The sequence below is a fragment of the Tachypleus tridentatus genome, chromosome 4, assembly GCF_004210375.1.
Source record: "Tachypleus tridentatus isolate NWPU-2018 chromosome 4, ASM421037v1, whole genome shotgun sequence".
NCBI lineage: Eukaryota > Metazoa > Arthropoda > Merostomata > Xiphosura > Limulidae > Tachypleus > Tachypleus tridentatus.
The window spans coordinates 66673925-66818103 of NC_134828.1; the positions used below are offsets into that span (position 1 = coordinate 66673925).

The 144179-nt window shown below is 32.5% G+C and overlaps 4 protein-coding genes across 18 annotated transcripts in view; 3 read left to right on the forward strand and 1 right to left on the reverse strand.

Annotated features, from left to right (window-relative positions):
* The first annotated feature begins 1507 nt into the window (after positions 1 to 1507).
* On the forward strand, positions 1508 to 37874 carry LOC143249343 (UDP-N-acetylhexosamine pyrophosphorylase-like). 11 transcript variants are annotated; one of them, XR_013027738.1, is made up of 13 exons: positions 1846 to 2143; positions 3435 to 3647; positions 13676 to 13968; positions 22514 to 22718; positions 22962 to 23137; positions 23312 to 23484; positions 23893 to 24086; positions 24539 to 24673; positions 27094 to 27279; positions 28018 to 28089; positions 29896 to 29968; positions 33425 to 33713; positions 37589 to 37874. XR_013027738.1 is itself a non-coding variant. In XM_076499012.1 (12 exons), the coding sequence occupies exons 2-12, from the start codon at positions 3442 to 3444 to the stop codon at positions 33539 to 33541; spliced, it is 1830 nt and encodes a 609-aa protein (XP_076355127.1). In that variant the 5' UTR covers positions 1508 to 1600; positions 3435 to 3441; the 3' UTR covers positions 33542 to 37874. The 11 variants fall into 11 exon arrangements, 10 of the variants coding, with proteins under 10 accessions (XP_076355127.1, XP_076355131.1, XP_076355132.1 ...); XM_076499012.1 differs by lacking the exon at positions 1846 to 2143 and adding an exon at positions 1508 to 1600 and having other exon boundaries at positions 33425 to 37874; XM_076499017.1 differs by lacking the exon at positions 1846 to 2143 and adding an exon at positions 1524 to 1600 and having other exon boundaries at positions 3480 to 3647; positions 33425 to 37874.
* Positions 37875 to 56636: 18762 nt separating this feature from the next.
* On the forward strand, positions 56637 to 84383 carry LOC143249345 (gamma-interferon-inducible lysosomal thiol reductase-like). Of its 2 annotated transcripts, XR_013027739.1 has the most exons (8): positions 56637 to 56795; positions 70908 to 71066; positions 78183 to 78260; positions 80060 to 80155; positions 81558 to 81704; positions 82063 to 82256; positions 83649 to 83717; positions 84047 to 84383. XR_013027739.1 is itself a non-coding variant. In XM_076499021.1 (7 exons), the coding sequence occupies exons 1-7, from the start codon at positions 56739 to 56741 to the stop codon at positions 84092 to 84094; spliced, it is 654 nt and encodes a 217-aa protein (XP_076355136.1). In that variant the 5' UTR covers positions 56637 to 56738; the 3' UTR covers positions 84095 to 84383. The 2 variants fall into 2 exon arrangements, 1 of the variants encoding a protein (XP_076355136.1); XM_076499021.1 differs by lacking the exon at positions 82063 to 82256.
* A 5552-nt stretch (positions 84384 to 89935) lies between these two features.
* Positions 89936 to 117130, reverse strand: LOC143249346 (PDZ domain-containing protein GIPC1-like). Of its 4 annotated transcripts, none has more exons than XM_076499023.1 (6): positions 116435 to 117130; positions 94756 to 94986; positions 93606 to 93744; positions 92465 to 92574; positions 91851 to 91932; positions 89936 to 90747 (listed from the first exon to the last, which is right to left on the reverse strand). In XM_076499023.1, the coding sequence occupies exons 1-6, from the start codon at positions 116708 to 116710 to the stop codon at positions 90566 to 90568; spliced, it is 1020 nt and encodes a 339-aa protein (XP_076355138.1). In that variant the 5' UTR covers positions 116711 to 117130; the 3' UTR covers positions 89936 to 90565. The 4 variants fall into 4 exon arrangements, with proteins under 4 accessions (XP_076355138.1, XP_076355140.1, XP_076355139.1 ...); XM_076499025.1 differs by lacking the exon at positions 116435 to 117130 and adding an exon at positions 116290 to 116413; XM_076499024.1 differs by lacking the exon at positions 116435 to 117130 and adding an exon at positions 101090 to 101312.
* Positions 117131 to 131997: 14867 nt separating this feature from the next.
* The window catches only part of LOC143249347 (bone morphogenetic protein 5-like), a 15904-nt gene continuing 3722 nt past the window's right edge, over positions 131998 to 144179 (forward strand). The window contains exon 1 of the mRNA XM_076499027.1: positions 131998 to 132718. Coding sequence (XP_076355142.1) covers positions 132397 to 132718 — 322 coding nt within the window. The 5' untranslated portion in view covers positions 131998 to 132396. The remainder of the gene's footprint in view (positions 132719 to 144179) is intronic.

The following is a 144179-nucleotide window of genomic DNA, read 5'->3' on the forward strand; positions in this document are numbered from 1 at the left end:
CGAGTCGAATGCCTTTACACATTTGGCCATGCCGGGCTGACCAAGCAATTAGTTCCAGTAAAACTATTTGCACAAATAATATTTAAAAGCATTACATTAACCAAAGTTAAAAAATATATAATGAAACTTGTTAACATATCTCGCCTACTCTCTTTAGGAAGGGATAATTAACACACTAAGCATGTAAAAAACGTAAAACAAAAAAACCCTTTAAGGCTGGAGACGTTTTTACCAGCTGAATTTAAAAACTTTAAACATAGATTATCTATCGAATTGCAAGAAAATAAAAAGTTAAGTTTATTTCTGTTATTATAAGAGAGTTCTGTTTTAATGTTTTTACCTTCTGGACAGCTGGGTACCTCTTCCACAGAGACTCTCCTTTCTTTCCCACTGACCACTTCCATCATTCAACAATGGCTTCTTGCTTTTGACTTTGAGCTCGGTCATTGATCGCCTCCCTTTATGGGAAAGTTTTCTCTCTTGCACTAAACTATATTTATTACCTGTGAATGCTTGTCTTCCTTTATGAAAAAGCTTTCTACTGCTACATTGATCTTTGATCTATTTATGAGTACCAACTGTCTTTTCTGCTGGAAAACAGCTTATATTAGTGGCTTTTATTCACCAGTGGCACCTCGTGTTTACTAATTAGCTTCCTACCACAGAGAAGCTCTTTATTGCTCTATCATTTCCTAGCATCTTTAGTGAATGCCAATAAATCAATTTATGTTGGTGGAATTCATCATCTTCTCTTACTGATTCTCTTTTCTGGCTTTGATATCGATCAGCACTGGAACTCTGAATTTAGTATTTAGGGAGTTCTGTAGAAACTGACCTATTTGGTCTCCAATACCATAGTCTTTGAGTCACCTCAAGAATTTTCATTTATCCAAGCAACCATTATTCGCGTGGATTAAACTAACTGTGAATCTAAATTGGTTAGGTCTGTTCGATAATGTAGCTTTGTTCATAGAGTAATGCTAAATATTCTACTTAATAGAACTAATGTTAAACAAAATAATGAGACTCAGTATAAGTCTAAAACAAAATAAATCAGTTTTTATTAAATGTGAAATATCAACACAGCATGTATACTTGAGATCTACTGTCGACAACTTTATACAAAGGTGTTTCATTGAGCGATGTCTTCCATGGATGGCAGTATTTACTTCAAGAATAGTAGAAGTTTTTTTTTACTTGAGCAACTTTCTGAGATAAAACCAAATTGAAGAAAAACAGAAAAATATATATTGTACCATAAAACAATAAAATAATAAACACGTGGTTCTATACAGTATAAGAGTATCGTATTAAAAATTTAAACTATCTATATAATAATAAAATAATCAATAAAGCGGACACAAGGATTTTCTCTTACGCTTTATAAGAAACGCCACCTTTTATTGCATTTGATGGACTCATCCGACTTTTTAAAAAACATAAAGATATTTAAAGTTGTAATTTTACATATAGTTCTTTTTTAACGCGATGTATGAAAGAAATAAAATATTTTTTCACCAGGTTACAATAATATAGAGGGCGAAAACAAGGTTCGGGGAACGAAACGCGACCGTTCTAGAGTTTTATGATTGGTATATTGGTATGTATTTAGTTTGGGAACTAAAATAGTTCGTTTATGAGTGATATCACTATCATTAAACAAAGTAATATTATAGGTTACTGTTCATAGGCTTAACTGTACTTGATTAGCAAGGCAATTTAAGTAAACAAAGGAGAGCGAGAGAGAAAAAAAGGTTTTATGATTAGTGCAAGCATCATAAATGTAACTACGTTAAATTACCGAAAAGTAGAGACCAATTTTTTCAAACTTCACCCGCTACATTGTGGAATACATTTTTGTTATAATTTTTAGTGCTAGTAGTTACTAATAAATTTAATAGTAATTTGTACTTTTTGTATGATAACAAATAAGGAGTAACATTTACAGTTTGTGCTACTGAATACTGGTAGTAATACTAACAAAGTTATATTACGAAATGCTGATTTGAGGACATAGAACATGTGTGTTGGAACCGGAGTGCTGTCGCACTCTCACTTTTACGTACTTCATCGTAAAAGCTCCATGTCTTGCCATTCGCGTTTAGCTGCTCCTTCCTACACCATTGTAGAAGCTTATCATGAAGTATGATGGAGAAATTACTATAAGTATAATTTATAAATTACGTAATAAGGTTATAGATATGATTGATTTGTTTTGTATGTCAGTTGATGTTGGTCGTTGTGAGCCTAGCGATAGAACATAGAAGTGTGAGTAGAAGTTCGCTCATGAAGATGTTGCCCAAATAAAATGTTGAGTGGAATGTATATAACATTATTCTTGAATTTATGATCGTTTTTCACTCATACTTACTATTATAATTTCTATAAACTAAGTACAAGCAGTTAGTATAAATGTAACACTTTTAAAAATAAAAGAATACTCAACCTGCTATTTGGACTATTACAAGTAGTCTGTAGTTTTACTTTAGTCTGTTTGGCAAACTTTTGGTAAATTTACACTTCACTTATAAAATTCTAGCTGGCACAAGAGCAATTTATAAATAAAACTTAGATATATTTTAAAAAGTTATGGGAGGTATTTCCATGTTTCAAAAGTGACATAACATCGTTTCATTAGTTGTTTTTTTTTATTATAAAGGGTGCTTTATAAGTAAAGCTTAAACTACGTGTTATCATAAATAATTTTAAATTTTCAAATGTTATTTTTAAATAAATTTTACTTTTGTTTGAGAGAATTGGGTTTCTGTAACTAGAATTACTTTAATATCTTTGAAGATAAAGACTATGTTACTAATGTAGGCAGAACTGCATTTAGATTAGGTGGAGCTTATGACAGTAAATAAGATTTGTCTTATCCCCAAGTAAATACAAGTGCATAAAAAAATTATTTTTGGTGTCCCTGAACTGGTTAGAACTCTAATGCAGATGCTCTTTCTGCCCCACCCTCTGAATGTAGAAGTTAGATTTTTACTTTTATCACCTAACTTCATTTCTTTGCCTTAAAGTGGTATTTATATGAATATTTAATTTTGAAAATAAAGACTGTGTTACTAATGTAGGCAGAACTGCATTTAGATTAGGTGGAGCTTATGACAGTAAATAAGATTTGTCTTATCCCCAAGTAAATACAAGTGCATAAAAAAATTATTTTTGGTGTCCCTGAACTGGTTAGAACTCTAATGCAGATGCTCTTTCTGCCGCACCCTCTGAATGTAGAAGTTAAATTTTTACTTTTATCACCTAACTTCATTTCTTTGCCTTAAAGTGGTATTTATATGAATATTTAAATTTTAGTACAGTTAATGAGTTGGAATACTGAGTTCTAGTTTAAATAATCTTATAATAATTTACAATTTTTGTTTGTTTTTCAATTATATTTTAATAATTATTTATGCTTTATTTTTATTTTCTAGCATAATTATGAGTAGTAAGTCTGTGAAAACATCTTATCCTGATAGATCAATAAGTCAACCACAACAGAAATATCAGAAATTTCAAAATTCAGAAGATGAAAATGCTTCTACTGCTTCTGGTAAAGGAATACAAGATATGAGCCTCTATGTCAGGAGATATGAAGGAAGAAAGAGAGGACCTCCACTGGACTCAGAACCTCATGGGGATGTAGTGTAGGTTTCAGTGTACATCTAAATGTTTCTGATGCAGCACATTTAAGAAATTCTGATTCCCCCTTTTTTTTTTAGTAAATCTAGTTTTTATAATTCAAGATGAAGCAAAATTTGGAAATCATTCCAAATTAAACAGATGATATGTGAACTATTTGAGTTAGAGTTGTTGAATTAAGAAACATTAGTGAACTAATTCCTAGATCACTAAAAGTTTATAACAAAAAAATTAGTATCCACCTATTAAATATTTACTACTAGTATTATGAGTTAATTTTTTTATCTTGTTGATTATTTTTTTGAATTTAGGACAAGTGTACAGTTCAGTGATATCGAGAAAACCCACTTGTAGAGAAATATATATGTAAAAACGACTCGTTTGGGTTGAGAAAAGTTTTTACATATATAAGTATACAGTTATTCTGTAATCTTTGGTATGTGAAATATTGAATGAATATTATGCATCTGGTTCCGATGATGATTAGTTGTGTGTAAGAATGTAATGAAATGAAGGTATTAAGCTAGTTAGTGCATTAAGGCCAAACATTTCACCTATAAAAAATATTAGTTATTCAAGCTAAATATAGTCCTTTATGTCCATATGATTATCAAATAAAAGTTGTATAGATCTCGTGCTGACAGAGTATTACATCATTAAGCAAATTATTTGACAAGCTTACTATTACTAATAAACAGTCTGTTGGAGAGCAAGTTTACATTTAATTATCAAAAATGTAAGCCTAATATTTTAGATTATATTTCCAATGTTTTTATTTTCAACATTTTGTAACTCGGTAATTTTTATCTACTTTTTTCTATACTTTAGAGAAGAGTTATTCAAAACTATGCTTCTCAGGTTAGTTTAATGACCATAACCACATATTTTTGGCAGTCCTTCTTTACAACAATTTGGTACCCTTCTTATAATGAGATCAAAATTGCATATATCAACATTTAATAGAAGATTATAATAACATTTTTGTTCTTAAATTCAATATATATTTTAGGTATCCAAATTTTCAAGATTCTTAGTCAGCCCAAGGCATTGCACCAGATAATATGTTGCACTCAGAATGCACGTACCCAAACTTGAGTATGAATGAAGCTCAGACATGTATAGGTCCTTGCAATATATAATTGTTAGTAATATAATTGTAGTAACTTAAGCATACTACTGAGCCAAAACAAAATGTACATTCTTAATTAAAGCACCATTAGACCAAGATTTTTGTAAATTTCCATATTTTACTATGACAAATAGCTATCCCACATTTTGTTTATTGAAGAATAAATACTGAAGACTTGTAAAAAGTAAATAAGGTTGCAGAAGTCAACATACATCTGTAGGTTATATGTAGGCACGATATTAAATGTACATAGTCTCAGTGACTTTAATAATATTCTGTGAGAGTTTCAATATATGATACATTGAAAGAATGATTGCTAAAATTGTAAATTTTGAAAAATACCACTGTAACCTGTTTATGTATGTAACATTACACTATAACATAGGTCCAAGAAGAGCATGTACATGCTTATGGTGATTTTATGGAGTCTATGTTTACATGAGCTTTCACTAGCATCAAGATTGTTATGTAACATAGCTTTTCATGTGCACATACCCTATCTGAAAAAAAAAAAAAAATTAAACTGTCATTGCATACCACATCAGGAAAACTATATTATAAGTTTATCTTACTAAAAATTTTGTTGAAGTACAAGTATACACCTAAGTTACAGTTTAAAGCTATTACTCCAAAATTCATGTTTGTATTTCTCAACCTTTACATTACACCTTCAACAGACCACCAAGAGGAACTGTATATACACCCCTACAATTATGAACATCGAAATGAAGTTGCATCTAATTTTACTACACTGTGAATAAAACAAACTTAAAACTTTAAATCATTCCTAGTAGTAGCTAAAGTAATTTAAATTGGGTATCATTCTAGAAATTCATTTTTGCATTCATTTCATAATGCTGATAAAATACATGTGCATCCAAACCATGCTGCTTAGCACTGTCAGTTACTGGTATTTTTTAACATGTTGGTCATTCACTCCATGTTGTTTTCAGACACTAAAAAAATCTGATACTGAGATGATCTTACTTCTTAACCTTTGAGATTAGTATAATATTCCTCATATTTCAATGTCTGTACATTTGTACCAAGAACAGTAGCTTTGTACATGTAGAAGCAGAATTATTATTATGCTTACAGGAATATATTGTGGTAGTAACTGGTGATTGGAATTGCAGGTGAGAAATATTTTTCATCTTATTTTGTTCATAACTTACTGGAAGAATATCACTGACCACTGGTGGGTCGTGTGGGAGCTGATGTGTTAATTACAAATATAATTAGTATTAGTGAGCTGTTCAGAAATATTATGTATTTTAATAAAACCTGTAATAAGCCCATAATACATTTGTATTTAAGTGAATTCAAATATCTGAGCTTTAAAGAAAATATATACATTATATTGGTAATTAGTTTCAAATTAAACTTAATTAAAACTCTGGCAGATTTACATGTGAAAAGTATGGTTTTATTAGTTTTTAAATTTGATTTTACCACTGTCATAAAGTGTAAAACAAAATATATAACCACACAAAAAACTGTATGGTATAACTAATTTTGCTAATTAATGTATCGCAATTAGCCTAGATATTGATTCATTTAACATTGTTACCAGTATGTGAAATAACTGTTAGTTGACAGCTTTGGAAACTTAGAACTGCATTTAAACAAATTTCACATTTGTAACTGGTATCTTAAACTAGGCAAGATTAGGTGGTGTTAATTAAGCATTGAATTAATTAGAAAAGTTGAGATATCTATGTATCTAAATAATGAACAACAAAGGTTTTACACCAAATCTTTGAGGAGCCTTACTCTGAAAAATGTTTGTGAACATTCTTTGCTTTGAACTTTGAAGCCAGTCAGAAAGCACTTTTCAAAAAAGTTTAGTACTGGCAGAATTTAGACATCAGAATAATTTAACTGATCTGATGTGGGGAGCAGTATAAGTAATTACACTGTTAAAGTAATAATAAATGGTAATATTTAAGTATTGGTGGTTATTTGTTCATAAAAAAAATATTAATTTTACCTGCTTTTGCATTTATTATACTTTAGTACTAATAACTCTCTTTAATATTGAAAGTCATGATGTAGCAGTTGAAAACTGGTGTAATTTTACTTCTATAAATTAGAGAAAAAAAAATTTTTTTTTTATTCATATAATTTTATCCAAATTTCTTGTGTAAGAATTCTTCACTTACTTGAAATGATTATGAACAGTATATATATATATTTCCTCATTGCCAATGACTACCAGAGATTATTTAATTAAAAATAACCTAACATATAATATCAGGTGTTTCTAACCTATTACTCAGGGTTATTTTCAATTAAATAATCTCTGGTAGTAATTGGCAATGAGCAAATGCTGTATTTAAAAGGACTGTACAGAATTCTTTGTAAGTGGTGAAAATGAGTATATAGTGCACTTTATATTCTGACGTATTCTTGTGCGCATGAATCATGAATGTCATTCAATTCTATGTAAATTCCTAGTATGTTGATATAGCAAGTTTTTTTTAACCTTCTAATGATAAATAACTAGAGATAAGTGCTGATTTGAGTTGATTGAACATGTGAACAATATTCACGTTGTGTGTGTGTATGCGTGCACACTATGGATGAAACTGACCTTTGTTATTTCTGTTACTAGTTATGTATAGATCTAATGTAATATTACTTTTTTTGCCTTAAGATAGTATTGGAAATAGGCTACTTAATAAAAGTTTTTTATTTCAAAACTAGGATGTTTTGTTATTTTTCAGTTATTGGTCTGTTCTCTATATTTTTAAGTTAAAAAGCTGTATCATTCTTTTGGCAAGTATATAAGCCATAAATATTTGGTACTTGTTTATAGACCCTAAACTACTATTGTACTGAATACATTTTACTTATTTTGCACCATAAAGAAAGGTGACATTCACAGTGTAGCAGTCAGAAACCACTTTAACTTTAGTACTATAAATACAGATGTATATGTTTTATATTCAGACATTTGAATTTAACATTCTTGTGGTGAACATGGTAGAAATAGTCATAAATTCACATTATTCTTCATCTCAGGCTAGGTTTACTTAATGTGTCCATTCAGTAGTGTTTGTTATTTGATGTTTTTTCATCATTTTTATTGTGTTTTGGTCATACCCTAATGAAGTTGATTTTGTACAAATTATTGTGGGCTATGATATCTTCTCTTTGATATTTAAATAGGAAATGATAACTAATGTAGGTAATCTGTGATTGTGAGATACTGCACGAGGACTTTGGTTTGTCTGAATAGTGTGGTAGAGATACAATCCACTTTGTCTTTGAAGTGTACACGAGTCTTTTGCTCATCTTCAGAGATATTACATTACATTTTTGAAGCTAGCAAGTTTCTTAGTAAAGCCTCGGTAATTCATATTTATGTATGAGTAACAAAGATTTTGTTTATTTTGCATGAGAGTTTCAGTCTTCATCACTGTTTATTTTTATTTTATTATTTCACAAGCAGATCCTATGTACTTTCATGTTATGCCAATAATTTATACTTTTATATATCAGTAAACATAAATATCACTGGTAGCATTATAGGAATTACAGCCTTTGTATCTATTTGTGCATAAAATTTGCTTTCTCAGTGTAGATAGTGGACTTAAAACTAATACTAAAAGTAGTTTAAAATATCTATGTATATCTAATCAATAACAAATGACTTTTGCATGTTTTGAGATTGTAATTATTTTTGTTTGATATTGTGTTTAGTGTGTGAGTACTCTCATTTTACCGTATAATGCAGAATCTTAATTATATTTTAGGTCAGTGCTTCTCAGTATTTTCCAATATCATTCACTGCTATAAGTTTTTATAACTTATTCACCCCAGTTTAAAAAAGTACTCATTTAGTATGCAGAATTCTTTATTATGATTAAATATACATCAAATTATAACTAGAATGAATACAATATAAAATAAACATAAAAATTAAACTATTTATCAAACTACAAATATAATAAATTCACCATTCACTCCATCATTCTGATCTCCCTAATCTCTAGAAGAATGGTTCATCCAGGTTCAGATGTTTCTTAATGTAGATACATTATTGTAATTCAACATGCAATCCATAGTTGTTTTTGTTTGTTTTATGAACAAATGTATGTGTATTTGTTTTATTTGCATGTTTCCATTTCAACAGTTTTTCTTATTAATAAACACACATTGGTACGTTGTTAGTTTAGCTGTTTATACTACTGTTCATTATTTTTACTATCAACAGTGATTAACAATGACTGGCATCTGTTAACCTTTTTACGTGAAACAATGTATGAAATCTAACTGCTTAATTATTTTTAGTTACTGCCTGAGAAGAAAATATTAAAGTTTCTATTAGAGAATGTTTCGTTTGATAACGCCTTCATGATAGTGTTAAATTACATGAATTATAAAAGTATAAAGTAAAACACTTTCTTTTAATGATATACTATTTTCTTTTAAATATTCTACTGAATGAAAATAGCCTGATCTTAACACAGATTTTATGCCATAAAATCTCACCTGGTGTTGGAATTATTTTGGGTTTTTAAAGTACATGTACATATTAAAAATAGTTATACAACTTTTATATGCATAGCAGGTGGCGTGTTTGTTATGGTAGCGCCTAATAAGGCAGTAAGTTTCATAACGAAAGTTTTATACTATATATTTCCAAAAAGGTTCTCAGTAGACCGTTTCTGGAGTGTTCATCAGTCACGTCAGTTGGTAAATTAGTAGGCCTTTTAACTTTTTAGGCTTTAACGTCTAGAATTGGAAAACGAAATAACAGCGTTAGGCCCATGTGATGTTAAGCAAAATACAAAAGTTCACTGTTTAAAAACAGTTTAGTTAAACCCTATATCTTATGATTGTAGTTACAAATATTAACGATTTTAATTTCCAGCAGATATATTAATTAATTTCAAGTTTGAGATTACAATAGTTGTTTAGTTTGTGAAGTTATACCAGATTATTCACGCCACTGCGAGGTTTTGTGCGTTTTTTACTATGATCTTCATCTTTTAAAATTAAAACACAACCTTTTTTTAATATATTTACATTAAGAACTTGGTGCAAGAAATATGTTAGATATTAAATACTTAAAGTAAACTTTAATTAGGAGACAACTAAAACATTGGAGGTAGCTGCCATATGACAGGTTCTGTTTGGTTGGTGGTTTGAAATTAAAGACAGCGCCACACTTCTTGAATGTGGCAGTGACAGGACTTCATAATAGGAAGGAGACCTAAGTTTAGCCAGTTTCAAAACATCAAGCTGTAACCATAACCAGAGTTTCCCATGACTGACTTATAAAGTTAATGACTGACAGTGTTTATCACAAATTAATATATATGTTACTAATTAAATACGTGTGGTATTGTGTTTTGCCATATTTAACAGAAGGAAACAAACTTTATCACAAAATAAGAACAGAAACGACATCTTTTTTTAGCCGTCACATACCCCCCCCCCACACACACACACACACAAAGGTGGTTCAGCGGTATGTCTACTGGCTTGTAACGCTAAATATTGGGTTTCTGCATAAGCGGTTGGCACAATACAGATAGCCCATTATGCAACTGTATTTAAATACAAACAAAACTATCAGATTAATCGTTTTTCTTTGTGTGTTGAATTAAGCAAACACGTCATAAGTGAATCTGTGTTCAAGGCTAATAAATGTTAACCTACTAAGTGAAGTGCTATTTAATGAATTATCTTTAACCTATAAACCTTTATATCTTATAAGGTATTATAGTAGGTCATGCACTTGTAGCACATTCGATTCTCGAAGGTATTCTTTCTTTTCTACGATATTTTCGAGTCCCATGTGGATCAACACCATGTAAACCAATTACATTTGTTGCTTATTATTACTGTAGTAGATAAGGTGTCGGTTCTTAACCGGTGGACATGAACGTTTGAATGATGCTGTAATAAACCAAACAATAGTTTTGTAATAATAATAATATTATTTCACTTCATATTTTAACCGCAATTTTAAGTATACAACCAATTATGGGTTCGTTTGCATTATGTGTGTGTGTGTGTGTGTGTGTAAGGACCAAAATGTTTACGTTGAGTGAGGGAATTCGTATAGTGTATGATAGTGTATAGATATTTTAGAAATTACAACTCGCCTCTGAAATTTATAAATGCAAGCTAATTCAGAAAGTAAATAATAATAATAAAAATGTGGAAATATTTAACTGTTAAAGTTTTGACTTTGTTAATGATAATAAATCCTGTATTTAAATGCCATTTAAGCGACAATTTGTGCAGACAAAACGTTATTGTATACTTGAGTTCCTACGTATATTATAGCTTACTATAGGCAACTATTGGCTCGTGTTTTGGGTTAGAAAACAGATATCAGTAGAGTGAGAGCTTGTCATAATATTAAGCAAAGTATAAATGAAATTTGTTTTCTGTATAAGATTTAGTTTATTATGATTGAAACTTTTTAGTTTCACATGAATTTTTTACGCAAGAAAAACTGTTGTACATTCGACGTGGTGTATTACATGTTTCTGTTGAGTGCTTTTATTGTGGAAGAGATTGTTTATCATGTCTTCCATTTACTTTAACCCTGCATAAAGCCATTTTATTATTGTTCGCTTTTTTGTTCCTTTTATGAGTTCTTTCAAACCCGGTGCTTACAAATAAAAGTTCATATTAGAAAAACAAACGATAGTAAAAGGTAAAGCGTTATTAAGTTACTGAACTTAGCCGTAACTATTGTATATATTAGGTCAATCATTGTCGAGATACCTTTTTTGCCACGCCTACTTTGCCACGTTTACATGTGTACATGAACGAGTACGTGGTGTTATTATCAGAACGGTCGAGTCCATTCCTGAACACGAGTTTCCTGTGCCTTCTATGATATATAACTTGCAAAAAGCAAAGACATTTGTATGTTTTGTGAGACACACAACTGAGCAATTACGCGTGACCAATCCATTAATTGAGAGTAATACTGTATATAACAATTCGAAGAAAAGTGAAATTTGGTAGAATTTTTTTTTTTCGTTGTAACTTGTTAAAGTTGATTTATTTAAGACTTATTCAAATATGATTTTGACATGTGTTGTTAGTTGACTTGCAAAACTCAGGATCGCAACTTTGGCTGGCAAGGTTGTATTATTATTTATGGAATATGTGGTTTATTTACTAGTACGATTTAGTGCATATTTTTCAACAGGAATTAATGTCCCCACTGCGACACAAGTTTGTGGGTAGCTCTAGTGAGAGTAATTTTGAATGTGGTACATTATTTATAATATAAACGTGTTATATTCGAATTTTATTTAATCCCATGTACGTCATAATACCAGTAGATAATGCTATATTTTATTATTTAAAGAATTATATTAACATCAATTATAACTAAAGTCTGTCATGGTTTTCTCATTTGTCTTTTATGATTTGTTTATTAAATAATTTAATCAAGTTTTTGGCATACTTATATTTAATTACTTGAATTTTACTTATTTGGATAATAAACATTCACTTCAAATTGTATTTTGAATTTTTTAAAATCACTTAAATTTTGAATTTTTTTCTTCTGTACAGTTTATCAGTTTTAATAACCTTACAGTTAGCACAGGAGGACTTGTATGTGTTGTTACTATTGACAGTCAGGTAGTTAAAATAACTCCTTAACAGTCAGGAATCAATATTATCACTTGCATTTTATTTTAATTTTGCTTATAACGTATTTAACACATTATTAAACTTATTAATTTAATATAAAAGTTCTAAGTTAATTGTTTTGCTAAGCTTCTACTAAACGTTATGTAGTGCTTTTAAACTCCTTGCTTTTGTAAACTTCTGATATCCATTTTCGTTTTGTTAAACCTTTGTGTTCTACTTGTGAAACTTTGTTTTCGTAAATTTCTCTAATTCTTTTTGACTAAACTTTCTCTCACCTCAAACCAATTTTTTTATGTTTTAATTAAACTCTCGTAAATTATTTTATTACTACTTTTATTATATTTTTATAATCATTTATTTCCTCTAATATCTTTGATTAACCTATTGTCTTACCTTGTTATCGTACCTATTCTAAAAGTGGTTCCTAGTCAACTGAGGTATATATAAGCCATTATTAAAGCTTTGTTTTATAATCATACATAATGTATTATGTATTAGGAGTTGAACATCGTTCACAGAAAATAGTATATATGGGTCAAAATTGAAAGCAAAATTGCAAGGCAATGGGTTAAATTTGAGCTTATTCTCAAACTTTATTTCTTTAAACTTAAAACCAAAATGATCATGTTTTTCTTAACCCTGTAGAGTTAAACTTTTGGTGTTTTTTTTGTATATTTTGTTAAAACTTTCTTTTAGTGCTTTACTTATGTAGTCTTTGTAGATTTCTCATTTAAACATTCCTTGAATTAACTAACTTATGATAGAAAATATAGCATACCAGTTGTTAAAACAATTATGTATGGATAGTGTAGTTAGTCTTTGTAGATTTCTCATTTAAACGTTCCTTGAATTAACTAACTTATGATAGAAAATACAGCATACCAGTTGTTAAAACAATTATCTATGGATAGTGTAGTTAGTCTTTGTAGATTTCTCATTTAAATGTTCCTTGAATTAACTAACTTATGATAGAAAATATAGCATACCAGTTAAAACAATTATATATGGATAGTGTAGTTAGTCTTTGTAGATTTCTCATTTAAACGTTCCTTGAATTAACTAACTTATGATAGAAGATATAGCATACCAGTTGTTAAAACAATTATCTATGGATAGTCTTTGAGGTGGCATCAGTTATTTACTCATTATTAAGCAGTTCTAGTGTTTAGAGAATAAACTGAATCTGTATGCTGTTCTTCGCAAAAGAACGAGACCATAGGATTTGTTTCAGTTGAATAGCAGTATCACGTTTATATTCTTTAATCTTAGACCTTGTACGGGAGAGATGGACGTGGAAGCACTTCGGTTAAGATTGAAACAGTACGGCCAGGAACACGTACTGAAATTCTGGTCGTGTTTGACTGGTAAACAGCGTACTATGTTATACAAGGAGTTGTCAGATATGGATCTAGAAGAAGTATACAGTATCTATAAAGAATGCAATCAGAATTCGGGTGAAGAGAGTGAGAAGCTGGACGACCTGCTTCAACCCATACCGTCCGAGCTTCATGAAGGTGTGTCCAGCAGTACTCCGGAACGGATCAGTGGTTTAAGAAACATTGGTAAGTGTCAGTTGCAGTTAGAAATTATTATTGTATTTCGTTCGATTTGTTTCTGAGAAAAGTAATAAATATTCATAATAAAGACAACTTCTATTAGTGCTGTAACTTCTTCAAAGCCCAAATAATATTTATTAGAAATTAAATTACAGATTTTAATTGAAAATGGTTTATCAAAATCAAACATTATGATATAGTATGGGTAACGTTTGTATTGTCGAACGCTTATACGAATCTGTAGTAAGAAATTCTGTCAATTATTTTAACATATCATAGTGATATAAATAATTTTTAGTTTTTTTTGGAAACCATTAGTTTTATTTTGAATTTATGTTGTTACCCATCTTAAACAATTTCCTACGTATATCGTTGTTTTACAGTAGTTTATATTCGTATTTTAATGTCTTATTAAGAACAGTAATTCTTACACCGAAATAAAAATATGAATAGTCTTGGTAAATTGATAAAGTAAATGATCTCAACATAGGTGTTGTGTACATAAATTGTATAAGAATGAAAAATGTTTAAAGACTTGCTGACGAAATGTTACTATATACAACTGAAAGAAACGTAAAAATATATCAGGCTAAACCATTTAAGATGAAATTAATTAATTAAATTAAACTATTTACCATTGTGATAGAACAAATTAATATCTAAAGACAAAAATCACCTATACAAGATAGTAGTGTGTGCCAATATTAATACAGGCTGCTATAAAAGTGGTTTTGTCAGAACTAGTAACATCGTCAATCGGCACTGGGTTGGGATTTACAATTTTGGAATTATTGTTTTCGACTATTCTGTTGATCAGATAAGTTTTTTTTTCTTTGAATTTCGCGCAGAGCTACTCGGCTATCTGCGCTAGTTGTCCCTAATTTAGCAGTGTAAGACTAGAGGGAAGGCAGCTAGTCATCACCACACACCGCCAATTCTTAGGTTATGTTTTTACCAACGAATAGTGGGATTGACTGTCACGTTATAACACCCCTACGGCTAAAAGGGCAAGCATGTTTGATGCGACTGGGATTCGAACCAGCAACCCTCGAATTACGAGTCAAATGCCTTAACCCATCTGGCCATGCGGAGCTCAGATAAAAGTAGCCCAAAGTTGTTTGGATACTTTAAAATAGGTGACTTTCATCTGCCACTTGTTGGTGAGCTGTTATGAAAAAAATCTTGTGTTCGGCTTTCTGCGGTGAACAGAACCTACGTAGACCTTTGTTTAGCTTTGTGCGAAATTTTCGAAAGAAAGAAACAACATATAAAAATAAACGTAAACATGTATTTTTACTGTTCCATTTATTTTATAACAGTTTTACAATATATTTTTGTTAGTCTTGCAGTACTTTTAGATTAGTTTAGATATATCTCAAAAAATTACTGTTGAGAATACCTAAAGTGAAACAGATAACATTAAAAACATTTTTATGAATGTTCTGCATGATATACTGTGAATATTTATTTATTTAATATGGTAGTCTTGAAGACCTCGGATGTTATCTTTTAGGGTACGTAAATAATATAATAATCTTTGAAACGAAATGTTTACAAAGTATTTAAGTAACTAGGGTTATCCGTTAAAACGAATAGTTTTCGTAAGTATACAAGTGATTGCTATTAACTTCTGAAAGCACTTATGTTTCCTTGTTGTTTTTTATGAAAAATGTTAACCATTAAAATATAATATTTACATTTTTGTTTTGATCTATATTGTTTTGTTTGTTTTTCGTTTAAAGTTAAAATGACTGAACTGTTGGTCCTTAAACTACTGACTATTAATTCGAAGGAAGAATGCTTTACACCTACTAAATAACATTTAACATCAGCAATATGGTAAAAATAGTACATGCAAATTATTGCATTGCTTGACTATAAGCTGCTCCTTTTATCAAGTTAATTCAAGTTAATTTGCTTTCATCGCATGAAATTAAAGCAACACAAACAATGATCAATGAATGCAAGTGAGAGGTATTAATTTTTACTAAAATTGAATTATAACGTTTCATAAAAAAATGAAGAAAAGGGTTTAATATACTAATGTGTATGCGTGATTAATAAAAATAATTCCTTACTTTGAATTATAAAATTAGAATAATTAAAATAATTATTTTGTAATTACAATAACACTTGTCATGCCAGTTTGTAATATAATTGATAGATGTCATGACAGTCACAAGATAATTTTTTTTTTGCAATAAAGTTATTTGAAAACTTGTATTTTAATTAATGTATGTCTTGAGAAATGATTAACTTCAAAAATGGTTATATTTATAACAGGTTTTTGAACGTTAATTAATTCGTTTTTAGAGTTAAAATTAAGCAGATAGAGCTTAATTTTTTGATAAATATTCACTGTAAAAAGGTTACATTAAAGTATTATGTGGATTAATTCACTACTTTTTATGTCATGAGTAGAAATTTTTTGTTTCCTACTAAAATCGTGAAAGCTATTTCCTAGAAAATGTTGAATTTCACTCGCTTTGAGTCTAAATACAATCGATGTACATTGAATTTTACTTGTAACATGTCTATTTTGAATTAAAATCAATTTATTTTGAAAATGTTCCCAAGTCTGTCTTGCATCATCTTTTATTGTCCCATTTTGTTAATAATGCATCTATTTTTCATGGCCACAATATTAACTTTTTGAAAATTAGGAAATAATAAATTTTTTATCTTAATATGCAGCAAAACATTTTGTAATGATCATTTTTTCCCAAGTGTTGTTGTTATTAGTGATTAATGTGAAGTCTAAAACAGCATTGACCACACATTTTCAGTTTAGGCCCTGCATAGTCAGGTGGGTTAAGGTGTTCGACTCGTAATTTGATAGTTGCAGGTTCAAATCCCTGTCGAACCAAACATGCTCACCCTTTCAGCCATGGGGGTGTTATAATGTGATGGTTAATCCAACTCTTTGTTGGTAAAAGAGTAGCCCAAGAGTTGGCAGTGGGTGGTGATGACTAGTTGCCTTCACTCTAGCCTTACACTGCTAAATTAGGGACAGCTAGTGCAGATAGCCCTTGAGTAGCTTTGTGTGAAGTTCAAAAATGAAACAAAACAAACATTTTCAGTTAATGTGCTTAATTCCCCCACTAGTACAGTGGTAAGTCTACAGATTTACAATGCTAAAATCAGGGGTTCAATTCCTCTCGGTGGACTCAGCAGATAGACCGATGTGGCTTTGCTATAAGAAAAACAAATGCACAACACATAATGTGCTTAAATTATATTTTCTCCTGATTATTACAGGAATATTTTTAATGGTATCATTATACAAATTCACATCCATGGTGAAGTAATTCTTGATGACAAAAAATGCACATTCTGAGATACAATTTCTCATCCATTCTGTCTGGTTTATAACAATTGTTAATTATTTAAGTAAAAATTTTCTACCATTGAAACCCCTGATTAGAATCCATATAGTCAATCTTTTGACTACGATTTTTATTTTTCCAGTCCTAATAGATTGCAGCTCATCCCTTATTTAAAGAGCTACCCCACCATTTCTTTTAAAATATCTATCACAAGTAAACAGCTTAAGTGAAATTTCAAAATGTTTGTTATCAATATTCTTCAAATGTTTTACTAACTCCCATTATATCATAATCTTCTATTTCAGCTCGAGCCTTGAAATCTTCTATAACATTACTGGTACTTCATTCATGATCTTACTATGTTTAACTTTAAATCTGATGGACTTGTTTTTAAAAACTTTTATTTAACTTGTTATTGCTTAGAATATCCTTTTGTGAAACTCCTCATTGTCCTATCTATCATAAGTGTTTGATTATCCCAATTTACCAATCTCTCTCACCATAATGCAAACTTACTTTGAATTATCTTTAATGCATATAGTTTGTTTTCCCAAATAGCCTACTACATAATTTCTAGCATATAATTCACTCTCATCCTGAAATCTGTCCCAAACATACAACCAACCCACCTGTTTCACAAGGCATATCCTTGATAATCCTTCATCTAAGCCTTGGCTTACATGAGATAACATCTGTTTCTATCCATAAACATCTGAAGGGAGTCTATACCTGTTAAGCGTCTTTTCTGATATAAAATTTCAAACTCATTAACTTCTAAATGCACTGAACAAACAAACAAAAAAAATGTATACTTGATACTAACAAATACTGTTAACACTGTTTATCCTGTATTTAAATGTTGTTTCTTGTACAGGTAGTAATTGGTGTTGACTTTGTGTGTGTGAAAGTCATTGTCTGTATTTCACAAGGTTTTGAAATACGATATTTGATAAATAGCCTATACTCATTTAATGGTTATTATAAGTAAATTCACCTTTTGTTTACAGAACCTTCAATTTGCTTCTGTATTTAAAAACAAATGAAAAACAGACACATTTGAAACTGTTTACATTTATATATATCCTTCTCAGTACCTCAAGTACACTATATCTGATATGTTAACCTTGGTTTCTTAAATATTCATACCACAGTTTCTTGTGTATGTAACATCATGAGTACACACAGCTGAGTACTTCCTATACCAACTTCTTAGTTAGGTAAAAGGTTGAATGTTGAACTATCTTATTGAAAGTGAGATTAATTTTAATTTTATTCATCTAATGCAATTAATATAAATGTAATCATTGTAGAGGCTGAAATGAAAACTTCAGTGGATAGTTTTGTACTCATCACCAGTGTTTACCAATCATCCACAATAGTTTATTTCACTATTTTTATTTTATTCATGTTATGTTCAAGTAACTACCTTCTCAAGTAGGCTCCAACCCAAACACATTTTACAGTTTTCTCCCACAGCAGTTTGTGCTGAGTTTATTTGTTTATCTTGTGTTCTCCACACTATTTATTTCTGGATTGGTTACTAGATTCAATTTTCTTTAAAAGAGATTGATCTTCTTTTTCTTGTCAAATATAAACAAATTTGATTGTTATCAAGTTAATAGCACAAGTGATACTCATAGTGTGAAAATACTGAAGTTATGTTTACATCTTTTTTCAGGGTTTAACTAAATTTCTAAAACATAACCTAAAGTTAAGTGTGAATGTTTAAACTTTGGTTCATTAATAATTAAAAATTCCTAACATATTTTCAAGAATCAAGAAGTATTTTTTTATGTATTTAATCATTAAAATTAATAAAACATTCCACAATAATATGTAAACAAAATTTAAAATATGAAACTGAACAGATAACTATGAATTAAATAAACTTGAAAGTACTTGTGCATTAACCCTTTCACTATGAGCTTGGTATAATATACACACGTTTGTATACACGTTTACATAATTAAGTATTTGCACTATAATTATGACACAGCATGTGTATCTTCACAAAATTTAGTATACTTTTAGTAAAGATTAAAACAATTTTATATAAAAAATTTCAGATTTTTAATGAAATATTTTACCAGATTTGTTTGTGAAAATAGTTTGTTTCATTACTAGTCTGAGGGCAAAGTGATTTTATGTCATGATTAAAAAAAACATTTGTCATCCCAAAAATCTCAAATATTATTTGTGTAATCTCTAAAACCTTCTGAATACATTTTAAACATTTGTTTTCTGTAAGACTTGTCTCCTGTTGGAACAGTAGTAGGTTTTGAATTTACAATGATCAAATTAGGGGTTTGATTCTCTTTGTTGGACACAAAGATAGCCTGATGTGGCTTAGCTATCAGAATCACACACACACACACACAGAAATACTTTATTTTCTATACTCTTAACTATATGGGGATTGTCACTTGACCAACCTTGTAAACATTGTAAAAAAAAAAAGAAAATAAATACAAATTATGCTTTTTACATTCCTCCATCAATTTAGGTGGAGGGTATGGTGCATACAATCATCCCACCCCCCTACAGTTTGGTCTGTTGAATTGTTTTATTGCATCACAGGCCTACAAATTGTGTGTTTGTTCTTGTGATTCTCATGTTCTTACCAATCAAATTACATAATTGGGCCTACATGTAGGCTTTTTCAGTAGCCGAAATGTACATCTTTAATATAGGCGTGCTTCTAGCTTTTCGATCCAAGTGATAGTTCATAAGTATCAGTCAGTTGGCCTAAGTATACATGCAAGTATCATAGCAACAAGGTTACTTTGTGACTGCATGGTTACAGCTTTCAGGTTCACGTAATCAGCGATTACCAATTTGCAAATTGAACAGTCCACATAAGTGGTTGCAAAAATCATCCCTCCCATCAGGTGTAAAAAATCTATGCTCGTGGTTTCAGGAACTTAAGTCTCATAATATATTTACATATATATTTATTATTTGTTTATTATATTGACCTTTCAATCATGCTCAGCAGACATTGCATAACTTGCATTGGTGAGGTGCATGTTCACTCGCATTATGTGGCTAGTAATATAAAACTGACTTTTAGTCTTCCCTGTCTCGCCTGTGTTTTAGTGGACTAGTATTTTGTGATATACAGTCACGTTTCAATTATTATACATTATATATATATATTTATTAAAATGGCTGAGAAAAGCACTCTGGGGATATTCTAAGTTGTTAATTGGTTATTCACGTGTCATATACTGTAGTAAGACCAAATAAGGGACTGTTTCAAAAAATGGAAAGAGGTGAACAGTGCCACAATGTTTGAATAGTGCATAAGCCATATTTCAGCAAAATAAAAGATATGAGGTTCTTATTTGATATTCTAGCTTGGTAATACAAGTTATCTGAGTTTCTAATTTGTACAAAACTGTATACTTAGCATTTTGATACCATAAACATCTAATTTTAAATAGTGCTGCATTCAACATACCATGTGACCTACTAAAATCTGTATTTAGGCATGTTCTTTAAATATATACTTTAAAATTAATAAATTAACTTGTATATAACATTAATGTTTGAATTATCTACAACTTTATTCCAGACTTATTGACAAATTCATGAAGTAGTAGTTCAATATAATTTTGAATGCAAGTCAACAAATGTTATGATGTGGCCTTTGACCTATTATGGAAGGGTTAACTATGAGAGTTTGACTGACAATAACATATAAACCTTACAATCTGTTTAGTTTAAAATTGAAAAAAGTATGTATGTAAGTATGAAATAAAGGATTCAGGAAGTCTATTGAAATTTCAATTTAACCATATTTTAAAGTTTTATTAGTTTGCAGAAAAAAATGAACATAAGTGTCAGACTACATAATTATAGACCATAATTTGCTTAACTTTTTTTTTTTTTTTTACAAATGATTTGTTTTAGACTTAATGTTTTTATTAGCACATTTAAGAATAAAATTAGGATAAGACAGCATATACATAGATTCTGAAACATGTTCCATTTGTTCTGTAAATATACCCATACTGGTATAGTGAACTATTATTTCACTTAGTCAAATGTGATTTTAGTATTTCAAATAAATAGTTTACTAGTAATTAATTTACAAGTTTTTTATATTGTCTATAAAAAAATAATACATCACAGTTTCAAAAACAAAACATAATTTATTTTTGTATTAGTAAGGTTTTTAAACTTTGTGTTAAACTTGACAGTTTATTTACCAAGGTAATTTTTTCCAGACTATAATTTTTATTTCTTAATAATGGCTAGCCATAAAAATACTTGTGGTTAACTATTTTGGAGAAACAAATGGCAGTACAGAATATAATTGCTGAAATACAGAGGCAATTAGCAGAATGTTGACCAGGAACTTTGCAGTATAGTTATTTAGCTGTTAATTTTTGATTAAACAAAACAGTTATCTAAGTTTGTCACAACTAAAAATTTATTTGAGTCACTGTAGGTAGTTCAGAAAATCAATGCGATTAGAAATGATTGAACAATTCAGGTAATTATAGCAGTAACCTAAAGCTCGCATTTTTTATGTTTATTTTATGATCAGTTACATCATTAAAGTGTGTGATCTAATAAAGGAATATTTTTTATTTATTTTTTATAATGCTAAATCATGTAATTGAGTTTTCTAATAACTGTAGTGTTTCTAATCTAAAGGGTATTTCATATACTCATATTCTGGATAGTGTTTGAGCTTATGCTATAAAATAATATAGTAAATTGAGTAAAGATATAGAGTTCAAATTAGAACTTGATAAGAGTTGGATGTTGGTTAGTCTTTTGGTAGAACTCAGTATTTTTGAGCTGGTAAGTCAGGTTAAATTACTTGCAATACTACAAAATATTTCCAACACTTTAAGCTGGGTGCCTCACAAGAGTGACAATTAATTCTTTAGTATGGATGGTGGGCAGTTGGGTGCTTCTGTCTGCCTTTCATCTGGTGATTAATTTGAAATTAGGAACAGCAGCAGATAGTCTTGGTAGCTTTGTTTTAAATATAAAACAGATACTAGAGAAATTATATTCAGGTCTCAGGACAGTTATTACTGGGAAAAAAAATCAGGCTACCTTTTCAAGAGGATTGTTGGCTCATGTATAATATTGACATGTATATTAAGAGCAAATTAATTAGTCATTAATTATTTTATCCTTGCTTATAGTTTTAAATAAAAATTTGAAAATAACTCCATGATGTACATTCATTTTTTCTTGTCTTTCAGGTTTAGAAAAGATTTCAGAACATAAGGTGGCTGTTCTACTACTTGCTGGAGGTCAGGGTACAAGACTTGGAGTGCCTTATCCAAAAGGAATGTATGATGTTCTGCTTCCATCTCATAAAACTCTCTACCAACTACAAGCAGAGAGAATCTTTCGTCTACAACAGTTAGCTGAAGATAAGACAGGAAAACCTTGCATGATACCATGGTGTGTTTTTGAGTAGAAGTCTATTTTTATTTTTGAAAGTGTTAGATCATACTTGTGTAAATATATAGAAACTTATGGTCAAGAACATTATCAAAAAGTACACAGATTGTATTAAAAATAATTATAATCCACTTAGTATTAATATTGTGTGAAGAGTCTTAAGTTTTCCATAAGACCAATGGAGGAGGATTTGCCTGCAGTGTCAGGATATAATCAGCTGTTTTTTTTTTTGTTTTTCTCCAGGTACATCATGACCAGTGAACATACCATGGATCCCACTATTGAATTTTTTGAGAAACACAATTACTTTGGGTTAAAGAAAGAAAATTTTATAATTTTTGAACAGGATATGCTACCTTGTTTCACCTTTGATGGAAAAATTATTTTGGAAACTCCATGGAAAATAGCAACAGCTCCTGGTTAGTAGAAAAGCCTAATAGGCTTAACTTTTGTGTTAGGAGGTAGTTATGTTGGTCCACTTTGTGATTATATTTAGATATAAGCTAACAGATAGTAAATAAATGATTTTCTTTTAAATATTATGAATCAGAAAAGAACTCAAATGAAAAGTTTTTTTATTTTGTTGTACACAGATGGTAATGGTGGTTTGTACAGAGCCTTGAGGAAGCAAGGTATTGTGGAGGACATGGAAAAACGTGGTGTCATGTATATACATGTTTACTGTGTTGACAATATTCTAGTCAAATTAGCTGATCCAGTATTTATTGGTTACTGTGTTGAGAAAGGAGCTAACTGTGGAGCAAAGGTTAATGATTTGCTTTTTCTCTTTGAGAAATAAACTACATTTGTTGTATATCATTGAATATTTTTTTTAGTTATAAGTAGGTTATTCATATAAAACAGCTTTATTAAACAAAGTAATAAAAAATGTACAATAACTAAACATTTTACAAGTCTAGTTTCAAAGAAGTATAATTCTTGTTCAGTGTCATTTCTTTGCAGCAGATAATCTAGGATTTCTAAATACCTGTAGGTGTTATATACCATAAAACTAGTCTAACTCAGTAATAGAGCTGAAACAAAAGACAGATAAAGCATTTTAACACTTTTCTTTCAAGTGTCAAGGGTGGTAAAATACCACCCAAAAAGTTACTTTTATACAAAGTGTTTAATTTTGTTGTAATAAAGTAAATAACTTTTCATCCTGTTGCAGGTTGTGGAAAAACTATTCCCTACTGAAGCAGTTGGTGTTGTTTGTAAAGTAGATGGCAAGTACCAGGTGGTAGAGTACAGTGAAATATCACTGAAAACTGCACAGAAACGAAACCCCGATGGACGACTGACTTTCAATGCTGGAAGCATTTGTAACCACTTCTTCACCTTAGATTTTCTGCATACTGTGATAAAGTAAGTAATAAACTGTGTATGTTTTTCTTTGTTAGGTGTTAATATTAGTATATTTATCAAGTTGATGATTACTTAATTTTTTTTTGTTTATTTAGAAGGCTTATTAGATTCATATAGAATAGTTCCAATATGTTTTTTACTAATACTAGAAAAAATTAATGACCACATATAAATAGAAGTAGCTGTATAAATTATAACCTATTTAAATTGCTATTGTGAAACATTTCAGAACTGTATTTTGTATGAAAGGGACATTTTATCATGACCAAAAATACCATTTACAGTGAGGGTATCCAACTGGTGAAACATTATATTTAATTAGCTATGCTGTTTATTAAGTATATATTTTCAGTTCTGACCTCTTTAGATAAGTTATTTTAATTCAATATGAATATTAGTCATAAGTGTTTTAGATTTATGTAGTAATAGTTTTTGTCATGTTCATGTTTCAGATCTAATAATTTGCAACATCACATTGCCAAGAAGAAAATTCCATATGTTAATGAGAAGGGTGAAGTAGTGAGACCAGATAAGCCAAATGGTATTAAATTAGAAAAGTTTGTGTTTGATGTCTTTGAATTTTCAAGGTAAGTATGCATTATTTATTTAGTAATATATTTAAGGCAAAATTCACAAATAGATAAAACCTTTCATGATTAAGATGACCTGCACTTTTCTAAGAGAATTAATAAGTTAGAAACTCTTCTATTGAGCAATTACATGTTTAGAAATTTGTGTTGTAATTTCCTCTGAGATTAAAAATGAAGCACCACTTTTGAGAATATAGTTCGTTTTTTTTGTTTTTTTCTGATATGTTATTTTGGAAATATTTAGACTTTATGGACAAAGTTTTTTGTATTTTAATCTGGTAACTTTTACCTCATAAATGCAGTTTGTAATTTTTACTTACCATCAAAATTTATAACAATTGTAAGATGTTTTATTATGTGCTTCACGATGTTTTGTTTAGGGTTACTAATGAAGAGCTAAATACCTCAAAAATCATTTAATTCAATGATGGGGCAAGTCCAAAAATAGATTGGCTACACTATTTTCCTTCAAAACGTTCACAGTTCTGATAAAAAGAAAAATTCCAAACTTTATAACTGGAATGTTCTATGAATTGGTATAGAATAATTAATTGTTAACATGGAAGTACTTCATCTTAATTAATGTTGTTTACTTTAAGTACAAATTATACACTGCTGGCCAAAATCTTAAAACCAATGAACACAAAGAAAAATATGCATTTTGCATTGTTAGACTCAACCATTTATTTCAGTAGAGCTTTGAAAGACGAAAATAACAAAAAGGGAAAATAAAAATAAAAAAACTTTTAGCATTTAATAGGGAAAATGTGAATACTGAAATTAGCCCAATTACTAGTTGGTCAAAAGTTTAATACCATATTGACACAAAGCGTTAATTGGTAAACACGTAACGAAATTTAGTCATTTGTGTTCAAGCATTAACGTTGTCAACATCTCCCACTGACATCTCCTGTGTTACATTTGGCAAAGGCTAAAAGGTTGACAGACTTTGAATGTGGCAGAATTGACGAGCTGCAAAAGATAGGTCTCTCTCAATGTGCCATCACTGGTGAGACTGAGCATTGTAAAACTGCTGTTGTAAATTTCTTAAAAGACCCTGAGGGATACGGAACAAGAATTTCAAGTGGTTGGCCCAAGAAAATTTCACCAGCGTTGAGCAGGAAGATTGGACAGGTTGCCCGGCAAGACACCAGCTGATCATCTAACCAGATTAAGGCCTTTATGGATGCAGAATGCAGCTTAAGAACAATAAGATGGCATGTACAAGAGAAAGGCTTTAAAAGCCATAAATGTCTTCAAAGGCCACACCTCTTTCCACACCACAAAACAGCGAGGTTAAACTTTGCTGAGAAGCAACAAACATGGGACGTAGAAAAGTGGAAGGTTTTGTTCTCTGATGAGAAAATATTTAACCTGATTACAGGCATGATAAGGATATCCCAGTCGAGACATTTGCTACATGACACATTGGAGGAGGTTTCATCATGATCTGGGGTGCTTTCTCCTTCTATGGAACAGTGGAGCTTCAGGTTATATAGAGACATCAAACAGCAGCTACATAGGCATGTTGGAGAGAGCATCCTTATTGACTGAAGGCCCTTGCTTGTGTGGAAATGTCTGGATCTTTCAGCAGGACAACGCTGCAATCCACAATGCCTGCAGGACAAAGGACTTTTTTCATGGCGAATAACGCAATTCTTTTGGACCATTCAGCATGTTCGCTCGAACTGAACCCCATTGAAAATGTTTGGGGGTGGATGGCAAGGGAAGTGTATAGAAATGGACGTCAATTCCAAACGGTGCATAATCTTCGTGAAGCCATCTTTACCACTTGGAATAACATTCCAGCCAGCTTTCTGCAAATGCTCATATCAATCATGCCAAAGCGAATGTTTGAAGTTATTCACAATGACAACTATGCAAATCACTACCGAGACCTTGTTGGGCATTCTCTACCCTGTTTAGGACTTTTTTTTGGTATGGTCTTAAACTTTTGACCAGCTAGTATTTAGGCTAATTTCATAATGTTCACATTTTTCCTATTAAATGCTAATTTTTTTTTGTTTTTATTTTCCCTTTTCTTATTTTCATCTTTTGAAGCTCTACTCAAATAAGTGGTTGAATCTAACAATGCAAAATGCATATTTTTTCTTTATGTTCATTGGCCTTAAGAATTAGGCCAGCAGTGTATATTTAAGCTAGAATTACTCATACTCTTGTATAAGAGAAATTTAAATGTTCATACAAATTGAACTTAAATTTACATTTTGGTAAGAGTATTTATGGGTCTACAAATCAGATGGTTAGTTGTGTTACTTTTCTGTGTTTCCAATAATAGAGATAAATTATTTTTCAAAAATGTATGCTTTTATATAAAATTTATTGATGAATTTTGGAATATGTAGGTAAGACCTGCAATTTTTGTATTGATTTGTTTTCTTGTCACTTGGATTTAGTCAGTTTGTTGTATGGGAGGTACTTAGAGAAGATGAGTTTTCTCCACTGAAGAATGCTGATGGAGCAGAAAAAGATACACCAACCACAGCCCGCCATGCTCTTTTTAACCTTCACCAAAGATATGTGCTTAGTGCGGGAGGAAAATTTGTTGATGAAGATGGAACTCTAATCCCTTTAATTCCAAGGTTTGTTTAATTTTAAGTATTTGTTTTACATTATTTTTATAATTTTTAGTGATATTCGTAGTGAATGTTCACTTTTACAAGTGCACTCTTGTCTTCAATTCTTTTCATGCACTCATTCAGTATGTTGACTCTGGAATAGAGTTTGAAAGTCCAGAAAAGATTTTTCATCACATACCTCACAGGTTATTTTGAATTAACTCTTGTTCATTTAACAAATATTTATTTCAGTTTTCTTTTCTATATTCTTTTATTTGAACAAATAATTTGAGATTTATTCAATAAACATCAGTAGACTGTTTTAAACAAAGTAAAGAGAGAAAAAACATGTCGAGTTACTTTATTTTAGCCCAAATTGTCCAAAGTTTTTAAAGTAAAATATACTTGTTTGTGCTTTAAGTCATTAAGTCTTAGAAACTGATGAAAGAGCTGCATAGTTGTATGTTAAGAAAAGAAAAGTATTGAACTAAAGATAAGATGTAACACTCATACATTGTAAGTACAGTTATTGTCTTGAAAGCATATTAATATTATTTATTTTTCCTTCAAATAACATTTGCATGACTGGTCATTGATATTTACATATAAAACTGTTATCATAAATAAAACTTGCATGAAATTAAATGTCCTAGTAGTTGCATAAAAATATAACTTTTTTTTTACTCTTGAATTTTTTTTCTAATGAGTTTAAGTTTTGACCTCATCTTTCACCTTTTTTTGTTGTCTAACCTTTGCCTGTAGCCTGTCCACCACACAGAAAAGCAGTTTGAATAGCACTTGTAAAGAAACTGGTCTTGGTGATGATACAGATAGGTACAAAGCTTGCTTCCCCCTTTTGTGTGTAGTTCCTGTAGATATTTTATCTCATTTTTTAAGTTATATACAGACATTCCTGATTTCCAAGTTTGTTTTGAACATGTATTGTTAAGCCTATTTGAAGTTCAGAGTGGTAAATATTTTAATATTTGCACTTTGCAGTAAGGTAAGGTTGTCAAATTTTGAAAATATTGCAGTTGGTGATCATTAAGTAAATTCTGTTTAAAAAATTTTAGGATTTGAGTGTTTTTTGGTGTGTTTTTCAGATTAAAATTTTTACTACTGTTTTTCATGAAACAAATGTTAGAGTATTTTGCCATAAATAAATGTGAAACTTAAATACATCCAAGGAAGGTAATGATACATACATTTTTATAAAAAAAAAGTATTTATAGCTCTAATTAATATTGATTTAGATGCATCCAATTTTAGTATATTATGATATTTTTAAATACACAATAAAATCCCTTTTGAATATTTAAGCTCGGAAATGATACAGTATTGCAGGAAGGACTAATATGTTGGTCTTAAAATTGGATTTGAAGAGTAACTTTAAAATCACATTTTATGATAATTGTTTAGAAATATCAATTGTAATGTAAGATATCTATTATCCTAAATTTTCCTACCTTTCATATAAAAGCAGTTTATTAGGTTGTTTTTCTTTGTTTTTTGTCTGTAAGCATCTAAAGTACCTTGCATTAAATTGATATTAAGAGATTATGCCTAATATCTGTCTTTTTTTTTGTTGTTGTTGTTTTTGCTGTTACTGGTTCTTATCTATACACTATTTTATTTTTAAATTTTCTCTGAAAAGTTTAACACAAAGCAGTTCTGTTTACAGTATAATCATTTATAGCCTACTCAAACTTAGTCTTTGTGTAGTTGTTTATAACGTACAGTCATTATTTATTTATACATATTAAAATGTGTTTTGACCTGAATCAATTCTTACTAGTATATGGGAAGTAGATTTTCCTACACACGTGTATACTTAATGTTTCCATGAGTAAACAAAAAAGGATTTTAGATTCCATTTTACTATTTATAACAATAATAATAACAAAACAAATTTTCAGAAAATCAATTCTAAGATTTTGGCTTTAATGGACTGTACTTACCTGTTTTTGGAGTCTTACAGTGTTTCAGTTTTTATACTGAAGCTTTCTTCAATTCAAACAGTCTGTTCAAGCCATAAAATTAGCCTATCTAAAGTGCCTCAACTGCTCTAGAAATAAACCCAATGTTTGTTTTTTCAGTAGTTGCAAAACATGCTTGTGGGATAAATTACTAAAAAAAAAAATCTTCCAAGTATAAGCATAATGATTATACTGATATTTATACCCAACTTTTGATATAAGACTTCTAATATAAATACAATGTGTAATTATGTTTGGAAATCTTTCAAATTCATGTATGCCTGAGCTCAAGCCTTTAATTAGCATTTTTTTATGTTTAAAGTGTGGTGAAAAATGATCACTTAATGTAATATTTCTTAAATATTCAGTCTTAAAAGAGTATAATAACTGTTTTTTAACCTATTAATAATAAGTATATAAAAAATTAGTGATTGATTTGTCTAGTGTTGTAAATAGGGTCTAAGATCACATAATAGAAACTTAAGATAAAAGGTTTTGAAGATATTTTATTGAATGAAGTAATATTAAAGGAGCTTCAAAACATGTTGGTAAAATAAAAACTAAAAGCCATTGTGAAACACCAGATTTAACTTTTATACTTGTTACTTAGATTGTATTCACTGTTGTTACATTTCTGGAAATTAAAAACGTTTTTATCATTTAGCCAAAAATATTACCAGAAATACCAAGGTCCAGTAGTGTGTGAAATATCTCCTCTTCTTTCCTATGATGGTGAGGTAGGTGTTCAAGATTTGTTTTAACCCTATTACCACTGGTATCCTTTGTTGTACATCATGAGGTTTTAGTGACATGCATTCAGAATTCTATCCATCTACTTTTTGTTTGTTATACCAATTAGTATAGCATAAAAGCTTATCTAATAATTCACATTTTAAAAGTATACAAGTTTTATTGCCTTACAGGCAATATTTAAAAAAAAATTTGAATTTTCCCTAGTGTGACTCGTGATACATTTTCTCTAAGCATTGTCTCCTCTTTATTTATCCACCACCCCTCCAAAAAGTATGAATTTAAATATAAATTACTTACTATAAATTCATCATTGCTCAGACAAACCATAATTTTTATAGCCTTCAATTTTGTTTGGTTACAAAGAGATCAAATAAAAAATTAGACCCCTTCCTGTTAAAGCAGTCTGCCACATCCTTTTTTTCAGGTTTTGTATTAACTATAACCAAAATAAAACTAAGGTTTTCATCTGTTAAATAACATATTGCAGAATGTTGTGTTCTGAACAGATAATTGTTAATTTCACTCAGAGCATCCTCCCCTTCCCCCAGTGGTACATTAGTAGGTCTGTGGATTTACAACACTAAAATCAAGGGTTTGATTTCCCTTGGTGGACTCAGCAGATAGTCTGATGTGGCTTTGCTGTAAGAAAATACACACTTTCTCTCTCCTCTCTCAGAGTACAAGCTTCATTCTCATGGGAAAGCTAAGGACTAACTTGGGTGAATTTGTAACACCTTTTGTCACATTGTTAGAAAGCCAGAAAAATATGAGAATTAGTGAAAGTTGTGTACATGCTGCATGTTTATTAGTCTTTGTTTTTGGTGAATTATTTAATAAAAAAATTTTGTGCATTACTACCATTAATATAAAAACAAATAGGGTTGAGTGTTATTGACAATTGAGAGCAAGAAAAAAGTTTTGGATTAGTACCTTATTTTTTTTGTTTTTTCATGTTTATTCTTTATCATTATAAAAGTAATTAAAATGTCAAAAATAGTGATTTTTTTAAGTTGCTTAAGATTAGATTATGTGACAGAAATAATACTATTATACAAAATGTTTCATGAGGTATAGTAAATTTTTTCCTAAAGTGTATAGTGAATGTTTTTTCCTCACAACAGCCTTGTAACTTATTACACAGTTTTGACCACTTGTGACATATAGATTTGATTATATTATTTATACAAAATGTTACCTATTAATTCTACTACCAGTAGACCTGGAAACAGAGATTCCAATATATGTAATTGTGTGTGAATTTTATAGATATTTCATTTGTTTGAAAATGTGATCAGCTTCAGAAACAGTTATTAAGCATTTTCTATATCTAATAAATACAAATCAGTTCTAAGAATTCTAGCTTTAAGAAATCTCATTACTATAATGTACAGGATACCAGCCAAACTTCAAAAACTAGTTTTTGATGATTTGCTTTTTAGCTTTAATAATTCTCTGGAAACTAATTTTATTGCTTTCTCAGTGTATAAAGAAAGATAAATGTCATGTTATTATAACAATAACATTAAAAAAAACTATTTAGACTGACTTGGTCAATTAGTGGATAATTTTTTGTCAGATTCACCATCACCACACACTTGAAGAGATATGATGGAAATATCTTCATCTGGCAAATCTTGACCAGTTGTCTCTGTTGAGATGATAGTAGCATCTTTTATGCTTGAGATTAAGATGTGCATTTTATAAGCAACATCATTAATGTCTTCCAACATATCAAAAGGTTCAACAGTTTTACTTTGTTCAGTTTGTTGCAAAATTTTGATATGTTTTAAGCATTTTGATAGTTTCCATAACACTGTAACAGGTGAAACTTGCCATTTATAAAGCCTTATGAACATTTTAGTTTATGGGTCATTATTTTCAGCACATTCTGTGGACTTTCTAATTAGTTATGGTAGCTTTGGATGACTTGATTGTACCAACATCTATGGACTACAAGTGGTACTGTGTTACATTAATCAGCTTTTGACTTGAAGAATTGTTCATAAAGATAATTATTTTCTTTCTTTGAGTGCATCCTTTGGTTGAACTCTTCTAACCACACTGAGAACAATGTTGATTTCATCCAAGCTTGTTTTACCTGTCTTACCTCGTTGAAAACACTTCCAAAGCATCTTGGTTGTTTAGATTTAACAATTACAAATGACTGTAATTTCTCAGTTATTTAATTTGTATTTTTTTTATATATACCTTGAAATCATTGGCTTGCAAAAGAATGACTAGATCAAAGTGTGTAGAATAAATCAATTTCATCTAGATCATAGATCTCAACCTGGTACTGTTGCATTTTAATTATTACTTGCTGCTTCACTTTCCACCTATGCACCAATTCTCTGGAGTAACCAGTTTTTGTTACACCATAGTATTGTCTTTGTTGATTAACTTTCTCAGTAATTGTTATTCAATACATGCATTTTGTAATATAACACAAAACATTCAAATATACACAACTTGTACATGCATTTGTTTGCACAAGATACTCATTAGTTAGAGCAGGTGTTTTCTGGTTAATAATTATTACCTCATTTCCAGTTTTGATTGATTTGTGGAGCCGTAAACAGATTACTGAATTAGGTATCCATAGAAACTGCATGTTTGTCATCAGAAATAGCTGTTTGGATTCAGAATGCAGATAAGATTGTTGGTTATATTTCCTGTTGTGAAGATTTGTAGATGTGAAAAATTATATGGATGCTGATTAATCTGGATTATCAGGGTTTAAACTATCAAGAGTTTGTCTGTATCTTTTACAGAGAGTTAAGTATGTTCCATTAAAAATGTTTTTAAATATACAGATTGTCAAGCCATGACAACAACAGCCAGTAGAAAATTGCATAAAGCTTATGACAAAGGATATTTTACAACAGAAACTATATTAGAGGATTATTTTAAAAATGCATGGTGATGAGATACATTGACTGAATTTGGAGACATGGACTATAATGACCTTGTTAAGCTCCAAAATTGTTTTAATATAACTTACTTAACTTCTTTAGAAAGATGAATGGTTGGCTGGGAGTATTAAGGATCTAATTGCTTAAAGTAAGTAGGAGGAATAAAAAAAATAGAATAAAAGGAAAGACAGATCACTTTACATAACATAGGTGTAATAATCACAACTAAATATTTTGCATGCTCAGTTCTTGCATCCAGTGTTAATTGTTTTGTTTTGCTGATTAATCTGAATGGCTTCGAGAGTAATCATTTCCTACAAAAATTAATCATAGCCTTGTTCAATAATGTACAGGTTCAAAACCCTAACAACAAACTGATTAGAGTATCATATAGGTGTTATCATGTGATTTTTATAACACTAGCTTAACCACTAGTTCTACCAAGATTTGATCTCATTGTGTATGTTAATAAACATGTTTAAGTTTGGTTTTTCTGCTGACAGCAAGATTGATTTTATTTCTACACAGGGCCTACATGAACTGGTCAATGGAAAGAAATTCACTCCTCCTCTGGTCTTGTACAGCAAACAGGAACAAAAGTGCCAAAATGGAACCAATATACCAAACCTGCCTTTTAGTGTGTAGAAAAACAATGGACTTTGTAATGTTTTTCAGCACTTGTTTGTGTTGATTGTCTATTTGTATTCTCATCACTCTGTGTATGTAAACATCAGCTGGGGCAGTAAATGATGCTTAGACTATCTTGCGATGGTACTAACTTAATAGCAAGTGGCTTCAAAACTGCACTGCATGTCAAGTAATTAATTATATTTCTTATTCATTTGACACCGTAAGAGGCATGAATTAAGTATCGACCAACTGGTTTTAGTGTGTTTCCTAAGATTTATATTTACCACAAAATGTCTACAGAAAAAACAACAACTTTTTTTTTAAATTTATGGTGGGAGCAGACAAAAAACAAGTGAGTAGAGACTCAAGAAGATAGTAATTTCTGGTCATTTCGACACAAGTAATTTTTCATTAGAAGCTGAAATCTGTCAAAAGGATGCTTTTATATAATGTATATAATTTGTTAATAATATGCTAGTGTTCTTCCTGCGGCTATTCAAAGTAAATCATTAAAATAATACATTGAATAAAATAAGCAAGGTAAATATTGTTTAATAATAAGATTTCTACTTGTGTGTGTGTGTGTTGGGTGTTTTAATTTATGTTTTCAGTTTGCGGTGGCAGTAAGGCAATTCTGTAAGCTTATGGACTTGTTTGTGGATAACCGTTGGACCATAATGACTGTGACTAGAAACAGAAATGGCTTTTTTTAGAGTATTAAACATAAGATACCGAAACTGATACAAGTAATCAGAATGTACATCATCGTAAATCTTTTATATTAGGATTCTCTTCTAGTTGAAATCCTCTGTTAATTAATACCAACTAGTTTTCTTGATTTGAAGGTTATTCCTATTCCATACATTATCTGTTATATATAATTCTCTATCATAAAAGATATACTGAGTTGGTATAACAAGTACATTTTCTACTTGGATTACTTACTATTATAGAAAGAAAATTACTTATTCTTCCAATTAGCTGCTTTATTTTAAAATTACATATCTGTATATATTTTTTGTGCAATTATATTCTGAAACTTAATTTAGGTATTTTTACTTCATACTTGATTCAAATAAATTTCCCAGCTGTGGGATTACATAGTTATTTGTATTTATAAAATACATTTTTCAATTTATTATTTTGAATGTGAAAAAGTATATATATATATATATATATATATATATATACACATTTTTTATGTTAATAAAATTTTATCAGTTACTTTGGAACAGACTTAAGAAGTGCATGTAGGTAGTTCATATATAGTTTGGTTGTTTTTGGAGTTCTGGTAAAATTTTGTTTGTGGAAGAAGATCAAAAATAAGTATTTGGGTTACTGTATTACCACAGTTATTTTATTGAAAACATTTTATGCAAAGAGTGATGAAATTGCTGTACAGATTTGAAATTTTTTTAATTAAAATGTAGTGTTGAGGTTTTTTGTCATTTAAAAAAATTGAGTTTTAGTTTGTAGGTTTTACTTGGGATATAATAACTTATATGAATTTGGGTTATTTGATTTACAGTGAAAAAAATTCAGTTTTGTAGTTCACACTAATTAAAAATGACAGATAATTAAGAAAGAATTCACAGAGCTAAGTTTTCTATTTCAGGTTAGCTTGATTTTGTATAATATCAGAGTTTTGTATAGAACTTTTGCATCACAAATCATGTTATTCAGTAAAAATCACCAAACGAGAATGAGGTGCTGCAAAATAGTTTGTTTTGTTTTTCATAATGTAATTTCTAATTGTAAAGTAAGGGATTCAAAATACCCAAGATTTATATTTAATTGAAGTATTTGTTTTGGCCATAATTATATTTAATATTTTAAAAAGCTGTAGTACTATTTATTCTACTGATTTCTATATATATTATGATGCTAAATATTGTTGAAATAATCTTTTGTGTTTTCTTATTGTTTTAAAATTAGCTTGAAATGTAACCATTTTTCTAACACCTAGTGTTTTTGTAATTTGTATTCAAACAAGTTTTTTGATGTTATTAATGTTGTAATACTCATTTGGTATTTTTTGTTTTTGTTCATCCTATTTCTGTACATTCCAAACAAATCTGTTATCATAGGTAAATTTTAGTCTATCAAAATCAGTGGAAAACAAAAACACAGTTTACTCTGAATGGATAATGCGCTATGGTAGAATTGTTTTAGGGTTACTGTATTTTACTCCTTGTAAGATGCTACATTGTGGAAGACACCCTTATTTTAGAAAGACAATTCTAAGAAAGAAATGTTGACTCAGCAACCAACACTTCAATGCAGCCTTGACTTTTTTTTAACCTACTGAGTGAATACCGTCAAATACATCATATCCTTCACAGTATATCGATAATATTAGTTAAATTGAATGTTTTATGCTGTTGAAAATACTTATAATTGGTATATAATGAGATTACAAACTGTATGAGAGGCCATTTTGAGTAGACCTTAAGCTACCCTCTTGCCTTAACCCATTACTTTTGTCTTGGAAGATGCATGGGGATTTTTCAAGGTATTTTTAAATAAGAAAGTGCATCTTACAAGGCATAAAATATGGTAGTTTTGCACTTTTGCTTTGCATTCATGAAACAAAAACAGTTGTATCAGAATTTCTTGAGCTAAGCCTACTAAGGCAAGGTCTCTACTGAAAGTACAAATTGAACAAATCAAACATTTAGCCTATTTGCAATGATTTCAAATGTTCTTGTACTATGTTTTATGCAAAAATTTAAGAAAAATTGTGGATGTGATTTGAAACATCAAATGCTACATATGAAACTACTTGTTAAAGAAGAAAATTTTAAATTTAAAAATGAAGAGAAACTAGTTTCAAGTAATGTTTATCAAATGTTGTAAAGTATACAGAACAATGGATAAGTTGCATGAGGTAATAATACACTGACAACAGTTGAGCCAATTAATCATTAATTTTGATTGCATTACAAGGTATTTTACTGTATTGAAGTAGAAAATATTAGGATTAAATACTATCACTAATAAAACTACAATAATCTTGTACTTTTAATTCAAATTTTACATTTATCAGATAATGTATATAGGGAGAAGAGTTGAAAAGTTTTTTTTTCATGCACATAGTTTTTATGATTTTAAAATTTTGTTAGTTGCATATCATTAGTTAAAAAAATTAAGTCTAGATAAAGTCATTAACAGAAAGTAATTTAATTTCATTTTAAATTATAATATTCAAAATATTTACTGTGTACATGTACTTTTCTTCTCTGGACTAAAACTTTTTTAATGGTTAGGAAATCATTAACAATGATTGTTATGGTGTGTCATCAATAAACATAAGTACAAAATTGTATATATGTTTACTTGTGTATTCTTACATCAGTTAGTTCATTACAGACTAATACAGTAAAGTAGGGAGAGCAAAGGTAAGTGGTTAATTTGCTCGTGGATCTGAGGTTCATGCCTCACTACTACCATAAGCAAATTCATGTTCCACATTGTGAGACTGAGTACATTATTAGAGTGGCTATCAAATTCCACAACACCAAACATGCTCACCCTTTCAACCGTGGTGGCATTATAATGTGATGGTCAATCCCACTATTTATTGGTAAATGAGTAGCCCAAGAGTTGGTGGTGGGTGGTGATGACTAGCTGCTTTCCCTCTAGTCTTACACTGCTAAATTAGGGATGAGTAGTGCAGATGGCCCTCATGTAGCTTTGCATGAAATTAAAAAACAAACAGTAAGTACATAGTAAGTGGTTTTAATTACAAAGCAATTATAAAGTTCTAGCTGATGTAACCATTCAATATGTGGTGAAGACATTGGGGCCATAACCTGTTTGCACATCTTTCAGCATTAATTTTTCTTCATCTTCTTTACTTTGCTTCTTAAACAGTTTCATACAACCATGCCAGTTGTTTTTTCTCTGCTTCAGTTATCATAATTTTTCTGAGCTCAGATGATTTTGTTGTACCATTTATCTTTTGTTATTTTTATCTTACTAAGTGATGTTTTCTTTCTTGTATTGTTTATGAACTGTTTTAAGATTTTAATTCAGAATTTTACTTTAAAATTCATTTTACAGATAGTGTTCAAAGTACTTTGTGATGATGTGAAACCCACTTGAAGTAAAAATTCTTTCTCAAGTCAGTTGCAAACTCTCTTTGTTAACCTGAAGATGATCTAAGAAGGTTGAAACGTTGTTCTGTACTTTATTTTAATTAAAGTTTTAATACCTTACCAGCCATCTTGAGAATACAGTGTTAGAAGTGTTCAATTTAAATGAAAAGCCAAGGAATTGAAAGAGTTGGCTTTAAAGTTGATCATTTTTATATATATATTAAAAAATAAATAAATTTTGACTCTACAAAGATTTGAATGTAGGTCTTCCACATGAGAGTTCAGCATTGTGAAAACTGAGCCTTTTTGAAATCCAGTTTTAACAAATATTAATTTAAAATATGGTATTCATGTTTTTTTCCAAGTATTAAAGAGCCTGCTTTAAGCATAAATCATCAATAAAAATAAATTATAAAAAATTTTGAATACAAGACTTCTACTTTGGATGCTCTAACTATTTGTTCCCTGCTGGTACAGTGGTAAGTCTTTGGATTTACAACGCTAAAATCAGGGGTTTGTTTCCTCTCAGTGGACACAGCAGATAGCCAATGTGACTTTGCTATAAGAAAATGCACACATTAACCATTGAGGCAAACTGAGCATTACAAACAGACAATAGATTTTATGTATGTATTAATGGTTTTGTTTTTTCTGATGAAAAGAAGCATGTTAAGTTATCAGATAACTGTAAATTAGATAACAAAAATTACTGGGCAGTTTTTTCAGTTACAAAACTATTTTTGGCTACACTAAGAACAGAAATGGAGTATAATTTTCCTTAATTTCAATAATGTAGCTTCATTAATGATATATTCCCATCACTTTTAAGCTTATAAATGTCAGATAGTAACAAAAATGTGTAGTTGTATGCAAATCAATAAGTTTGTAACTTTTACCAATCACGTTTTATCTTATTTTCATCCTTTCTAAATCAGCCATATTGTACTTCACTGTTAGTCTTTCCAATAATTGTGGTTTAACTGTTTCCAAATATTTTTATAAACCAATCCATATATACTAGTCTGTATTAAAATGTCATCTTCATTTAGAGTTTTATGGAAGAGTAGGTAAATAATAGATGTTGTTCAAGTTTACCAAACTTCAAGAGATACATCACCAGTCCAGTTGAAATATGAAGTGGTCAACTACTCATAATGATTTTACACGTTCTACATTTTGTGAAATATTTAAGTTAAAGCTTAAGCCAAAAATTATTAACAGCTTCAAATTTTTACTTCAATTTTACTTTTACAATTGGTGGTTTAAACAATTAACTTTTAAGTAAGCTGTTACTGTATTATTCTGTTGTATTGTGATCTTTATTATTGATATATGGAAAATAGAAAGGTATAAAATTAACGATTTCTTACTTCAGTTCGTATAATGAGTTTACCATTCAAAAAAAAAAAAAGTCTAGTTTAACTTGTAATATACTTTGGACAATCTAAACGTCATGACAAAAACTTTCTCATCCCACCTCCTTGCAGTTGATGACTTAGAGATGGAAAAATGTAAATACAACGTTTTATATTTGTCTCTTTTCAGTTTAGCCATTCAAAAATGTAACATTAAAACTAAATAATTTCTTTACAATATTCTTCTGAAATTATGACTTGTAAAACGCTGGATGAGAAATTACGTGGTAATTTAGATATTTACTGCGGGAGAAACACTAAAGATGAATTGTGTTCTTTAGGACTGTGTATAGGTAGCAGAAGTAAAGATAAAACAATAGCATCGCAAAATTAAGCAGGAAAAAAACCTTGTTGAAACAGTGCAAGGCCTTTACAGTAGAATTACAAATAGGTATTTCAAATTTGAAAATAGTTAATTTATTCGTGACTAGGGATGCAGCTTTTGTAATTTTAACAACTGAGTAGGCCCGGCATGGCCAGATGGGTTAAGGCGTTCGACTTTAGTCTGTTGGTCGCGGATTTGAATCTCCGTCGCACCAAACATGCCCTCTCTTTCAACCGTGGGGTAATTATGATGTGATGGTCAATTCCAGTATTCGTTGGTAAAAGAGTAACCAAAGAGTTGGCGGTGGGTGGTGATGACTAGGTGCCTTTCTTCTAGTCTTACACTACTAAATTAGGGACGGCTAACGCAGATAGCAGCTCGTGTAGTTTTGCGCGAAATTCAAAAACAAACCTTTGTTCAATCCACTTCAAAATTTCTTTGAAAATTATTTCTTTTAACTTCAAACTGTACCTGGTCTCTCTCATTCCATCTACAACAAATAATAAAGCAGAGTGGCCATAATATTTTCCCTGATCTTTTGGCCCAAAGTCTAGATGTTATAAACTTTTACAATTAGGAAACACTTTGCATTCCAACGTTTCCGCATACTTCTGTTTAATTACTATTATTTTATATTGTAAGTTTATTATGAAAAATGGAACATGTTTATGGCATATTGTGTTACTATTGTGAAGAGAAGGATTTACAGGATGTTGAAACTTCATGGCAGACAATAACAGGTTAAAATTTTACTTGGGAAATAATATTAACTTTCTATTAAATATGGTTAGGTATGTAACTATTGTTACTTAATATAAAGTGTCAGAATACGTTTTTGTTAAAATATACCAATACCTTAGTACCATGGTTTTTGTGTGTAGATTCCAAGATCTGGGGTGTGTTACAAGTTTCCCAAACTTTGTTTTTTAAATAAGTTTCCCGTACTGTCGTTTTCAAATTTGTGGTTATCTCATACAGTTGTACTTCCATCAGTAACCTTCTTTGTTGTGTGCATGGTTTATTATAGAAATAGAATACTTGCTCAAACTTTCTTTTATAGTTGAGTACTTGAAAAATGTTAGTGACAAAATAATTTTAATTTTAGAATTTAAACTTAACATACGTTTATATTTAGTAGTGTAGGAGATTCAAAATAGCTAATTCAATACTTTTATTCAGTAGATGTTGCATTTTTAATATGATTTTAAGAATACCCTAATTCACTGAAAAAATCGTATTCACTATTAATTACACTATGTTAAATATTAATATTTTTATATGTATGTAAAACTATTTTTCATTTAAGATAATTAAGGTACTTTAGATAAAGTCTTTCACGAGTATTGCTTTACTTTAAATTATTAAGATACTCAGCTAATCGCACCAAAAATTCAATATTATTTTACTTTAGCCAAACGTACACAGTTCTGGTCCTATCCTTCATCTATGGTAAAGGTAAAAGAGCTGTTGACACCTGGACCATACAGACCTGTTGATTGAGTTTTTTCTGTGAGGTAACTTCATTGTGAGTGACCCACAAACGGAGGATTGATTGATAGTTTAGCATCTGGCGAGTCTGAGAACAGTTGGGGTAGCCTGTACATGACTAGCAGACTAATCATCAGATTAGTTTAAGAACAGTCGTAGTTGGGACCACATGGAAAGGGAGAGCGATTGACAGCACTATTGGTAGATGCGGTCCGCCAACTGGAACCAGCTTTCTAGCAGATGCCCAATCAATAAAGGAGTTCACGGGGCAGTGATGAATATCCTCAAGTTGGAAGGTTAATCATTGAAATAAACGTGATTCATGAAAGAGAATAGTGTAGGACAGAGCTGATGGACAAGCTGTTGAGAGTACCTTATTGTTCTGTCAGCCTCAATCAAGATTCTACCACTTGTAAGAACATTTGGATGTCTGAGAGTTGTTACAGTGCTGTGCTGATGATGTTAAGGACATCTCAGTCAATTGAAAATGAATGTCTGGGCATGTTCAGTCTCTCATCAGTGAGATGGAGCATATCACTCTGCCAACATTCAGGGAAAAGGAAAACTATCATTTTCTGAATCAGAAGTAAGTGCTTGGAATGACTGGATTCTGGAACATTATATTCAATGTCTGGTTTTGGGTCAGTATGGTCTTGTGCACCACTGAGCATCTGGATAAGGAAAAAGTTATAAGTGAGTCGTACTGAATATGGTTTTATTCAATGGGAAACAAAGTAATCTATGAAGTTAAATTCAAAGTTTGGAGAAGTGAAGCTATAGAAAGCTTGACCACTTACATAGATATGTGGAATTTGCATGGTAAAGCTTACCCTACAATGGCTTCAGAAAATTGCAAAGATATTTTCATAACCAAATTTGTGGAAGAGTACCCAGTTAGACAATTTAGCATCACCTGAGTTTGAGAGACTTCATCCTAAGTAAGGTAGTATCTGCTACAACACAATATGAAGTGGTAACTTTGAATCACTCGCAAGAAAGAGAGAAGCCTGTAGCAGCAGCTGCAGTTAATTCACATTAAACAGACCATCATATCCAGGCACACGCTCTTTTACTAGATTCTAACCAGCTGTAGGTTAACTAACCACAAACACATCCTGGTACAGTGATGCAGCCACACTGGTATCTAGTGAAGAGGCAGGGCTATCTCAGTTCTCCCATGATATGTATATCATAACACATCACTAATACCTCATCCAAGAAGGGAAGAGCAAAGCAGTATTATGCCTGTGGAGAATTGGGTCACTTATTAAATAACTGCTCTTACTTCGCTAAGCATTAAAGAAGACAAAGCTATGAGTTTTAACATACAGTACAACAGGTTCACGAAGCACTGAATATTACAAATATAGCTTCAGAAAACAAGAAGCACCAAAATATGATCTGGCCATCGAGTTGAAGAACTGTAATGAGCAACTTTCATCAAAAATGTGTGGTAGTCAGCCTAGCTATTTCGTGTCTGTCTGACAAGAACAAGAGATAGAGTCCCTGATTTATACAGGAGTATCTAAAACACTGGTAAATTTCTCTCTTAGGCCTCGTGACAATTTATTGTATGTAATTAAGGAAAAAGCTACACAATGGACTATCTGTGCTCTGCCAACTACAGCTATCGAAACCTAGATTTTAGCGTTGTAAGTCCCCAAGCATATTGCTGTGCCACTGGGAGGCGCCTAGTAACAAGCTTTGTTCTGGTGAATGGAGATCACTTGGAAGTGAATAAAAATCATGCTTCAACTATGTCTATGATCGTTGCGTATAGGATGAAAGTTTGAATTGATTTGTTTAAATTTTAAAACGAAACTACACAATGGATTATCCGTGATCTGCTCAAAATGAGATCAAAACCTGTATTCTAGCGTTGTAAGTTTGCAGACAAACCGCTGCGCCATTAGGGGTAGAATGAAGGTAGTAGTTGCTCACTTTGGTTTATCCATCAGCACTCTTGTAATGAATGTATTGTATAGCTTATTGGTTAGTTTTAACTGTGAAATAGATGTATTGGTGTTCCATGTAGAGTCATCCAGTGTCATCAATTCTACCTAAGAAACAGTGGTACGAATGTGTATAGGAGAGAAATTTACAGTTTCCCTGTGTATGCAAGTGGTATTTGGTAATTTACAGTGGCTCATGTCTAATGTATCAGTGCTTTATGATGTGATTTCTGATCACACTTATGTGGACTGTATTCTGTCCAGAAAGCAAGCATTATTTCTGTCTGAAAGTAGATCTTGAGTACCAACACATTTGTTATAACTTGTGGAGGATTGTGCAATTTAGCACAACTCAATGATTTGTTTGGCAGAAGGTGCAAAGATATTCATCGGACTGGATGGCTGACTGAATTGAACTACCATCACATAACATTACATAGATACATCATAAAAACTGTTGCTGGCATTTCTTTGTGATCTATTCAAACGTAAAGACAATGGTGTCAAATCATATTTCACTCCCTCCATTACTGACAGTGTGACTACTTTAAAGAAGCGTATTTATGCAAATTGCAGTTAATGCTACCTGAATGAGTACATCCTTTTATTATTATTTTTTATTACTAGTGATTTTGTTGTAAAAGAAAAAAAAACAGTTTAAAAAGTGACTTGAAAGATTTGTGAGATAAATAAAGCTACATAAAAGCGTTACCGTTCTTCATTTGTAGTATAATGGTTATCATTTTGTAGTTTTGTATAATATAAAAGATATTCCTCTTCACCACCTATGACTTCAAGTCATATAAAAAGAATTTTGTTCTTCTAAATTTTAATCATCTTTACTGAATGTTTTTCTTGCTATTGTATTGTAGTTATGAAGATTACTCAGTATTCAAAGGCTTGAAGCTGTTTTTGTTCATTTCGCAAAAGGATTTGATAATTTTTTAAATTTTAAATTATGCTTCCCATATCATAAACAATGTAACTAATTATAATTGTTAAAGGGTGTTTCACTACATCTTTTATGTTTTCTATGTTTTATAATTAAAAACTCCTGTTCTTTTTATATTATTTTTTTGCATGTTTCACTATGATTTTGTGAAAAGGGCGTTTGACTTGTGTTGATATGATTTATTTCTGTGAGGCTTCATTAAATTTCTACACTTTTGCTCTTGGTGTAACAGTCACTATATATTCTTTATTTTTATTTTGATGAATAGGTATTACTTTGTATTTTGTGCGGTATAATAATATTTCCAAAAAGGTTTTCTTTTGATTGTTTTGGAATTTCGCACAAAGCTACTCGAGGGCTATCTGTGCTAGCCGTCCCTAATTTAGCAGTGTAAGACTAGAGGGAAGGCAGCTAGTCATCACCACCCACCGCCAACTCTTGGGCTACTCTTTTACCAACGAAAAGTGGGATTGACCGTCACATTATAACGCCCCCACGGCTGGGAGGGCGAGAATGTTTAGCGTGACGCGGGCGCGAACCCGCGACCCTCGGATTACGAGTCGCGCGCCTTACGCGCTTAGCCATGCCGGGCCATTTTTCTTTTGATCGTGTTTTTGGTTTTTCTGTTGTATTTGCATTATCTTTAATTGTTAATTTCAGTACGGTATCTCATTGTTAAATGATTATTAACTGTTGAATTGTAATTAATAATTAAAGGGTTATGACATATTTGTTGCATGTGTTTGCAGGGGCGAGAGACAGTTACTATTCTTTTGGCCGATTTGTGTGTATAAATTTATTGGTTTTAAAGAAACACACTGGCTACTTTATCACGACCTTTACTAAATAACGGGCTGGGCTATCTTTTGCCAAATAACAACAGTCGTGTGACTCAGAATTAACAAGATATTGGAAGAAGTGCTGAAATATTTTTCATTCAGTCACTAGTAATTCAAGAAATTTATGGAGTAAGATAGGCAGAGAAGCGTGATAGTAAATTTGCCTTTTAAATTCATCCAGCAGATGCTCAGTTGGATTAAAATCCGTGTTTTTGGTGGCCACGGGAGATGCTAAATATTCGTCTTGTCCCTCAAACCATGCACGCGCACACAATTTGAATGTTGTGGATGAGAGTATTATTGTTTTGGGAGTAGCCACGCCATCAGGATACATATGAAATATTGTTGGAAGCACTTGATCATAAGTGATTCTGAAGTAAGCTATAGAATTTATTCTGCCTTCTAAAGGGACCGAGGAGTCATGACTTAACAACAAGAGGAATAGATAACTGGGACCACACAAAAAAGATCTTGTTATTTGTTAGCCTTCCTAAATCTGTCTTTTTCTCTGTGTAAAAACAAAAAAAGTAAAGTGTAACTTATCAAGTATCATCGCTTTTGTCAGCCCTCACTATTTCAATATTTACACTCCTTACACTAATCAAGGGATTGTTTTCCTATTAATAACCAGTATGAATGATTTATGGCTTTCTACTGCTACAGTCCGATCATTGTAACCTTCTTAATGTATAGCTGGAGGTTGTCTTTGTCAGTTGGTGTGTTGTTTAATGACAGTTGAACTTTTCCATTCTGTTTAACCATCGTTCTCCTCTATTTTTCCCTACATGTTTGTGGTCGTAGCTTCTCTTACATCAGAAATTATATTCACTATTTGCCATTGCTGATAAATTCAAGTGACTGATACCTGGAACAGCCTACCCATGAAACTGTTTTAGTCACTGTGTGAGTAGATTTGTATTCATTACCATATCCCTGTTGAATACTGCAATATATTTACTTTTCTAAATACATATTGGAATGACTGCAAATCTGCTTGTCTAAATCATTTATAATACTACAGATATCACCTGACACAATCTAATTTGCATATTTTGTTCAGTTTAGGCTCAAGTATGTAAAGTTACATTAGTCCTTATAAAGTTTGTCAGCCAGTCTACAATCATACACCTATAAATCAGATAACCATTTATAAGGATGAAAATACTGATTCAGAATCTTCCCTGTGCTCCCCACGAGTTATCAAACAACAGTAAATAAAGCTACAGGCAACACACCAGTGCCACACTGGCGTTTGAGAGAACTTAAAATGCCATTGGCTCTTTTGCACTTGCATTCTGTGGTTAATTAACCAATAGTTTTATACAGAATATGAAGAAAAACTAAGGAACACTACTGATTCTATACCTGTGAAAGACATAAACGGAGCTAATAATAAGATGAAATGTTATTATGATGTACATTATGAAAAATCGAATTTTATCATGGTGACATGTTATGGTTGTATGGTCCCTGCCAAAGGAAAGCATGAACTCTGGAGTTAACGTAGGTGTTGAGAAGAACTACACATTTTAGTGAAGAGAAACAATGATTTATTTTACAGACTCATGGTTAGCCTCACAGGAGACTTTGTCATTGATAACTCAGCCTGCTAAACAGCCCAATGTTCCTGTGGAAATCACTTCCGAAGTACCAACAAGGACAGATCCATCTGTGGATTAGTTCGACTTACCCAGAGAATACTCTTCAAGTGACAAGAACTCATCCAATCTCTACGTGGGCGCGCTAATATCGATTGATATACAGCAAAACAAATATTAATTTAATACAGATAATCAAAAACTCTGGAGCTGGTGTGTGGCAGGTGTACCTATCCAGCTTAGTAAGTGGATTCTAAACTTTTGTCTTAATGAAAACAAACAAACAATAGTTCATATAGTTTACAATTTCAAAGATTCTATGAGAAAAATAAGAAAACTTAAGTGTGATGCATCGTGACTGGTAAGGAATGCCACAAGGGAAGTTAAACAAACTATTTATAATGTTTCTTTCCTGCGTCTCTTTTGTTCCCAGTGGGTCAGCGGTTACTCAATAGACTTACAACAGTAGCACTTGAGTTTTAATATTCGTGGTGGGCAGAGCACACATAGCCTATTGTTTAGCTTTGTATTTAACAATAACCAAAACATTTTTCTTTATATGTTTGGTTTAGTTTTTAACATTTCTTTTTCAAGTGCCCAACATTTTTCATTGAAATAAAATTGACTCGCAGCTGGCGCTCCTCCTCTTGAGGACTCCCCTATAATTTGAGAACCGTTGCACTAGGCCATTTCTGTTGGAAATTGTTATCATCTCTTAATACAACATTCTATTAAGTATATACTGTGTATAAAAAAGTCACCATTAGTTATGACGCACCATTAGAGCAGTACAATTTTCGTGACTAGGAAAAAAGTTTACTACACCTATTTCTCTCAAGATCCGCCTAACTGTGGAGAGATATCTGCAACGTTGTTCGGTAAAGACGAGTTTTCAAATGTAATTATATGCTCCTCCAGAAACTTTCAATTATTCTGTAATATATTTTAATCTCCTTGGCTCCTTATTCCATGATTAGCAGTTTTCTTAGCTAACGGTAGGTGCTGACCTTATTAATCAACCCTCACTTTTAACCTATGCAAATAATCTATGACGCTATCTTTCCTAAGCTGCTATTATTAAAATACCGCAATCTCTCACATTGGTGAAAAATGACAGAAAAGGCGTTAACCTTGAAAACATTTAGTAGTAATATTAAGTTAACCGCAGATTACATTAAATATAGTGTATCCACTATATTAGTTTATTGATAAGAAAGGTTCTAATAAGTATAATAAGGATAGGACTGTAATTACAGTAGATGCTGATTAAGAAATTTGAGAAGAAAGTATTTTTTATCCTTGTCTAAAACTGTGTGCTGAGTGTTGTACACAACTGTGTCCTTCTCTTTGTTGTCCAGACACGGTTTAGAAGAATGTCATATTACCTGACATTATTTACATAAAATAAATCACGCTTGGCTATTAAGTATTTCTTCTAGTTGAGACACGCATGACCAGAAAGTGATTCTAGAGTGCACGAGTTGAGATTCAACAGTTCAAGGAAAGTTATTGTTCATTAGCTTCAAACCATGGAGATGTCGTCGTTGTGTGTGTGAATACTAAAGTACTGGTTGTTAAAGCATTGCATCACGATGAAAGAAAACAAGTTGAGAGGTAAGTGCTATTGAAAAGAAGAAATATTCACTCACACCTTTCTTTGTTCCCGTCGCTATGACCCGTATAAAAACATGACTTTAATTTTTCACAATTGATTAATAGTTTCGGAATTTACCGTGTTTCCAGTGTATCGGTGGTTACTTGGTTCTGTTGTCCCATACATATATATTATACGTAATTCATATTTATATAATACAAGTAAGCCAAGGGTTCGCTCTATGGTATAATTCTGGAATTCGGAGCCGGACGGCCAATTTCGAATCTTTTGCAATAGTACAAAATACAACTACTATTTTAATCTGTGGCTGCATTATAGAAGTGACCATAAAAACCTGCAGTTCACAACGAAGAAATGGAAAAATGAATAAATAAACAATACAAATATCAGTAAAAAGAAATAAAAATATCGACGTTAATAAACAAACTGATAAATGAATGAAAAACTTCATTATAAACCTGCATCTTTGTATAGTGGAGTTTATCATCCGTTGTAAGAACGATGTTTCATGTCTCTTGTTGTTCATGGAGTTACGTCATTCACTTCCAACAGTGTTTAATATGATAGCTATTATAGTTAGATCCTCCACTTCCAACAGTGTTTAATATGATAGCTATTATAGTTACATCCTCCACTTCCAACAGTGTTTAATATGATGGCTATTGTCACACCCTATTAGCCGATAGCACAATTTTCATTGAAGCAGTTTTCTGTGAAGGAAAGCAAAGTCAACTTTAGCTTAAACATCTTTATAAACTTTCTTCAGATTTTCCATCGTACGTTGGCGTTGGCTTCCAAGACCACTCATAAGCAAGTAAAAGACACAAAGTCCTTTGAAGTTGCATGGGAATACTTAAAGAGGAATGTAACGAATTAAATTTTTTGGAAATATTTCTCATAGAAAAAAGCTCTCGGCGTTCCGAGACGTGAATTTAGGTTTACCAGCCTTCGTTGATCATAATTTGTGGTTTACAATAATATTATTCAACAGTTACCATGAGACAAGCCCAGCTTTACTGCAATGATTTTTTAAAGTCAAATGATCCTCGTTCTCCTTTGCAACCATGGTCTCCACATTGCAGATAAGGAATTTATTTTGGATATTTAGAATGTTGTTTCTGCTTCTTTGATGTCCTTAAATGTCCAGTTTTCACGGAGGATACTAAAGTCTTTCTTCTTCAGAACATCGTGTTTGGCGTTACATTATTTAACAATTTACTTATGGGACAATATATATACTGCTGGAGAAAATTTTAAGGCCAATAAACATAAATAAAAAATATGCATTTTGCGTTGTTAGACTCAACCACTTATTTGAGTAAAGCTTCGAAAGATGACAATAAGAAAAGGAAAAAAACATTTTTAGCATTTAATAGGGAAAATATAAACACTATAAAATTAGCCTGAATACTAGCTGGTCAAAAGTTTAAGACCATACCAAAAACAGGGTCCTAAATAGGGTAGGAAATGCCCAACGAGAGGTCTCAGTAGTGAGTTGTACGGCTATCATTGCAAGTAACTTCAAACATTCACTTTGGCATGGTCAATATAAGCGTTTGCAGAAGGCTGGCTGGAATGTTATTCCAAGTGGTGAAAATGGTTTCACGAAGATAATCCACTGTTTGGAATTGATGTCCATTTCTATAGACTTCCCTTGCCATCCACTCCCAAACATTTTCAATGAGGTTCAGTTCGGACGAACACGCTGGATGGCCCAAAAGAATCAAGTTATTCACCATGAAAAAGTCCTTTATCCTGCTGGCATTGTGGATTGCAGCGTTATTCTGCTGAAAGATCCAGTCATTTCCACACAAGCGACGGCCTCCAGTCAATAAGGATGCTCTTTCCAACATGCCAATGTAGCCAGCTGCAGTTTGACGCCCCTATATAACCTGAAGCTACATTGTTCCATGGAAGGAGAAAGTACCCCAGATCATGATGGAACCTCCTCCACTGTGTTGTGTAGCAAATGTCTCTGGTGGGATATCCTTATTGTGCCAGTAACATTGGAAGCCTTCTGGATTATCCAGGTTAAATATTTTCTCATCAGAGTACAAAACCTTCGTTCACTTTTCTATGTCCCATGTTTGTTGCTTCTCAGCAAAGTTTAACCAAGCTGTTTCGTGGTGTGGAAGAAGGCGTGGCCTTTGAAAACGTTTACGGTTTTAAAGTCTTTCTTTGTAGATGCCGTCTTATTGTTCTTGAGCTGCATTCTGCGTCTGTAAGGGCCTTAATCTGGTTAGACGATCGGCTGGTGTCTTGCTGGACGACCCATCAAATCCTCTTGCTCAACGCCGGTGAAATTTTCTTGAGGCGACCACTTGAAATTCTCGTTCCGTATCCCTCAGGGTCTTTTAAGAAATTTGCAACAGGAGTTTTACTACGCCCAATCTCATCAGCGATGACACGTTGAGAGAGACCTAGCTTTCGCAACTCGACAATTCTGCCACGTTCAAAGTCTGTCAACCTTTTAGCCTTTGCCAAATGTAACACAGGAGATGTCAGTGGGAGATGTTGAGAACGCTAACGCATGAACACAAATGACTAAATTTCGTTACGTGTTTACTGATTAACGCTTCATTTCAGTATGGTCTTAAACTTTTGACCAGCTAGTATTTAGGCTAATTTCATAATGTTCACATTTTTCCTATTAAATGCTAATTTTTTTTGTTTTTATTTTCCCTTTTCTTATTTTCATCTTTAGAAGCTTTACTCAAATAAGTGGTTGAGTCTAACAATGCAAAATGCATATTTTTTTCTTTATGTTCATTGGCCTTAAGATTTTGGCCAGCAGTGTATATATATATATTCAAAAAGGTTTTTATAATCTTATAGCTTTTAGTCAACTCATAGCGGCGACAGTACTATCGAATAATCTATCGGAATTTTTTGTCAACTGAATATAAAAATGTTAAACGTGTTTTCACAACGATTTCTCAACTTTATAAGCTCTCAAATTTACTGTTCATCCATTGCGGGACAAGCGAATATTTTATAATTAAATCTTTCTTAGCTGTCAGCAATTATTTTTTCAGAATATTTATTATTTTTTAAGTCTCGTTTTCCATCAGAATAGCTTGATACTAAATATGAAAAAATGGAAGTTAAAATCAACTTTCAGGGTGATTTTTTTCAAGAAAACAGTAGTTAAAACGGAAAACAGGCAAATGATTGACTACTTTATATGAAAATAAAATTGAATATGCAAATCATCAAGCTACGTGCTTTACAGTCACAGTTGAAATGAAGTTGGGATAGAATACAATAAATTAAAATTAAATTTATAGTTTGTTTGCAGTTATTTACGTAGTGCGATGCCACCAAAAATTGATGGCTTTGGGAAGGTCATACAACAGTTCTTTCCAACTCAAAACGTTCATACACTTAGTTTATAAAGATGTTTTCAGATATATGAGGTAAACTTTCCAAGACAATGATATCTCTCACATTTAATGGTATTATAAAACAAATAATATGGATCAGAATGGGGCATCAGGACCATTCAAAAAGAAAACTAAAACAAATTGTACCCCAGCTATGTCAAGCATAGTGCGGCGTCTTTGACAGGTGAGAATTAATGATAAAAAAGGATCCATGTGGGGAAGAGCAACACAAGACGTGTGTATACAGATTACTTCCGTAATATATCTGCTCAACCATCGAATACTTCAAGCGGGTGGAGAATGAAAATGGTATTCCATATGAAGATGCACTGGTTAAGTTGTCAGGTCTGTGGATTTATGTGCGATGCAAAGCATCAGAGAGAAATATGTGCTTTTAACAAGCGAATCTTATGAAGGTGCCTTTTACAATTGAAGCTACGTTGCAGGGCTATTGTTGAAATGCACAGTCGTCAGATAGACCATGACTGGACGTATGGTATGGACTTTAACAACGTGGCGAGGCTAAGAAATCGTTTTAATATAACTTAGCCAGTCAACCTCTGTATATTTTGTACAGTAACTTATACCAGAACAGCAAAATTTACACTTCGAAACTTTTCTTTAAATAACGTTTGCGATAAAAAGTATTTATGTTAACACCGAAGTGGTTGATTTTTGAATCCTATTATATGTCTCACAGTACAACTAAAGCCCATTTTGTTTACAAACATTCATTTCTAAGTTCAGTTTCATTTTTTATCGTGTTCTTGTCAGTGCTAGTAGCTGTAGTTTGTGAAACCCTACCATGGAACCCACATAAATATTAATATTTGTCCTACACATTAGGGCGCCATCCACAGTGATGTAATTTCAGGTCTACCTAATAATTTACATTCAGTGCACAACTGTTGCTTGCCGCACTGGAAGAACAAAGAAGAGAAAACTTCTGTAACATTGTCAATATATAAACCTTTGTTGTATGATACTTTATCCGTTCATCAAATTGTTTGTTAGTTCATTACTTTGATGGATGTACAGTTCATAACAACGAGTCGTACAAAAAACAAACAAAAAACATTTAACGTCTTTATTTTTTTATTTCGCTAAGTCAAATATAGACCGTTGTTGTTACCTTTAATCCTAAAATTATCGATGGAGCCATATGGACCTCATTGGCTTTATAAGTACATTTTTATAAATTATTTATTCACCAAATTGTTTGTGGGTTTTCAGTACTTTGATGCTAACAGTATCCGTAATAACACATAAGTTATACAAAAAGTGTAAACAGCATAACATCAGTATTCTAAGCTAATCTGGTTGACTAATGCTCGTATTTCATTTAGTTTGTTTGGCATGTTCTTTACACTAAGTCTGTAATAGAAAAAATACAAAATTACTCGATAGGATGTAATATACGTAACTCACGGGTAGTGAAGATAATAAAAACATGTCCATAATTTTAAATGAGCAGCAATATGATTAGAAAGTAATTTCAAAGTAAGATTTGGAATGACACATTTTTTAAAATTTTCATAATATTACTTTGATGGACTTAATGTGCCTTTTTCCACATTGGCTGGACACGAGTTATTGCATAACGCATAACTGAAAAATAAATATGCTGTTGGAAGATAATTTGTTCTTATAGCTACTGTGTCCAATGTAATGGTAAGTCATCACCTGTTTGTTAATGGATTAATACAATAAAGAACCTGTCAGATTACAATTGTGAAAGTTTTAACATAATAGCATATTTTGATGAGTAAGTGAAGTAATCAGGTCGATGTTGAGCTTATGTAGGAAACAGTTCGCCTACGCTTTAATCCACTTGGCCATACCGGGGACGATGAAGTTATATTCAGTTGACGCTAGAAATATGAACATTAATATAGCGCTGGTAGTTTGTAATAAAGTTTTGGAATTGCTGATCGTTATCCATTAAACAATAGGGAACAGACAAAAAAAAAAATTACTATTGTGTTGTAGAGTTAATGCATATACTCATAATAGGTAGCGACTAGAGATTTTTAACTTCAAAAGTTAAAAAAAAACAACACACACACCGTAAAATTCCAAATATTTGGACTAGTAAATCTAGCTATTAAAACTTCAAAGTTTTTCTCATTTGCAATTGAAGTACTTTTTAATCTGCTGGCTGTTAAATTACTGATAATATAAAAGTAAAAAAAAAAACCAGCTGAAAATAGAACGTGCAAAACATTCATGGTAACAAGATTTCATATTCTAAACTGAAATAAAAAAGATTATCCTTTTAAATTTTTGCATATCTTCATAAGCTTTTATTGATAAAAAGAATAAATTTTCATTAGTATATTTATATAATGCATTCGGCCATTCATATTTTCATCTACATCAACAATCAAAGAAAAAAAGGACGACAGGGTTTATAGTTACTAGGTGATTGTTACTTTGAATATGCTGTAACAATAGTCTTTTATACTTGTTCAACGAAGTGAATGTTTAAAACAGAAATCACAACTGATGTCTAACTATTTCTTTTCCGTGTACCAGTAGGGGACAAGTGTATCAGGTCTGTCAAGTAGAGTTTTTACTTATCACACCCTTGTTGCAAACTTTATTTGAAGCTTATAAGATTGTGATATCAAGATGTCTTTTCTTCTGCTAAGGCTCACTTTAAACTCTGATTTCCTCTCAACAAAATTTAAAATGTGCATGTTATACCAGCTTCCATTTTATTTATGTGTCTGAACGTGTGGGCGCATGTGAAATGTGAATGTAAAAAAAAATACGGTATACGTTTGTACCATAAAATATCACATAAATGGACTTTTTTAATTTTATACTTTCATAGTGTATTTGATAGAAAAGGAATAATTAAATTATTTAAGATAGGCTCACACAGTGCAGTTGTAATTAGCAAAGTCAAATGTGAAACAGAACAAGGAATATGGAATGATGGATTAAAATTTTCTGTACTCTATTGTTGAATCACAGAAATATAGCAGACTGAATTATCCACAGAAATAATAGTTTATATGGACTTCTATTTCATGTTCAGTGAGGAAAATTCTCGTGAATTCCAAAACTGTGTGTTTTCTTATAGCAAAGCCACATTGGGCTATCTGCTGTGTCCATTGATGGGAATCGAGCCTCTAATTTCAGCATTGTAAATCTGAAGACTCCGGAAGACTCCATAATTACGTAAGGAAAATTTACGCGGTGGCTCAGCGGTGATTCTGAGGGTTTATAACGCTAAAAATCGGTGGTACTCACGGTGGTGCTTAAAAACAAACATTTAAAAATGGCACCATTTGTCAAGGAAAAGGTGCAAATGTTTAATTTACTCCTTTAGTAATGTTTTTGTAGGATAAAAAACTCATCAGACATAATCTATGTTCTTTTTAGAACTGAAACTCGAGCGTCGACATTTCAACACGTGTTTCATATTTTAATACTTTACTTCATATATTTTATTTTAGTGTATGTTCATACATCATTTGTAATCTTACCCTTAGAATTAATTATCTGTATAACAAGCACAATTTCTTTGTATTATCTTATTACGTAGTAATTTCTTTTTATTCGCGTTACGTAAAAATAAAATATATATCTGTTTGGTACATTCTTTTTCTGCTTTGTTTGTTTGAAGTTAAGTACAAAGCTACACAATGGGCTATCTGGGTTCTGCCCAACAAGCGTATCGAAACGTGGTTTCTAGCGGTATGAGTCAGCAGACATACCGCTATGCCACTGGATGCCTTTTTGTGATTCTGTATCACACTGTTTTTTTAATGAGTCAAGAGTTATCCGAAACATTTTAAAACTTTACCGTGGTTAAGCTAACATTCATTATCCATTTTACCAACACGTCATCTATATTTTAATATATTGTCATAGCTACATTACACTAGATGGCGTCATAGTAAATGATGTAAAATTGTTTGGAAGTTGAGCAGAAAGCTACTACACAATGGGTTATCTGGGCTTTGCCTACCACGAGTATTGAAACTTGGTTTTTAGAGATGTACGTCTGTAGATACACCGCTGCGTTACTGGTGGGCACAAAATATTGTGTCCATAGAATCCAGCTGATTAATAACTTCTGTTTAAAATAGGCTACTATGCTAACTACGTAGACGACAATTAAAAAGTAACTAACAAACTGAAGCCAAACCTATACAATGAACTATACAAAGTATTCTTCAAAAATGTAAAAAAATAATAATAATAAATAATGCTCACAATTATTTAAAACGTAACAACATTGACAATGAAAGTAACTGTAAAGATTGGTTAGCCCAGCATGGCCAAACGTGTTAAGGCGTTCGACTCGTAATCAGAGGGTTGTGGATTTGAATCCCAATCGCGCCAAACATGCTCACCTTTTCAGATGTGGGGGTGTTATAACGTAACGGTCAATCCCACTATTCTTTGGTAAAAGAGTAGCCCAACAGTTGGTTGGTGGTGAGGACTAGCTGCCTTCCCTTCTAGTCTTACACTGCTAAATTAGGGACGGCTAGCACAGATAACCCTCGTGTAGCTTTGCGCAAAATTCAAAACAAACAATTTAAAAATTGGAGTATTTACAAACATATAAGCACAATTTGTTTGCTCTGAGAACTTGGTTGCTTCAGATAAGTTAATTTATAAAAACTTTTTCATACTGTCGCCTTCTCTGTTATACCAATGAACGAAGAATTTTGTTATATATATTGGATAGTCCAAAATTACATTTCTTATTTTAAAATTTAATAATTAATTAATAAAGGAAATACAACCATACAGTTTGCAACACCTTGTAATCCAACTCAAGAAGTTTTTATTGACATGCCAGTAGACTTCTACATATGCACCATTAGTGGCTCTCAGCACGTCTAACCGATATTCAATTTCAGTCTGCTTTGATGCAACATGTCCATTATCCAAGTCTTTAATGACATACGATATTCTTAATATATCCTCATACTGATTTCCTGTGCTGACGTTTATAATTAGTTTGAGCCACAGTCCCTTATTTGTCTCTTCTTTGCAAACCAAGCGACATTTTGAGTTTTTTCTTGCACAGATACCATTTTAAGGGATAACACTACTCACTAGAGTGAAAAAAACCCTTAAAACTTGAGAAATAGACACTGTTTGAGTTTGGCTAAAAGTTGTTGAAAACTGTATAGTTTTTTCTTTGGTTATTTAATTATTAAATTTTAAAATAAGAAAGATAATTTTGGGCCACCCTGTAGCACCTGAACAGTTTTTGCAAGTACTAGCTTTAAAAATTTGTTCTAGGCAAAAAGGTTCCCCGACAAGACAGCGATAAGTCTTTGGATTTAGAGTGCTAAAATCATGGGTTCGATTACCCTCGGTGGACACAGCAGATAGCGTGATGTTGTTATATTATGAGAATAAACAGATACACACAAGGTGGAATTAGTATATCAAATATTTTCTAATTTCAGTACTCACCTACAGATGGCGAGTAGTAATACGTGACCTTACATGTACGCGAGAATCGGCCTGACTTTAGACAGTGAAAGGAACGTGTGTTCGTATTAAATGTGAAAGCAACATGACCGGATTATTGACTCTATTTAGCCTTTTCCTGATAGCAACTCTGGTGGCTCAAGTAAGTAACAAACTTATGTATTTTAAATTATTATGTGTAGAAATATTTGATTGTCTTAAAAGTGCTAAATAAAATAGATTACACTTTGCATTGCCTCAAATATGCATAAGTATACCTGTGTCGACTAGTATTATTTCAAGGTTTGTAATTACAATGGCCGAAAAGTTACCCTCGGAAACTAAACGAAGTGTACAACGTATATGGTTATCCTGTATTCTGTTGGCATTAACCTGAAAGAAGAATTAATCAGTTTAACAAAGAATTTAATGGTTTTGATATAAAATCAAAACACTGTGCTTCAATACCTTATTTACTTTTTAACCCATATTTATTTTTATTTATTTATAATGACAGTTATTTTAATAATTATTTAAACTGTTAGTATTCTACTGGTACATTTGGTTTTAAGTAGCATTGTTGAAATGGTTTCTTTTGTTAGACAAGTTATTCTTGATTATCCAGAATAAAATAATAAGTACAGTTTGCTTAATGATACTCAAAATGTTTTATTTTATTACATTTTGCAGTAAGTAAAATTAGTTTTTAGAACAGGTACGACGTTTTGATTACTGGTGCGATCATTATCAAGTACATGTTTTTACGGTAAAGAACATTTTATTTCTTAAATCAACATTGAAAATCCAATAATGTATTTCAATTCTAGAATTGACTGTAATTATTTCTTTATGTAAATATCAATCCGTATGAATTTTGTAGATTTTTTTATGTATGGCTAAAAAAATCCAGTATAAAGATGAAAAAAAATTAAAAATTATGGAACATTTTATGCAAAATGCGTAATCTTAGGAATGTGTGGGTAATGAACGATAAAAGATAAAGATAAACTTGTCCAAATATAACGTGTACAAGTTTAACATAAATGACAATAGGCCTAATTTCACAAATACCTCTTAGTAGTTACTTGCATAATAAATACTTATTGTATCTATCCAATTGTATTTACATATTTACGTTATAATGTGATAGTAAAAGGTAGCCCAAGAGATGCAGTTGGTGCTTCCGGCCGGTTGCCTTCTTGTGGTTAGCAGTTCGAAATTACGTACGGCAATAGAAAGAAAAAATACTCCTCATATATTTTTTCCTTCATTAAAAATACAAGCGGAAAATTTATTGTAATGAACTTTCTGGCTTTCAATTAACGGCCTAACCTAGTCTTGCTTGACACTCGTTTTATATTGCTCAAACGGGTTCTTATACTTTCAAAGATTGTTAGAAACTCCCTCTAACCGAAAATAATAGACGTCTAAATTTAAAAAAAGCCACAATAGTATCATATTACAATCGTTTAAAAATATAGTTTAGTTGTTAGTGGTGTTTTCAGTATTTTATGAAGCATACATTTCTTAATCCATCTAACTCGTGTCTTGTTTGTCCCGCGGTGGCTCAGCGGTATCTCTGAGGGCTTATAACCTTAGAAATAGGAGTTTGACATCTACGTTAGGTAGAGCAAAAATAATCCATATGTAGTTTTGTGCTTTATAAAAACAGACAATATGGGCCCTTTTTTTAATACTGTTATGTGTAGACTTGATATTAATTTGCTATGTACCTCGATCCGGTGCCGTAGATTATATAACACCTTAATAATATTAAGTTGTCGCAGAAATTTGAGATAATGAAGGAGACAACTAATACTAGTAGTTTTGTGACGTAATTTAAAGAGCACTATAATACTGAAATTAAGTTTGCAAAATGCGATAAAATAACATTCAAAAAATAATCAGTGCTTTAGTCGGTTGTGTGTTTATTTGATTACTGAACATTTTTCGTGGTAAACGTTTCAAAAGTGCTTCAAAGCCTGTGGTAATCTCACAAATAGATCTTAATTATGCCTGAAAAAGAATATCGAATGGAAGCATTTCTCTATTGCACCTATCAGTAAAATGGCCGTAATAGTACAGAAGTACATTATGGAAATAAATTATTTTGGTTCATTGTCTTGTAATTTTATAATACTGCTCACTTACAGGTGTATCGAAATTATGTAGGAAAAAGTAAAGGATAATGAAGCCTGAGATTAAAGAAAATTGCTCGAGGAATGTGAGCCTTTCAATTATGTATAAATTATCATTAGTACATAGGTTACAGGGTCATTTCAAAGTAAATAAACTTACTCAATTTACATGCTAATGAAAATAAGTTTCTTTCACAAACGACCTGCAGTAACGAGGATGCACCAATATTTTCATGTGTTTGGTTTGTTTTGAATTTCGCGCAAAGCCACACGAGAGCTATCTGCGCTAGCTCTCTCTAATTTTGCATTGTAAGGCCAGAGAGAAGGCAGCTAGTCATCATCATCCACCGCCAACTCTTGGGCCACTCTTTTACCAACGAATAGGGGATTGATCATCACATTATAATGGCCCCACAGTTGAAATGGCGAGCATGTTTGGTGTGACGGAGATTCGAACTCTCGACTCTCATTTTCATGTGTAAGTACAGTTAATTTCTAACAGTAAAGGTGTGGTATGTATAATATATTTCGGGCGTCTGGGTTTATTGAGACCCGCTCCACAAGTTGTTAATTTACTAGATTCAAATGCTAGTTACGACACACTCCTCTTTAAAGGTTTATGTCACGTGATTTCCTCTATTTTACTGCTTTTTTTTCTGATATGCGCTTTATCTTTTAAGCTGTTATTACGTTACTCGGTTGTTAGTCTAACTAGATTTCGTTTAAGAATACTTTATAGGAAAGTCGTCCTTTTACACAAATGAGCGTATAATATTTCTATCAGCTTTCGCTTTCCCATATCCTAGAGAAGAGTAGATTTTGGCAATTAAACAAAAGGAGGTATATTTTGTGATTGTATAAAGAAATACACGCAGCCATAAAATATTCAAGCCATAAACCAAAACACATTAACGTTATTTTTTAATTAAAAAAATTTAAAATACGATGCACATTTAAAAAAAAAAAAAGGGATTATAGGGTACAAGCTACAACGTCGGATTATAAAATATATTCTAGGTTTTGGAGGTGACTGAAGAAGTAGGATCCATATTGCGGTGGAAATACACCGTCTCAGTTTTAACTTCCAATTCGCTAGTCTCACATAAGAAAATTCGAAATTAGGAGAGCGAGATGTGAGTGCTCAAGCCCAAATGTCCCACGTCTATATAAGGGGGATATAATCCCACGTTGTAGCTTGTACCCTAGGATCCCCTTTTTTCTTAAATGTCCAACGTATTTAAAAAAAATTCATGTTAATGTGTTTTGGTGTATGGCTTCTTGAATATTTTTGGTTATAGTATAATTACTCAAAGGTTGGGATTTACTGTTTTTAACGCAGCCCTACCTCATGACTTTGTTGATTCATTTAACACTCCTACGAAAAGTGGGGCCTAATAGGCCCCAGAGCAACTAGAAAGGTTATTAATATTAGGCTAATAATTTTGTATTTAAATGAAATTGCCATTTCATTTAATGAAATGAAATCAAATGAAACGGTAATTTCATTTAAATACAAATTTATTAGGCTAATATTAATAACCTTTCACGTTGCTCTGGGGCCTATTAGGCCCCACTTTTCGTAGGAGTGTTAATTTAATTTGGATATAAATTATTTAATTTCACTATGTATCAGAACTTTATGCACATACTTTTGTGCCTCAGTTTTAACCATTAAAATTATAACACTAGGCTAAGCACCTATCTGCTAGTTAGCTAGCAAATCTAAAATGGCATTCATCCAAATTTTTTTCCTGTTTATTGGCCCAAATTGATCCTATATTTTGGCCTGATGAGTGCGAAGAGTAGTGGCTCAAATGCTTGTAAAGGAACAAGAACACGCATAATTACAAAGTATACGAGTCACACATCAATAACAAAGTATCCTTACGATATTTGTGTAGCAACATCACGACAGACAAAACGGGCTTGACCCGGCATGGCCAGGTGGTTAAGGCACTCGACTCGTAATCTGAGGGTCGCGGTTTCGAATCCCTGTCACACCAAACATGCTCGCCCTTTCAGCCTATTAGGCCCCACTTTTCGTAGGAGTGTTAATTTAATTTGGATATAAATTATTTAATTTCACTATGTATCAGAACTTTATGCACATACTTTTGTGCCTCAGTTTTAACCATTAAAATTATAACACTAGGCTAAGCACCTATCTGCTAGTTAGCTAGCAAATCTAAAATGGCATTCATCCAAATTTTTTTTCCTGTTTATTGGCCCAAATTGATCCTATATTTTGGCCTGATGAGTGCGAAGAGTAGTGGCTCAAATGCTTGTAAAGGAACAAGAACACGCATAATTACAAAGTATACGAGTCACACATCAATAACAAAGTATCCTTACGATATTTGTGTAGCAACATCACGACAGACAAAACGGGCTTGACCCGGCATGGCCAGGTGGTTAAGGCACTCGACTCGTAATCTGAGGGTCGCGGTTTCGAATCCCTGTCACACCAAACATGCTCGCCCTTTCAGCCGTGGGAGCGTTATAATGTGAGTTTCAATCCCACTAGTCGTTGGTAAAATGATAGTCCAAGAGTTGGCGATGGTGGTGATGATTAGTTGCCTTACCTCTAGTCTTACACTGCTAAATTAGGGACGGCTAGCACAGATAGCACTCGTGTAGCTTTGCGCGAAATTCCAAACCTAACCAAAATTTTTGCGTCATCTGTTGAGAAATATTTATAACAGCAGCTCAATTCTAGTGTAAATATATTAAAAACTAAGTATTTACTCTTTATCGCATTATGATAAATTAGTATGCGTCACTGCAGTTTCTGTTGCAATACTTAGTGGAAACGAACGAAATTTACCGTGTTTATATAACACTAAAGCGTTTTTGAGTGCAAAATATTAGTTACTAAACTATAAATGATGCTATCCTTTAGCTTAAGGCGGTAGTACAATAAAGATAGATTGTATAATATTCTATATTCAGTCACTTTAATTTTCATATATTGACCTATAATTGATTTTGTTATGAATGTAATTCAACAACATGCGGTATAAAACAGATTCACTCATTATCAACAGAAGTTAGCCATTAAAAAACCGTTGTTTTCATACGTATACTAGATTGATTATGGAAAACATACACGGAGGAGTGGTATGCTTTGAACATGGAATTTTAGCAACAGATTTTTTTTTAAAATGGAAACTACATTGCATGATCATTATATTGTTAGTGATTCAAATGTATTGCGAAGGAGAATGTGTACCTCTTTTCTGCAAGTATAATGGCAGTAAGTTTAGTCTTTGAAACTAGTGATTATTGAGATAAGAACTGAAAGTGATATGAGTTACCCCCTTTTGGTACAAGCATGCTATTTACCTCCCTGTTATCGTCATATAAATTTCTGTTGAAGTTTTTAATCGGGCCCTCTTTACTCGAGTTCTTCAGTGAAAGTATTAGTAATATAATGGTGCAACTTGTGCCGTAAAAGCGCATCCTATAAAAGTAAGAGTTTAAGAACTATTTGGTTTAAATAAGAGCACACCAAAAATTAGCTGTAGATGCTTATGATCACCAGTTTATATGCTTATTTAAACTTCCGAAACTGTAAGTCATAAAATACAAGAGAATAACAACAATATTCAGTTTTTTAATACTCACAATTTTATATTTTTGTATGGTGAAATAAGCTGTCTGGTTAGTTCTATCATTCATGTATTTTTTGTTGTAAAATTGAACTTTCTGAAGAACTTGACAGCCTCGTACATTTTCAAAGCGAGAGATTACAAGTAGCGCTGTATTAACAAATTTCCCCTACTGGAAATGCAATTAATTTGGGTTGGGGTTCATTCCTTTGAACAAATTTAGATGGGAAAACAGGACTGCTTGTCTGATTTATTTTCTTAAATTATACTATACTAACGGTTTGTTGATTATGTTAAGTATCTCTGTTGTAATTACATAAATATCACCAAAGCATTTCCACCAGCACAGCTATTAATAGGTACAAATACTGTACACGAATTTTTGTGATGCTTTGATTTCTACATCAGACGTTATGTTATTTACTGTTGTTAGAGTTTCTACTACACGTTAAGAAAAATAACGAATAAAAGAGGAATAATATATTCTACAAACATATAAAGCGAAAAGAATATATTTACGATATTTTAAAATCCTACACACTTGTAACCCCGTATACTTTCGTATTGCTTTTATACTTCGTGGGCCCGTTCTTAGGAGTGTAAACGTAATTACAACATATTCTGGATATGAGGGCGCGTGAGTTAACTCAGATCGACAACTGGTTGATTCTGCATTAAATAAATTGTAATAATAATACTTTATTAAGGTCTTCGTTAGTAAAGTAGATGGGAGATATAGAAGCAGAATTTTCAACACTCTTAACTTGTATTAGCAAGCATAGTCTTTGTCCTCAAATGATGAGAAAGCAAAAGTCAGTCGACTTATAATGATTAAAAAAAATGGATTTTGATATTCGCGATGGAACCAATACAACGCAGTTTTTACAAGTGTGGCCGTATACTTGTCAGTTGTATGAGAGTTTTGTTTTCTCATCTTTCAGTCGATTTCTGATTTATCTTGTGTCGAAGCCCGGCATGGCCAGACGGTTAAAGCACTCGACTCGTAATCTGAGAGTCGCGGACTCGAATCTCCGTCACATCAAACATGTGGGCCCTTTTAGCTGTAGGGGCGTTATAATGTTTCGGTCAATCCCACCATTCGTTGATAAAAGAGTAGCCCGAGAGTTAACGATGAGTAGTGATGACTAGTTGTCTTTCCTCTAGTGTTACACTATTACATTCGGGATGGATAGGCAGGTAGCCCTCGTGTAGCTTTACGCGAAAGTAAAGTGTTGGACTAGTAAGGAAAATCCTGATTCACAGAGATATTAAAATATAATGCTTTACAGATAATTATCATAATTTTACTTATTTTATTCTTATTAGGAAAAAATGTACTAAAATATAAAATGCTGTAATTTTTGTAAATGCAAATTTAAGAGAAGGTATATTTTCCTGGGTATTTGCGACCCCGATTTAAAGCGTTCTCAACCACAGTGAGGTCACGACCTACATCTCAGGAAACTCTGGCTCAGAGTCAGTCTGAGACACTCGACAAACGAGTGTTAGTCAGTGATGTCGAGAAAACCCACTTGTAGAGAAATATATATGCAAAAACGGCTCGTTTGGTTTGAGAAAATATTTTACGTAGAAGAGCGAACAACGTTTCGACCTTCTTCGGTCATCGTCATGAACCTGGCGATGTAAAATACGTAAAATATTTTCTCAACCCAAACGAGCCGTTTTTACATATATAAACGAGTGTTAGGGTGAAGCCCAAAGGTTTTGCGCATGCGCTAAGGATCATCAACATGCGTTGATCTGAGGTAGATCAGTCCATATTTTTATTTAAAATATTTGAAGTGTTACATATTTTTAAAGCACGTAAACCACTTTGATTGTGGACCAGTTTTAGCAAAAGTATACAAAGCTATTTAAATTATTAAACTGAATTAAGTTGCTTATATCAGGTGAAGCATTTGATTGTTAAAAACGAGTACTACGTTTTAACTGGTTATACTTCCAGTTTTAAAACATTTTGAAACGAAGTTGATCTATGTTATTAGACAAAGGGCACAAGGAATGTATGCGGCTTGATATACGGTTGTGCTGCTCACCTGCTGGTGGTTAGAATAATAGTTTACTTGCTTTTTTGAGTTAAGTTATTTGATGTATTCAGCGCATGGAATGGAATCCCGGGTTTTAGCGTTTACGTCTTTACATTTAATGCTGGCTCGCAGAAGAACTAGAAGAAATATATTCCTTGTTAACAATGTAGCAATGACTGTGGTTAAAACATTGTTTACTTAAAAAAAACACTTGTTGTAGGTACTGTCTTCTATTTATTTGATGTTTTAGCATAGCAACAATAGAATGGGTGACTTCCATCATATACACAGGTTATGATTTTGTTTTATGGTTTTTAGCGCCTAGTTTAAAAAAATATTCCATCATCAATGTTTGACAATCGTGAATAGTTGTTTAGATGTAACAGTTTGAAAAAGAAAAAAAGAAACATGTTTCATGGCGTATCTGAACAGACAACTGAATAAACAGGCAGATTTGAAAAGACACTGTTCTATGATCTAAGCCTTGCTTGTCTGCAAAAAGTTAGTGTGATAAAAATACTTAAGTTAGGCTAAAGGTACGTTCGTCTCGCTAATTACAGCTTACAAGTAGTGGGCATCTATATAACAATTGCATATAACAAAACACAAGAAATCTTGAACTCTTCTGCCTTATTCTCTCAGTAAAGTGCGGAGGATTAACATTACTGCTTATTGTTATTTGAATCGTACATAACGTGTAATCACATTATTAAAGCTACATCTATCACACATGACGAAGGAAGAGCTCACGTTACGGTATTGAATTACGAATAACTTTCATGGGTTTGGTTGATTTTGAATTTTGCGCATAGCTACACGAGTGTTATCTGTGCTAGCCGTTCATAACTTAGCAATGCAACACTAGAGGGAAGGGAGTTGGTGATCACCACCCACAATCAACTCTTGGGCTTCTCTTTTATCAACGAATAGTGGGATTGACCGTCACATTATAACACCCCTACGGCTGAAAATGTGGGCATGATTGGTGTGACAGGAATTCGAACCCGCGACCCTCATATTACGAGTCGAGCGACCTAACCACCTGGTCATGCTACGCCTGAAAAAAACAAAAACATTACAAATATATTTAAGTGTCTCCCTTTAAAATTGCAGAATTAAAACTTAAATTATATTAAAATTTGTTTCATTAATTACGTTTTAATTCTACGTTTATTGGTATAAAATGATACTGAAGTAATTTAATTAACTTTTGAATGTAACTGTAAAAAGTCCGCGGCATGCGCACTTTGACATATCCGTAGGGAAGGGGCTAAATAAAAACAGATATGAACCTTAAGGACCGGCATGGCTAGGTGGGTTAAGGCGTTCGACTCGTAATCCGAAGGTCGCTGGTTCGAATCCCTGTTGCACCATATATGCTCGCCCTTTCAGCCGTAGGAGCGCTATAATGTGACGGTCAATCCCACTATTCGTTGGTAAAAGAAAAGCCCAAGAGTTGGCGGGGAGTGGGGATGACTAGCTGCCTTCCCTCTAGTCTAGCGCAGATAGTCCTCGAGTAGCCTTGCGCGAAATTCAAAACAATCTACTCGATCGTTCAAATGGACCTAGTTATGCATGGTTTTCGGCCGTGTTGGCGTTATAATTTGACGGTGAATCCCACTATTCGTTGATAAAAGAGTAGCCTAAGAGTTGACGACCTTCTCTCTAGTTTTACACTGCTAAATTACGGATGGTTAGCGCAGATAGCCCTCATGTAGCTTTACGCGAAATTCATAAACGAAACAAACGAGCTTGAGTATACACCGTTGCTTGTCGCTACTATCGCTCCGCTCAAAACTGACACTATAGCAGCCAAAGGAGCGATCACTATTGATGGTCTGTGTATTTATTTCAGTTTGACAATCATATGTAATGTACATTGTAATATTTACTTACATAATTATCATCTGTTTACCTCTCTTGTTCTTTGTACACTAGTGTTTCTGTTATGGAACTTACAAGCGTTACTTTCCCATATTAACACCTGTACTTCAACATCAGTAAAAATGCATAAGGAAGAGCGTATTACGCTGTCCAATAAGAAAAAGAAAAGAAAAAAGGCGCCATTGTAGTCTGTCGATCAGAATTCTTCACAGCCAAAGATAATAAACAGTAATCTAATACTTCTTTTTGTACAGCTATAAGTGACGACAGACCTTTGGGAAGACTACAGACACAAGAATTTTAAACACTATAAATAATATACTAACCAAGGGAACTCTCTCCGAACGTCGTAAACTGGTCCAGTCTTATCCTAGCCTGTATCTTCCCAAAATTCATTAACTTGACAATTCAGGAAGACCAGTTGTCTCAGCAAGCAACTGCCAAGTACAACTGATCTTTAGTTTCTTCAACAGTATATCTTTCCTTATTGTACAATTGTTATCTAATTACTTTGAGTACTCCACTTAACAAGGCCGTGGCACAGTTGGGTGGTTAAGGCATTCGACTCCTAATCCGAGAGCCGCGGGTTCGAATCCTCGTCACACCAAACATACTCGCCCTTTCAGCCATTTGGGCGTTATAATTTACGGTCAATCCCACTACTCGTTCGTAAAAGAATAGCCTAAGAGTTGGCGGTGGGTGGTGACGACCTTCTCTCTAGTTTTACACTGCTAAATTAGGGACGGCGAGCGCAGATAGCCCTCGTGTAGCTTTGCGCGAAATTCAAAACAAACAAACAAACAAATCCACTCAATTTATTATCCTTCGCTATACAGTTGTTACCTAGTTACGTTGGAGACTCCACTGTTCAGCTGTCAGGTTCTTCTAGTCCTTGTTTTACTGGCGGCAATACCCTAACTCACTCACCTTGATTTGGGAGACACCCCTGCTGCCACATGTAATATTTTTTGTACAGTTTTTTTTTCTTAATTAATATTCGTTCATTGAAACTCGTGACACGCATAACAATTTGCCGAGACATACTTTTAAAATCACTGTTGTACCGATACCGTTGTGCGACGTACAGGACTAATTCAGAATCTCAGTATTTTCTGTTTTAATGGAAAATACTAAAGTAACGTTTTGATGTACGGATGTCAAGTAACATACAACATGTCAAACAACACACTCCAAAAAATCCAAGTGCAACAAAACAAAATATTAAAATCCGCATTCAGTTTACCATCTTTTACACCAACAAATTATCTACACCAAATTAGTAATTTACCAACTATAAGAGATAGAATAACAGAACTTTCAATGAAATATTATCGAAAAGCAGAAAACAGAAACAAACTAACGGCATCACTACACAAATTATCAAGTGCACCAACAAAATACATATCACCATACAACATATTTCAAGAATCACAATCCACTCAACAAAGAATCTAAATACATAAAAACTATGTTATTAACATGAATTCCTTTTTTTTTCAGGTACAGGGCACACGACAGGCAAAACTTTCGGCGCCTGTCGTGTGAAAGTGGGTTTTCTCGGGGTACTCCCGTTTCCCCCCACATCAAAATCTTCAGGCATTGGATTTCTAGATCCCAGCCCAGGCAACCTTTTTGCCAGACCCAGAATCGGGCCGTTTGATTTGATCTGAACTTGAATGAATTACATTCAATTACATTCATGTTCACATCTACCCAACTTTTTCTTTTCGAGACAGGTCCCGACCTTTCCTTCTTTCCACTGCTACCTTTGCCTCCACTCAAAAGACCATTTAGTGAGACATTCCCCACCCAAAAAGTCAAGAATAATAACGATAATTAATTTATTAAAATAATAATAAAAAAAAAACCACCACTTAATCCTAATAACAATCCACGAGGGGACGAAGAGGAACTACAAAGTTCCTGAACACCCCAGTTGGAGAGAGAACTCTTCGGATTTCTCTCTCTCTAAACTGGACCCCTGCCACGTTAGTTTAGTTTAGTTTAACGTTTTGATGGGTCCATCACATGCTAATTTATTTGTAGGCTATCTATAATGCCAATTCCCCCCCTCCCAAAGTTTCCTCGTAAAAGCTCTGTTTGTATTCTAGATATATTGAAAACATTTATCGATAATCGAAGCGCACTCGACACTTTAATTAATTTCTATTCAAAATGTCAGGTTTTTTTTTTCGTTTTCAGCTGGCATGTTTCCGTAAGCAACCTCTTTTCTTGATGCATATATCACCATAGACAACGGGAAATTGAGAACTTCTGTTTATTATAACCCTACGGATTCGAATTTGTGCTTACATTTTAATTCATTTCGCCTCTTCTACTTTTCCATTCTACTTTTCATCTTCTATTCTTAGTTTTACGTTTACGTCGTATTTTCAGTGATCTTGATTACCTGTTTTCTAAGCCAGGTTTGAAAATTATTTTCTCGTGGCTCCACCATACATATCTTACAGAAAACGTTTAATAGAACCTATCACAAATCTCGTAATTACACGTTTCAAATCCCCTTCTCCAAACAAGCGGACAAAGAAATACCCAACAGAAACTTATTTTAACGATTCCCTATCACCTCACGATGTGTCCAAATTTATTAAAATAATAATGGACAATTTAAGTATCGATCAAACTAATCCAAGCTGATAGATATATTCATTTCACAAGCCATAGCTGCTTATACCCACAACCATCGTCTCGAGATACTTATTTAATTTTTCTGGTACATGTTACATTATTGAAATTAAACAATGCGTTTTCAAACGTCGACTACTTAATGTTACCTCAGTATCAATAAACCTAACTCACACCTGAAATAACTTGTTCGAGTCAACTTCAAATGTGTTCAACCTGATACCTCCTCCTATTCTCCTTGCTTCTGCCCTTGTAACAGACTTTACTGTGTAACACACCAATATATGGAAAACCGAATATTTAATTAGTAGTCCTAAGAGAAATTTCCAAATTAATAATCATTTTACCCGCTTATCAGAATCTGTCATCTATTGTATTATTTTCAATCTTTGTAGACTACTGTTTGTTGGTGTGACCGATTACAAAATTGATGACAGATTTTGTGAACATGAACGATATTGAAACTAGATGATCAATAGATATCTGAATTTTCCAGTCCCAAAACACTTATTCGACGACAAGCACGATTTATAACATTTTAAAATAGCCATTTAGAGACCTGAGTCTATTGTTTATTGCCTAAGTGAGCGTGAAGAAAAGTGCCTTATTTACGCTTTTATGGACCTTTCTCCATTTGGCTTGTATGAAAAAATGCATTTCTGCAATAATTCTTTATTCTTATACATTTTCTCTCCATATCTTACGTAGTTAATTAATTTTCATTTTTAATACATGCTGTATTTATTTAAATTTGATGGTTATTATTTAAATAGTTTTATGTATTTTAAAGTTAGACATTCTTTTTCATTTCCTACAACGACGCTTTAGGCTATCACAACATGCTTACCTTGTTACGCGTAAGATAAATGTGCACATCACTGTTATTACCGAAATGTTTTAATACACTTCTTAATGATCGTGTAATTGAAAGCTTAAGCTCGACATTTTGTTGGATAAATAACTTTTCATATTATTAGCATCATTTTAGTATTATTGTCATGATATAAAGGAGTTTATTGTAGATATTATTAAGTTATATATTTTTTGAGAGAATATTTTGATTGTTTAGTTTTGTTCATAACAAAAGAGTTATAAACAAAGTTTTAAAATAAATGTAACTAGTTACGTAACTCAGTAAGAATCTTACGTTGTGTTTGTAACTCGATATCAAGATTTTAGAGCATCGCGTGAAATTTTATTGATGTTTAGAATATATAGCGAGCAGACGATTTAGTAATAAACATAAAATCAAGTGCGATGATCGAGAAAAATAGGCTAATAGTCTAAGAGCAGATGAGAAACCAAGGAAAGTTGCATAAAGAGAAGGAAAGTCTAACGATAAATATTAGGCCTTACGGTTGATATGTAGTAGTGAGACTAACAGTGTTAAGAGATAATAATAGTTTATTTCGTAACAGAGTTCTAAAGTAACTTAACCTGCCTGTGTGGACTTTGACAAAAGGTGGACGGTTATTTGGAAGTAGGCCTGTATGCGTAAAGCAGATGTTTAATGGAGTAATAGCACAGGCAAGGATTAACATTGCAATATGATTATTTAATCATAGTTGAGTTTAATTTATCCTATTTCTGTCTGTTAACATTCTAATTCATGGTATGTCTGATATTTTATAAAGGGATGATGCAATTACCATCCCTGCCATTTTGTTTTCATTGTATTTGCAGAACTAATGTTAGCCATTTCTAGGTTTAGTTAATTTTCTAAAAAAGGTTTTCTTTACTTGTATATATGATTATTATTTATCGATTTTTTTTCTACGATACTATTACTGGACTCTTAAAACGTTACCCTCATTCAAGTTTCATTAGTAAAACCAGTTGTCCTTCGCAGACGGTCATAGACAGAAATAATTATTTTGTGAGTAGTTGTATGACCTGGTGTATTAGTTAAGGCTTAATAATTGTATCAACTATTTATTGCAATTCTTTGCAGTGCCTCAGCGCCCAACCCCACGAACCTGTAAAAGTTAGTGTATTTTACGAAGCTTTATGTCCGGATAGTATTGACTTTATCGTAGAACAACTGTGGCCAACTTACAAAAAGCTGTCCCAGATAATCCAAATAGATCTCGTTCCGCATGGAAAGGCACGGGTAAGTTAGGTGAAAGGTCTTTGTGTTACAGTTATTTAATTAGGCTCGTTAATTCCCACCAGTGAATATTATCTTTATAGTATAGTGTTGTAGCGTTTCATTTTGAAGAACTGCAAAGATAAGAAGATTTACATTTTTCTTGAAACATGAATTGTGTATAAAACTCATGTACTTCTGCGATACTTCTGTTTCATTTTAATTTTCCCGGGAATGTCCACTGCTTAAAAATATGAAAGTGTAATTCTTGATCAATCTATCAATTAAATGAATATGTAAATGCGTAAAATCATTATTTAATAAAATTACTGACAAGGTCATGTGTATTAATGTGTAAAAGTTATCAGAGTGTTAAGTAGATGAAATTAATTAGTATGATGTCGTAGCACAATAAAGCTGTGGAAAACCTATGTTGATCAAATATTACTTTTGTTTACATAAATATATAAATTACCGAAATCATTTGAATTCTAGACGAACTGTCTATATAAAAGAACACGAAAGTATATACAATATTCCTACTCTATAAAACAACGTGCCTAACAAGCCTAGGTGGTTAGGATGCTCTTCTAGCAATCTGCGAGTTGCAAAATCGAACTTTGTTGGGAGTTATAATGTAAAAGGCTATCTTACTATTCATTGATAAAGAGTAGCTCAGGAATTGGCGGTGGGTGGTGTTCACCAGTTGTTTTCTTTGTAGTTTTATTACAAATATTAGGAACGGCTAGCGCAGATAACACTCGAATAGCTTTGCGTGAAATGAAATTTGCTTTGTGGTATTTCTCTTGCACGAATTTTCTATTAGAATAAATGGGTTGGTTCTGCTAAATAGAAAGTTCACCGAATATCACACTACAGAGTACTGCTCTGTACCTTTGTGAACTCTCCTGAGTTTGCCAACAAGAAGTTACCACACAATCTGCACGAAACAACAAAATTATTACTAATAACACAGTCAGATACATCAATTACAAAACAAGAGCAAGTACTTGTAGTAAGTGGTGCAAATGAAAAGAGAACTAAAGAGAATGTAAACAGGAACCTATATCGATTCTTTCTCACCAGTTCAGTATGAACCCCTCCTTTATCTGTAAGTTAATTGTTTGTTTGTTTTTGATATTCGCGGAAACCTACTCAAGGGCTATCTGCGATAGCCGTCACTAATGTAGCAGTGTAAGACTAGAGGAAAGGCAGCTAGTCATCACCTCTCACCGCCAACTCTTGGGCTACTTTTTTACCAACGAATAGTGGGATTGACTGTAACATTATAACGCCCCCACGGCTAAAAGGGCGAGCATGTTTGGTGCGACGGGGATTCGAACCCGCGACCCTCGGATTACGAGTCGAACGCCTTAACCCACCTGGCCAGGCCGGGCCCATCTGTTAGTTAAAATAAAAAAAAAAAAGCTAAGCTATAGAACAAAACCTCACGATTTTAAAACAAAACAAACTTTTATGTAAAATAAAAATTGCTTAACAGACCTCTAACAATCTATCAAAAACTTTATCCAATCTAAATCTTAATAAAGACTACAATCCTGCATGAAACTATCTTCCAGATTTCTTTCTAACAACGATAGATCCGATACAAAAACTGCTGTTTTTTTTTCATCACTCTCTCGAAATTTAGATTAACTTTATAGTGAGGGTAAAAGGTACAACAGGGAAGATCCTCGGTTTAAGTACCAAAATAGCATAAACAAAGTCACGCTACTCACGTCCTGATACTGATATGTGGGCTTGTCCACATATCTCGGAACATGTCCATTACACGTTCATCAAGAGAAAAGATAGCTATTTCGGGACATGTAAGAAAACTTGCTTACTGACCAATTAGTCAGTCTAGTTCTTTGTGCAACTTAGGCAAGGAGAAGTAATGTTGTTCACTTCAGTGTCTGTTTCTAAACTTATCTGAAAGTAAATCAAACTTCGAACAATTTACATATTCAATAAGTTGGTAGCAACATACGGTGTCATCGTGTATTATAGTTTTATAACTTTGAATTGAAAAATAGTGAAGATAACTAATTAATTTAAGAAGAAAAGAAAAACTGATCTGATGAGCAAGAGATCGTGAATAGATAGAATGTTCAAGAAAAGAAAGTGGGGTGAAATGAGAGAACGTAAAGAAGATACACTGGCAACACTAAGTGATTATATTTAGTGTTTTAATATTAACACACGATTATTGGGAAGAAGTTGTTACATATATGAACCAAACAGGCAAAGAAGATAAAGTGAAAATAAAAACGAACAAAGTAAAGTGCAAAATATATAAATACAAAACATAAAGTTTAGAAATCCTCTATAATTATGTTAAATATTTTAATTAAGAAACCGTTGACCTATACTGGTTGTCTGGTACTAGTGACAGGCCCGATCTTTGCTGTAATGCAGCTTGTGTTTGTTTTTGACGAAAGTTTTCAATCTTGACTGACACTGATCTACGTGAAACTTTTAAAATTATTGGTAAGAAAGACTCCAAAACCGTTAATTTCACTTTTTGCCTCATTTTTACGAGTTTGACAACCATTTCAAACCCTCGCTGTTGCCTTAGCGCCTATTTCACGAATTCTGATCGCCACGAAACTTCCAAATGTCCATAAAATCTATAAGTTCAGATTAGATAACATATTGAAAATGGAAGTATTAAGCAGTCAGCCAGTCGGGGCGAGTTTCTAGAAAACATATACCTTATTAAACAGACTTGTACAAGGTTTCAGTAAATTGGAGAAAGAAAAGTTTCGATGCCATTCGTATGTCTCCCGCTGGGACAGCGGTAAGTCTTCAGATATACGACGCTAAAATCAGGAGTTCGATTTTCCTCGGTGGACACAGCAGATAGCCCGATGTGGTTTTGCTATAAGAAAACACACACATAACTCAGTAATGAATATCGCGATGATATATGAGCGGGCTTGTTATTGTAAATATGACTGCCAGTATTGACTTGCGTGTTGAACAAAGGGTTTTCATTTCAACTGAACACAATCCCTAGTTCTACAGTTATTGCGACCTTTGGCTACGTTCTTTGAACTGGTAATTATGGGTAAGTTTAAATAACACCTACGGCTAACTCTGATGTTAGCCTATATCTTTGTTGTCTGTTATCTGGCCAAATAGGGCTGCATCAAGTAATTTACAAGACGCCATCTTGTACGTTTCCCTTAGAAACTATTACCGCTTGTGTAGTGTTTTATTATTAGGTTCTTCATCATTCGTGTTAACGGAAAACACGGTGGTCTACGGAAAAGTGAACCTGCATGATGAATTACTCTCGTGCATGCCTTCCTTCTACACTCTTAAAGCCAATTATATAAATGTCACTCGTAGTATGGTGACCTTTGGTAATATTAAGCAAAAAAGAAGTGAAGAAAGACGAGACAAAAAAAACAAAAAACAAAACTTGTAAAATGGAAATAAGTACATGAAACAATAATTTATACTTGTCTTATCTTACTATTCACACCGTTATTATGAGAAAAAAAATAATCAGTGATGTGTCGAGAAAACCCACTTGCAGAGAAATATATATGTAAAACCGGCTCGTTTGGGTTGAGAAGTACATGTGGTCAGCTTCCGGTCAGTTACCTCTTTCTTTCTTTGTGAACCTGACTATGACTGAAGGAGGTCGAAACGTTGTTCATTCCTCTACGTAAAAAAATTTTCTCAACCCAAACGAGTCGTTTTTACATATATATTCGAGAAAAAAAATGCTGCATCAACATAGCCAATCTTAAACACTTGTATCTTATAGTTTGTTTGTTTCTTTAAGAGAAAATAATTTGAGAAATCTTAATCCAATTTCATAACCTTTCCATTCAAGATGATCGTTATAGTAACCCTTTTCCAACAATCGATGTTCTTCCTAAGGTTAGGAGCCCAAACTTGAACACACTAGTATCAAATAGCCTAACCAATGACTTATATAATAAACTTATATCGACTTTTGACTTGCTGTCAATATTTTAGGTAGCACCTAAAATTGTATTTTCCTGCCACCAGCAACAGAGATTGCTTGGTTAACATTATACAGGAGACTAGTTAACCAGAACACTAAAATCTTCTGTAATACTATAAAGATTATTCCAAGGAAAATCATACTTGTACTTGAAATTGTGATATTCCATGTACATCACCTTGAATTTATTATAATTAAAAGCCATTTGCCATTTGCTTGCCTAACATAACGTATAATCCAAACTTTTGGTAAAGCAGTAGCAGCGTCCTCACAGCTAACAACACCGAAAAGTTTATCATCACCGACTTTAAATAATTATCAAGGATTCCTTTATTTATGTCATTGAACGTAAATTTAAAAGAGTAAAGGTCATAACACTGATCCCTGACGTTTGTCCCTCACTTGTAACGTTAATCCAATTTGATTGAAGCCTTTTTATAATAACCCCTGCTTTCTTTCATCCAGCCAGTTTTCTATCCATTGAGGAAAACCACCTCCCACGTCTACAGAGAACTTTCTTAAAAAGCCTTTTATGTGGCACCTTGCCAAATACTTTGTAAAAATCCAGAGACACCGAAGCTGCACCTGTACTCTGTTACATGAGTTATATTCAAATAATATCAATAGATTACAAAAGCAAGATTTTTTTCTCTAGCTGATTCACATTGGCTCATGAAACGAAATTTTAAGATTTGTGAAATTACCTCGCAAAGTATGTTTTATAAGACTTTCAAAAACTTTTCTCACCACTATTTTAAGACTAGGGGCATGTAGATCCTGGAACATCACCCTCCTTAAAGAGGACTAGCATGAACCAACGTCCAATTTTCTGGTGCCTACCTACTGTTCAAGGATTTAGAAAAAGAAATTAAGTAATTAGGTTAATTGTTTTTTAGAGTAAATAATGTCAAATAATAAAAGAGAAAGGTGCATGGGAAGAGGCCTCCGCCCACCATAAGAATCGAAAACTAATTTTTAGCATTATAAGTCCCTAGACTTACCGCTGGTATCACTATTGCAAGAATCCAGTTCATGTATATGTATTTTGACCTAGTTACTACAGAAGAGGGAAACTTGTTCCTTCAGTGAAATGGTAACACTAGTCTGTTTTAGTATTCAAAATTTCTTATCCTTAGCTCTTCAATAAAAACTACAGAAAATAATTTGTATGTACATCACAACAACTTTTATTTTCTTTTACCTAGTAATAATTAATCAAACGAGAAATATTTTAAAGTAGAACAAGGAAGGGTATTTCAGTTCGATTCACTACAACCATATACTTGTTTAAAGTCAGAAAACTGTGCTACAGCTACAATATCATAACTATATTAAATATCAACAACAAAAGTTATACAATACAAGTCCCAACTACCTGTCTGCACCATCGTTGCGTGAATAAGCACTGGGCAGCTGGAGTGACGTTTGTTTCTGTTGTTTAATGATGTGAAGTAAATCACTTGATTCCTACCTGTGTAAATTATACAAGTATTCAGACAAAAGGTGTCGCACATAAAAAAAAGACTGATAAAATTAGATTAAATATTACTTGTATTGAACGAATTAAAAACATAATTTTGAAATTAATTATAATGCTGACAACATAAGTGTTTATTTTTAATTTCGATAATTAATGCTAGAGTTTCCTTTTATTTTACATAAACAAATGATAATTTCTCCCGTTTTCCTGGTTAATTGCTTACACTGGGTATTGTATAAAACATACGCAGGCTTGTCCTACTCCGGTGGTTAGAGTATTTGGTAACCTGTGGGTTAAAACCATACAATAGAAAATGTTAACTGAAGACGTTATGCCATGATTAATCCCACTATTATTTGGAAAGAGTAACACGAGTTGCCGATGGGTGATGTTGACTAGATGCTTTCTTTCTGGTTCATCACTTCAAAATTATTGACGGCTAAAGCAGAGATGGCCCTCGAATAACTTTAAACTAAATTTAACGAACAAAAACATGTATATAAAGCATAACATTACCCAGTTAATATTGATATGTAATTGTAAAGAAATGTCATTCTATATATATTTTTAAATATAGCGAGTCAAAAACTTATTTCCAGGATCAAATTCAAGGGCGAACTCCCCTATTTTTCGCCAATCAATGTTTTTCTTCTATAATTGAGGGAGAACCATTCTGGTTACAGCGCTCAATTTACACGTAACACTCGCTGAGTGTTTATCATTTCAACTGTTTTTACTCATCAAGTTTTTTTTATTTTACGCCACCTTTATAACCAATAACAGTGCAGAAATTCTAGTTAGTATCTGAAGTGTATTTTAGCTTGTAAATAGCTGTGAATTTTGGTAAGTTACTTTACAATCCTCCTCCCAAAAAACCTGAACGTTTTGAAACTGCCCAGTTAAATCATATTTACTTTACCTTTACATTCCGACAAAATCAATTTGAAACTATGGAAGAAGCTTAAAAAGAAATTTTTCAGTACTGTATAAAACGTATTTTGCTGAAATCTGTTTTATATTCATCATTCTGTCAAAACAACTTAACTTTTGCATAGAGAAAGCTTATTTAAAACAAATACTGCAAGTAGTCTTCAAGTATGCACATCACAAGATAGTTTTGCCTTAGAAATTAAAATGACTTTTCAGTAATTTTTTTTTTTTAATTTCGCGCAAAGCTACACGAGGGCTTTTGCTTTCCCTAATTTAGCGGTGTAAGACTAGAGGGAAGGCAGCTAGTCATCACCACTCACCGCCAACTGTTGGGCTACTCTTTTACCAACGAATAGTGGGATTGACCGTCACTTTATAATGCCGCCATGGCTGAAAGGGCGAGCATGTTTGGTGTGACGGGGATTCGAACCCGCGACCTCAGATTACGAGTCGAGTGCTTTGACCACCTAATCATGCCAAGCCAGTAGTGAGAGAAACTGAAATAACTGGTAAGATAAATCGGACCTATTAATAACATTGTTTCGCCTTTATATAAATTGTTTTAAAGCAGGGCTATTAAAAGAGTACATTTTGTTGTTTTACAAGTTACGCGATCTGGTGCTTTTAACATATTAAAAGGATGGGTAATATTTTGTTTAACTATATTGTAAAGAATAATAATAAAATTGAATTTAATTTCTGTCTTAAGTAGAAAACATAATTTATTTTTTGCCATTTTATACCCTAGACAAGGCAGCTGAATGAGGGAGGATGGGCTTTCAGCTGTCAACATGGTGTAAATGAGTGCTACGGTAACCTAGTGCAGGTATGTTCAAACATTATTTTGTTCATTAAACTTGTTATTTTCGTTGTATCTAATATATATCCAGCTATAAAACGACATTTCCAGGCTGTGAATCGGAAGATTCAGTGTTTGAGACTCGATGCATCCCTAATTACCTTTCGCATTTTTAGCGTTATACCTATGGCAGTTGACACACACCCTCTTTAGTTTTAGGAGTAGATGCATTGGTTGTGGGTGCTGATCTGACGGGTTGTTCGCCCTTCTCTAAGGTCTCCGATATGGTTATTTAGGTCTACGTTTTTCGTAACGTGCCGTTAAAATTGAAATTATCAAAAGCATAAGAGAACGTGAGAACATGACTCGACGTTATGTAATGTGTATGTTATAAATATGTGTAATATAAGTATTGTGTAGTATATGGACAAAAGCAACACGTAATGAAAACCTGACAGTTTTTGTAATAATTCGTTATTGATTATTTTAAGTAAAACCTAATGCAATGGCAAAGTTACTTTTACGCAACCACAGATTCCCATATCAACAAATGAATGATAAAACCGAGAACAGCTTGTGTTGATTCGAAGACCGGTAAAAAAATACATTGCGTAAGATTTTAAACGTATTTAAATTTAGAAGTATAAGATAACATTTTCGAACATGGAAATCGAAATAAATAAAACTATAAAAAAAGGTTTTACGTATGAGAATTTAATAAAATGTGTAAATTATTTCATGTAATTTTGGAAGCGAATAGTAAATAATATTTTGTAAAGAGATTTTATGTTTTTGAAAGTTTGAAATAATTAAATATTTAATACGATAAGGTGTTCTATATAGTTGTGAGATTAGAAAATAACAACTTAAAATAATCAACTAGATTAATTTGCAAAGTAGGAATAACTGTTAATTTTTAAAAATAGAAAACACAATTTAAAAATAACATCAGTGAGAAATATTTTATGCTTTTGAAAACAGATTTTTAGAAAATGAAGGTACAGTAGAAGTATAATAATAACCTTTTTTAACCTATTTTTTATTATTTGTTTAACCTTTTTAACAAATAAGAACGTTTAGAGTTTTTCCAAAAACCAAACAGATTGTGTAATTGTTAACAAGCTTTGATACTTTAACCCATAATTGGATTTTCAATGCATTTTTAAAATAAGTTATTTTTGCACTGATAGCTTATGTGCCCATGACTTTGTTGATCACAGAACTCCAAAAGTTATGAGTATAAACGCAATATTACAGGTAATTATACTTATCATTGTTGAGGTTTTCTATGTATTTTACATAGAAAATGAACGATTTTGCCCCTATTGTTTCAGTCAGTTCTTAGTGATGAGTGTTGTATATAAGAGGTAAATACCGAACATTATGCAGTGAATGATTTGCTAAGAAATTGATAATTTAAAGGTAATATTTTTGTAGGCTTAGACGTAAAGCGCTCGTTTTTCCCAGCGTGGTTGCTTTGTGCACTATGAAGGTGTTTTTGTGTTGTTTTTTTTTCTTTTCGCAGTTGAGCACAAAGCTACATGATAGGCTGCCTCTGCTATGTCAACCACTGGTATCGAAACCCAATATTTAGTGATATAAATCCTCAGAATTAACCGGAAATTTTAAACGAAATGAAAATACTTGTGTAATGTAAATAGATAATTGCACATTCGTAAAGTAATCTTATTTAATATTTTATATTACCGGAAAAAAAGAATGACTAAACCAGTTGATTAAACATTAGGAATAATTACATTTAAAAATAAAAGATCAAAGGATGTGAGTGAACCCACTTTTTAAATAATAATTTTTCTTTCTGAAAGACATGTGCAATAGAACTTTTGAACAACACTGATCTGTCATTCCCCTTTGTCTACTGCGCAATGTCCTCCCCACATCCACATACTGTAGGACCTGAGGTAAGAATCGTAGGTTTGGTTTTGGTAAATTACTTTAACTGAAATTTTATTGTAACATAATTATAAAACAACATACTTATCAAGTTTTAAAATATTATAACAATAGAAAAAGTTGAATGAAACTGGTTCTGATGAACAATTATTCAATACGTAAGGACGTACTCACGCAAATTATAAATTTTTTTTTTGCACTGTTGAAGTTTGTAAAATTATATTTAGGGGTGCAAACTCCAACTTGTTTGTTTCCATCAACGAAAAACTTAAAAAATGTTGGCTACATAATGGCCTAATAATATTTATTATAACTTGGTACTTTTCAACTTTTATCTTGTTTTATTCTTGCCTGAAGATAAAAAAACTGAATTATCTATTATTTGATAGATTGTTTAGGCAGAGTATTCATGATAAAACTTTGTAGAATGGACGGTGACTGCCTGTCGTGAAGACACAACTGTAGAAAAAGACTTTCGAAACGTCGTCCTCTAGACTTGTCTCCGCAGGAATTATTCATTGTTTATTTTGTAGCATTTTAATGATGGTGTTATTTCTGTAATTGGTTTTCCATGATAACGGAAAAGACAGTGGCAGAACAGTGTAGATGTCCAAATGCAAATAAGATATGAAATCCAATAATGTAGAGATCAGTTAATTTTATAAACTTCATTAACCAAATCTTATCAATATTCAAAATGTAGCAAAGCTATAGTGCCAAGATCGTGCTATCATCCTTTTTAAAGCTCGTTTATAATTTAAGGATAAGAGCTGGCCTCATGAGTTGTTATGTATATATTAATGGCTTTTACTTTGTCTGCTATTGTATTGACATTGTATTCACATGGCTGTATATACATTAGACCAGGAATCGTCCTATATCTCTCTTTCTTTTTTTCTTTTTTTTTTGTTAGACCAGTACCATAGTGTCTGGTAGTCGTTAAGACCATTGAGTTAGGATTTACTCAGAAACAGTCTTGTGAGATTAAAATGACTACCTGTTCTGGTAATCCCAGTATTCACCCAGTCAAATAAAAAAAAAAAGACAATGAATAACAATACAAGATAACCCTAAAACAAAGCATGGCTACAGAAGTTTAGTTAGCCATTTCACTTTGGAAGTAGATTTCATTTACGTTAGTAATTTTGTGCAGGCAGATTTATATATGTTATATTTGAGATTTAGTTTTAATTTAAATTTTGTTACATTTTTGCTAAGATTAATAAACAGTAAATAAAGTACAGACTACATTATTCTAACTTTTATTTGTATATTATAAAAAAAAGTAAGTTACTTTATCAGTATTTCATTGTTAACCACTGTATATCTCTACGTTAATGCCTGGTTCTGAAGTGCTTACGGCTAGCATTGTTTCTGTTACTATTAGTTTTAGTTCTTCCAACTTTCTAGTGCGCCGACAAGCTGAAACTTGAATATGACCCTATTTCAAAATGTGTAAACTCTGAGCAAGGAAAGAAGTGGCAACGTCAAATGGCACAGAAGACTGAGGAGCAGAATCTTCTCTACGATTTTGTTCCAAGAATAGTGATAAACCAGGTTAGTATGTGTACGGGTGTGATAGATTTGAAGTTCGATTGGCGGAACTTGTAATATTCGCAAATATAACTTTTTTTTATATAAGTGTATTTACACTAAAGAATACAATTAGGGTTTTATTTTTATACATATATAATGTATTTGAAGATCCACTAGCCAAATTTAAATATTCAGCAAACTGGTAAAAGAAAATCTGTTAAAACTGACGTTGAACCAATATTTTCCCTTTGGTTATTGCTTGCTCTTCAAATGAATAGATATATAAGTTTGGTTATTATATTCTCTTCAGCACTAGAGGTATTTAACACATAAGTCAAAACATAAAGATTGTTCATTTTCTGTTTTTATTTCCTTTAAGGTAATGGGAACATGCAAATTTTCTACCGCATTATATCACTGCATTATAGAAAACAAAACACACGTCGAGTGGATTGGAATGAGTCACCTATGGTTTGGTTATTACTGTAAATCATTGTGGTTGTGAAACAATAAGCTTGATTGATACCGAATATCGAACCATAATTTCAATTATTTCGATATTCTTATGATTGTGTAAGTAATTAAAACTGTATCGTTCTGATTGAGGTATAAAGCTATTCTAGTAACGTCGTGGAATTTTACTTTATATGTTTACATACATGTGATATATCGTATCACTTAAAATGTATGATCATTAAATTTGAGCAAGAAAGCATGCGGTTACTACTACCAGTAACATAAAGTGAGGCTAAACGTGGCTGAAAAGTTAACATGCCAGAATGAGAATCCGAGAAATGGTTCGTGTCCCGTCGTTTCAAAAAATCGCGCTCCTCTTGTTAGAGTCGTGAACACATTATAAGACTAACGGTTAGATCTCACTATTTGATTAGAACAGTCTAACAATGGACTAACCGTCTTCTCTCTGTTTATTTAAAATTAGGCTAGCGAAAGCAGCATTTGTGCAGATTTGCGCGAATATCTGTAAAACATTGGTAACATACCTGTAATTATACTAGATTATCTGTAAAACATTAGTAACATACCTGTAATTATACTAGATTATCTGTAAAACATTAGTAACATACCTGTAATTATACTAGAATATCTGTAAAACATTAGTAACATACCTGTAATTATACTAGAATATCTGTAAAACATTAGTAACATACCTGTAATTATACTAGAATATCTGTAAAACATTAGTAACATACCTGTAATTATACTAGATTATCTGTAAAACATTAGTAACATACCTGTAATTATACTAGAATATCTGTAAAACATTAGTAACATACCTGTAATTATACTAGAATATCTGTAAAACATTAGTAACATACCTGTAATTATACTAGATTGTGTAACACGATAAGTGAATAAAGTAAAACCGGCTCTCATGCTACAGAGGGGAAAGTAAAATATGTCTTGGGTTTTAAAATTGTGACAAAATTAATGTTAACGCACTTAGCTGATACGTGTACTGGTTGGCGAATATCGACATTATCTTTTTTCACTTTTTAACCATTATTAAAAATGATAAGTGTGACTTATAAAATATAATCAGATTTAAACTGTTTTATTATAAATTATTTACAATTCTCCATGAACTTAATGAACTCTGTTAAAGCGAACATTTGCACAATAACTTTGTACTCTGTGTTCCTTTCAGGGGTGAAAGTAGGACTTTCATGTTGTAAGCTGACCGCCCACCCACTGGGTGGAGACTCTAAACTGGTGACATTTTGTTAATGTTGTAAATCAGTTTTAAGAGGAAATTTTCATGGTTGTTTTTACGATTTACTGATTATTTTGTGTGATGACTATTTTTGTTCGTATTTCAACCATAGTTTTCGAAAGTATAGAGAAGAAAGTTCACAAAAGGTTTATCTAAAGATAACCTTAAGTGATTATGAATAAGAAGTCAACGTCATCATGTACGATTATACTTTTTTTTTTTTTTTTTTTCAGGAATATTCTGCACAAAACCAGAACAAAGCACTGTATGATTTCAAGGGTCTCGTTTGTAAAGCCTATCGGGTATGTAACGATTATTAGAACTTACAGATGCGATAGACCTTGACAACAGATGATATCAGAATAACAATGAAGGCTTCAAAAATAAGAAAGTGAAAAATAAACAACATTGGAGATAAATTAGTATGAAAGTTTAAATTATCGCTTTTAAGTAAACGTTTTTACTCAAAAATGAGGCATTTTTATCTTGTGTCTACAGTGTTTTAAACAATTTTCAAAATTCCTTCATGTTAGTTCTCAATAATATAATTGTTAGTAACGAATTAAATAATTTGTTGTAATGTATCCACAATTTGTCTGGTTTATTTTTTTTATACATTTTTCTGTCCTAGGGTCCAAAACCAGAAGTATGTCGTGAAACCGAAGACGATGATTTGTAGATGGAATAAGTGTTTGTTGTTTCTTTTAATTCTTATAAAAAAGATGGGAATTCATAATAAATGGCTAAAAAGCTACATGTGATTAAATGTATCAGTTTAACTTTTGGTAAAAATAAGTCTTAAAATATTAGTTATGTAGAAGAAAGTACAACTTTGCAAAACTTTTCAACTTATTTAGTGTTTAATACAAAGACAAACTGATTTGGATTTATAAACTAACATTTATCCAGATTTGACTCACATGTGTATAACTCCCAGGCTATGAAAGTATTAAACATTTGAATCTATTGATAGTAATAAAACCTCATAATATGATAGAAATCCTTTTGAAACACCCCACTCTTAAACGGTCCAATAGGATTACACCAATAAAAAGAATGAATATTATTATTTTAACTGTGTTTTATTGCAAGTCGCTTTCAACGAGGTTCATCATTCAGAGCATTGTAGACTAAGAATTAACGTGATCTTAAGCAGACACATGCGTCCTGGTACTGGGGAAATGCTATTGTATGTTTAGGGATAACGAGATAAAAATAAATTGGTGTTCCTAAGCAAGATATAAAACTGATCAACTTCCATTGTGAAAGTATAATTTTAATTACACTTAAAAGAAGCTTCGTTATAATAGAGCTTGAATAATTCAAATAATACTAACCTCATTACAACAATGAAACCTTACAACTTTGTTTTTATAAAATATTTCTTTCTAGCAAGTAAAAGTAAAATGAAATTTGTAATTTTGTGTTTTTTACTTTCAACTGGTATTTACAAATGTTTAAAATTTAATTTCAGTTTTCCGATATGTCGGCATTAAGTTTACGGATTTGCAATAATAAAATTCGAGGTTCGATTCTTCCAGGTGAACAGAGTGGAGTTAGTACAATTTATAGCTAAAAACAAACAAACAATTGTTATTTAATTTCTATCCCTAGATGTTGCCTTTATGTTAAAACTAAAGAATTTAAGTGTTTCCAGTGTAGTTTCTTCATTTAGTCTTTGTTTAAATAGAAGTGTAACATTCCAAAACCTTTAAAGATCAATTTAGCACTTTAACAGGGATTAACTTCAGATAATTTTAACTTGTAAAAAATAAACCAATGATATCGTACGTCTACCAAAAGTTTTAATTAATTGGAAAGTGTCATAAGAATCGAATAACTTTGGATGATTCAATTATGAACATTTTTATAGCACGAGTAATAGAGAATTCTACAGGATATAATACCTGTTAATATATCACGTAATTGAATATTTCAAAAAATTGAAAACGTACCTTAAAGTACTAAAGAGATTTCCGTAAACCTTGCGAGTAGTGGAAAATACTGCCTTAAAAAGTTTAGACTTTTCAATATCGCTAATCCAGAGAATTTTATTACATCGATATTTTGCCAATTAAATAATGTGATCATAGGTGTAGTCATATGGTCACTGTATGAAGCATTAGCTTAAGTTTTTGGTATTTTTTATGGAAATAAAAAACGCTTTATAAATTGTCCCCATTAATTCTTCGGTATATATCTGTTTTCCTTACCCCACTAGAAATGTGAAAACTCAGAATAGGAAATGAAAGATAATGGTCGAGTAGAGTGTTTTTCTAGAGATAAAGGTTCGTTCTTTATGTAATGATTTAGTGGACATTCAACATTACTCCTAATATGCTACTCTCTTTATTGCCAAGTACTTTGATATATTTCCCTAAGTAGCTTAGCTGTTAACTTTAGGGTTTATAACCGTATTATGTAGGAGTTGATCACTGCAGTGGCCAAAGCCCTCGTGAGCAATTGTGTATCCTTTGTGTTTGACAACAAATACATCGGTTTTGATAATTTGTTCTATGAGCATTAAAGCAGTACACATACTTCAGTGACGTGTTATTTAAGTTCAAAAATACAGTCTTTATAATACTTTCATATAAATGTAGACCACCTTACTATAGGTTCTTACAATGGCAAGGCGAAAAATCGTACCTTCCGAGCACTGATGTTGTCACTAAAATAATTCACTGGCCGTTTCTTTAGAGATAATAAATTATAAATAATAATGTAAAAGTTTAAAGTTTTGGGTTTTTAAAGTTAATAATGTAACAATAACAGCGGAGAAGTAAATTAGTCTTACTGCTGTGATATATGAAACAATAGATTTGAACTCCTAAACAACCTGCGATGTTGACTGGTTTTCAGAATTGACAAACCTGAAGCTTGCACAACTAGACGTTTGTAGACGGTAGCGGTAGAGACAAACGTATTAATTTGGAATTTAAGAAATATTCTATAACACTATTTACAACAGCCAATTCCGTTTCAATGATTCAGAAACTAGTCATTTCTTTAGCAACAAACAGGCTTAAATGACGGCATTTATAGCACATGGTTCTGTAAAGAACGAGATGCATATCCTAATGAATACCTGGTTACCAAAGTCAATTGTAACTTCCTCTCTGAAATGTAGTTTGCCTGTCGGACATCAAAACCAATTAAAATTCATCTCGAAGAATAATAACTATTAGTATTTCTTAAACTGGATATTATGAGTTTCTATCAATGCAAAAGAAAAAAAAAAAAACGTTGCATGGATGAAGTCACAACACTGTAAGACTTTATATCCTTACATTACATACGAAAATTTCAAAGTGGTGGTCTTATGAGTAGGTGGTAAGTTTATAGAACTAAAACAAAACACTAAAGCCGTGGATTAGATTCCCCACCGCGGACAGAACGCGCATAACCAGTGTCTAGCTTTATGATAAAACAATATTGTTAACATTTTACAAAATGCTACAATATTCTTTAATATGAAAACGAAATACCTTCTCGCCTACTGTTTATTTCTTGAATGCTGCAATATAACTTTTTAAATAATTTTGTTTCACAATGGATTGTGGTGACCGGTTTGTCAGGACTGGTTTGAAGCGTTATAGGTCTTTTCAAATTTGATTGTAGTTAGTAGTTTTGGTACAGTTAAACTAAAACATTCTATTTTAAGTTTAAAAGATAGCAACAACATCCTAACACTTGCGAAAGGACTTCACATGATAGTGATTCATAATAGGCATCGCACAGGAATCTGCTTAAAACACTAATAAAAAAAAAAAAGTTGGACAAAGTCAACCTCAGAAAACAAATTTATTCTTGAAACAATACTCAAATTCTTCCTTTTCAAAAGCTAAGACTGTTCAATCATTGATAATAAACAAAATTTGTGATTTCACATTGTGAAACAAAATCGAAATTTACCCATTTGTTCATATTATTATTATTGTCACTTCACAAACCTAAAGAAAATTCAGCTGGATGTTTCGTATCAAACCATAAACAGATATGTTATATGAAATGCTGCGAATGATCTCTGCAAAAGCTGATTATTCTTCATTGAAAGTTTATTTACGTGGCTACCAATACATAATAGATATGTTATAAGAGGTGCCTTTGTACTCGACACGTGTTTACATGAAACCTCAGGCATAAAGGCACCTGGCTCAATAAGTAATTATCTTATAAACACAAAGCTTCGTTTAATGTGATACTTCAGACGTATTCGTTTCATTTGAAAAGTTTACTTTCTACTGGTGAAATGTTATACGTGCTTAATGGGGGTTTGTGTTTTACTCTAGGCTTATATTTGCCCATTGCTGTACATTAATAAAGCAAACATTAAAGATAATTAAAGTCGATAATTTAAAATCTAAAAATAGGGATAAAAAAAGAGTAAGAAAACAAGGCTTGAGATCTACTGCTGGCAGTTTGTTCAAACGAAGAAACTATCATGATTCCACTATAAATCTTTAACACGTATAGTTTTTTTTTCATTTTCAATTTATAGAAAACAAAAACTATTAGTTGTTATCTTAATTTTATGTTTCAGAGCACAGCTCACAATGTGCTGTCAGCACGTTGTCCACTGCGGGAAATCATACTCTGGATTTTGGTATTGTAAGGACTCTCATGTTAAAATATTGATAAATTTCGCCTCGCTTGCTTTTTGTAGGCTGGTTGAAGAGCAACGTGTGAGTATCAGAAGCTCTACCAAAATTTAACAAGTCTGTTGGAATACATATCGATAACTATTCTGCACGGTCTTTACAAGTTTGTTGGAATACATATCGATAACCGTTCTACGCGGTCTTGACAAGTTTTGTTGGAGTACATATCGATAACCATTCTGCACGGTCTTTACAAGTCTGTTGGAATACATATCGATAACCATTCTGCACGGTCTTTACAAGTCTGTTGGAATACATATCGATAACCGTTCTACGCGGTCTTGACAAGTTTTGTTGGAGTACATATCGATAACCATTCTGCACGGTCTTTACAAGTCTGTTGGAATACATATCGATAACCATTCTGCACGGCCTTTACAAGTTTGTTGTAATACATATCGATAACCATTCTGCACGGCCTTTACAAGTTTGTTGTAATACATATCGATAACCATTCTGCACGGCCTTTACAAGTTTGTTGTAATACATATCGATAACCATTCTGCACGGTCTTGACATGTTTGTTGGAATACACATCGATAACTACTCTGTACAATCAACTTGTACATTCTTGGCAATTTAGTTGGGATACTTATCAGTGTCTCCAACCTATCCATTTTATACGAGTTTGTTAGAGAATACACTAAGTAGTGAAGAAGGTTGGCTGTATTTTCAGCAAAGTTTCGAATTTGTATTTTTCTGTGGATATACGCACATCTAGAACGCTTGCAAGGTGGATCTTTGCTCTGATTGACCTGAACTGTTTATGAACTACTCATGACTTAGGTATATAACCGCTACAACCATAGTTTTATTAAGAATGTATTATACAATTTAGTCAAATATTAATTGGCGTCTACTACAAATGCAAAAATGTGTCGTATTGAACATAATTTTTTTTAAAGTTTCATACACACATTAAAGCCGTTTTTGGTATTATTGTTTTTTTTTTTTTAAAGGTAGAGTTCAGTTACAATTTTAACTCTACAATTTAGAAGAATAAATCAAAATGGCTGCCATTTTGAATAAAATAGCTTTACATACAGAGTAGTAACATCCACTAATTCCTCCCTGTTAATACTATATCAGTCGATATTTATTTTACTGTTTACAAAGTACTCTACTACAACAGTTACAATTCTATTTAATGTTATACAACTGTGCTCTCGCAGAAAAGAAAGTTGTTTGGAAACCTGTCGGATAAAGTACTCAACTGAAAATATGGCATTCAAGGTAAAACATCTGCAATTCCCCGTGAAAGCTATTTTTATAAATATAAATATCATCCAATAATACTTCATAACAGTTTCTTCAGTAACAGTGTAACAGAGATTTATGTATCTAATATTTTGAGAGTTAGGGCTAACTTACTGCGTCGTTATCGTAATGCTGTTTTATACGTGGTTGTTATTCTCCTTCGAGGAGGTTTGAAAAAACACAATCTTTAAATGGATTTGATAACATAATAGAATAACAAAATTTACCACGGACATATTTAGAAATGCAAGATCTCGAAACACAGCGCTATATAATCAAATATACAATATTTTTATACTACATAAGCAAAACAAGAATGAACAAAAAAGATTAAAAAATAGAAATATAATTAATTCTAACACGACACAATTTATTATAATAAACATTCAGGTTTAATATGTTAAAGGTCTTAATTAAAAGTATTAGAAATCCTTGTTATAAAAATGGCGAATTCGACCGGTTTGTTTGTTTAGAATTAAGCACAAAGCTACACAATGAACTATCTGTGCTTTGCTCCCCACGGGTATTGAAACCAAGTTTCTAGAGATGCGAGTCTAGGGTGCAGTTTTCCTCAAGAATAAATTAACACAGACTCTTTCAGAAAACCACGTTTTGTGTGTCTTAATTTTTTAATGTAAAAAGAGTTTTACATTATTTCAGGCTTCACTCGTAATATAATAATAGTAAACGTTTAATAGCTGTCAAAGTGAACACTTATTTTAATATATAAAAGCAGAGAGATATTACATAAAATTTGTTACACACAGATTCAAGAGTCAGAAGTTGAAATGTTATTTGTTATACAAATATTTACCACTGTTAATATAAGAAGTAAAAAATAATAAAAAAGTTCAAACATTACTTATAACTGATAACAATCGGTAAATGTTGTACATTTATTACATATATAAATGAAATGGTCTTGGTAAAAATTGGATTTTTTCGTTTTTGTTTTATAATTATGATGAGTGAAACCATACATCGTGTTGTCTAAACGTAATTCTTGATATCTTATCCAATATTACATGTAAGAGAAGTACAGTTTTAGTTACGCGATCACTCATCCCGTCTATACTCGAATTTTTCACAGAAAAACAATTATTAACTCTGCCATATATTATAGTTATATGCATGTTTAAAACTCTCGTGCTTGTTCGTGTAGGATCATCCGAAGAACTTCCACAAGAAAATATCTTTTCTTGTACAGTTGCAACTACTGGAGGAATTTAACACTAAAAAGGAGTGTCTTCTTTCTCTCTCTTTAGCCTGCCAGCTTTGGCATCGCTAATTGCTCCCCAGAGATCGAAGACAAAATTATCTGTAAATCCAAAAGCTTCTAAATCTGAATTATCCACTGCTGTAACGAACTGACTTGGATTGTCCTTATCTTGGCCCAACTCCCATATTTGTGTAGCTGAGAGAGAGAGAGAAAAAAAAAGATTGAAAACAAATAGTGACCAGCGTTTATAGTCTGCTACACAAGAAACGCGGCGAAGTGAACAAAAATGTCAATAACAAATGTAGAAACCGTAAAAATGAGTCACAAGCACAGATAAACACAGATGTCATTTGCTTAGATATTAATAAGGGCTAGAAGTAAACTGGGGCGAACAGGTAAGTGAAGATCTCAGCCTGAGCATCACCTTTAAACGTTTATTTTCTACGTATTGATATATAAGTGCTTAATTTTAGTTATTTTCTTAATTTTAAATTAGAAATACTACAAATATATATATATGTTTCATTTAATCTGTCGTTCATTATACCAGAACTAAAATTAAACAAGTTTTTGCAAGAATTAATGTTTCACTAAGAAAGATGGTTTTTATATAATTATTTTTATTATGGTTTTACTTGTTAATCAATTATGTATATTAATTATAAGTTGAATTATTAATTGATGATTTATTGGATATATCCAATTCTTCCTCTTTCAAAAATATCTTAGTCTTTAAATCTCTGTTTTTCTTGAGAACAATTATATTATTCTCGTTAAACAACACTTGTGAGAACGTTCAAGTAAAGTTATGATCACTAGAATTACCTTATAAAGAAGACAACATATTATAAGAACTATACCAAAAACGTGCATTCAGACACGTTCATGACAGATTGGTTAACTTGTAATAACTATAGAATCTCTCTCTTTTTAATAGTGTGATGAGGAACAGAAGTTTCTAAGCATCCAGAGTTATCTTTCAGGATCCCCAAAATTTTTGGAGTCTGAAAGATAACAAACCTAATTTCCTGCAACAAAGTCATTGTTCTGTGTTACTGATTCCTATGAACGATTCTCTAATGTTAGAAGCTGCTTACCTAGTTCTGTGTCATTGATTCGATTCCAGAATACAGAATACTATAATGAATACTATAATGCAAAACCTACTGCGTCTTATTCCCTAGTTCTAGTTCTGCGTCATTGATTCGATTCCAGAATACTATAATGTTACAAACTGCTTACCTAGTTCTGCGTCATTGATTCGATTCCAGAATACTATAATGTTACAAACTGCTTACCTAGTTCTGCGTCATTGATTCCCATGAACGATTCTAGAAGACTGTTAATCTTCTCTATAGCAGTTGTTGCTACGTCGTCAGGCTGCGTTAAATAATTATGCACAGAAAAAAATTACGTTAAAAATTAAAAACAAAATTTTAGCTAAATTAACTTTAGATGTTATAAAAGCACAAATGAAATTCAATTATTTGTTTTTAGTCCTTTTAAGATATATCATGAAATCATCAACAACATATACGCGGCTCTATTTTAAAAGTTAGTCTTGGCGCATATCAGTGTCACAAGAGTCAATAGATTATTAACCATTGTCATATCATATGATATGTTAAAAATATTATGTGAAAAACATGAACATTAAATAAACACCTGTAGATCCATGATACAGTACGATTTCAATTTGTAAAAACAAAACCTAACTTTTCTGACCAGATGTAATTTTTTATCAAACATTTCTTATTCTTACATTTCTCTGTAGGAAATATACATTAAACAGTTAAAACAATCAAACAGTTTTTTCAATACTTAAGTATTGCATTTTTGTTTAATAATTGCCAGAATAGAATTATCAGCTTTACGTTATACAGAATTAAATATATAGACAAATAAAACTTACGGCTACTTCCACAGTTGCAGGTCCCTTCGCCCGTAATCTTAAGGTTTCCCTCCCAGAGCCATATTCCCCTTTCCTTCCACATCCTGATCCAGTTCTCGGTCCAATATGGGCTGTGAACAATATTCTAAGTGAGCTGTACATTTGTTTATCCACCTGTATTCACTTTATTCAGTACATAGCTACTGTGCACGAGAGTTTTAAACATATACTGAGCTGTTCAACATAAAACCTGTACATACGGATTATCGTAAGATAAATTATATGGAACACGTACATTCTATTGCAAAAATCAGAACAACATGAATACGGTTAAAAACGTCTAATGAAAACAGTTACCTGACAACATTAACCTCATAAAAGACAAAAAAAAACGGTTGTGAATATGTTCTATGTTCTTCAGAGGTTGGGGGGCGTTACATTAGGTTTTCTACATTGTACTATTGTCAAAATTAATTAAGGTTTTCATGCTAAATATCTGAAACTTTCTTACATAAAAACAACAACAAATGAGTTAGGAAGTGTGTTTTTTTGTTTTTTTATTAAGCACAAAGCTATCCAATGGGTCATCTTCGCTGTATTCACCGCGAGTATTAAAACCCGAGTTTAGCGTTATAAATCCTGAAATGTAACACTGAACCACCTGGAGGTAGGGAGATATAAAGTGACTACGGAAGTTTGAAAACAAAAAAGTAGTTGTTAAGATTATAAGTGACATGTATTGTTCTAAGTTATTATTTGATCTGCTAGTAACACAACATTTCGTAAATATCATTTATGTTATATTAGTATTCTGCAGACAATAGACTAAGCCGACGTTAAGAGTGATATAACAGTTTATGAACATATAAATGAAACTGTTTAAATTAATTATTAAATAAAAGAAAGTAAAGGCGCCAATCATCCCTACAGGTCATGAGGTGTTCCCCTTCTATTAACTCGACGTGTAACTGTTCAAAAGTTGGTAACAGGTAGGTTATTTAACACTACTGAGAATAACAAAAAGACGTAAATACCATGTATGCAACTTATCAAAAGTAACTTGTTAAAGTTTTAAGCTAATCTGTGTTAACATATAATACAGCATAACATTCAACGTCTACGAAAAAAATGTTATTCTATTGAACAAAAATGTCATACTTACAAAAACCTGCTTTAAGAGGTTCAATGAGTCGAAGTGTGAATGTTGAGCCTTTTTCTATTTCTTTAAGAGCTTTAGCAACTTCGAAATGTCTACAACCAATCAATGTCTTTCCATTAATTTTTTCTATATGATCGCCTACCTGAGAACAGATTAAAAATTCAGTATTGGTTTCTATGTGTGAGAGTTAAAATAGCCACATAATGAACTTTTGTCACAACGTTCTAAAGTACTTCAAAATTCATTTGTGATGTCCTTAGCAGAAATAATGTGAAATTTTGACTATTTGGTACTGAAGGTTGTTACTATAAAACACATTATTAAACACTTAAATGGAATACTTAGACCTTTACTTGGTGACAAAAACGTTTTTTTGTTTTGTTTTTAGGTCTTAGCTAAGGTTAAATCCAACTCAATCTAAATTCTAAACTGGTTACTTCTGTACTTAACACCAAAATATTTGAATGATTATTTCATGAAATGATATATATTTCAAATATATTAAATAAGATTAAGTTATATTAATCAAAATTTTGATATACGTTTCAGTTCTCCTTCAACAACACGTTTTCACAATGTCTGATTTTAAAAATCGACGAATTTCGTCAGAGAGTTAAACATTTTCTTAAGTGAGACACAGACAGAACAATAAACATGGATGTAAACCATAACATCCCCAGCAAGAACTTGAGTTATATTTAATCTTACTTTTAATATAACAATCGTAGCAATGTTCAAGTCCTTTTAACGCCTTTCTTCAACATTTTCAGGAGAAAGAAAAAAAAAAGTCAGAAACTACATGTCCAACTCTTGGACTACTCTTATACCAACGAATAGTGGGATTGACCGCACATTATAACGCCCCCACGGCTGAAAGGGCGAGCATGTTTGGCGCGATGGGGATGCGAACCCGCGACCCTCAGATTACGAGTCGCACGCCTTAACACGCTTGGCCATGCCGGGCCTAAAGAAGAAAATCAATCTAATCAGTAGATTTGATAATGTGGTTAAAAATAAAGCAAAGGACTTTAATGGAAGTAAATAAAGTGTACTAGTTTAATTTCACTTAACTACAACTGTAGGAAATGTTACAATATTATTGACCCCCCAGAAAGAGTAAAGTTTACTCCTTTTTTCCAAGCTACTTACTTACATGTACAAACTTTAGTCTGTCCATTATACTTCCTTCTTTCACTCTTTTAATGAAAGCATAGCCTGCACCATTATCTGTGATAGTTAAGCCTAAGGCATCTTCAGTCTTCGTGACCTCTATTTCTTTCGGTTGTCCTTTCCTGTGGACAAAAATAAAGTCCTCCAGCCCGATCTGACCACCCAGAAGATTGTCCATGTTGACCTTGTGCGTGTTGAGCGTACAAAACAAAATCTACAAACGAAATTATCGAAATAATTATGGGAAAAGTCAATAACCATATGATTACTTAACGAGTGTGTTCGTTTTCTTATAGCAAAGCCACTTTGGGCTACCTGCTGTGAACACCGTGGGGAATCGAACCACTGGTTTTAGTATTGTAAATCCGTAGACTTATTGCTGTGCCAGCGGGGGACGATTACTTAATAAAAACAACCATGATTATTTTCTTTCCTTAATAATTACGAAACTTCTGATAATTATTTATTGTCATATCACATTTACTGCTTTAAATTTATTTAACAGAAAAAAAGTTTTGTTACATACCTAATCTGGAGAATTCCTTAATGTTTGTTGTTCAACATAAACCTACACAACGGGCTATCTATATTGTGTCCAAGACCACTCGTAGTGTCAAAACCCACCTTTTAGCTCTAAGAATTACCGTTGAATCACCGAGGGCGGCAATTTCTAAAGGAAAGAACAGTGCAACCAAGATTCTAGCTGATTATGCAATTTTAATGTAAAACTTTTGGTAAGTAACTAGCAGTATGAGACACTGTTGTCTTCAAGCCTCCTGTGAACGATTAATGAAACAAAGTTGGATAGCATAGGCTGAATGATTAAATTAAAAAAAGGAAAACTTCTAGACAATGAAAGAAAAGAAATAAAATATTAAGTAAAATCAGTTTCGAAACAACAAACAGTTAAATGTTCAAAAGTAGATAAGAAAGCATGATTTTGAAAAGGAAGAGAAAGCAAGGTATGATGTTCACTGTAGTTCCAGAGAAGGCGACTAATACAAATCTAGTGTTATAGCAAATTAAGTAATTTACTGATAGAAAGTTGTATAACGCGTACAGAGTACTTTGTAATTAATAAACTAGCTTATAGGAGATCTTAAAGGTGGAATAAGCTACAAAGCGTATATATATTTTCTAATGACAAATTACGAGTGTAATATCCCCAGTTAATTAGAGGTAAATATGAATGAATTAACGCATAATACGTTAAAAAATATATATGTATTCAACTCCTAGTGATTTAATGAACTGAAAAAACCATGAGATCCGGTTCCCTGAAAACAAAGATATTATACAGTTCTTTAAACCATGAGATCCGGTTCCCTGAAAACAAAGATATTATACAGTTCTTTAAACCAAACAAATTAATACTGAACAGATATGGCACAATTCCCATTTTTCACGTTCTGTTTCTGTAAAGTATCTTATTAGATCATTATTTATACTTAATTTTATTCAACTGTGTGGCACTTTAGGCTGTTCAAGTGCCTCGCTAGCAAAATATAGTGGGTTACTTCTTTAAGTCAGCTGTTAGAACTTCTAGTGCGAGTACTCGGTCTCCGGGTTAAATCCTGCACACAAAACAAAAACTTTAAACTATCACAAGAAAACGTGCGCCCAATGTTGAAAGTTTCATGACCGTAAGATAAAGTCTAAAACTGTAATACTTTGATTTGTTGAAAGTACTAGTTTTACTAGTAAAGCTGGTAGCGCACTTCACTTGGTATGGGAAGAGGTCCCGCCTTCAAACCTACTTGGTTAAATTACAGAATTATACAAGTGGTATAAGACGATCAATATTTTTTATTTGTAATGCAAGAAATTTACAAAATGTGTTTTTGCAGCTATTTGTATTTTTACTTCTTGTTATCGTCCTATAAATCCTCAGCCGATGCTGCTGCAGTAGTGAAGTGTCTTGCTGTGTTAAAAGTTGTCATACTTTCAATACCATCAAATTATAAAACGTATGGCAGTAAAAGACAAACATGTTTACGTTAGTAACAAAGCCGGGGCATATTATTGTACAAAACTACTATACTATAAATAAATATATAAATGAAGTACATTGTTTGTTTGTTTGTTTTTGAATTTCGGGTAAAGCTACACGAGGGCTTTCTGCGCTAGCCGTTCCTAATTTAGCAATGTAAGACTAGAGGGAAGGCAGCTAGTCATCACCACTCACCGCCAGCTCTTGGGCTACTCTTTTACCAACCCATAGTGGAATCGGCAGTAACGTTATAATGCCCCCACGGCTGAAAGGGCGAGTATGTTTGGTGTGACGGGGATTCGAACCCGCGACCCTCAGATTACAATTCGAGTGCCTTGACCACTTGGCCACGCAGGGCCAATAAAGTACATAATACTCAACTAACACTTCAAGGGCTATAAATCCTGGACATTCGGACACTAAAAAAACAGGTCAGAGAATTCAAGTGAAACTACTTAAGAGACAGGGAATATTAACTGGGAATAAAAATCAAGGTGACACTACCCAAAGAACAAAATATGAAGTAGGGATAGAAAATCCAGGAGAAACTATCCAAGGAACACAGAGTAGAAAACCAAACTAAAACTATCCATTGAACCCAGGTCAACTGATCAATAGAACACAAAAAGAGGTATAACTAAATAATATTGTCATAAAGCATCACATTCCGTTGAAAAGATGGTAAAAGCTCACAAACATTTCTAGGTCTTGCAAAATATTGTTTCGGTCTCTATGACTCATTTGTTTCATCTTCTATATAGTATTACCAAAGTTTTATCTTGTACACCTAATTTTAAATCTAAAATATATAATAACATTATTCGAGCAGATACAAATAATTACTTAAATATTTTTCCACGATAGGCATGCCTCTCCCGCCAGTGGCACAGCGGAAAGTCTGTGGACTTGCAACACTAGACTAGGTTTCGATACCCGTTTTGGGCAGCTTTATGTTAAACTTCCAAAGAAACATGATAGACCCAAATCACAGTCTGCTGGAATTGGTTATGTCTTTTTATTCATATTTCGCAAGAAATATGTTAGCTTATTAATAGCGCAAACAATTACACTGTTTGAACACAAATGAAACTTGAATCTAAATTATGGAGCTTTCTTATGGCCCAACATTAAGCATGTAGTTATTGCAATTGTTATCACGAAACCGCACTTAGTACAAGCTTTCCCTGGTTTGTGCTTTCAGTTACAAGAAACATTATTAAATTAACTTGGAAACAATTGTAAGATGAACGAAACTGTTTGCAACTTCCTTGCTTCTTTAACTGAAATAATAAATAATTAATAGAAATACTAGTGTATCAGTAAATATTTCACTTGGTCAACCTAAGTGTTTGGTAATACATAGTAAAAGCAGTTTCTCCTCGTCTTTAGGTTTACAAAAGAAAAAAAAAATTGTTTATTTGGGTTCCTCATCTATTTATTACTTTTAACTGTAACAAATGGGCAGCTTGGACAAATGAAGACAAAATATAGCATGGTTAACCCTTTAATTATTTTGATAAAAGCGCTTGTAATCCGTTTCCTCACCTATTGGTCGAAGAATCAAATCCAGGAAGAGGTTAGTGGCGTCATCTCTTGCGCTGCGACATAACTACAACATATTTTCATTAATCCTGACGCTACTCACAACGTAAATTGCTTGTTGTCAGTGTTCATTGAGAGAAGATTGATCAAATAGTTATTTAGTAAGCATCAGAGTTTCTGTAAACAAATCAGTAAGTTAGTAAGCGTTTATTATCAATCAAGAATTTTTTTTTCTCAAACGTTATTAGTGTACTAAGCCTACAGTAGTTCCACAGTTTATGTTGAAAAATGTTTGTTTATGAACATAGGTCTATAACATGCGTTAAAGTGAATGTAGCCTGTAGCTAACGTTATTTAAAGAAATTAAGAAATGTATTAAAACATTATCGTTACGTGGACTGATCTTCCAATTATTTATACAAAATAATTCAAAATAACCCATCCAACTATATAATATATTATAACACCAGATTATGATAGAAAGTATCGTATTAGTTGTAACAGCAGATATCTAACCAACTGTTAAGACAAACAAACTAGACTGTATATTGTTAAACACACATTTTCAGTCTCTTTGAAGGTTTCGGATGAACCCTACGTCTGTATAAACGAACAGAGTCCGCCATGGCCAGGTATATTAAGGCGTTCGACTAGTAATTTGAGGGTCGCGGGTTCGAATCCCTATCACACCAAACATGCTCACCCTTTCAGCCTTGGGGCATTATAATGTGACGGTCAATCCCACTATATGTTGGTAAAAGAGTAGCCCAAGAGTTGGCGGTGGGTGGTGACGACTAGCTTCCTTTTCTCTACTCTTACACTACTAAATTAGGAACGGCTAGCGCAAATAGCCCTCGTGTAGCTTTGCGTGAAATTAAAAAAAAAAAAAACAATAAACGAAAAGTGGCTTGGATATGTTACGCACGAAAATTGATACAAAATACAATCTTGCCATAGTAGGGATCCCGCCATCTATTTTCATATCATACAGAAATGACTTTTATGTCAAAAAGGTTATATGTTTTCCATCCTATGTTCGAAGTCATAAGCAGGTGGCTTTTTTTCTGCTTCTTCGATTAAGGGCATTTTGTCTATTAATAGACAGATTATAGAAGCAAAAAAAATAGTTAACACATCCTGTTATTAACAGAAAGAAATACTCCTTTATGAACAACAGAGGTCATTCCTTGACCTTCCAAAAGAAGGTCACTAAACCACAACATAAAATTATGTTATCCTTTATATATCAAACTTATTGCCACACAACTAAATTTGGAAGCTCGAAATAAATCCTGTAACCTCGACTTGCAAGTTTTGCGTCTTTTCTACTTATAAAATGTACTTCAATTAGAATAAAGTAAGAAAAATAAAACTGCACATTTTTCATAACCAAGATTTAATCGTTCATTAACCTGTTTTATGTAATAGAAAAACAAACTCATTTTCTGAGGAAATACACGCACTACTAGTTTAAAACAAGTTATAGCGCCTCCTTTCGACTAAAATACTCACATATTCTCATTGGAGGTCAATGGGCTTCGTTTATCGCCAAAAGAGGTTAAGAATATTGTGATAAATAAAGCCCACTTTAATGGAACACAATGGTTACGAAACATGAATAATTACAAGTTGCTCTCTTGTTCATCAGAAAGTAGAAAGTGAAAAATATTTTTTTTTTTACATTTGTTTGTGAGAATAAACACCAGCAAAATATATCTATATTCTCCAGCTGCAAAAACGTGGCGAAAATAAACGTTTCCACATAGATTAAAAACATTAAAACATTCCTGTCGCAAAGTTTGGAACTGAATTGACAGAATTAAAAATATGCCAATTTGCCCATTACCTTGAATCCTTGACATTGTCGCACATGATGTTGGGGCGACATCTACCAAACACTGTAAAACCTTTCCCAATTCAAAAATAATATATAAGAAAAATGAAGCCTGCAGTAAATATCGTAACATTTTTAAACGTTCTACTTTTTCTATATCCAAGTTAGAAAAATGTTCACAAAACTTGATATAAAACTGTAACAAAAACAAAATATTTTGATATCTAGTTAGCAAGTAGTAACGTTCGATTCCAAGCAACGTACACACACACACACACAAACAATGAGCTCAGGTTCGCATTCACACGTCACCAAGGAAATTATATGCGTCATTTTCATATTATGTATTCGCATTAGCGCACATTCTGATTCATATGAAACTTAACTCATTACGACCAAGTATAATTGCGACCAACTAAGGATAAATTTCACAACGTAACTATAAAAAAGTTAAGTATGCTTAAAAATCCCTATTCTTAGTTTATATCTAAAAACATAAAATAAAATATTTAATAATTAATGACTGAATATTGCAACATCCGTTTTATATAATAAATATTATTTTTACAAAGTGAGTAACGGATGACAAACTTGCAGATTCGAAAGCCACACTTAAATATTTTTGTTTTTATGAACCTCATGCTATAAACGTCACCTAAAACTCTACACTTTTATCCCATGTTCTCCTGTTTAACTTTGATAAACCTATAAATCTTACATCTTTTGTTCTTGCAAGTCTTCGATCGCCTGTACTCTAAGAAGTTCTGCCCTGTTTTTCTACAGTTTCAAATAGCCTACCTGTGTATATTCTCTCACACCTCGGGTTTTATTATCTATTTAAACCGTACATGTGTCTGTATATTTTATAGTAAAGCCACATTGGTCTATCCTGCTGTGTCCACCACGGGGAGTCGAATCCCGAATTGTGGCGTTGCAAGTCTGTAGACTTACCGCTGTTCCTCCAGTGGACTCTGTTCCAAAACCATCAAAGCTTAAGATATCCCTTTCACTCTGCAATATTCAGCAGGTATATTGAAATTCCCCATCTCTGATCACAGAAATCCAAAGTACTACACCACCAAAGGAGACGTCATCTATCATCCGTATTACATCATACACTAAACTGTTTATCCAAACATGTCTGTCGTCAACTCACTGAACTCAACTACCAATCCTTCTTCAGTACCAGCCAACGGGTTCTTTGTTTACAGAACAAAACCAAATATACGCCTTTCTTTAGCACTACTCATTTACCTTTCACCGACCTTTCTTTTTATGTGTGCGCGCGCATGTACGTATATATACCATTTGGTTACTGTATTATCTTTAACACTAAAAACACCTACCATAAGTGAAAACATGTCTACTTTAATTTCCCTTAAGTCAAGGGGAATATGCTAAATATATCTCACAATATGTCATCCTTTTAGAGAGAGAAAGCACAACAGATGTCGATTGAATAAACAAAACTGAATAACTCACCTATAGTGTGGTTATTATACATTAACTACGTCGTTATCAAACAAGAAGTTCGGTTTTAAGGCAACCGTATGGCAAAGCACAAATACCATTTCTTGCATTTCATCACGACTTTGTTACTGCAAGAGATTTTTCTTGTCTATGGTTCTATATCTAGAAGTATACATACAGAGTGAAACTTGCTTTACATAATATCACGTCTTCACGTAGTTTCAGTAACACAGCGATCTTTACATTACATTAATAAAAAGTGGGTAGGTTGCATTAACAATAGAATAATTTATATTTAAGATTCCCAATGGAATACGAAAACTTGAATGTAGTATCCTAAGGCAACATATACAAAATCTTTATTTCTGGTTAAATCTACCCTTGTAAACACCTGTCGTTAAGTTGTTCTGTTATACGACAAGTACTGTTTACATCTACAATGATCACACCTGTTGTTAAATTGTTCTGTTATAGGATTAGTACTGTTTACATCTACAATGATCACACCTGTCGTCAAGTTGTTCTGTTATAGGATTAGTACTGTTTACATCTACAATGATCACACCTGTCGTCAAGTTGTTCTGTTATAGGATTAGTACTGTTTACATCTACAATGATCACACCTGTCGTCAAGTTGTTCTGTTATAGGATTAGTACTGTTTACATCTACAATGATCACACCTGTCGTCAAGTTGTTCTGTTATAGGATTAGTACTGTTTACATCTACAATGATCATACATGTCGTCAAGTTGTTCTGTTATAGGATTAGTACTGTTTACATCTACAATGATCACACCTGTCGTCAAGTTGTTCTGTTATAGGATTAGTACTGTTTACATCTACAATGATCACACCTGTCTTCAAGTTGTTCTGTTATAGGATTAGTACTGTTTACATCTACAATGATCACACCTGTCTTCAAGTTATTCTGTTATAGGATTAGTACTGTTTACATCTACAATGATCACACCTGTCGTCAAGTTATTCTGTTATAGGATTAGTACTGTATACATCTACAATGATTACACCTGTCGTCAAGTTATTCTGTTATAGGATTAGTACTGTTTACATCTACAATGATCACACCTGTCGTCAAGTTATTCTGTTATAGGATTAGTACTGTATACATCTACAATGATCACACCTGTCGTCAAGTTGTTCTGTTATAGGATTAGTACTGTTTACATCTACAATGATCACACCTGTCGTCAAGTTGTTCTGTTATAGGATTAGTACTGTATACATCTACAATGGTCACACCTGTCGTCAAGTTATTCTGTTATAGGATTAGTACTGTATACATCTACAATGATCACACCTGTCGTCAAGTTATTCTGTTATAGGATTAGTACTGTATACATCTACAATGATCACACCTGTCTTCAAGTTGTTCTGTTATAGGATTAGTACTGTTTACATCTACAATGATCACACCTGTCTTCAAGTTATTCTGTTATAGGATTAGTACTGTTTACATCTACAATGATCACACCTGTCGTCAAGTTATTCTGTTATAGGATTAGTACTGTATACATCTACAATGATCACACCTGTCTTCAAGTTATTCTGTTATAGGATTAGTACTGTTTACATCTACAATGATCACACCTGTCGTCAAGTTATTCTGTTATAGGATTAGTACTGTATACATCTACAATGATCACACCTGTCGTCAAGTTGTTCTGTTATAGGATTAGTACTGTTTACATCTACAATGATCACACCTGTCGTCAAGTTGTTCTGTTATAGGATTAGTACTGTATACATCTACAATGATCACACCTGTCGTCAAGTTATTCTGTTATAGGATTAGTACTGTATACATCTACAATGATCACACCTGTCGTCAAGTTATTCTGTTATAGGATTAGTACTGTATACATCTACAATGATCACACCTGTCATTAAGTTATTCTGTTACTGAATTATTACTGGTTAAATCATCTCACACAAAACGCGCAATGGTAATCCCGTTCATATTTAAATCAGTACGTGCTAGAAATTGATTACTTAATTAGTTGCTTATAGAACAGTGTGAATTATTGTTGCAGGAGAAATTCTAAAATTCTATAGGCTGGAATAGGTGACATTCAGCATCCAATTCACCCATACCGTACTTTGCAATTTCTTAGGATCATTCAATAGTGTTGTGATTTATTGCTCGTCTAACTCCTAATATGAGAAATCTCAAACACGTGTTACGTTTCCCTCAAATTTTACAACCAGTTTTTTTTTGTTTAATTGCTGTGGTTTGTAATTAGCTTGTTCCTCGTTTTGTAAGTGATTTATACCTGCCAGTATTCATATCATATTATTACTGTTTTCACTATCTCATGCTTTATAGATTTTGTACTTGAAAAACTTAGGTAAATTTAATCATAGAAAACGTTTCACTAATTGTGTGCATATTCAAGGTATTAGATAACTGCTACGCTTAACATAATAATAATGATATCCTACAAAGATGGGTTTATGTATAGCGCACAAAAAGCTAAACTGTACTAAAATCATGTTTATGTTTTTGCCAATAGGCTGTTAAATATATCGTGGGAACTTGGCCTCCATACATTTAGTGTTCTTTCCTGTCACGTGAGGTACAAGCACCACTGTACTTTCAGGAACGATTTGAATGCAGTGCGAAAAAAAAAAAGATTTTTTTTCTTCATGAAAAGCAAACACCGAACCCGTTTTCAAACAATAAGTACAAGTCGTTCAGGATATATAGTTTAAATAATAAATAATGCTAGAGGTTTTTATTAAAATTTCGTATAAAGCTTCATTTAAAGAAACAAAAAAGTTGAGGTAATAAATGGACAAAATATATGATAAAACTTGTGACAGTGATATATGAATAAATTGAAGTGTTTTTTTTTAGAAAACGTTGAACAGAAAAGACAATAATACTTGACCATCCAGTAGAGATTGAATATGTTTGTTGTCATAATATCGACCACACGTTGATTACAGGAACTTTAGGTAAACTAATTACAAATAATTATCATTTATAAGCTTAAAAAACTTTGTTTTGTATATAAAAATATCTGATATTGAAAAAAGTGTGTGAAATCAGCCACCAAAACTATTCAATACACGTTTTAAGAGTCATCGTAACATTGAATATTGATCTTGTTTCAAACTATAAAAACTAATTAGTGTTACACAACTAATGCCAATACTAAAAATAAACTTTAACTGTATAATAATTTAAAACTTAAATGTACCTCAATGTTAGACATTATGCACTAAATGGTGGTTCATTTTATTACCTTTTGTTGTTGTTGCTTATTCATTGTTATCGCAAATGCCTAGTCGGTTCAATACTTACCTTATTCAGAAACTTTTTTTTGTAGCATGTCTTTGAGTTTTATAAATAATGAATTAAAATTCCAGAAAAATAAATGTTATATTTAAACTAGTGGTAGCTTGGGAAAAATAAAGGTTAAGTAACATACAGATTACTTTCAAAATATGTTCAAGGTAACCTACCTCACCTTTGTTATGAAAGTATGGAATTCTTTCGCGTATTCCATCAACAGCAGAGGCGTAGCTTGGAATTGACACACGAGGCCCGTATCCCAATTGTATTTGATAGTGCTCTAAGCCCCCAGTTTGCATCTTGAAAAATCAAACAGAAATCCATGATCGACATCATACCGAAACAATGAAATGTCAAATGCCTGTAGGCCCAAATCTTTTAAGTATCTAGAGAAACGGCTTCAAAAAAGTCTACTGCGAATCCACAATCCTCTCCCATAAAAACATATTTAGAAAAATCAAAATTACCAGACTTCCAGAGTAAAAAAAACCAACTCTCCTCTGAAAGAGTTTGAATTGCAATTAAAAAGGCCAACATTCGAGAACCAATGCAACATCTCTACCACACGATCTCAACATGGCCAATTTTGACACAAGAAAAATAAGCTGTCTATATCACTGTTTGGGACCTAAAAGGGATATCTTTATAATGAATCCCACGTAAATTGTTTGAAATGTGGCTAAGTAATTTACTTAAATCCTCAAAATTATGGGTTTGTTTAACCTTTAAACCACCCCTGAAATAACCCAAAATGGGCGAATCCCACTTGTATATAAGTATGGAATTATAACAAAAATATTTGTACCAAATCTCGTGTAAAGTGGCTGAAATTAGGCTGAGTAATTACCAAAACCCCTAAAATTGTTTTTTGTGGCGTTTTGACACTCCTCTAATTACTAAGAATAAGTTCACAATTTTTGTCAATGTATGGGGTATATAAAAAAGTGTCTTTGTACAAAACCCCATGTAAATTTGTCAAAATATGACCGAGTATTGCCCCAAATACCCAAATTATGCTTCTCTGTAAGCTCTACACCCCTTCCCTCAAAGGCTCAAAATACGAAAATGCAATTTATTTTTGTAAGTCAATGTACGGGCCATAAGAAAATTTATACTTATGCCAATTTTAAACTTGTTTGCTGTAAATATGACTACCTCTAAAGGGCCTAAATGTCTGAGCATGTTGGGACATGGTACAACCACAGAGAATTTCAACTAAATCCATCAACGAATGAAGAAATGGATGTCGAATGAAAAGTGCTCTAAAGAAGAAGGTAAGAAAAAACAAACAAACAAACAGAGACATAATAAAACACTTCTTACAACTTGCTGAAGAATCCGATGGTTTTTGCATCACGCTTCAAGCAAAATGCATTAAAAGCTTTTCTAATTAAATGTTGTAATAAATGTAATTAAAAAAAAAACATGGCCAAGTTTTCTTGAGTCTACTCAAAATAAATTTTTGCGTTTTCGTATTATCTTTCGTGGTTGAGCAGATCTTCAAATCTTAATTCCGGAGACTGGCAAGTGGCGGGTGGTTAAGAGAGAGAGAACTGTACCGTGTCATCTGTATTTGCCAGATGATGCTCAAATAAAGTTTGAAGGAGCCGTGTATAATGACAGACTGTCTGTGTAATTCTGGTGTCCAACTTTAATAATACATGCTATTAACAATAATATGTTCGCGACTACAGTAATTCAGGTATTCAACTTGTACACTGGCATCATTGGAGTGAAAAACTACAAAATATTTTAGCTTTTTTTTGGAAGTTGTAAAACTTAAAAGTATAGTTATTCTATAAAATGTTATAATTACTCAGAATTACAGATAAATTTTAATGTGTGCAAGTTACAAGCTGACTACGAATACGAAAGTTAAGCATAATAGCGAGTTATTAAGGATAGTCAAATATCACATTTACCAAGTATTCCTATTTAAATAAAATATGAAATAAAAGGAAGACGAGAATGTCTTGTAACATTCATGGCTAAGTTTGTAGCAGGATGCAAGATACTTAGAGTATTTTCCCCAACTTTATAACAAGTTTCTGAATATTATAGAACAAAAAACAGTTATGTACTTGTTGAAATAATTAACCATGTATAAAGTCGTCAACAGCCCTGTAAGTTGTGTGTGAGAGAGGCTGTAAAACATCTACACCTTTCTACAGTGGGAATAATACTGTTATAAACTACATTTTCGATGTTTTAATTCGGTTATTTGCTAGAGAGAGATGCTAACACGAAAGTTTATAAAAAGTCTGATAATACATAAAATGTTCGTAATTGTATAGAATCAAGAGACTTTCCTAAACATCTAGAAACAAAGATACATGAAAAGTTTCGCGAATTAGTGAAATATTCAGGCCAGTGTTTACTTATCGATTATATTTCACTTACTCGAACAAGTAGCCTTGAAACTGTACGAACAAGTTTATTTTTTATTTTACTCGTAGTACCATTAATAAGTAAATATCTGTTGAAAATGAAAACGTTAAGTACGTGTAAATTTAAACTTTGAACTTCATACAAGTAATTGCCTGTAGCAAATACTCAATTTGTTACGGTTACGTAGACTGGATTTCGCATTATTTTCACCAAGTAATTTTTTTAAAAACCCGCCCACGAAAGGGAGCGTTATATCAACATAATATTATGGATAAATCATAAACCAAATCACAAATGATCTACAAAAACTACAGTTTTTCTGAAAATTTGGGGTGATAAAGTATTAAAACCGTTAACGAAGTATCATACAATTTGAAGACACGTGCTCTGGCACGATAGCCATTAGACCACGTTACATGAGTGTTAACTTGCGTGTTTATACAAATTTATGCAATACATGTAATTACGGTCCGCGATGCACACACTCTACGTTTAAAAGTATTAAAAAGAGTGAGGTCACAGCTTAATCAGACTAGACGATAACTTCTTCAGTTTGTCATGTCGTATGATCTGACAATACTTCAGGTATAACAATGCCCATATATAAACAATCAGAAATAACAGTATTTAAGTTGTCAGTGAAATATCCTTGTTCAAGTAAAAGCGCCCTATGAATTATTTTATTATATATAAAATTCTTCTTACAGTATGTTTATCTTTATGTCTCCGTTACCCTTCCTCCAAAAAACAAAACAAACAACAAACTGATATGCATGCCCATTATATATTTCGGTTCAACCACTTTTTATTTTCAGTATTATTCTTTGTTTGTTTTGTTGTTAGACGCAAAATTACCTAATGGGCTATCTATGATTTGCCAATCTCAGGTATTGAAAATCGATTTTAAGGAGTTGTTAAGCGCTTGGACTTAACCACATTATTACTGTGATTCGCTTATTGTACTCTCATCTCATCACAGGTCCAAGGGTGAAAGGTTATTCTTCATCCACGCAGATGGAAACTTCACTAACTGCTGCGACAAGTTTCTCCAAGTCTGTATTGATGTAACATGTTTTTATCATTAGTTATAAATCTTAAAGGAACCACAGAAATGACAATACTCCTATATTTTATTAGCTTGTATTTTGTACTTAGTATATTCTTAATCAATACTCCCTCTAAGGAGAAATATTCATATCTCTGTTAATTGATCGTACATGAAAATAAAGTATGTTTGTGAAAATATCACCATAATTGTAAACTCGGATTAAAACACCGCCGAAAACTCGTTTTAATACCAGTCGCGGGTAGGCTGTCGTGGGAAGGGTGGTCAGTGCCCTCTCTTTTCTCTGACCGTAATTTAGAACAGTTCAAACAAGGAAAAGCAGATAATACCACTGTGAACCGAACCCAAAAGTCAGTGTAATTATAAAACTTTAACTTGTAGTTTCCTTTTTTTTTTCAGTCCAGTGCAAAGAAACAAAACACATTCAAGTAATCGACACACTGTTCAGTTTTGTTTTGTTTTTTGCGAAAAACTACATCATAAGGACTATTTACGCATACACTACGAGATAAGACTAGACGGAGGCCAACAAATCAACAGCAACCATCGTCAACTCTGGGGAAACTTGTATAATGGCATAGAGAGATTTGATCGACACTCGTTTCGCGCACCCACATTCTCAAATTGCGTTTTCGTTATGAAATATGTTTAAAACTCTATATCAGCTAATTACTTGTGTTATAATGTGGATGACATTACTTACTGTTAACTGAAAGTGTTTTCCATATTTTCTATTAATGGATTGCGAAGTGGGCTTTTGAATGGAGAATAGATTTGTATATAACCATTATGGAAAGTGAATGTTAGTTTCGACGTCAATAATTACGGTTAAAATAGTAAATAAAGCGCTTCCAATCGTGGTACCACCTCACCTCAGCACGTGTGTCACGTTTTGTCCTACTAGCTTCTGAGGGGGAATGAGAACACATTTTAAAACGTGACACTACAGAGGTTCTAAGGGGAGTCAGAATCAAAATCTGATGTAGGCTTCGGATTCAGCGACATTTCTAGACCCTACCATGTTTGGGTGACCTTCCGGGTGCGTTTTAACCCCCCACTCTTGGTATCCCCTTTTATAGGAGGCTAACCTGCGTAAATAATGACCTCTGTGCCACCCCAAGTCTGTATATCAACTTTTGTTTTGCTAGCTCCAAAACTGTGAGAGGAATTCGCGAACAAACATAAGCTTACAAACAACGTGAATGAATATAGGATTGTTTGTGCACCTGATGTTTCTACATGAACTTGGGGGAGTTGGGAGAAATCTATAAAGGGGTATACTACTTTTGGAGTTTAAACATCTAAGCGGTTAAAAAATTCTAAAGCAAAGGTTTTGGATAAATACATTAATTGTAATAGATGTTTTATAATTACATTAGTGGAATTTAAGTGGCGTAATCGCATCTCCCTACCATGCCTATGCGCATGGAATTATAAGTGAAATGTAGCTTAATGCCATTTTTTGTTCATTTTCCTTCTCAATGTTTATCAGTTTGATAAAAATATTTCATTATAAATACGATATATCATCAATGTATTATACTAATTAACCCTAATTAATCCTTTACACGAAAAGTTTAGTAAAAAAACCCACAAAGCATGTGTATTTTCTTCCCATACGAAGCAGAATACATGTTTTCATACCGATAATAATTAATGCTGAATATAAGACACGTGGGAAGCCATGAAGTAATGACACAAAGTGAACCTGAGCTTGTAGCGAGTCAGTATGCCATAATATGTTTGATCCTTAACGTATATTTCCAAACCCTGCGCTAGCAAGTTCCGAAAGTTATGTTTATAGACGAAAATTTAATGTTACCATCTATGACATATGACGGTCTTCACAGACATCAACACAGAATCTGGAGGACGCTAGGCCTACTGAATGATGGCCGAACATCACAAGTTAAATGGTGGTTCGTTTGACGGCGTAGTTTCTTTATATGTTTAGCATGGAAGCCATTTTTCACACCTTTAGCTAGGCCTTTTTTATTTAATTTCATATTCATAGTCAATAAAGTCCCCTCTTTACCGTGCACTGCCTACTTTAGACGGGGCACTATGATTAAAGTGGACTGGGCACTGTTTTTCTCCGAATCTCATCCTCATATGACACACCTACGGCCAGTTGTTGAGACGGATTTCACGTTTGTCTCTCCAACAGGTAAACTGTATCACATATAGGATGTCCCTCGTTGATGAAACAGGAAAATGTTCTCTAGAACTGCTTATAGGGCAGATAGCGATGTTCGGTTTGTTCTTGTCACTCTCAAACAAGGAGGTGTGGATTGTTAGGGTCCTTTTGATCCACATTTGTTATAATTTTACTTTTAAAAAGACAATAAATGCTACTTTTATTAACACTTGCAAAACATATACTCATGGTTTTTTATCCTGAATTTTATCCAATATATATACAATAAACTACAATTATATTTTTTTCATAACGTAAGTGTAATGGACAAAATTAATGGAAGTTCGAATAAAGTAGACTGTAGACATTTTTTCGTTATCTCATAAGTAGTCATCGTATAAAACTTGTCCAGAAACTTATTCAGTATAACATAACATAGTTCGTTTTCTTACAGCAGTAATCTGTGTTATAAGTGAAAACACTGGAATGATGGTGATAGTGGGGGACAAGGAGACATAATGGTGCAATATCTAAAGTCAATCTAACATCAGATTAACGGACGGCATTAGCTTGGGAGGCCAACGACATTTCAGCTCTTCCCCCAAGTTCATATGCTCACAACGAATACATTGTGAAAAAATTTTAAACACGTTAAGTATAGAAGGGTTCATACCCGCGTCCGTGAAAAGCGTTGTTTCTTTTGTATGGTTGAATTAAGCAGGCTTGCAAAATAGTAAAATACAGAAAACTAACAGTGTGGAGTTATCATTACGAGGCGTTGAAATGAATGCTGTCAGTCACCCTTTATCTTTCAGAAGTATTGTACCTAAAGAGTCACAAAAACGAGTAACTTTTGATGATTAGATGGGAATAATGTACATGCCTTCAGAATTGGTCATGTTACAAAATGGAGCAGGAACATATATTTTAACAGAATGAGCCTAGTTCATGTAGGAAAACGTATTTAATACATGGCACTTTATAACACGGTCTTCATCTAATGTTCTTCTCAGCGTTGCAGGTACAACATATTCTAAGGCCTTTTTGTTATGAAAAGTATACAGGAAACACAATTATTAGGTCATTTACAATACGTATCTGTGCTATTGGAAATACTGGTTGCAATAACAGTTAAACCCTTCAAGTACAGATCGTCTTAAAGGTAGTTTAGGTTTGAGATTATCACAGTCACGAAGAGTGTAGAAGTAAATATTTTAGACCGTCTACGTTTCACGTGAAAATAATTATGTGTTTCTAAAACGATTTTTTTCTATTTTCGCGCAAAGGTACACGAGGGCTATCTGCGCAAGCCATCCCTAATTTAGCACTGTAAGACTAAAGGGAGGGCACCACCCACCATCAGCTCTTGGGCTACTCTTTTACAAACGAATAGTGAGATTTACCTCACATTATAACGCCCCCACGGCTGAAAGGGCGAGAACATTTGGTGCGACGGGGATTTACTTCTAATGTGATATTTTACCTTCCAGCAAGTAGGAAGATATACCAATTAACTAACGTTGTTACTAACTTAACAAAGTAACCTGCACAAGCAGTTTGCTCCAGTAGACCACAGGACTTCGGAGGGGGGGGGCGTATTACATACCTAATATTGTGATGGTAATCAGTATTAACAGGTTCGCTGGGGATGGGTGGGTAAGTTTAGTCAAGGTGTAGAATTTTTTGAAACGTCTTTCCTGTGCTATTTCTACGACATTTATTATTATTATTTATGGGGCATAAGGGGAGAAAAAAGTTTAGTGATGGAAAATAACACTATCGTACCGCAGGAGTCACGAGATATAGAATTAAAAAATATTAAAAGACTATCTCACACGGGGCTTCTCGAGCATTACTTTATATAAAATGGGAGCCAGCCCTCAAAGCAACCCCGGTGGATATGCCCTTGCGCTTCATGTTGAAGAAATTTGTGAAACCATGGTCTACTGGCTTTACCGGATCAAGTTGTTATGCTGTCGCGCTTTTAATGGAGTAACCTAATACTGTTACAAAGATACAACTAGCAAATATAATTTTTGAATAAAATATTCATGTTGGAATAAAGAAATTTCAATGTTTCCTTTTTTTTCAGCGCAAAGCCACATTGAGCTATCTGTTGTGTCTACTGCAGAGAGCTACATCCCAAAATTCAGCAACGTTAATCCTCAGACTTACCTCTGTCCCACCTGGGACTACAATCTGTTAATCTTAAGTTTTGTTTGTGTGTTTATAATTAAACACAAAGTTACACAATTAGCTATCTGTGCTCTGCCTACCATGCGTATCGAAACCCGGTTTTTAGCGGTGCGAGTTCGCAGACATGCTGCTGTGCCACTAGGGGGCAATCTTAAGTTATCGTAACACCAAACAATGCCCCCCTGTGGCTCAGCGGTAAACCTGAAGGTTAACACCTGAGTTTCGATCCTTGTGGTGGAGAGAGCACAAATAATCCTTTATGCAGCTTTGTGTTTAACAAACAATACTAAACAAGCCTATTTTTTATAAAAATCAAAATATAATTTTGTTTAAAATGCGTTGGTACTGTCTACAATACTAACCAGTTAAATCTAGAACAAAAACAATGAACTCACTCTAAAGCTGGTAGAACAAATTAGTAAAGCACAACAACAAACAAAATAAACTTTAATAACATTATGTTACTTAACACAAATCTCAGCTTGAACTTTTTGGGTCCATAAAATACATTTTATGTTCACATATTCCCAAATCTGATAGAGGGAGAACGCCGAAAAAAATATCTGCCTCTTTATTAAGTGACAGTAATTTTTGACGTGTGTAAATTACTGTTTATTTCAGAATTTATGCGCAAGGCTACACAGAGAATGAACTGCGCATAACCATTCTTTAGTTTGAATGGATACGCTAGCAGGAAAGCAGTTAATTTACTACACTCATCATCCAATCTCGAGTTACTACTATATGACCTAATAAAGTAATTCGAGTAACTCTTCTAGCTGCACCTACAGACTTAAAGTGTGAGGATTTTTTTTTTCCGGTAAGAAAACGAGAACCACGAACTATTGGGTTAACAGTTTAGACACGATATCATAATCTATTGATTATAATAAATTAATAGTGTATATGGTGTTAGTTTGCAGCGATTCAAAACTGCAAGGTGAAAATATGATATAAAAGGTGCTACCTTGTAGTGATCCAAAAAAACACTCCTGCGAAAATGTTTAAGGTTTTAGTTAGAAATGATTAAAAACTTCAAGGCGAAAATGTATATAGTGTCTTTATTTTATAGACTGCGGTGTGAAACTATTTATAATATCAGTTTATTGTCATCCAAAAGTGCACTATGAAATGTTTTCCCCCGAAAAGGACACGAAGGCCACCTGGAGGGATCATTTGTTTTAACCACTCGCATAACATATAATAGTGTTGTCTGCAAGTCCGTCAATATACTAAATGACGTCACATAAGGGTCGCTTAACGTTGCAATTTGTACTGTCGTGACGTCAGTAAAATATGCGCTTGACATGAATCACGAGAAAAATTATGCACTCTATAGGCTACAACACATGACATATGAACCTGAAAAGCAAGAAATAAAAATACTTGTTACTCTTAATTTAGATATTTGTTTAGTCTTGAAACAAAACACTTTCGGGGGCCCTGCGGAAGTACATTTAATTGTATATCTCTTTTAATAGACTCCAAGATATAGACAACAGCATCACTGATAGCGAAAATAGGTCTTATGATTGGTTTAAAATTACAAAAGATATCCTGAACCATATTTAACCGAAAAAAAAAAGAGAAACATGTAATTTTATGAACTCTTAGAAAGTTAAGAATAATGTATTAATAAGGCAGTCACACTAAATCAATAATATCAAATCCCAAAGGGCTTTATTCTCAATACAAAAGCTTCCCTGCCCGGCTGGTATTATATGGTATACGAGATATATATTAGTGGCCGAGACATGTATATCATCAACTATTTGGACAACAACGGATTTCGGTGTGAGCTATATTAAAGTAGTGAACTGCAATTTTCAAATCAATTTATTTAATAATCAGAAATAGGCTTAGAATTTTTTTAAACTATAAAAAATACTTAATTCACGGTTATTGTAAGCGGATTAGACTGTTATACTAAACAATTGTGATCATTGTTAATAATTTCTTATTTATATATTATTACTTATTTATTGAAGAGTTAATAGAATTATTTCAAAAGCCATTTGTATAAATTGAAAATGATGTTTTTATGGTTTTTTTTTTGTTTTTACAATAAGTTGCTTTTATTAAGCATTATGAGCATTGAATACCTGCAGTATATAAAATCACTCTTACGTATCAAAACAAAAAGCTACAGCGACAAAATAGGGCACGAAAAATGAATTTGTTCATGTGATGACAGGTTGTCAAACCTTCATATTAACATGTAATGAGAATCGCGTCTTGTTTTACTAGTCTGAAGAACACTCGGGGTTTAACTTCCACTACTTGAAGGATTCGAAAAGAGAAGATGTTTACACAATTTTAATTTATTAACTAAAACCCAACATAATAACATGTCTTAACGAGATATCTATCAAAACACTTCATTATTTTCCTTCAATAAATATTCAATAATTTAATTCCCTCGGTACCTTATTATTATGCATAGAATTTATAAGGTATTAGTAGCACAAGTTTAACAATCGCTTGAAATTAACCGTTAGGAGTGGGGAAGTGTGGGACGTACCTTCAAAATACTAGTAAATTACAAATAAAATACATATTACATATTTAAACAGAAAACGGTGTGTGACATGACAACTTAAAGGCCGCTATTTTACTCGTATGATCGAAGAAAGTTTAACAAAAATGTCCAATAGGATACGTTTTGTTAGACGTAAGATGAACCAAAACAACTAATGAAAACAGGTATAAAGCTGCCAATAATTTGAGCGTGATTCGTCATACTTGAAATGAAATTGAAGTTGAAATATTGTTTCAACGTAAATTGCACACACATATTAAAAATACACAAATTTTGTTTCATTGTTGTAGCTCATTCTGTACTTTTTAAGATTTACTAACTGAAGACTGATTACAGTGGTTTTATCACAATTTTCTCCCATCAGAGTCTAATGGCTGGTTAGCCTTAGTTTAGAATAAACTATCAACCACGGAATTCGATGAAGCATTCCAATATGAATCACGTTATAGAAAATGCTTTGTCAAGAACAAGGATATTAAATACTATAGATTGTTTAAATGGGCGAGTCTTTTTTAATTAGGGTTTACCGACATGTTCTACTTACTAACTTTACTATGGGAAGGGGTAAATCTTTTATGTTAATTATATAAAATAAACAGAAAATTACCAAAATCTAACAAATTCCCAACAAATCTGGAAATTTCTAAATATATTTTTTATTATTTATATTACAATGTAAAGTAAATTAAAGTAAAACTGAATACGGTATTGTTAACAAATTACCCAATTCTAGGCAAGTTCATATTTCAAAAAAAATCTAGAACAATAGTAGTGTGTCAAGATAAAATAATATATATATGCAACTAAGAACTGGTGTATAACTATACCCTAATATAATGTAATAATAATTAAGAAAATGTGCTCTTTTAAGTTTGAACTGGTGTATAACTATACCCTAATATAATGTAATAATAATTAAGAAAATGTGCTCTTTTAAGTTCAAAAGACCCCAACCACTGAAATGATTGAGTGATACCAATTCTTTTTAATTACGTGTTTTCTGTAGCATACTGATCAATCAGCTTAGCATACACTTACCTTGAATTCAGTTCATACGTTTAAGAACCTTAAGATCCGCATATTTATAGAAAGAATATTGTACAAGAATGCCAGAAACGATACTTTGATGGTCAAACATTAAGGTATACGTTTCATAATTAATCAATCATTAACTAGGCCTTACTTCTGAAACAGGGAAATCGTAGCATTCTGCAATTTTCTGGTACAATTCCCGGATGTTAGTAAAGCCTGATATTATCCCTGTTGGACTACCTTGAGCTTGCTGACAATGGAACACTAGTTTAGGTTTCTGAACAGGTAACTTGTCAGCAGTTTGTTCTTTCGATAGCTGGTTCGACCCGTTCTTCATTTCATTCTCGTTGTTCGACGGCTCCTGGATGTTTTCCGACGAAACTCCATTTTCAACGTCCGTCTTTTTTTTCTTACTAAATAATGGCATAACGAATAAAATAAGTTACTGAAAAAATGTATCACAAGTTCAAGTAGTTCAGACTTTTTTTGGAATCCAGTTTCTCTTGAGAAACGTGCTGTAGCATGTAGGCCTATGACGATTGTTAAAACCTAACGCTCAGTACATCTACGAACACTATAACCATGGCCACCTGGCGGTCGTTATTATGCCCGTCTAAGTATTAATCTGATCTACAGATGTAGGACACCTGCTTGGCGTTCGCCGGAAGTATACGCAAAATTTAACAGTGGCTTGATCTAGCAACGTAGAGCGAAATGTATGACAAGTATTTGTCAATACAAACTATATACACTGACCCAGGAATTTAAACTAAAAAGAAATACATAAAAGTGATACAAATCGTAATATATCCAGTAAGAGATATAACGTTATATGAATTCTTACATACACTGATAATCTGACATACAAAAGAAAACCTATACAACAATTTGTGAAACTACAGACTCGACTGACGTCATTTCGCTATCTGAAACCAGACGTCCCGCGAGCACTGTATGGCCATTGGCGCAAACAACGAGTTATCCTATGTTGCTGTATGCTGGTTGTTCAAGTTTTGTACACCTCAGAATCGTTCAGTTATAACATAATTTATTAATTGCTGTCGAGTTCTTCCATTACTAAAACTACCGTTCGTTACGATCAACTTTGAACATAATTTTTGTTTTTGTTTTGCGTTACAACAAAAGTAGATGTCAAAATTCCTTAGAAAGCTAATTATTAAGCGCGTTAAGGCTTCCTTGTGGTTGAGCGGTAAGTCTGAGGGATTATAATACTGAAAATGGGGTTTCGATACCAACGTCGAACAGATCTCAGATATACATTCGATAGTTTTGCGAGTAACAATAAACAAAACTTATGTCAAGATTCTTCCTTTTGTCTTCTTTTAATTCCTTAATAAATTGTTTATCCTGTTAAAATAGAAAGTGTTCTACATGTATTTGATAACATACGTTATTATAGCGGCTGCAAAAATCTATAAGGAGTGGATACTAGCGTTGGAGAAAAAAATGTGATATTTGTTGTTAAGTTCAAATTAAGATAAAATAACATTACGACGGGTATGCTTAACATCATGAGTCCTCAAGCTAACCACCGAGCCACAGGAAGACAAAAAAGAATGTGGCATGGTTTTTGGAGGAAAAACAACAACAAAAAATGTCGCATTTTGATTGGATGTGAGATTCTTTTTACACCTTTTAAATACCTTTTACACATATGTGGGTGCAATTTATGAATACGATTGCACCCACCTCACAGTTACTACTTACACGCATTAATTAAAACAGAATATAATTTTGGTGTAAGGAATAAGTAGTTAACAATAAGGATTATAGCACTGACAGAACACGGTTTACTATAACTTGTTCATTAGAGACCATAAACCTTTTGAATACGAACAGAAACAAAACAGTGCTAATTACTAACCTATCAACCCCTAAAAGTGTGAACCACAATTTTCTTGAACCTGAATCAGCGGAACTGACAGTGATTTGATAAATTAACTTGACGTGAGGATATGCAGGAATTTATATTTCTATAAAAATTATAATTGCGAACAAACTTACTCGTCGGTTATCTACATTAAGCGTTCTTTATTGTCGACTGATAGATTTAAAGGTGTGTGTGTGTATTTTGTTTTACAAAGCCACATCCAGCTATCTGTCGAGTCCACCGACAGGAATCGAACCCCTGATTTTAGCGTTGTAAATCCGTAGACTTGCCAATGTACCAAACTTAAAGGAAGGAAGGCACACAACTAATCGCATAGTTGGAGTTTGCCCGTAGTTACTATAATACATCCATGGTCAAGGACCTCCAGGTTTACAGTTTGGTATACTATTTATTCACGCCAAATCCTTGTAAAAGTGCAAAATACATACAAACAAATAAGAACATGAAAATGAAAAAATAAATTAATTAGCCAGTGGTTAAGTTTGAAAGTTCTGTGGTTGCACCCATCTCCGACCTTAACACCCCCGCAATATGCAAATAATCTCGGATGCCATCTTCATAAAAATTGCTTCACACCATCCTTAGTGTTAGTACGTTCTGGTAAAAGACAATTAACTTTATAAATGATCGTAAATAAAATAATCCAGGTCTCAAATGACTTTCATTTAAAATATTGACTTATTTACACTGGTGACGCCACTAGGATTACCTGGGAGAGGGGTTGGTGGTCTACATCAGATGATCTAACCTGCCTGTCTCCAGAACACGTAAGCGCTAAATAAATATTTCAGCGAGCTTATTCAAAATAGAAAAAAAATATATCACCACCAGTTTGTTTTTGAAGAACAATTATTTTAATAGCATTTGATATTGAATAGTTGAAACACGTGACCACTATATAATTAGAAAATATTCTGTATTTTATTATGAACTAGAAAAATGAAAAGACAAGAGTAGAAGATCGAGATGCAGTAGATACATTAAAGTGTATAACTTTATCTGCTCTTGAGTTGTTGTCAGTTTATATATGTATGCAAATGTTTTAAAATTACAAAATTTGTTAAATTGCTGAACTAAAAGTTGACCAGTAGATGGCAGCAGCAATTTAAATATATTTTTAAAGGTATGTTGAAAAACAAAACTGCTGCCTTTTTTTAGCATTGTTCGCGTGTTTGTTATCAAGCGCAAAAGTTAAATAACGAGTGGTTATCTGTGCTTGTTGGCTCATCGCATGTATTGAAATGATATCTTTAATATTATAAGTCTACGAGCTTATCTCTGAGTCATTCTTTGGAGTTAGTCTAAATTAACAAATTGTGTTTGTGTTTGTGTTTATATTTATAGCAAAGCCACATCGGGCTATCTGCTCAGCCCACCGAGGGGAATCGAACCCCTGATTTTAGCATTGTAAATCCGGAGACATACCGCTGTATTAGCGGGGGGCTAAATTAATAAATGTATTCATTCATAACTTACAACCAAATTGGTACACGTTATTACTGATTAAAAATATTAAAATAAACGATAAGTAGATCAACAGACTATTTCACAAATGACGTAACCGAGTGTACATCTGACAAGATAGTCTTAAGATGACAATTTATCTTTTGTTATTTCAGACACCTTGTCGGCTACATATTTCACAAGAATAAATTAGTAGGATTAACACTGGATATTCTTGAAATTCTACATAAATATGAAATCGCTGTGGCGAATAAAAAAAGACATCTCCAAACGCCATACTTATTATATAGGAAGGGAAATTCAATTGGATAATCAGTTGTAGTTCAATTAGCTTAACAACTAGTTTGTTTGTTTGTTTTTGAATTTCGCGCAAAGTTACACGAGGGCTATCTGCGCTATCCGTCCCTAATATAGCAGTGTAAGACTAGAGGGAAGACAGCTAGTCATCACCATCCACCGTCGACTCTTGGGCTACTCTTTTACCAATGAATAGTGGGATTGACTGTAACATTATAACGTCCCCACGGGTGAAAGGGCGAACATGTTTGGTGTAACGGGGATTCAAACCCGCGACCTTCAGATTACGAGTCGAGTGCCTTAATCACCTGGCCATGCTGGGCCGTTTAAGAATTATAATAGACAGCTATGAAAGTACCAAATCCTACCGTTTTCCCATTTCTTGTTTAACGCAGTTAAGTCGAAGAATTATCTAATTTATCCAATGATTTATCAGAATCTCTATTCAGGATATTTAAAAGCTTAGAAACTCTCAAAACCTCTACAATTGGTAACAAAAAAATTATATGTGGTTAAAAGTAAAGAAAATATGAGACTGTTTGCAACCTTTTTTTTTTGGCGCAATGATTAGTTGGGAAAAATAAATAGATATACAAATAGATTTGGGGAATTTGTTTTTCACAAAGTTTATCATAATGAACATACAAGCAAAGCATGGAATCATTATATCGAGTACAAAAATTGTGGTTGAAAAATATAATTTGGAAAAAAAATTAATTAACTCAGGTACAAGTTTTAGCGTTTTGCATTTATATAAAGGCATTTGAAAGAATAAATACAACCTTCTATGTCGGAAACTGGACAGTTTTTGGCTCATTGAAATAATGGTGAAAGTAGAAGCAGCAAACATGACAGATTTCTATTTTGCAATAAATCATGAAATCTTATTCTGTAACTACGCAGTATTATTACATGCTTCGTTTTTACTCGATTTTCTAACAACAGATGACAGCACTAACGAATATAGTCCTAAAATAGTGACCAGATATTGAAAATGAATTATAGTCCACGATCAATATGCATATCAAAACCATAAAATTATTAGAGCTCTATATATTAATCAACATACAACAAGAAGAACTACCTGGAGCAAGAGAAGTATTTCTTATCAATATTCAATATTTGTATCAGCAGGAACGCAGAATCAGTAATGACATTAAGCGCCATCTATCAGTTTTTGAGGATGATAATTTTTACCCATGAAAATATATTGAAAATAACATCTTACTTGCGTAAAACTGCCGCATGTAGAGTGAATAATGATCTAATTCAAAAGTGTTACTATAATATACAAAACATGCTATCTTTTGAATAAACTATCATTAGAAAGATAATTTCCCTTTAATTTTCATCAAGGCCTAATTTAAAAAGTTTGATCCAATTCGGTTACAAGTTTTCAACTCCTGTTTGATAGGCTTGCCGCGTTGAAAATGTTGTAACTTTCAAGAGTATACAATAAGGTTAATATAAACAAACGTAAGACGTAGACATGTATAAGTAAAAAAAAATTGACACTGAAAAATCATTTACAATTCAGAAAGTAGGGAATTACAGTAAACTTCATTTAACAGAAGTTCAATAACTCCCGAGTTTTTAAATATATTTTCTTGTGATTTATCTACAAGGAGACTACCATGCTAAGGTGTTTGGACTCTCATATCTCTTTCCTTGCCATTTATCTACAGAGGGTCTGTCTTCCGAGAATATTTGGTTTATTGAATATTTTTACTACTGTTATATCTACAGGGAGTCAACATTCTTAAAGTACCGTAGTCATAGGATCTATTTATTAGTGAATTAATTAACAGTAAAACTATTCTTTGAAAAGTTTTGTTTTTGGAATTAAGCATAAAACTTTACAATGGACTATCTCTGTTCTGCTCATCACAGGTATCAAAACCCGAATTTTATCGGTGCCAGTCCGCAGACATACTGCTGTGCCAATGGTAGGCTATCTGAAAAGGCTCGGATCCAATTGAGACTGGTGGTTCAGCCACGTGAAATTTTTTCCTGCAAGCAATCGAGTTGTTTTTGAGTTTCTTAAATGTAACCATGTCAGAGGAATGTTTACTTTATAAAAACAATTAATCCGCGCTAGTTACCTTAATATTCTTTATGTTTTTTCCTAATGTTGCCTGGCGCATATTTAATTAGTTGTTCAAGCACTAGTCACAGAGTTTGTAGGGTTATTATTATGTTAATGACTTTATTTATAGTTTATAAAGCTATTTACTGAAGTATAACATTCAGTAAACACAAATGTTAACATAAAAGTGTGCTCTCCTTAAGGTAAAAATAGACATGTGTGACGTGTGTAACAACTGAACGAGATCACGCGTAAATTACGTAACACTCATAAAGGGTGTAAAAGATGACATATACAAGTATATATATATATATATATATAGATATATGATACAGAAAAAATCACCCAAGATTTATCTCGTAAGTTTTGTCAATAATGATTTTTATTAAATAAATAAATAATATTTTCTCGACTACTTTTGTGGAATGACATAAACGTAGACAATAGTGAATGTTATTTGACCAGAAGATATAAAAACATGAGATACAGAAAATATCATGTTTCACCAGCCACGAAATTCCACACTTTAAGACACATCAGTTGTTGCTGAATGATTTAAAATAACCTTATACAGGTTCTTTATAGTTAATAGAGCGAACAACACTTGTTACTAAGTGATCTAAACACAACTATAAAGGTTACTTCATGGCGCATAGAGCAAACGATAGTTGTTGCTGACTTAAAGGAAACATCCCAGTGATTATTGCTAAATAACTGAGTCAACCACCAAGGTCGTACCATCCTCTTACTCTTTCCTTCTTGGAAACACATTCTTGTCGTTCTTCGGACGTTTGCTAAAAAGATAAGCATCCAACTGAGGAGGAACAATAATATACAACTTGAACGGAAACTCCGGTGGAGTTCTGAAAATACCACTATAGGAACTTCAACATTTTCTCTTTAGTTAAGTGTTTGTTTTGGAAAAACGTTAACTGGCGAGAATAGCAGCAAGTTTAGTGAAGGAAAATTTCAGTCATGAATACATGGGCAATGATTCTTTTTGTAAAAAAATCTAGTTCAGTCATTAACAGATAACAATTCTGTGGAATACAAGAAGGATCTAACTTTTTATGCTGTTTTTTAATTAAAGATTATTCGGGGTTTTCCGCTCTAATATAATAGCGCCCTCATAAAAATACGAGGAAGTTTGATTATACTACGATTAGACTATGAGAAAGTTAAAAAACAGAAAAAAAGAATAAATATTAAGTTTTTATACCAAATAGATGATAAAGCTATTTGAATACAATGTGCTATGAAGTGCATGAAAAGTGACGGATCTTTTATGTGCTGTCTACTATTCGTAAAGTACAGCACTATATCTACCTCAAATTAGTGCTCTGTTGTCAGAGGGTAACAGATGGGATATTTCTGGTGCTACAGTAAACTACAGATCTATATCTACCCTAGACTCGTGTTTTATAGTCAGAGGGCAACACATAGGACACTTCTAATGCGACGGTAGACCACAGTTCTTAATCTACCCTAGGCCCTTACTATATAGTCAGAGGTAACACAAGGGACTCTTGTGATGCGACAGTAGACCACAGTTCTTAATATACCCTAGGCTCTTACAATATACTCAGAGACATGTCAAAAGACCATAATTCTAGACATACTATAGATATGCACTTTGAAGTTAGTAAGATAATACTTCAGAATAGCAGATTAGCGCTTCTCAGTCTGTGTTCCACTGGCTTTGTCCAGAAGGTTCTCGGAGATGCTGCATGATTATGGAAAGGAAACGGAAGTAACATGTATAGCTTTCACTGAAGTCACCCCGAGTTAAACAAAAAAAGTCATATGGTTTATGAGCGAAAGAACCCGTGCTCTGCAACTATTGGCCAATGCTTAGAACATTCATGGTATTACAGTAAGCCACTTTCCCTGTAGTCTCATAAGAGGTGAGATTTTACAGTAAAATCAGTGATTAGGTTAAATTTGATGCTCTCCGTAATAATAAATTTTGTTTTAATGAAATAAACGCCAACATTTTTTCTGTTGTTACTCTATTATGCGTTGCTACGCCGTGTCTTTTCTAGTGTAATCTATACAAAACAGAAAGAAATGTCGGATAATTAAGGTGAGACGTATCGTCCAATCAGGACAGTTGAAGATGTTAAACTCAAATCACGTGACTTTGTTTAAATGATGGTCCCAGAAAAACAAAAATACCAAACTATGAAATAGTTTTCGTTATGCTATCCGGTGACTATGTATTAGTTTTCCGCTAAACTTAGGTAATATTTCTCGGTGGTTTCTTAATAAATAATACAGAGAAAAATTCGCCGTAGTCATTACACACATTTTTTTTCTGATCCAAATGTCTGTCACAAAAATTATTCTAAGATTTTCTTTGAATTAGATTCAAACAAGGGAAAGTATACTAAGGTCAATCATGCTCTTCGTTGTTATTTGTAGGCTTTATAAAATTATTGCAATGCTTCACGTTTTCACATTTCATGTTACTTCACAAAAACAGTGAAAAGAAAAAAAATACACCGAATCTTATAAGTCTTTTACCTCAAATCTCAAAAATTATCCTTAAAAACTCGTACAATCACGTATGGTTGACTTGAACTCCCTAATTTTATGTTGTAAAAAAATGTTTATACAGTTACAGCACAACTTTGTATAATATTTAACATTTTCTACACAGCCTACATCCTTCTAGTGATGTATTAGCATTTTTCGGCTTAAACCAGTCACATGATCCCAGACTCTCTAAGCATTAGCATGCTTTACACAATAGCATGTATTGAATTTTGACCCCCCAAATTAGAATCCACATTTCAAACATTTTGCTTACGAGTTTGACAGTTAAAGGTAATCTTATCGACCAATGAATGAGATAAAGTGGAAATAATAATACATAAATTACTAGATGGTAATTTAACTATTTGTATCAGAGCTTTTGTATCGAATGAAATAAGATCGAGAAGTTGCCATAATGATGTGAATCTACTCAAAGGTTTGCATTAAAATTATACTGGTAGTTATCAGACATAAATATTAAAATATTGCGGATTATTTGAATTAAAACGACTTGTTTCAAGTTGCAATACTAGATTTTGTACAAACATAGTTTTATTGATTGGTATAAAGACTTGTTCTAAGATAAGTAGGCTTTAAAAGTGAAGGGCAGCCTGTCAGTATTAATGTGTTGAAGGCATCGCTTTAAGGCGAGAAACAGCTTACGTTACAAGTACGGTTGTGTAAGTACTTTATCCATTCTTAGTTAAAAATCATACACCAAGTCTGTCAAACACGCTAGTTTAAAACTAATTATTTTGTTCGCCCCGTTGAATGTAAAAGAAAATACTGCCTCAGTGGAAAAGCTAATTCTTCTTTCAAGTGTAAATTCAATGAGACAGTTTGATATATGTATATTCTAGTAACTCATACATAAAATGGAAAACTAAGTTCGTATTCATAGGTGATTAGTGCTTCATAAGTGTCAAAATAGGAAGCAGAAATAGGTTTTAATGTGGTATTGTTACTAAAGATGCTATAAATATCTTAGTTATGTGAACGATACTAGTAGGAGCGTTTTACTGGATATGGTGCTAGTATCTTGAATGTGTCGATGATATGAAAGATTCTACGAACCTCTTGGTTATACGGGCAAGTAGGAGCGTTTTACTGAATATGGTGCTAGTATCTTGAATGTGTGGGTGATATGAAAGATTCTACAAACCTCTTGGTTATACGTACGATACAAGTAGGAGCGTTTTACTGAATATGGTGCTAGTATCTTGAATGTGTGGATGGTATGAAAGATTCTACGAACCTCTTGGTTATACGGGCAAGTAGGAGCGTTTTACTGAATATGGTGCTAGTATCTTGAATGTGTGGGTGATATGAAAGATTCTACAAACCTCTTGGCTATAAGGACGATACAAGTAGGAGCATTTTACTGAATATGGTGCTAGTATCTTGAATGTGTGGATGATATGAAAGATTCTACAAACCTCTTGGTTATACGGACGATACAAGTGGGAGCATTTTGCTGAAGAAATCGCTACTGTCTTACTGGGTGTTACTGAAAAAATTACGAATTACTCTGTTACGTGGACGATACAAGTAGTAGAAGATACAAGCAACAGATATAACACTAAAGATATGTAAGCATTATAAACATTAAATGTGGCTTGAAAATAAGGTAATTACGGAATAACTTAAGGAGTGGGTTGATTGTAGGATAATAAAGTTTCTCATTTAAAATGATAATCTGGGAATGCACGGGTTATCTTGAATGGTACGATATTGACAGAAAAATGTAGTTACCATGATGTGTAACTTTCTATCAACAAAGTAGTGCAGATATCTTGACTTACATAACTACCATTAAGCAATACGAATACCTTGAATCGAAAATTAAAGTGGACGTATTTGAAAAATAATATTGTTTCAGTCACATATCTCAAATCAAGTGTGCAAGCCCCTGTAAAACAGGCTTCGTGGACAAACATGTGGACCACACTCATCTGATGTAGTCTATTTTGTTATAAACTTGAATTCATAATATTGTAGAACCTGATAAAAAGACTTGTAGGAGAAAGTGTATTGGCTTTTATTAATGTTTTCTCGCAGTATTCTCAGTTTTGAAGTGTTTTTTTTTCCTAGTTGTGCATTCTCTAGTTAACACGTTTGTAAAACACTTGTTAAACCAAAATATATCGTAATATTTTATCGTTAAATTAAAGTGTATTTGATAAAAGTGAGGAAAATCTATTTATGAATTTTTCAGAAATAAAAGAAAATATAGTGTAAATCCAATTTGATTTCCTACCATATAGGTACGTAATTTTCTGGTTAGATCCCCCCCACTGAAAACAACAACAATCATAAAAGTTGACTTTTTACTTCAGGCTCGCTGAAGCGTAGAGCTAGAACTGTGTCCTAAAACTGCTTTAACCCAGAGTCAGAAAAACAAATTTTAGGTCAAACATTGAAACAACTTTTTTTTCATTAGACAATAACGATAAGTTCATCACCATATCATGCAGGCCGTATGTCATTAAACTTAAGATTAATGAAGAAGTAATTGATATAAGTTCTATTGACTATACTCTGAATTCTGGATATCTAACGGTAAAATAAAAGACATGAAAACTCATACAGTTATTTATTTTATTGAATGAATTTCTAAAAAAAAATTGTGGATCGAGATTGGCTCACTGTCTGGTGTGCCCAACAATGGTTCTTCGGGTGCAATGCTCACGTACTGTTAACACCCCCAAAATTACGATCGGCATTTTTGATGCCACAAGTACGTTATAAGAGTAGCATTTAAGTCCAACTATTTGGTCAGACAAGAGTAGCCTAGGAAATGGTGGTTGGTGTTGTCAAATAGCTTCTTCCTCCATAGTTTGTGGTACGGATAGTGCAGTTTGTCCTTGAGTAGCTTTGCATAAATATCCAAAGAGAAACAAAACAAAGAGACTGCAAATATGTTTTTAACTTTAATTCTATTAATTTTCATTGCTACATTTATAGAGAAACAAATATTTCAGTGCCAAGTTTATTTTCAGATATAAAGTAATACAAAATACATGTGTTTTATCATTTCGTTACTTGTCTAAAGCTTAAAAATGTAAAAGTTTGGGAGGTTTGAAGGACAATACTCATCCTTCTTGGCGGGACAAAATTCGAAACTCACATAGGATAGTAAAACAGTTACGGCTTTTAAGACACATTGTAAAACACTAAAACACAAACGCTGTACTAGTTAAATATATATATTATTTTTTATAACACTAAAACACTTTCCAAATTTCCAAATAACAATTCATTTAATAATGTCTTGTATAGTTTAGAGTAGGGGAGTTTGTGAGTTATATAATCAATAAAAAATCAGGAGAATAGTTTTAAGCGTAAAACAATGTATTTTATGTAATCATAAATTGAAATTGAGCGTTTACCAAGACTTAACTACATGAATGAATTTATTCATCAATTGACTTATCAAAGCAGCTTCGTGTGGCCAGATGATTGGTTGAAATAGTTTAATGAGGCCAGACAACGGAATTTCTTCACCAGTTGAATAGTCGAAGTAGCTTCATATGGCTGGATGATCAAAACTCTTCACCATTTGGTTGGTTTAAGTTTCATGAGGCCAGGTTACAGAATTTCTTCCCCAACTGATTGGATGAAATGTATTAGTCAATCAAACACCACCCTCTACTTATTTATGGCATGCAATATTTTTTGAAGTTTTGTTAAACAGCATGTATTTTGGACCTAAAATCTCTCATCAATAACTGTAGCAATTTCATCACACTGTAAGCTGTGTGTACAAGTGCAGTGAATAATTCTTGAAAACTTGTTGGCGCAAAGGATCTTGAAATTAACGTTTAAAGTTTAAGGGTTAAAATGACGATGTTAGGCCTAACCGATGACTTGAAGCATTATTTTATCTTGTGGCTAATTTAGTTTTTTTAATCATCCATTATATAAATAGTATTAAATCACGCTGAATAAAAATATAAGTATTTGTACATCTTGTCTATATTAAAGTTATTTATGAAGTCAAAACCATTCATATCTGTACAAAAAAAGAAAAGAAAAAAAGAAGTCTTTAGGCGTGATTTTACATTCGGCGTTGTTCGTTGTCATATGGTATTTGATATGTATAGACTAAGCCAACTGTTTCGTGCATGTAACCTCTCTTACATGACGACATTTGGTATTCTCTCTCGTTATGTCACAACGTGGTATTTTTAGATATGAATTTCGTGTGGGTGAGCCTTCATCATGCTGTCTTTGGGATCTTTATTTCACCTGAACTTTGCAAGTAAGTTACCTCCTACAGTCAGAGTAGCAGACACGACATTATGATCATTATATCTTTCACACATTTATGACTCATAAAAGAGAGAAAAACTTTTGAAAAGTTAGACGCTGTTAAAATAACATAATATATTTACGATATCAGTTTTTATTAACACGTGGGTCAATAAAAATGAATCATATTACTTTAAAGGAATTATAAATTTTAAATACTGGAAAATACTGATAATCGAGTTTTTAAAAGAATTCTGCTCTTATAGGACACAATAATTCAAAATGCAATATTCATAAATATGTGATCTAAAACATCCTTTATACTGCAATAGAATATATACGCGGTTAATTACCTTGCAGGCATTCTTATAGTATAAAATGTCAGGAACATGAACAGAATTTTTTCGCTTTGTGGCTCATAATCTGAAATTTTAGAACTTTTAATGATTTTGTAAAAGCATTTAAAATATAATATGATGTTATAATTAAATAGTTATACCCGATAGATGGCACTGTTTGGATCTGAACTTTTTTTTATGATTGCTTAATTATTTCTCGGCTTAGGTTTGAATAAAATAAAATAAGTCAATATCGTTTCATCACTATCTAATATATATTATCAAGTGCGCATGCGTGTTTAATAATAGTATTTTGGTATTAATATTTATGATAACGACAACCATAAATTTACTTGAACGTCAGTTTGGTAGTAGTAATGAATTCGAGGAATATGCAACGTTTTGTAACAAACAACATTGTCTCTGTCTACATCACGATAACACGAACAACAAAAGTTTTTCGCTTTATTTAAACCTCAATTTTTATCACTTGTGGGTGGAGAATTATAAGAGCGTTACGTAATGAACTGCGCGAAAATGATTCAGCAGCCGACAACGACTAAGAAGTTTGAAGCGATTCACGCACGTGCACGTTCGTACAGAGGATGATACACGTACCTTAATTGAGATTAATGACAAGAGCAGTCAGATAATCTTGTTATGTCATGATTAAAGTTTTTTTTTTACCTCTCTGTTTCTGATTCGTACGCTAAGTATATAGCACTAGACAATTATATTCTTTAGTTTACTATATATAATATAGCGTGCAACAAAAGCTGACCGCAGAGAGAAAATTGATTAAGTTTACAATTTCCAGTTATATTTCGTTTGTGGTAATTCCACGTTTTTATTGTAAGAAATTGAACATATTTGAAGCTGTTATGAAATGTTCCACTACGATTACATTTTGCTATTAATTGGGACGAAAAGAACAGAGATATAATATGGTTAGTGGAGTATCTATAATATAATTTTACATAATAATTCCCACATCATAACACTTATTACTTTTTGATTCTCAGTATAGAATACTAATGCATAATATATGATAGAGATAAACCGATAATATGAGAAATAAAATTTATGACAACAAAAGTTCTTATAGTGTTGGCCCGAAATGACCAGGTGGTTAAGGTACTCAAGTCGTAATCTGAGGGTCGCGGATTCGAATCCTCGTGATACCCGCCCTTTCAGCTGTAGAGGCGTTATAAGTTACCGTCAATTCCACTATTCGTTGGTAAAAGAGTTGCCCAAGAGTTGGTGGTGGGTGGTGATGACTAGCTACCTTCCCTCTAGTTTTACGCTGCTAAATTATGGACGGTTAGTGCAATATAGCCCTAGTATAGCTATGCGCGAAATTCAAAACAAGCCAAACAGTCTTATAGTGTTAACTATGAAGACACATATAGGAAGAAGCAACAGTGGTATTTACCCACACAACTTTTGTGTGTACGTGTGAGACTATAATTTAATAAAGCTTTTGGTTCTCATAGCTATAGTTGACCCTGTTTCTCATTGACTAATTTCAAATTAGTTCAATCAATTTTGCCATACGTGGAAAAGGAGAGGGGGGCGTGCCACCATAATGGCAGTCGCCATGGTGACATGAGTAATTTTATGATGCATTGGTTTTATGTTCCACTTAATAATTGCATAACTTGAAGGTGATTTTTAGATTCAAATGTATCGAGCTGTAAAATTCTTCGAATGTAAGAGTTGCGTCTCCTTATACTGGCGATAAATTATGGACCAACTTCTAAAATGATTCTGTAGGTGTGGTTACAAGTGTAGCCTTGAAGTAGTTTTGTAACAGAAAGTTTTGATTTCAGTTCGTCTGACAGACATTTTAGGTGTCACCGATGTTAGGAATTCCTCACGTAACCTATTTTCCTTATAATTCCACCTTCATTTCAAGAGAAAAATAAATATTTGCAAGCAACTGGCATTTTTTTTTTCAAGTGAAACTGTTACATATTTATTAAAAGAACGAAAAAATAATTACAAAACTACGTTGTTATTTTTTCCTAGTGGTAATACTTATGTAATCATCCATTCGATGAGTGGATAATTGCAGCTCCACTTGGCAACTGTACTAAATTTGAAATCAAACCTGCTTTCAGAAGAGGTTGCAACTTAAAAAAAAAGTTTTGTATTCACCACAGTTGAACCATATGACCTAGTAGTAATTTTTTGATTACCGAGTTCACTTTCTAACCAAAAAAGTAGTAGAACATAAAACAACCTGTAGTCTACACGGGGATCAATGTACCTACAAGCCTTGATATACTTCATGATGCAACCGCACTGGCGTTCTTAGAAAACAGGTTATTTACCTCGATACTTCATTACCTTGTAAATCCAGGACACCTGAGCTTCTTCCCTGACGGGCAGCAGTTACATCCATCTGAAATTATCTTCACGAAAAATGAATAAAATAAGAATGAACAAAAGTAAAGATGAAGACGAGAAATGAAGTGGATGTCGATACTATTAGTCGGTTAAACAGTTAAAAGTACAACCACCTAAGTAGATGGACTGAAGGGAGAAATTGGCACGTGGAGTAACCTATGCATTCACATATAACAATAAATATATATGTTGTAGAGAACATATTAATATATGGAAAGCTGTGTAACGCTTTTCGCGAAGGATGATGACGATAGAGTATCTAATGAAGTTTTTAATCATGACGTCATCAACTTTGGAGGCCTTGCCGAGGGCTTCAGACCAATTATTAAGCCTAAGTGACGTCACGGAGCATGATTTGTATACGTGCTCACCTCTCACGCGGCATGAGATTTGGGGAACTACCGGAGACCTGTGACTAGTTCCGTGGAGCTAAGCTATCTATCTGGTCGAGCTCGGAATTCCCGCTGGTCGCTTGCGTATAATAAGCAAAGTTGCACGCGCCTCTCCTTATGTAGTTGCCTATTGGCCCGAATCGTCCCAACTGTTGGCAGTTTGACACATGGCTCTGTTTCGTCAGTCTTCATATAAATAAGGGAGTTCAAGTAAACGGTCACCGGCCAATGTGCTTCGTGTAGAAATATCATCATTGACAAAAAAAAAAAAAAAAAAGAAAGAAAAAGAGAAAGGGAGAACAAAACGAGTGGAACACTTTGCTGACATTTCTCTTTCTGTATTGTTTCCGATTCCTTGTCTTTTAAACAGATTTCCTTTGTGCCGGTGTCAACTTCTGACTCCGAACTAGCCTCCATGTGGCGGAAGAAATGACCAGAAAATGTTCATTCATGAGCTACACCTTGACCTTTCTGTGTTGGATCATTCTGGTCGTTTGCAGAGGTCAGTGTATCCCTCTGGCGAGATCTTCTGAATATTCCAACTTGTGGTTTGATCAGCTAGATGACATAGACGAGTCGGATTTCGAAGCAGAAGTCCAGTATATTAGAGACCGTTTCTTGACACACCTCCAAAGTGTGTCCAATATGACTCAGGTCGAGTTAGAGAAAGTTATTCAAGTTAACTATACACGTGTGTATAAAGAAAACGAAGAACATCAGCTTACTAAAGTGTACAAACTTACTGATGCAGGTGAGTTCTCTTTATTAGTTCTATTAAATGTGCTTTAATTGTTTGTTGTTGTAAGCAGTGTAATATACTCTATACCAAAATCATTGGATTCTGTGCATTCAACTGTTAAGTTAGATGAAACTTACAAAGAACACGAGTAATCTTATATTGTTTATTTCTTCTACTGATCAACAGTTGTATCTAATCTAGCTAGTTTCTAATAATATTCATGTCGTGAAAATATTCACAAGTGCTGAACATTTAAAACAGAATAAATTATCCAACTTCAGAACAAAACTATAAAGCGTCGATTGACAACATAACAATTTACACTATAACAGCGTATTGAAAATCCAACTACCACAGTTATAACATGCAATGTGCATATGATAAAAGTTATTAAAGTTACAACATATCAACAGTCGTGTACGTGTGATGTAAGTTATCCAAATTACAACATATCAACAGTCGTGTACGTGTGATGTAAGTTATCCAAATTACAACATATCAACAGTCGTGTACGTGTGATGTAAGTTTTACAAGTTACAACACAACAACAGTAGTGTACGTGTGATGTGAGTTATCCAAGTTACAACACAACAACAGTAGTGTACGTGTGATGTGAGTTGTCCAAGTTACAACACAACAACAGTGAGTTGTCCAAGTTACAACACAACAACAGTAGTGTACGTGTGATGTGAGTTATCCAAGTTACAACACAACAACAGTGTACGTGTGAGTAGTCCAAGTTACAACACAACAACAGTAGTGTACGTGATGTGAGTTATCCAAGTTACAAACAACAACAGTGTACGTGTGATGTGAGTTAGTGTACAGTAGTGTGATGATGCGAGTTATCCAAGTTACAACACAACAACAGTAGTGTACGTGTGATGTGAGTTATCCAAGTTACAACACAACAACAGTGGTGTACGTGTGATGTGAGTTATCCAAGTTAAACATAACAACAGCAGTGTACATGCAATGAAGTTAACAAAGCTACAACATAACAACCGTACTCTTACTGATGAGTCTAAATATAATAAAATAACATTAATCACAGAGGAAGTATTATTTGATGAAATTATGAAGTTTGGTTAACGTCTTACTAAAGTATACGTGTGTTTATTAACATATAGAGAGAAGTTATTTACTGGCATGTAGTTAATTTTAACGTACAGCGTGTTAATGTAATCAAATAATAAAAATTCAAACAAACCAACTATAAAATGCTTCTAGTGTTGATGTTAATATGTTATATCATTCGTTCTAATAAGTCGAGATAATTAAACATAAACAAAAACAATTATGAGTGTGTGTTAGTGGTATTATTTATCGAAAGTGATAGGCATGCCGATTTGTAGGGGTATAGAGAGAAGTTAATGTATATTTTGTTTTGTTTGAAGACAGTCATCGTGAAAATATTCTAACCTATAAAATACACCACATCTCTTTCAGTTTAGATACTTGCATATCTGTTTATCTGTCTCTCCACTTAAAGAGACTCTACTGTTTGGAATGCTACATTTGCCAATAGGTAAACTGTTGTCGCACGATCATGTCTTTCTTTTACCCAAACCTCGCTTTTTCTGAATAAGGTTAAATGTGCCGATTTCGTTAAATGGCTGTGTTATATTTAGAACCACATTACATCGAGACTAGTGATAACGCAACTTATAATAGCTGAGGGTGACTCATGCTATCCACCAGGTAACTAAGTTTAGCTAGCATGTGTTTCTACTGTGCATTCTTGTAAATATGTTTGTCATCCAAAAATTATGCAAGCACATAGTGTTTGTTAACACTGTTGCGCCCCTAAATAAAAAGTGCTTATTAAGAGTTTCGTCTATAGATATGTAGTGTTTATAAAAACTGTTACATCTGTAACACATATTTATTAACATTGCTTTGTTTAAACAAGGGTAACCGAGATGATTAAGTTTCAGAGTTATTGTTTCTATCCCTCACATCTGGTATTGAGTGTTCGCAGTTACTTACCTTGATTGTTTTAATTAGCTACAACACTGACACAATAGTGTTTATTTTTAAAGACCTTATACCTGAATGTATTTTTGCTTTATTATTTTACACCTTAGAAGCAGTGTTGTTATCTAGTTGGGTTGATGTTTAGTGAAAGATCCTAGATCAGGTTTCATAATGGTGACTGAACGATCAACTGATTATATAACAGTAAACTTTTAACTAGATTAACAAATATTCTGCTTATTACATCAGGATGATGTTTAACAGAACATTTTAGAGAACTGCTAATCCTCTACAGTATGTAAACCGTGATTATTTTATTTATATTTCTCAAGTCAACCTGATAAAAAGCATCATCATAAGCATACATTTCATCAATACAAAAATGATCTTAAATATTTAGGTGTGATAAAGAATTAGTCTGAATTAGCCTTAATCTAACTGATATCATAATATGTATATGTTTACTTTTATTGCAGAATTTCTCCGATTATTAATCTGAACTAGCACAAATTTTATCTTTAGATTACTACTTCAATCATACATATTTATATACTCAATCAGGCTTCAAAATATAGCCTTGTTTCTCCATCTTATAATTTTATCTTGTTTAATACTTTTATTGTAACATTACACGTTAAGAAAACATAAAAAAGCATATTTTGACAGAATCTTGACTTGTAAGTCAGTTTATGCGTTGACTGCGAGTGAAAAGGAATATTACAAACAACATGGGGACTTTGACTCCACATTAAGTTCTTCACCAAGTCTGAAATCAAGAAAAATGACACAAGAATCTACAGCGAAAACTCAGTTCAAATCCACTATAAAAGAACGTAGGGATTTCTTGATATTGGATAAAATAAATAGATCCTAGACATATGAACAACGTTTAAAGTGTAAAAAATGTAACTTGTTTAAATAACTTATTTTACAAGATTGATACCTTGGTAATCTTTACGTACTCACTGGAAGATTATAAAGAAACATTTCAAGTTCTACGATGATAAATAGTTGGATTTTTCAAGTGCGGTGTCTATATTTACTTGACATGTCTTGGTAAACAGATGGGTTTAATTTCAGTCAAGACACCCATAAAAAGCTTGTACGATAAAGAAACATCTGCGATATATCTTACAATTGTGAAAAAAAAAAAGAGAGTCTAAAGACTGGGTGTTATAATCTTTTCCTGTTGTGGTTAGAGTTTAGTCTGAGGATTAATTTGTTCAATACGTGTCTTGTTCACTAACTTAATTTCTCAACTTAATTAGAAATTATTTAGAATTATATAGTTTAGTCTAACATGTTTTGACCCTGTCTGTACATAAACCAGTTGTACTGACTAATGACGTAACTTAACATACCGCTAATCTTATTTTATTAAAGACCAAAATCACGTTATCTTTTGTTTGAAGTGATTCAGAATCATACAGATTAGTTTAAAAGATTTGTGTAGCACAAGTCTTGCTCATCGTGACATTTAAAGATAAGCAAAGATAAAAACTACTTCGTGGGCTTATCCTTTTTCTATTTGTAAACATAAATCTGGTAAACAATATCGCATATTACAATATTATCATATGTTTTAAATATATTTTATTCATATAAACAAAGACGTAAAATGTATCTCAGAATTGCTGGTGTTGATATTAACACTTTGTTAACATGAAGATGACCTAGGAAGGTCGAAACGTTATTCTCTGCTTATCAATAAAAGTGTTAATACCTATGCCAGCGGTCCTGAGAAACATTTTTATTTCAAGTGGGTTTCTCATCATCACGAAAGAAGTAAATTAGCTTTGATTTCACATTAGTTAAGTTTGATGTATTCATTTTTTTTTCAATTAATGATACCTTTATGTATGGAACTTAGAAAGTCACATGTAGTTTTTGAAGTCGTAACCTCAAATAGAAATATCACAAATTATTTCGTTTCTCGAATGAACCTTAAATGAAATTTTTCTTCAATTTTAATTATTTTGCTAGCAAAGTGGATTTATGGATTAAAACCACAGTATTGAATATATATTTTAATTCAGCCGAAAGTATGGCTATATTAAACAAAGTTATCAGATAAGATCCGTCAGTGTTTTATCAGACAATGTTAAACTAAAAATAAATTTGAATTCACAGTAACCTAATAAATGGCAAAAAGATAAGGAAACATAAACAAAAGTAACAGGTTATTGAAGCTATATTTTGTAACTAACTTTCCATATGTTAAGGGATATCTCTACCGTTTGGAATACTTGTCCTGGCACATTTTGCTCCGATTTTTGTTTCTGAATTTACTTCCGGGTGGCTAGGTAACTAAACTGTTGTTATATATTACGTTATTCACATTCAAACAACAGTCCCAAACGATTGGTTTTTGCTAATGATCATTGCACCGATAACTTCATGGCCAGAAGTGTGGAAATCCCGTCGTTAAATTCAGTAGAATAGAAGTCAAGCAAGCGATCATTTAATACACTTGGGCCACATTCCCCCCTACATACCCCGCCAACCTATATATAAATATTAGATAGTTTATGTATCTAGTAATACTTGAAAATTAACCGAAAAATATATTGTTCCACGAACACAGTGAAACATTTATTTTATGGTTCTTTTGAAGTTTTTATCCCGCCCCCATTATTAAATATACCCTCACACGGGATTTCCCTAGAGCGATTCAAATCTTCCTATGATTATTAGATGAAAGACACCTGCAACATTCAGTCTTGGGAAGGGGGGGAAGTTTTATTTAAACACAGCTAAATTTCGTTAAACTTTTCACAGGTTACTTAGAACGAAACGAAATAGATTAACAATTTCAAAATGAATGTTTTTATTATTTCACATTTCGATAAATAGAGGTGTTTCATGATTTTGATTAATGTAAAGTAAGCAGTTTGTATTTTAAAAATATGTTTATTTAACCTATATGTGTGTTGAGCAGTAAAATCGCATTTTCATCTCTTGAAACTTTTACTAAGGTTGTGTTAGTGCCTTCTGATCTTGTACACAGTGATGAAAATATATGTGGGGTTACCTAAAACTATTACTACTGAATTTGAATCTAGCATTATTATTTGAAACTAACAGCAATATTACCTTGGTAGATTTTCCACAACTAACAATGTTATTACAATTGTAGATTTCCTAAATTTAACAATATAGCTAATTCTATCAAAATTACATTTGCAAATAACAGTTACCCATATTAATTTTAATCTAGCGATAATATCAAAAATTAATAATTTAAAACATACAGTTTCATTTATTTCTTTTAAGTCAACTAAAATATCACAACAAAAACAACAAAAGTTTTAATTTCACATTTAATATAGCAATTTCAAATTCTCTGGAGATGTATCATTCCATAAAAACATGCATAGCTAAAAAGTCAATATCTTGAGTGTCAGCTCTAAAGCTACTAGAATTGTAACATCACAGAAAAATTAAAATAAATGGTCATATTTATATGTCTACGTTCACTAGAACTTCATATTATTAAAACGACACATTAAAATCAAAACTTTTATGCATATAGACTGCTCAGCATTTACTGGTAGGTGTCACTATTTCTTCATGCAAACAAATACTTGATATTTCTTTGTGTTTTTTCACACCTGTCAGGGTTTATTCAGTTGTCAGCATTGGTTTAGTTTTGCTTTATTTTACCTGGTCAAATATCACTTACACTTATCCCTTGTTACCATTCCAGTAAAGAGGTTTTTGATTTTTTTTCTTTACATTGTTTTTACTTTTTATGTTTCAATACTTTGTATAATTATCGTTCAACTACTTTAACGTGTGGAAGAACTGTAAAATAATTTAGCTAAAGCTGTAACTTGGTCACAAAAAAAGGGTGGGGAATCTGACCTCAGAATTTGGATTTCCAGGTTTTTATATGTTAGAATTTTACAAATAAATTTAATGCTGAACCCGAACCTTACAGTTTTTATTTGGTACTTCTGAACGTACTGGAAATTCACAACTGTTTAAATGAACAAAGTAAAAATATAAATAATAATACATTTTAAAATCACTAATATTATACAATATTAGATTGACTTGTTCACTCTATGATTATATCTGTAAGGATAACCTTCATTCCGAGTATTATATTATTGTGAATACAGATCGATTTACTTGCAATATTTGAAACGGAAGAGTGTAATAGTGCTACAAGCTGTCTTAATGTCGTGTTGCTGATGGCTTCGTGTGAGCCAAAATATTGTTTGTTTTCCATGCTTCAATACGAAAAAGAATCGACAAGTCCACTTCTTGACCGTAGAAGCTCTGCTGTGATCTTCAAAACGCACGTATCAGTCCAAACTGTGTGTAATATAATCAGAGAGGCTGGTTTGTTGTTGTGGAAAACCTAATATCACAGCAAAACTGTTGAGATTAGACTCAACTCTTCACTAAGCAAGACTGAACGCTAGTGCCATTTTAGATTATTCCAAGCCTATCTTTTGCTTACAGACCACTATCACATACTAACAATGTTAAACACAGGTGTTCGATTTGTGGGTCCATTTTGGTTTGGGTTGATATCAGCTTCAATAACAAGATTGAGTTCTCACACGTGTTCCACAGTAACTTTTTGACAGCTGCGCAGTACAGAGTTCTAGATATTTTCATGACGCTGTACACTGACGACATTTGTGGCAGTTTTGTCCTTGTAGATACCAATATTGTTCATACCATATTCTGATCGTGGATGAGTTCCCTTAGATGGACACTACTGTTCGTACGGAATGGCTCACTCGAACCACAAATAAGAATCCAATTGAGTATATTTTGCACTTCCACTCTTGCGGTGTTTCGGCCCATTCCGTTCAGGAGAAACTAACTATCTGTACTGTGTTTATATTTGAGAACATATAAGTGCAACGACATATGCAGATATCAGGTAGTTTCTATTTTTCTATTTTATTTTACAATTCGTTTTTTTTTCTCGAAAAGTTTTCCTTGCAGTTTTGAGTAATATAGTATTACGTTTACTAGAACTCTAACATTACCAAAAAAGGAAGTTGAATCTTGGAACTTGCATTTCTAGTTTTGTATACGCTAACATTTTACAAATAATTTGAATGGTGACTTCGAACCTGAAAGCTTTTATTTACTACTTCTGAACTTACTATAAATTCACAGTTGTCTAAATAAATAACGTAATAGTATAAATAATACTACATTTTAAGATCACTAGTATTGTACAATATTAGGTTAACTTACTCACTTGTTCACTCTATGATTATACCTTTAAGGATAACCTTCATTCCGAATCTTATATTAATATGAATGGAGATAAATTAACCTGCAATATTTGTAACAGAAAATAGGAATGTAATAGTGAGCGTATCTATCCGCTTGGAAATTAAAACAAGACAAAAATAATTGTATTTTACAGTTTTATGATTTCACACACATTTAATAGCAAACATGATATCGCACGAAGCTACAGAAGGGTTACATGCGCATAACCATCCCCAATAGTAAACTGATAGACTAGAGGTCGGTTGACAGTCAATACTACCCACTGCCAATACTTAGGTTACTCTTGCCTGACCGTAAGTATGGAATTTTTGCAGAAACAGGATGTGAATCATGAATTATCAGATTAAGAACTCGGCCACTCTACTTAACGGGTCACACCCACTCCCTTTAATGTTTGGTGCTTTTGAAAATTAAAAATATTACAACATAAACACTATGTATCAATCTACTTGTACGTTCATAAAATTATTTTCAGTTAAAGGTATAAATTTTACACTATACTAGTTACATGTGTAAAACAATATTATTTGCGAGTCTAAGTACAGGTATAATCGGTTTCCCAATTAATTCACACTTACCATTTTCATACATGATGAAGGTGTATATTAAACGTTATTTCAATTTTCAAAGTCCTTTATGTGAGTTATACACACACATACATACTTTTCGAAAGTTTGTGCAATGTATTCCTTTTACGAAAAGTCTAATAAACTTCGACGTCCCTTAAATGTTTTGATGATGGTGGTTCGGCATGGCTATGTGGTTAGGGTGCTCGACTTGTAATCCGAGAATCACGGGTTCGAATCGCCGTCACACCAAAAATGCTTGCCCTTTCAGCCAAGAGACGTTATAAACTTACGGTCAATTCTATTAGTAATTGCTAATCGAGTAGCTCTAGAATTGGCGGTGAGTAGTGATGACTAGCTGTTTTCCCTCTATTCTTACACTGCTAAATCAGGGAAAGCTAGCGCATATAACCCCCGTAAAGCTTTACGCGAAATTCAGAACAAACTTAATGTTGGTAGCTCGAGCAAAGCTCAACTGAAATAAATAAATAAATATATATATATATATATATACAGGGTGGCCCCCATAATATGTACTAAATTTTTTAATGTTCATATAACTATAGTAAATGAACCTACAAACCATCAAAACACCTTTATTAACACATTGCTACATCATTTAAGATGCTCAAACTTGGCTTCACCGGCATTCAAACAATCGTTGACATGTACGACGGATCACCTGACATGCTGTTACAGAATTTATGAGTCTGATTCGATGGAGAGCATTTGTGATATATTTCTTTAATTGGTCAACAGTTTTGGGTTTATTTTTAGCCATCCTTCAAAATTATCTGAAATATAAATAACACGTTTAAAATCGATATGCAGACGTTGTGTAACTTAAAGAATGGGTACATTTTGGGGGCCACTTTGTATGTATGTACATATATACATACATACATACATATATATATATATATATAGCACCGTTGTTTATTTCTTTACTATTTCTTAAACTTGAAATAATCACTAGATCTTATATTTGCTGCTGACTTAAAAAGTTGATTAAATATTTTGTTCAAGGCGACCAATAAGATCGTATACAAGTCGATGTACTGAACATTTGGATAACGATAAGTGATTAGATGATGTTTCAAAAAGTACAAACATTTCAAGAGGTTCAAAAACTGAACAACAACCTAGGACTTTGGACAACGAACATTAAACTTTATCATTTTGTTCTACACACGTTGGGAGTAACTTTAACACGACTTTATTTAACTATCAACATAGGAAGTTATTTATACTAGAACCTAAGGAAAATGTAAGATATTTATTTGTAATAGTAACTTTTAATTGAAAAGTATAGAACAGAACATATCAACCACACTGTATAACTGCATATCTCATGCCGATGAGGTCTTTCACCCCTTACCAAGTCTCTTCAAGCCACCAGACATAGTATTACTTGAGACAATATTTATATCAGCAAATCGCTTAACAACGACTGTTAGGGTGTGAAGTGTAATTTTTTTTAAACAACAGAGGACTTAAGAATTTCCATTTTATTTCGTAAATTACCAAAACGGTTTTGAGCACTTCAGATTTAATTACACTGTTTTCTTACAACGATAAGTTGTAGACTTGCGCACTTCCTTCAAATATTCCAAAGTGCCGTCGGTCTCGTGAATACTAACTTTTTCAATTTTTATACAAAGTTAAATATTTTATAGTTAAGCTTTACATGTATGATAATCGTAGCACGTATTGAAAATTAGTCTGAGAATAACATAAATTAAGTATAAACTTGCTAACTATAAGTGGTTTGTTAGTTTTATTTAAGTATGTAATAGACATTGAATGTGAATAATGTTTTTCAATAAATTATTAACAATAATCTTTTCTGGATATGTTTGTAAAACACGTATATTATAAAATAATATTTCTTGACATGTGTCCGATTCATAGCAAACTATTTAAAACTTTCTAAAACCACCTTTCTCTTATTATGATACCTATTTAAGTGTGTAATATGCATATCAGATTTTACCGTCTTCTAATGAATTTAAGATTCTAGCATCCAACTAAAAAATACCACTTTTATATAATCATTGTAAGTGTAGTTTACCACAACACGAGCTTTTAACACCATTATTTCTTACACTATGCACATTGTGTATGTTGAACGAAATACAATAAATGTTAAGTGTAGTTTTTGCAAAGTTCAGTAGTCCTTTATATATGAGTCGTGTTTCAGAAAAGCGGTGCTACAATCAGTTGACAAAAGACGTTTATCAAAACTACAGATTTATAGATCTGATAATTTTTAATCTCCTTAAAATGTCTATCAGTATAGAATGAAAACAACGATAACTAATGCATCGAACAGTGGAAGTGATAAGACCTGCTTGAATTAGTGATATTACATGGAGTAACTTTGGTGATTTTGTTATATTATAATCACTCCTTCCATACGTTCATTATGCTTCTGGAGAAGTAAACAAAAATTTGAAAGCATATTTTTACTTTAAAATAATGCTAACTTGAACAAAATTAAACTAAACAATAAAAAACACGATTTTTTTCATCGTTAATAATTATGTTAAATTTTATTTTGGAGAATGCTTTGTTAATTAAACCCCCACCCAATCCTCATTCAAAACATAATTGACATTTTCAGAGCCAAAAATGTGATGGTTTCGTATGTTATTTGGAGCACCTATATACAGTGGGTCAAAAATACACGTAAAAACCTTGAGGCTTTTTCGGGGAAACACCCTGGCGGCTCGCTAGGTAATTACAAATTTTCGTGACCACAGGTTCCGACTTGAGATAGTTAGACCCATATTTTGCAGCTGCTAACGTCTCAACACGACAGTAGACGTTTTTATGGTTTTCATCGTTTGACAGAACGAAACAACAGAAACAATAATATACTTGAGTTTATAATTCTAAGAAACGTTTTATATTGTACAAACAAATATTAAAGGTATTGTTTGTCTAAGAGCTCCTTAGATATTATCTAATGAATGCTTACAAGTGTCACTGTTTTTTTCTTTAATTAACTGTTGCAATCTTGTATTTTATAATTTGCAAGAAAGTAAAAAGAAAAAAAAGCTTAGTACAAGCATTGCACTAAGAATACTGATCACCCATTCTTCATTAGTTAAATAGTTAACACTATTCAATGTAAAACCATTGTTAGTTGACGATACGCTAAAATTTTACTGTACAATAAAAAAATAACTTTCTCATTTTATTTTATCGAGCTTTTAAGTAGGCCAGGTAACCCAGCTCTCAACTCCTCATGCGAGAGTAGGGAGTTCGAATCCCCGTTACACCAAACATGCTTGCCCTTTCAGCCATGGAGGCGTATAATGTTCAATCCCATTATTCGTTGGTAAAAGAGTAACCTAAGAGTCGGCGGTGGTTGATGATGACTAGCTGTCTTCCATTTAGTTCTATAGTAATACATTATAAACGCCTTGTGAAGATAAGATTCGTGTAGCTTTACGCGAAGTTCAAAAACAGTTATGAAGAGACAACAAATAAATTACCCTTGCAGAAAGATTTACGTAGAACCATTGTAAATCGTGACAAAACAATTTCACATTAAAGAAATATTTACTTAAAGCCAATGTAAATAATGACGCAATAAGTTCATATAGAAACATTTAATTAGAACGAATGTAAAGAGTAACACAATAAGTTCATTTAGAAAC

Excerpts from the sequence above, each read along its gene's own strand:
- LOC143249343 (XM_076499011.1), top strand. Across the intron at positions 28,090-29,895 it reads CTTGGTGATGATACAGATAG|CCAAAAATATTACCAGAAAT; the intron begins GTACAAAGCTTG and ends TTTATCATTTAG. Across the intron at positions 29,969-33,424 it reads TTCTTTCCTATGATGGTGAG|GGCCTACATGAACTGGTCAA; the intron begins GTAGGTGTTCAA and ends ATTTCTACACAG.
- LOC143249345 (XM_076499021.1), top strand. The coding sequence starts at position 56,739 with ATGACCGGATTATTGACTCTATTTAGCCTTTTCCTGATAGCAACTCTG. Across the intron at positions 56,796-70,907 it reads TAGCAACTCTGGTGGCTCAA|TGCCTCAGCGCCCAACCCCA; the intron begins GTAAGTAACAAA and ends AATTCTTTGCAG. Across the intron at positions 83,718-84,046 it reads TCGTTTGTAAAGCCTATCGG|GGTCCAAAACCAGAAGTATG; the intron begins GTATGTAACGAT and ends TTTCTGTCCTAG.
- LOC143249346 (XM_076499023.1), bottom strand. The coding sequence starts at position 116,710 with ATGCCATTATTTAGTAAGAAAAAAAAGACGGACGTTGAAAATGGAGTT. Across the intron at positions 92,575-93,605 it reads ACCTCTTAAAGCAGGTTTTT|CCCATATTGGACCGAGAACT; the intron begins GTAAGTATGACA and ends TATTGTTCACAG. Across the intron at positions 91,933-92,464 it reads CTGCAACTGTGGAAGTAGCC|CCTGACGACGTAGCAACAAC; the intron begins GTAAGTTTTATT and ends TATTTAACGCAG.